General features: G+C 42.9%; 2 protein-coding genes across 2 annotated transcripts; one reads left to right on the forward strand and one right to left on the reverse strand.

Annotated features, from left to right (window-relative positions):
* Positions 1 to 1,403: 1,403 nt before the first annotated feature.
* On the reverse strand, positions 1,404 to 76,951 carry Sap130 (Sin3A associated protein 130). The gene is made up of 21 exons (XM_032885348.1): positions 76,791 to 76,951; positions 75,166 to 75,283; positions 66,604 to 66,839; positions 65,582 to 65,740; positions 64,074 to 64,185; positions 62,952 to 63,076; positions 60,121 to 60,245; positions 48,274 to 48,421; positions 48,089 to 48,179; positions 47,796 to 47,903; positions 39,174 to 39,315; positions 36,341 to 36,462; positions 33,136 to 33,438; positions 31,741 to 31,918; positions 27,595 to 27,699; positions 20,649 to 21,007; positions 9,303 to 9,551; positions 8,881 to 9,006; positions 4,893 to 4,996; positions 3,463 to 3,576; positions 1,404 to 2,286 (listed from the first exon to the last, which is right to left on the reverse strand). The coding sequence occupies exons 2-21, from the start codon at positions 75,275 to 75,277 to the stop codon at positions 2,128 to 2,130; spliced, it is 3,177 nt and encodes a 1,058-aa protein (XP_032741239.1). The 5' UTR covers positions 75,278 to 75,283; positions 76,791 to 76,951; the 3' UTR covers positions 1,404 to 2,127.
* Positions 76,952 to 101,447: 24,496 nt separating this feature from the next.
* Positions 101,448 to 128,471, forward strand: Slc25a46 (solute carrier family 25 member 46). The gene is made up of 8 exons (XM_032885470.1): positions 101,448 to 101,853; positions 104,003 to 104,045; positions 105,426 to 105,483; positions 108,797 to 108,874; positions 111,480 to 111,580; positions 113,360 to 113,416; positions 116,083 to 116,140; positions 126,271 to 128,471. Exons 1-8 carry the CDS (start codon positions 101,571 to 101,573, stop codon positions 126,847 to 126,849), a joined length of 1,257 nt encoding a protein of 418 aa, XP_032741361.1. The 5' UTR covers positions 101,448 to 101,570; the 3' UTR covers positions 126,850 to 128,471.
* The last annotated feature ends 15,708 nt before the right edge of the window (positions 128,472 to 144,179 follow it).

The following is a 144,179-nucleotide window of genomic DNA, read 5'->3' on the forward strand; positions in this document are numbered from 1 at the left end:
ACACCTAGTTTCCTTATATAAAGACCATGTTATTGTAAATATATATGTATTTTGAGACAGGGTTTCCTTGTATAGCCCTATATATAACTGTCCCAGAACTTGCTCTGCAGACCATGGTGGCCTTGAAGATCTGCCTGCTTGTGGCTCCCGAGGGCTGGGATTAAAGGCATGTACTATCATGTTTGCATAAGTATACATATTTTGTTGATTGATGGTTTGTTTTTTAAGAGTATACACCTTTGACCGTCCATACATGAGCTGAACATGGATAACATCAAAGAATATGCCAAACTGCATGGAGAAAAGCCCACGAAGCCTCAAACTTATACACATGAACTAGAGGTGGTCTTCCCCAGGGAAAAGCACACCAACTGGTCATTCAGTACCAGACAGTCATCCCTGAAAAGAAACATACAACAGTAACATCACATGAACTTAACAGCCTGAGGATATATATGTATAGACAAATACATATATGTGGTTGAACATGGGGGTCCACATTGGTAGGCAGGTCCCTGAGTTGAGGCCACTCTAGTCTACAAGAGCAAGGGCAACCAGAACTTCATAGAGAAACCCTATGTTGAAAAAGCAGAACAGAGTGGAGAATGAAACAAGAAGGTGTCTGATGTATCGCTGATCTCTGGTTTACACCTCACACACACAGGCAAGTGCATGTCCCCTTCCCTAAATAAATACATACACAATAGAGAAGTCGAGACTGACTGGTGATCAGAGCACACAGATTCCTTCAGAGATTGCTCCATAATCCTGTGGAGAAAATCTGCTCACCTGGGGGCTCCGTCGACAGCACTGCAGCCTCAGTAGTCCTTGTGTTGGTCAGGTTATATTAGGCCCATCATCATCACCATCATCTTTGTTGTCATTACTGCTTGATACAGACTTTCTCTGTGTACCCCAGCTGTCCCAGAACTCACTCTGTAGACCAGGCTAGCATCAAATAGAGATCTGCCTGCCCTTCCCTCCCCAGTGCTGGGATTAGTGGGACTATATCAGACTTACTTAAGACAAACAAGAGCCCACAGACTCTACCACTAAAAACACCATCGGGGGCTGGAGAGATGGCTCAGTGGTTAAGAGCACTGACTGCTCCTCCAGAGGTCCTGAGTTCAAATCCCAGCAACCACATGGTGGCTCACAACCATCTGTAAAGAGATCCGATGCCCTCTTCTGGTGTGTCTGAAGACAGCTACAGTGTACTCATATACAAAATAAATAAATAAATCTTTAAAAAAAACAAAACAAAACAAAAAAAAAAAACACCATCGGATTACTGGGCTAAGTGGAACTCAATGTGGAACAACACTTCCGCCACGTAGACGGAACACTGTTAGGTGCAGCAGAGCGAACCTCTCAGAGGTGCACATTAGAAACAGGCAAACTGCTCATCTACAAAAACCTCTTCTAGTCCTTTATTAACATTTGGAGATGCGTGGTACATATGATTGACAGCATCACACAGTGAGGAAGTACAGATAACTGAGAATGTTCTCTAGAACAGGATTCCAGAGCAGGTTAGTGTTGTCTGCTCGCAACCTTCACACGAATCCAGCTCTGACACAGGCAGGACAGACAGTGTAACAGCATCACTTGGAGATGGTTCTTTTGAAAATAAACGACAAGAACTGATCGCTGGAATCCTTTTGCGTGAGACGTGGTGGCTCTGGGTGCTGCGGCACCACTGTAGAAGGCCGATTTGGGCATCGGACGGTCAAACAGGAGAACTGACGGGGTGAGAAGAGGTTTTATGTTTAGTCTAGAGAGCAGATTGTCCAAGTGGATACTTTCAGTCCAGGCTCAGCTCAGGCCCCGCAGGAATCCACCAGATAAATAGTCTATGGACTGAGAGGCTGAAAACTCCGCTGGCCATCTGTGTCACCGAGTGTCTGAGTCCCTGAAAACTGAGGTGTATTAGGATGTGCCTGGGAGGAAGAGGACTCAGCACGGCAGTCCCGTCCCGATCCTTCTGTGTCACCAGATCTGCTTCCTCAAGTGAATGAAGGGAAGTGTCCTGCATTTCAACGCTCCATTGTCAAAGTAGCAAAGCCCTCCCCCCTCCCCCGCAGCATCAGTCATAAATTCTGTTTCCAAGTCCTGATTCTTCCAGGCCTACACCTTCTCCTTTCGCTTCAACTTTGACACTTTCTTTACAGTGCCGTTCTTGTTGAGGAGCTTCAGGACCCGGTCTTTGTGATCCAAGACCTTAAGCATAGAGTCTCTGGCTTCACTGATTTGGTCCATCACCAGTTTACACCTCTGCATGTTTCCCTGGGACAGAAAAGGACACAGCGTTACTTGGTGTCACGGAGATGAAATGACTTTTAGAGGACTATTTGTTCAGGACAGAAGCATTCCAGAGGGAACAAGGCTGACTAGACTATCGCTCTGAGTTCTTGGAGAACTCTAGGGAGGCCTGAGGGTCCAACTAGAACTAATTTGTAGACCCTGTTGCTAAAGATGCTGAATGACTTGGTAAAAGCACAAGGGAAGTCAGGCCGGAAGTGCACTTTGTTCTTACTGGCTAGGCCTACTGTGCTGGGAGAATTATCATCAACATTCGGCAATGATCCCAAGTGCCCATACAAAATGAGCTTGGTGATAACACAGTGGCAAGTCTGTTATAGGAAAAGAAGGAAAGAACTGCTCTGACTGGATCTGTGCTGGCCCCATAGGATGGAAGCCATGTCTGATACTGTCAACCTGACTAGAAGCCTGTGGCTGGGATGCACAGGTTTTTGCAAACATCCACCCATGCTCCTTATGAACAACTCTGATGAAACTCAAGGGGTTCCTGGGGAAAAAGGATATTAAAATAGAAAGAATACTAATTGGGCAGAAGGGAGTGAGACAAAAAAAGGTAACAAAAAAAAAAAAAACAAAAAAACAAAAAACAAGGGGTTGGGATTTAGCTCAGTGGTAGGCGCTTGCCTAGGGAAGCGCAAGGCCCTGGGTTGAGGTCCCCAGCTCTGAAAAAAAAAAAAAAAAAAAAAAAAAAAAGAAAAAAAGTGACTGGAGTGATTGCTTAGCAGCTGTGAGCGCTCACTGTTCCTTACGACGATCTAAATTTGGTTCCCACTCATGTCAGGTGGCTCGCAGTTCAAGGGATGCAACACACACACACACACACACACACACACACACACCCCTAAAAAACAAAGTAAGTAAAAACCGAGTAAGCGCCTCTAATGCACACTGAAGCAAGCACTGAAGTGAGTCTGTACAAAAGACGCTCTGGTAGTGGGGGATGGTGTGGTGAAGTTAGAGGAGAAGGAAGACAGACACGTAATTAAAACACAATCTCAAAAGTTAAAATTAAAGTCAGTAATAAACAAAATAAACAAGCAGACAGAATGCCTGTGGCTGGGGAGGCTGCTGCTAAGAAGACGTTAGAGAGAGAGGGCGATGCTCCCTGAAGAGCGACCGAGGGCTGAGGGCTCATCCGACCTGTATCAGCTCGTTTATCCGATGCAGGTCGTCGTCGGTTGCTGCCTTTTTCTTTGGGATGATCCCCTCCTGGAGGTTGGTGAGTCTTTCATAAACGTCGTGCTCTAGATTTGTCTGCAACACACAGGGAAACACTGTGACTATGGACAGTTTTCTGTGTCAATCTAAACCAAAACAAGCCACTCAACCCTTCAACCACTCCGAGAGCTGCTGTGGGCGCGTGTCTGGTGGTAAAGACCTTGCTCGTAAGGATTGAGGCACGAATATTCACAAACAATAAAGGAATGAACCAATAAATACTGTATATTATGCTATAATTTGCCACATATCATAGTCTATCTTCAAAGATAATTTTGAATACCAAACCAAATCCGTAATTCACAAATTAGCTATCATTTTTACAGAAATATAATTTTATATTAATTTAACCCTAGCCAAAATGTAACTGTTTTCCCAACAGTTTCATGCATCTCAGGCTGACCTCAAACCTACCATGTAGTCAAGCATGACTCTGAACTGATCCCACTGAATTACAGACTGTGTCTTTCCATCTAGCACTATAGGTGCTGAGGACCAAACTCAAGTCTCCCTGCATTCTAGGTAAGCACCTAACAAAGGGCTACTTGGCGCTTGTCACCCTTTTCCTTAGGGAGGACCTTGCTAGGTAGCTCAGGCTGCCCTCGAACATGAGACTTTCTACCTCAGCTTCACAAATAAATACTATGATTCTAGTGTGTGCCACCCATGTGTTTTGAGAGTCAGTAGGAAATGCTCTTGAGATCACTGTGACCCTAAAGATGAGAACATTGTGCGGCCACTGTGCTTGCTTTCCCTTCACTCAGATGATGAGCTCCTGTCCCAGGGCTGTGGCAATGGGGAAGGGGAAGTCATGTACTCTACCACTGGGTAGATGGCAGAGAGTGAAGTTAATAATCACACACATGTTCATCAGCCAGGAGAACAGGGCACAGCGTACCATAGGGGGCAATATGGGATGCTCTCAGGGACAGAAAGAGTGAACAGGGGCTGTGGGAGGCAGGCTTTGTAGAAAGGACTCCTGCCTGCTCTCTAAAGAAAGATGGCTCAGGTCTGAGTGTCCTCCTAGGAGATGGTAGGTCACTGAAGTCTGTTACTTGGTAAGAAGCAAACTGGGTGGTGGCTCATGGTGAGGGGCTGGTTGGCTATCGAAGCACATGACCTGAGTTTGATCCCCAGGACCCACGCGGTAGGAGAGAACCTTCTCCCGAGAGCGGTCTTCTGATTCACCTCTATTAAACAACAAGTAAACAGATAAGCAACTATAAACCACCATGCAATAGATAAGACCCGTGTGCCTTGGTGACAGCACTTCAGGCGGCGCTGAGGACCAAACCCAGGGCCTACAGTACTGCAGGCAGGCACGACACAACCACCACCAGAACTGCACCTACCAGCTGTAGTAACTGGGCAGCACAGAGGTGGACTTTCCAGCCTTGGGCACGGCAGGACACTCCTTTCTGATTAGCTATTTCCTGTAGCATAGCTTTCTTCTCCTCTGGAATCACATATAGGTCAAAGTAAGTGTATTTTATTTGTTATACAAGCAAAATCATTTGGGTTCAAGCAGCTTAGAATTTCTTTCCTCAGTATGTTGTTAGAATTTCTTTCCTCAAACATCTTCTGTACTTAAATCAGGTAGAACAGGAGTCGTTAAAAACATGAATAAAACTCTGTGTTCTCTTTCTGAGACAGGGTTTCACTGTGTGGCCTCCTGCGGCCTGCTGCTGTGGACTGGGCTGGCCTCACACTCACAGAGCCACACGCTTATCCCCCCTGAGTGCTGGGCGTATGGGGGAACCACTATACCAGCCTTTTTTCTGTATTTTTATCTGCTCCACAAGAAACCTTTGAAGACACACTCTGCTGATAGGGTAAACTAGGAGGACAGCTAGCTACAATGGGATCTCTTAGGGGAGAAATGGTCTTCAGGGAACAGCCTTGCTCTTGTGTGCAGCTGGAGGGCTGGACGGATGTTCTGGACCTTTTTTGGAGTTGGCTATAACTTAAGAAAAATACCAAGTGGGGATTGCATTTCTTTCTTTTTTTTTTAAAGAAGCATTTATTTATTTTATATATCTGAGTACACTGTCGCTATCTTCAGACACCAGAAGAGGGCATCAGATCCCATTACAGATGGTTGTGAGCCATCATGTGGTTACTGGGATTTGAACTCAGGACCTCTGGAAGAGCAGTCATTGCTCTTAACCACTGAGCTCTCTCCAGCCCCAAGGGATTGTAGTTCTAATTTGAGAGGAGACAAATGATTTAGATATAGTAACTGGGCAGCACAGAGGTAGTTTCTTGCCTTGGGCATAAGGGGACACTCCTTTCTGATTAACTATTTCCTGTAGTATGGTTTTCACTGAAATCGTATGTAAAATAAACATAACTGTAAATAGGTGTCATCACCGAGACTGACAGATTAGGTTTGAGCGCCATCTGTAAAATGGTGAGTTTAGTCTTAGTTACTCTGCAATAGGCCTTCTATCTAGTGTAGTTTCATAGGAGAAGATGTTGGAGAGGGGTGTCAATGAGGGTGTGGTAGAGCTCTGTTCTGAAATTTCAGTTTTGAGGTGAACTTACTCTGTTCTAAACACTGTATTAAAAACTTTAATTGGCAAATATCCAAACACCAATCACCCTCAGCAGGCTTTGAAATGCTGTACTTAAGGCTGACCCTGCATTCTTGACCCTCCTGCCACTACTTCCTGAGTCCTGGATTGCAGAGGGATCGGAACACAGGCATTTTTTGCAGGCTAGGCAAGTAGTCTACCAGCCGAGCTATAGCCTCAACCCAGGCTGGCCCAGAACTTATGAGAAGCCCAGGCTGGCTTCCAATTGATGATCCTTCTCAGCTTCTTGTGCACTGGAATTACAAGCATGAGCCATCATGTCTTTTCACAAGCACTGGTGCATACCTGAAATCCCAATATCTGAAAGGCTAAGGCAGAAGGTCACAGGTTCAAGGCTCGCTTGGGATACAAGCCAGGTGGTGCTTCATACAATAAAAAAAGCTTAGTTATTACCCAGGCAGGGCCTCACACACGCCCTGCTAGTAACTAACCATAGTCTGCACCACCACAGTTGGCACTGAGGCATTTCTCAGCAGGCGTCTTCAGTAAACCACTTCCTCCTCCCTTTCTAGATCCTATACTTTGAAGGGCTGTACTCTCAATGGCTACACGACTTTTACCATTTTATCCCTGCTTTGTTCTTTTCAGTTCTTGAGTGTTTCACTGCTTTTCTTAGCTTTAACTTATGATCAGATGACCCTGTAATCCACCTGGACTTGGAGTGAGTTGGTGGGATGACTGTAGTTTATGCCAATAGAGACAGCGAGCGCACGCCATCAATCAAGGTGCTTCCCACAGGATAGCGTTTTAAAAGTGAGGTGCAATCAGCTAGTCTTAGTATGGGTTAAACGTTCCCAGGCTCAACTCTGACCATTTACAGCTATAGAATTCTTGTGCTATGAATTCTTTGCACTGATGATCAAAACTCTCTGATCTCTGAGAATTCCACAGTACGACTGGCTCTGTGAATGTGGGCCAGTTGGTATTTGCATATCAATTCACAACTCTGAGTCTGTCCTGAGCTGTACAGACTTCTCCTTGTCACCAGTCCTTAGTAGTTTATCATTTACACATTTTTCTTGTGGTTTGAACGTGAAGTATTCCCTACAGACTCATGCTTGTTGGTTTTCTCAGACAGGGTTCTGCATTCCCAGCCTCCAACATACGACCCATGTGTCCCAGCCTCTTGAGCACTGGCAGTGCCGGTGTGAGCACCTCCCACACTGGGCTTTATCAGTGCTGGAGACTGAACACACAAGCGCTCTGCCAGTCCTTGCTAGCAGGCCTCACGTGTTTCAACACTCGGTCTCCAGCTAGTGGCACTGTTTTCAGAGGCTGTGGAACCTTGCACGTGTACCCAGACCATGGCATGAGCACTACATTAGCTATGAATGTGGCTTAACAAAAAATCCACAAACTTAAAATATTAGATTACTTTTTTTTTGAGGCACTCCGATCTTTGACATAGATGGTAAGCTGTTCAAATCAGAGTCACTGTGAGACCAAGAAAACTATCACAAATTTCCAAGTTGAATTTATGAAAACACAGTGTGGTCACTTTCTGGGAATGTGCAGCTCTTCATGTATTTAGTATATTGGAGATGAATGATACTCAAAAGACCACCAAGTACAAATATTTTCAACCATTTTCATTAAATGTGGGCTTATTTTTTTGGTTTTTTTTTTTTTTCGGAGCTGGGGACCGAACCCAGGGCCTTGCGCTTCCTAGGCAAGCGCTCTACCACTGAGCTAAATCCCCAACCCCAAATGTGGGCTTATTAAAATGTGATATTAGGGTTGGAGAGATGGCTCAGCAGTTGGGAGCCCTGGCTGATCTTCCGGAGGACCCAGGTCCAGTTCCCATGTGTCAGTTTACAACTGCCTGTAACTCACCTGACACCTTCACACAGACAGACACACGTGCAGGTGAAACACCAATGTACATTAAAAAATATACTAAAGTTCAACAAGACAAGGTAACAGCATTTACCCCGGAGCAGTCTCACTTTTACCCTATGTTCATGTACCCTCTTTGTTCCTGGGGTTCAGAGGCCGGAAGAGCGCACTGGATCATCCGGAATTAAGTTATTTTGTTATCCAGCTGTGAGCCATCATGTGGGTGCTGAGAACTGAGCTGGGTCTGCTTCAAAAGCAATCAGTGCTTTTCTTTCCCCCTCTTTTTTCTTTTTGTTTTTTGATACAAACAAAAATTCAAGCACTGTAGCATTCTCTGAGTAACAACCCTGGCTGTCCTGGAACTCACTGTGTAGACACAGAGATCCACCTGCCTCTGCCCCCCTAGTGCTGGGATTAAATGCGTGTGCCACCACAGCTGGACACAACCAGTGCTCTAAACCACTGCGTCATCTCTCCAGCCTTTCCCCCCCTAGGTCATTCTGAGCGTTACACCTGTGTGTTAATAAAAGGTCTTTTGGAAAACAATGTAAATGTATGTAATTGTTTTAGCTTTCTAGAAAGCACCCCTATGTTAAACTGCAATACAAATACAGGGATCTCTCTGGGGGGGGGACCAAAGAGGCTAATGTATCAGAACTTGGGGAGCTGTAAACACAGGAACTTATTAAAACTAAGGCTGCTCCTTATCCACTTCACTGGGGTTTCAATAAACACACAGCTTTCTGGGGGCAAAGAATAAAAAAGAAAAAATAAAAATAAAACAAAGATTCTATTGTTATACTGGGTTTTATATGTTTTTGTTGGAAATCAGAGAACTGTGATTACAACGTAGCTTACATGTTACACCATTACATCAACAGTAAGTACTAGATGTTTCTGAGGAACTAACCTTTGACCCGGACGTCACTGTACCTCTGAAAGTGGTGATAAGCAGCTTTCCAGGGGTTCCGATAGTGACGGAGCAAAGTAATGGGAGGTCTTGGCCGCACTGGGACGTACCTCACACCTTCCTCATCTGTTCAAAAGAGAAAGGGAGAAGACATTAGATGGCATAGTATGTGTCTTAGCTAATCCTCAAAGGTCAACTGTGGGAAGAGAGACGCAGGAGAGACTGAAGCTGAGACTGGCTTCTGACTAGGGGAAGGTAGCAGACAGCTAGCCCACCCTGTCTTAGTGCACTCACCAATGTACTCTTCTGACTAGGGGAAGGTAGCAGACAGCTAGCCCACCCCGTCTAGTGCACTCACCAATGTACTCTTCTGACTAGGGGAAGGTAGCAGACAGCTAGCCCACCCCGTCTAGTGCACTCACCAATGTACTCTTTGGGAGGAGACTTGCGTTTCTCAGCCTTCACCAAGAGACTTTTGGCAGTGGACTTCTCATCGTCGGTGCTGTTTGTCTCCATCATATCCCCCTCCTCGGTCGAGATCACGTGCTGCTGCTTTCGAGGCTTTTTCCTTGGGGAGGCACCAGGTGGGAGGTCACTTGGAGGCATGGACAGGTTGCTTGCCAGCAAAGCCAGAGATGGAGACACGGTGTTGGTAGCCAGAGGAGGGACTGCTGTTGGGGAGGGATCACACACCAATGAGCTCTCAAACACTGGAAGGCTTCACGTGACTTCCAGAAGGACGATTATGAAGACAGAGGGGCTAACAGGTAGTGAGGTTTCTTATGGGCCCGACAGTATGTCCCACACTCTAACCGAGGCAGGGGCTGTGAACTGCTTCCTATCATTCACTGGACACTGTATGCAGATAAAACACCTCTGGAGTGGGAAAGTCAACACCATCTTTACTAGGATGGGTCATACAGCTTGGGCTTACAAATCATAACCTCTGTTGCTTTTTAAAAAAAAAAGATTTATCTATCTATCTATCTATCTATCTATCTATCTATCTATCTATCTATCTATCTATCTATTTATATGAGTGCTCTGTCTTCATGCACTCCATCAGAGGAAATCAGATTCCATTACAGATGGTTGTGAGTCACCACATAGTTGCTGGGAATTGAACTCAGGACCTTTGAAAGAACAGGCAGTGCTCTTAAGCACTGAGCCATCTCTCCAACCCGTTACTCACTTCTAACAGCCACATCCTATACCACAGTCACTAATAACTACAAACTGCCTCACATCTCCTTTGTTCATGCTTCAGCAAAAGTGTAAGACAGCAGGTCTGGTTCCCCAATTCTTCTGTATATACACAGATGAACGCAGACAGACACAACTACCAACGTGACTTAGCCTTGCAAACCATGTATGCTAAAATCCATGCTCTCTGGTAAGATTCTTTTACATTTCCTGCCCCCTTACGCCTCTACCCCTCTTTGCTGTCAGAAGGAAAGGACTACACGATCCCGACTTTCTATCTCCTGTTTGCATGGTGATCAAACATTCTCCCCTCTTCAGTTCTTCCGACAATCTCTGAAAGGCTGCTGGGTGAGCAGCCTGCTCTGCCCGCACTGAGAGAACTTGAGTGATTTCCTAGAATAAAATCCTTTGATTGTACACAGCTTCAAGAATATCACCAGGACAAAGCCATTTATACCTGTGAACTATTAAAAGACTCCTTCCTTCCTTCCTTCCTTTCCATCCATCCATCCATCCATCCATCCATCCATCCATCCATCCATCCATCCATCCAACAGCAATTGTAATCTTACTTTGTATCTTGTCTTGTGTCATTGTTTTCCTTTTAGGCAGTGTTGTGATGGTGTACAGTCAATGAAATTCAACTTCATATTGTTTTCCTTTTCATTTAACTCAGAAGGGAATGACTACATTAGACTCTTCTTAAAACTGTTCTTTGGTGTTTTCCTATACTTATTCATCATCCTGTTCTGAACACACACACACACACACACACACACACACACACACACACACACAGAGTGTATAAAATTAAAAAACCAACACAAAACAGGTCTCACTGTTTAGCCTGGCTGGCTTATAAGTCACTATAGAGACCAACCAGGTTAGCTCAAATTTAAGAGATCTTCCTGCCCTTGCCTGTGCTGGGATTAAGGGTGTGTTCCTCCACTGTTATAAGCTTTAGGAGTCTCCTGTCTGAGAAGCTTTGCTGTATCTTAACCTGGGTTATAGTTAGTATCAGCCACAGTAATTGTGTCTACGTGGCTAGATGCTCAGACCAGCACTGAATGGCTCTCTACTCTTCAAATCGAAGCTTATCTTTCAAGTCAGACAGGTCAAGTTTTCCTCTGATAGGCAGGGACTGTTGTCCTCCATATTCAGCAGCAAAGACATTAATGAAAATGGATTTTTGAAGGGAGTTGGGAGTACGCCTTTAATCCCAGAGGCAGATGGATTTCAGTGCGTACTAGGACAGCAGAGCCACATAGTGAGATCCTGTCTCAACTGACTGACCAGCCAGCCAGCCAGCCAGCCAGCCAGCCAGCCAGCCAGCCAGCCAGCCAACCAAAAAACCAACAAACTAAAAAACCAAACCAAACCAAACCAAACCAAACCAAACCTAGTTTAAGTCCCCGGATCAAGGGTTTTACCTTAGCTGTTATCCTATCTAAGGCACATCAGCACACCAGAAGCCAAAACATCATTTAGGTACTCAGCCACCTCCTGACATAACTTCAGCTCCTAATACATTAAAGTTATGGTAAAGTCACCTAAGCCTGACATTCTCTTTGGAATCCCACCCCCACACTTGGGCAGAGTATACGACATTTTCTTAAACTACTTTCTCTATTAACCTGATATTTAAGACTATGTTGAAATCTTTTAATAAACTTCAGGCAAAAACACTGCATAAGGCTAACTAAACATGCTGTGCCACATCTCAGGACTTGCCCAACTCCAACCCTCTGCAGGTTCCCAAGTACGGCTCCTTGGGAAGGGTTCGTTTCTAGAATGAAGGCTCCTGGCACCTCCCTGCCACTAGGCAGCTTTGCTTCATCCTCAGGAATCCATGCTACAACCATGATCCGATCAGTCAGTGTGGAGGATATGCTACTAGAAGTGTATTTCGTCTCCCAACCCTGTCCTGTTCCTCTGCTTCATGGCCAACCAATTCAACCATTTCCTCCCCTAAACCTTTCTGTCATGACTTACTGCCCCACTGTAAGCACAAAGAAAAGAGGTCGAGCAGCCTCTACCACTTTCTTCATTAAAGACAAAACAACTTAGACAAAGGCGTGGCTCAGAGGTAGACTGCTTGCCTAGTGTAGACATGCTGGGCCCTGAAGTTAATTCTTGGACCCACAAACCCCAGCACCTTCCTCTTGATATCATTCCTTTACCTACTGAACTGCCCAAAGTCACTCCATTTTGTCCGACCTAGTTTTAGTTAACTTAAGCTCATGCTTCACTCAACAGCTCCAGCTCCTGCTAAGGACATCATGTTGGGCAACACATTCTGTCTCATTCAGGTGAACCTGCGGCTTCTGGAGGTCCACTGTTTTACAAAATAAAACAAATTGTTTTAATCAATTGAACTGACTCTTTTAAAACTTCTGTTTCTAAGTCTGGCCTGCTTCTGGTGGGATGTAAATGTTGTCTCTGGCTTTATAAACTCTACCCAGCCTTCCCTTGAGCTGAAAGCCCTTCCCAGAATGAGCCTGCACTCTCCTCCTAGCAAATAAGACTCCCAGTCTGACATTCATTGGGTGGGATTCTCTGTCTTGAGTAGGAATGAGATTTGAAGGCCCCAGAGAGATTTCTGTCCCACAGGGGGCTCAGGCTGGCTCTAGGACTTCCTTGCTCAGTGGATAGTGACATTCAAGATGCTCCCCGAGATATTCCAGGGTCCTATGATTCTTACACTGGGCCCAGAGTCCTGGAAAGACTGCTCTGTTTCCTAACACAAAACTGAGTCCTTCTAGTCCTCTGAGGACAGTGGCTCTCGATCTTCCTAATGCTGTACCCTTTGGTACAGTTCCCCATGTTGTAGTGACCCCCAAACCATAAGATACTTTGTTATTACTTTGCAACTTAATTTTGCTTTTATGAACTGTAATGCAAACATCTTACATGCAGGATATCTGAAATGTCACCCTGTAAGGGGCATGTCCCAGAGGTCGAGAACCACTGTCTTAGGAGGTAACTTTAATACTTTTGTCTGGCTGCATGTGTCTGCTGAGGAGCCACAATGTGTGCAGCTGAGAGGGGTCAGTATTTTCCCTTCTACCTGTGCTGGGACCCTGGGCATCCTGGGAGCCTTGCCAGCTGCTAAGTTCAGGTGCCTACCTCAGAGACCAACAGGGTGTTGGAATGTCCTTTACCTGCACTGCTTGGTGGGGACTAGAGACAGAAGCCATGCTAGTTCTTTTTACTGAATTCCAAGCCTGCCTCTTCTGAGATAAGACATTCTTTTTGTTCTTGGAATTACTGCCTTCTGTGCCTGTGATCTGTCTTTGTTTTTGTCCCACCAAACCTGGATACTCTTGCCTTTGTTTGCAAAGTAAAACAAAAACAAAACCAACGCCCCCCCAAAAAAAAAAAAAACCCACCTCAGACCCAAGCATGATGGTCTCAAAGTTTCCTCCAAAGCCTTGCTGGGTTAGGCAGGCTCCCTGACTCTGTGATAGGGAGAGGAACAAAACAACCCAGAAGGAAGGCACTGTGTACTTGAGAACAGTTAAGAGGCTACTATTATTTATCTGATGGTATACAGATGGTCATAATACAAACAGCTAATGGGCTGCTCACCCAGGGAAAGGATAAAAGGGACACGCGGCCTGAAATCTCTCAATAATAACTCCAATATGTTAGTCAGCTAAACTCTGGATGCTGTACCATCACTTTAATGCTAATTATAATAAAGAACGCTACATGCTATGTACCTCATCAACACTATCATGTTTTCTCTAAGTTTTATCCAGAAACTTACAAGGCCTGATGGTTTATTAGATGCCCACAGGTCCTATTAATTTGTTACGTAACCCTGAATGTGTAACTTGGACCCATCATTCTTTCATTAAGACATTGCTGCCCAATATCTTTGAGGCGGAACCAACTGCCATCCTTGTAACTCTAGCTGTGCCTGCTTAAAACAATCATAGCTGGGCCTTTTAAATCTACTTGTATGCAATTAGGCTTTAAGTATATGAGGTCTCAAGGTTTTCTGTAGAAACGAGGGTATCTGGGCTAAGCACGAGGGTGGAGGGTAAGGGGTGTGTGCACCTGTGCAGCTATGGGAACGCTCATACAGGGTAAAGGCAATGTAGCAATAAAATGACTGCTAACGGTTATCCTGCTACAATCATAGATCAGTGTCTATCCATCATCAGATCAACTATCACCAGAAAAGCTTCTTCCTGTCGCAGAAGGGAACAAATACAGAGACCCACAGGCAGACGTAGTGTGACAGATCTTAGAACACTCCATCCTAAATGGGATGTCTCCATTAAATCTCTCCTCCAGGGTTCAGAGAACTCTGGGGAGCAAACAATGCCTTTTCAACACAACAGGACAGAAGCCCACAGGGCCTCACAGAGACTGAGGCGGCATGCCCATGTCTAGCTTAAGCCCCCATCCTTAACCCAGAAGCCCCTGCCATTTGTAAAGAAAAAAATCAGTTCTCTCCAACATACTCTCACTGGACATATAAACCATTTTTAAGAATAAGGCCCAGCAGTGGATGGCCAACGCAAAGCCAACTCAATGGTAATTTTGCCCCCACCCCCCAGGGCTTTTGTTCACTGTGGTTTCTGATTTGGTCTTTATGAGACTTTTGTGTTTGTATCTATACCTGTTTGTTTTGCCCTAATCAGCTTTTGCTTTTTTTTAAAATCATTTTATTATTATTTTCTTCTATTTTAGCTGCCCATTTGTTTTTGAGACAAGAAAGGATGTAGATTTGGGTGAGAGGGAAGGCGGTGAGACCTGAGGGAGTAACCATAAACAGAATATATTGAACACATTGATTTTCTATTAAAAATATGGGTTAGGGGCTGGAGAGATGGCTCAGTGGTTAAGAGAACTGACTGCTCTTGTAGAGGTCCTGAGTTCAAATCCCAGCAACCACATGGTGACTCAACCATCTGTTAACAGGATCTGACACCCTTCTGGTGTGTCTAAACAAACAAAATAAATAAATCTTAAAAAAAAGGGTTAAATTATTTTAGGTAGGATGAATTATATAAGTGATAAGTAAGCCTGGAAGGGCTGAGCCCCCTGGAGGTGCTGAGTCCTGAGAAGGCTGTGCTAAGAATCAGTGCTCACCATTGCTCTATTTGTCCTCTTACAAATGGAGCTTATAGAATTTAGTTTTGTAAAAGTACATACACAAGGTTCAGGAAAGTGAGGTACCCAAGTTTTCAATAGATTGTTTTTATAATTTAAAGTTTAGTTTGGGGGCTGGAGAGATGGCTCAATGGTTACGAGATCTTCCAGAGGATCCAGGTTCAATTCCCAGCACCCACATGGCAGCACACAACTGTCTATTTATCTCTAGCTCCAGGGAGTTACCTTACCCAGGGGCTCAAACACCTACACACAGATATACAAGCAGGTAAAACACCAATGTACGTAAAATTAAAATAAATCATTAAAAAATTACTTTGGTGTTAAGAATTTTCTATTCAATAACTGTCATTTTTAAGGTTCAAAACATTTTTAAAAAATTATTTATTTTATGTGAATACACTGCAGCTGTCTTCAGACACCAGTAGAGGGCATAGGATCCCATTACAGAAGGTTGTGAGCCACCATGTGGTTACTGGAATTGAACTCAGGACAGCGCTCTTAACCGCTGAGCCATCTCTCCAGTTCCAAGGTTCAAAATCCTAGTAGAGATAATTATCCTAGCTTATAACACCCTAACCTTGTGAGATTTATTAATTTTTTGTAGACCATTGAGGACAAAGGTGACCAAGGCATCTTTTACATATATTGTTGAAGTTAGGCCTAAAGCAGGCAACTCAAAACAACTTCAAAGAGACCTGAAGGGTTTTTTTTTTTTTTTTTTTTGTGATATAAATCATGTCTATTAAAAATTGGTTATGGAGAATTCAACAGTTGAGTAAAGTGGGTTAAATTTACAATATACTTTCAGGGTTAGTCATCCCCAGGCTCAAGTAGTACTGTTCCCTTGGACAGGTCGTATATTGCATGCTAGCCCTTACAGGATAAGCGTCGGCTGCTCCTAACTCTGGCTATACCTCTCTATCTATAGGGAGGATGGATTACTCCCCACATGTAAGGAGTCCTTAAGACAGCTTTAAATAATCTAAGACTGGGCTCTGTCCCAGGGTCAGTCAGCAGTGTGGACACTCATTTAAACACTAAGCTGCAGGTGTCATCCTGGGGGCCCACCACACCCAAGGAAAGAAGGCAACACTGCCTGAGGAGTCAGAGACCTGGCCTGTAAAGGCCCACTCAGACCAGCCTGTCTGCGTCACTTTCCAGAGAAGATGGGTGACCAGCTCTTCAGCCTTGTTCCTGTTACAAACCTGGAAAGTAACAGGCCTGAAGAATTCAGTAGCGGACATTTGGAGACAGGGTTTAGGATGCCCCACTTCCCGCTGTTCTCATGGTAATATTAGCTATACTGTTTCTTATGGGGCCAGCCTAGCCACAGCATTTCCCCAGGACTGTACTCTGACACAAAGGATTTTATTAGCTGTTTATTAGCTCTGCTGTATCTAGGAATAATAGGATTGAAAAAAAAATTGATTTCTTTAATGATTGTATTCATCCATGCATCCAAATAATAGTTGGTCCTTGAAGATACTGTAAATATTTTCAAAAGAAAAAAAAAAAAAGAGCCTTACAACTTTGTAAAAGGCCTACATCTATTAACTGCTGAGAAAGAGGCCAACAATCCCTGGTTTACAGCTGACCACCTTACTCAGAGGCCCCATGGGTGCTCATGCCTTCTCCTAGGTCTAATGATTGGGCCTTGTTTAATTAACTGATTATTAAACTTATTTAAACAGCAAGCAACCTGTTAAATTTATGTACCGTAGGGCCCAATACAGCCCTGTATAATGAGTCAGTGCTTTGGCTCTTCCGGAAATCAGCCGCCAAGTTCCTCCATTTTGTCCTGGTTTTAGCTGGCTTCCCCTTGTGCTTCACCCATTATTCCCCAGGCCACACTAAGGAACCCTACTGAGTAGAACATTCTCATTCAGCTGCACCTGCAGCTTCTGAGCTCCAACATTTTACAACATAAAACAATTAGTTTTAATAAATCAAACTGACACTGTGGAACCCCCCACCTCACACATGTAATTTTGTTTGGGGGTCTATGAACTCCCTACTATAGGCATTAGTCTGCTGGAGAACAGAGAACTGTTATCTGACCTCCGTTGAGTGGCATTCTCCTGTGTCTCATGTGGGACAACAGTAACACCCTTCTTTATGACAAAGTTCTCGGAAGCACTGCTTGGACTGGGCAAATGCCTATGATGCCAGCACTCAGTAGGCCAAGGCAGGCGAGCAGACTTAAGACTAGCTGGAGTTACACCGTGGAACTTGCCTGCAAACAAAACAGTCTGAGGGCTAGAGACATTGCTCAGTCCATGGGGTTCTTGTCAACCATGAACTCTCCCAAACGGCACAAACAAAACAAAAAAAAAGAACAGTTGCGGTGCGATATGCTGGTCGTCCCAGCACTTGGGAGATGAGAGGTAAGACGATCAGGAATTTAAGATCACCCTTAAACAGTGGGTTTAAGGCCAGCTTGAGTCACAGTGAGACCATCTCAAGAATAAAATTACAAAAATCACATAATGCTAGATGACTTCAGACATGGGACTCTGAGGCTGGAGGATGGTTAATTTGAAGCTAGCCTGGGCTACACTGTAAGGAGAAGGGACCTTATCTTGGATATGGTGACGGGTGAGGGACATGGACGGCAGAGTCAGTCTCAGAGCCTGAGATTCATCAGTCACTACCCACTTGGCTCCCACTCCCCGTCTCCTCCCTAACTTTAAGCATAGGGTACATTCCTGTCACAGGCTTTTACTGCTCTCTTTGCCTGGAGTGCCCTTTTGCCAGGATGCATCAGGGCTAGCATGTTAGCTCCTTCACATGACTCAAGGGTCACCTCCGGAATGAGGCTTCCCCTCCCTTATTTATTTCTGTGTGCATGCATGTGCCAGGGCACAAGTGGAGATCAGAGGAAAACTTTTCAGAGTTAGTTTTCTCTTACTACCTATTGGTGGGCCTGGGAGATTGAATTTAGGCCATCGTACAGGCAGAAAGCACTCGACAGCTGAGCCATCTCATCAGCCCCACAGTGACCTTCTTTGCAAAGTTCCTGTGTTAGGTTTTCATTGCCGTGACAAAACCCCAAGGGTGGGTGTGGTTACTGCTGCTGCTACTGTTATTGGTTGTGTAGGTTCAGAATCCAGGGTCTTCTGCACAGTAGGCAAAGTGCTTTACCCCTAAGCCACACTCACACCCCATGAATTTTATTTTGACTCACATTTTTTTAGCTGGCTCCACTGTTTCTAGGCTATAGGTCACCTGTATGGTGATACAGACTTGCTCACCTCATAGAAGCCAGGAAGCAGAGAGCGTTGACTAAGAGGTAAGATTTGCCTGGATCTGGGCAGTACTATCCCATCAGCAGGTGGGACAGGGTGGGAAAGAGAAGCGGGGAAGGGAAAATCTCATTAAGGCAGGCAGGCACTTGTCTCCTGACAGCCAGGGCACGGGCTGTGTACTACGATCCCTCCTATTACAGATGAACCGTCTGAAACCACGTGCCGGACAGAAATTGTCTGTCTCAGGAATACAGTCCCAGTGATGACCCACACACCAACCTCTGCATGCCGCTTTGTGCTCCCAGAGCACTCCGGAGGCCTCTGAACAGTGTAGTGCTTATCCTGTCTTTTTACTCTGTCCTTTTCACTAGCTCGTAAGCCGGAAGACCATGGTGGGATGCTTGTTCTATTACCTTGTGCTATTTATTGGTTTGAGAATAATTCCCAGAGCCTTACAGGCTGATGCAGGATCACTACTAGCCTCTTGTCACTATTGTGCCAGGGACTATGCAAATGTGTCAGAATTGAGACCATTGTATTTTCTCTTAGGGTTAGCCATAACATCACTGGCTGGCGTACTGAGGCAAAAATACTCCAATAAAACAAAAACCACCACCACCAAAACAAAAGAAAGCAAAGCTTTCTTATTTATTTACTTATTTTTGAGGTGATGTTTTACTCAGTAAGCACCGTAGTCTGGGACTTACTGATACGACAGGCTAGCCTTAAACTCATGGGATCTTCCTGCTTTGCTTCTGAGTCCCGAGTGTTAAGTTGCTTGGCTAAGCAGCAAGTTTGAAAAACTATTATAGACACCATAGGTGTTACTGCATAGAATATGCCAAAAAGGCACCTCCCAACCCCCAGGCTACAGCAAAGGGTTGAGCCGCCACCAAAACAAAACAAACAAACAAAAAAAAACCACTCGACTTCACACCAGAGCTCCTTTTTTTTTTTTGTTTTTGAAACAGGGTTTCTCTGTGTAGCCCTTGACTCATTTTGTTCAAGCTGGCCTTGAACTCACTGTTCTACCTGCCTCTGTCATTCAGTGCTGGGATTAAAGGCATGTTGCACTGTGCCCAGCCACAACAAAGATTTTTCTGTTTCTTAATGCGACACACTTTCTAAAGTTACCCTAAGTAAGTCAGAAAACACAGGATCCCAGAGTAAATTATTTAAAACAAAAAACCATAAAAAACAAAAAACAAAACCCACAAACATATATACACACACCCCAAACAAGAAAAGCTTTAGCGTGTCTGAACTTTTAGGGCTGGAGAATGCTCAGTGGTTAAGAACACTGGCTTTCTTTCAGAGGACTTGGGATTCAATTTCTAGCACCAACATGGTAGCTTACAACAGTCCCAGAGGGTCCATGCCCTTTCCTGGCCTCTGAGGGCATCAAGCAGTCCACAGACATACATGCAGCCAAAACATCCATATACTTAAAATAAAAATGAAGGAAATAAAAAAGTGACCAGACTTTCAGAAACTGGAAACTTTGAGCTGACAGGAAGAAGAAAGAGATAGGGAAAAGTTTAAAACTTACTAATTATGTTCTGTATGAGAGAGCATTTTAAATACAGTAACTCTTATTTTATCACACAATAAAACAACCAAACCTGATAGGAAGTATATTATAAATTAATAATACTTAGCTAGAATTACTTTAAAAAATCCCTTTAAATATCGGTTTAATCAGCACAAAGAAGGTATAGGAATGATAAGCACAGGGAAACTTATGATTATAGCCAGGAATTAAAATTACAAAAGAGGCAGCAAAATGTCTTTGATTTTCAAGGGGTCTGTGAGATGGGTCAATGGCTGCAGCCACACCTGGTGGCCTGAGTTTGGTCCCTGGGTCCCCCCATGAGTTTTCTCTGACTCATGAATGCTGTGGTGTGTGGGACCCATGTACACAGATGCAGAACTCAGTAATAGAGTAGAGCTCATGTCTTAGAAAGGAAGGAGAGGAAAGTTCCCGAGCAGCCTTGGCTCCTGAGGTGGGTTCCGGGGGACGGTCACACAGAGAGCTAGGAAGGGGTGGACTTACTGGACACTGGCCTGGTGATGAGGTGGGTTCCGGGGACGTCACACAGAGAGCTAGGAAGGGGTGGACTTACTGGACACTGGCCTGGTGATGAGGTGGGTTCCGGGGACGTCACACAGAGAGCTAGGAAGGGGTGGACTTACTGGACACTGGCCTGGTGATGTCCACTGGCTCCACTTCTTCTTTCACTTTGATCTCAGGAACGGGAGGCCCCAGGACCGTGGAAGGAGTGCCGCCCACAGGGGCTGACGGTGTTGGTGCAGCAGCAATGGTCGTGACGGGTGGAGTGATGGGCACAGCTCCGGGAATGGTAGAAAGAGCAATGGCTGGCTGGGATGGAGGACTGGCTGCTGCGATCATGCTGGGAATGGTCGGTGGAGGCTGCTGGGCAGTTGGAGGGACGGCGACGGTAGGCTGTTCGGCATTTTGATTGGATATGGTCTCCAAGGACACTGTGACTGGAGTGGCTATGGACACGTGCACTTCGGATTTAGGTTTGGTGCTGAAACAGAGAGAGAGCATTATGTAGCGACTGAGACAAAAGTGTTGTACTGGAAATATCTCCAAGGAGGGCTGCTCAGTTCTTGTTAAAGAGCACACAACAGATACCCTATTCTTTAATCTTCCATGTTCATCTTCAAGTTAGCTCTGGAAGAGAGCCAGCTCTTCATTTCCTCTGCCAGGGACTGAGTGCAAGGCCTTCAGCCAAGCCTATGCTGGAGCTGGAGCTGGACTCCAGCCTGTGTTACGAGGCTGGGAATACAGGTGAGAGCTAAGCGCTTGTCTAGCATGGTAAAGGACCTAGCTTCAATCCCTAACACGACAAAAATAAACAAACAGTTTTTAAAAAATTCTCCACCCTGCCAAGCTTTTATATGCAGCAATTCATCTTAATTAGGAAATAGTAAACATCCAAAAAGAAATTCCTGACGTCCTATCACTGAACCTGCACTATGGGTTTTTAGGTTGTTGCTGTTGTTGTGGTTGCGGCTTGCTATATGCACTCCTGCCTCTGCCTCGCTTCCAAAACAGAGACGCTACTGCATCTGTCTCCCAGGTACTGGGATTCGAGGCATGTGCCATCAAAAAGGGAGTTTTCCCTTTAAGGTACAATTATATTCATGTTTCCTGGGTACTTGATATATATTTTTTTAAATATTTACTTTATATATTTGAGTACATGGTTGCTGTCTTCAGACACACCAGAAGAGGGCATTGGATTCCATTACAGATGGTTGTGAGCCACCATGTGGTTGCTGGGAATTGAACTCAGGATCTCTGGAAGAGCAGTCAGTGCTCTTAACCACTGGGCCATCTCTCCAGCCCCTACTTGATATTTTCAAATGATTTCCTTAGCTGTATGTGTGTGCCTGCAGAGGCTGGAAGAGGGCCCTGGATCCCTCAGAACTGGCATTACAGGCAGCTGTGAGCCACCTCACCTGGGTGTTGGGAACTGGGTTGTCTGAAAGCAGCAAGTGCTTTTGACCACTGGGTTCTCTCTCACGCACTCATAAGAAGTTTCTTATATGGCTAAGTTTTATAAAGAGGAGGCAAAGTTCCAAAAGATACAAAGAAAACAGAGTGTTCAAGGTCCTGGGATCAATTAGTAGCTGCAGATAAAGTCCAAAGTGTATGTCCTGCTGGGCACTGCTGCTCTGGCCTGTGATTGCAGTGCCAGAGAAACTGAGGCTGGGAAGACTGAGTACAGGGTCAGCCAGGACTGCATAGTCAAACCCTATTTTAAAAGCAAGAAAGGGAAAAAAAGGGCACAGGGGAGATGGCTCAGTGTATAAAGCACTGGATGTCCAAGTTTGAGGATCCAAATTCAATCCCTAAATCCATATTTAAAGATTTTGCTTTGTAAACAATGTGATGATAGGTCAAAAGAAATACTATTTAACCAGATGAAGCTTGGGGATGTTGCATGTGAGCAAAATAAGTCAGTTACCAACAAGCCAGACCTGGGGACCAGACGCTTCTGCAGAGGACCAGAGCTCAATTTCTGTTACTCATGTGGTGGCTCACAGCCCTAGTGGCTCCATTCTAGGGGGTTCTATGCCTGCTCTGGACTCCCAAACACCAAGGATGCATGTGGTACATACAGAAGTAGGAAAAACACTTTACACAGAAAATAATAAGTCCTTTAAATGAATAATAATTTAAAAAGCCACCTTCTCCAGCCACAGACTAACAAACCACCCCCAAAAAAGGCATGAGAAGCTCCCCGCTTCCAGCTGTTGGTCACGGTCGTTCAAGAGACACTAGAACATTATAGGTTATCTCTGTTGCTCTTAACTGCACCCCAGAGGGAAGGTTAAATCCTTGTCAGAGACACAAGACTTCGGACACAAGGTCCAGAGGACTGGAGCTGGGTCTAACCTGAAAGCCGTCTCTCTAGTTTCCATGGTACCAACAGGCCTAATGCAAACTTCCAAAGGAGGGAAGCAAACACTAGCCCTACTGCAGCCTCCAGGGTGCAACAGTGGTAGACACACCTTACAGCAGCCAACAGTTTCCTAACTGGACTTAAGGCCTGTTCAAGAAGAAGACATCCTGCGTGGTAATGGAAACCTAGCTAACTGGGACTAGTGAAGTCATACATCTTAGAAGAGAACCTGGAACTGATGCTCTGCGGCATAATCCCTAATGACATTTAAGTATTTATCCTTCTACCCAAAGATAAATGTAGTTCTCACCCTGCATCAAAATCAAGGAGAGTGGTGTTTTTTTTTTTTTTTTTTTTTTTTTGCAATAGATGGAGACCATTATAGGAAAGTGACCAAATGTAGAGTTGTGGTACTTAGTTCCAAATGATAGGCCCACATCAGAAATCTTGAATTCACCCTCAGGAATCATTACATGTGAGAGAAAGACTGTAGAGCCAGACACACAGAAAGTTTACTGTGAGATTATATCTCCCGAAAATGTTAGAGAAGCTCCACTCACCAGAAAGTCTCACCAACATGGCTGCCTAAATATGACCTGATTAGAGACAACACTAATAGACATATTATTGTGGAAGAGGATAGTTCATGAGGCCTCAAATCTAGAGAAAGAACTACAGTCAGCTAAGGAGTGCTCAAAGCAGGAGACATAGTCTTCCCCAGGGAAGAGCGCACCAACCAGTTACCCAGTACAAAACAGTAAGCCCTGAAAAATATACGAATAAAATTATATGGACCAATCAATCAGGTTGTATTTACATATTTAGGAACACACACACACACACACACACACACACACACACACACACCTCTCAATTAAAGAAAAAGAGGTCATGATTTTGAAAAGAGCAAGGGAGGTACATGGGAAAGATTAGATGGAAGAAAGAGAAAGGGGAATGTTAAAAATTCCCCTTAAATGAAAAATTTAAAAAGCCAAACACTATATGATTCTGATTGTATGATTTCCTAAGTAGTCAAGATTCATATTAATAATTCATAGAAATGGCTGTCAAGGATTACAGCCGGAGGAGAGAAGGAGTTAGCATGTAATGGATATAGAGTTTTAGTTTGGGAAGATGTTTGTCAAAACTCAAGTGTATTTAATACTAGGCATAACACCATAATACTGATAACTACTGACGCACAGGCTCAGTAACTGGCTCAGGAGGTTTTCCAAAAAATGAAAGGATATCTGACAAGTAAATCACTATCAGAATATATAAAGAATTCTGTACCTAGAAATCGCAAGTGTTCACGACCATACCCAATTCTGAATAGTAGTGGCGTGCTGTTTATTCATTCCTTGTTCCTGTTTTCTGTATTTACTTGAGTTTTTTTTTCCCTACTTGTTTGGAGACCAAGACTTGATATATATAAGCACATGCACATCTTTATGGGGCTGTTCTTGCTATGTACAGGCATGCACATGGACACCAGGGGTTCACTTCAGGAGTTTCTTTCTTTGCTTTCCAGACAAGTCTCTCAGCGAGCCCGTAGTGCACTGAGTTGGTTTAGAGTGGGTGGCAGCAATCAATGTATCCCCAGTGCCAGGATATAGATAAGGATCACCAGTCTTGGCTTTTATGTGGATGCTGGGGACTAAACTCAGGTATTCAGGCTTGTGTGGCAAGCGTTACAATTGACTGACCCATCTCCCTGACCCCAAACACTCGTCAATGGTTCAAAGTCACTTTGTACAGCCTCACCTGGCATGGTAGACATTTTAATAATCCTGCATAAAGGTCCACAGTGACAAGTGCTAGCACTCCCCTGCCCTGCCTTTTCTCCTTCCTGATACACTCAAACCCAGGAGCACATATGTACCATTATTTACTCGATAATTCTGTGTTCCAGAAACATTTCTGTAAATCACGACCTAGTCATTCTATCACCTTTGCTCCACTTTTACTCTGCTGCTTTCCTGGGGAGGGGTAGGTTCCTCATGTCTTTCATAGGCAACAGAAATAAGGCTGATGGAATGTAAGCACATCTGTTTAGCTAGTAGATGATGTTTCCAGATGCTGAAATGATACTTGACACAAGGCATCTCTAATTTCATTACTAAATGAGGTTTAAGAAGCATATCTAAATACAGAAACATGGCAAGTTATTAAGTAAATAAAAAGTACAGAACTACTCAACAGTCTAATTAGATAACTTTGGCTTTAAAAACCCATGAAGCTTCTGTATGAGGTAGTGGGTATGTATAGCCCCACTCCTTGGGGAGCTAAGGTAGGAAGATCACTTGAACCCATGCATTGGAGACCAGCCTGAGAAACATAGCAAGACCCCCACTTTAAAACCAACTTATTTCTATGCACGGCCAGAAGAAGGCATGGAAGGTCACGCATTAGAGCTGTTATTAATTAAATGAATAAAATATATTACTCCCAACTTTTCATTTTTAACTTTTAATTAATTTGCTTTTACTTTTAACTTTTTTTAAACAAAGATTTGTCTAGGGCTGGAGAGATGGCTCAGAGGTTAAGAGCACTGGCTGCTCTTCTAAAAGGTCCTAAGTTCAATTCCCAGCAACCACATGAGGGCTCCCATCTCTAATGGGATCCAATGCCTTCTTCCGGTGTGTCTGAAGACAGCTAATCTTTAAAAAATTGTCTATTTTTCATTTATGCATATGTGTGTGTGTGCGCATGCCAGAAAGCGTCAGATTCCTTGGACCTGGTGGCTGAGGAAGCAAACAGATTTCTGGTGGAGTTGCAAGTGTTCTTAACTGCTGAGTCATCTCTCCAGAACCTATTTTTTAAAAAACTTTATTTATTATTGGGGGAGGCACCTGAGTGTCATGGTGCACATGAGGGACCAGAGGACAACTTGCAAGAATCAGTTCTCTTTCTATGATGCGGTTTGATGACAAGCATTTTGACTCACTGAGCCTCCTCCCTGACCTTGTCTTTTTATTTTTTAGGGTTTTATTATCGTTTGAGAGATTTAGGGGTCAAATTCAGGGCTTCATTTATAACAGGCAAGCACTCAACAACAAAGCTGTCAGTGCAGAAGGAAAAAAGAATCCTGCCCCTCAGATAACAGTGTGACTTGGCTGCCCAAACTGGTCTCAGACTCATGGTCTCAATTAAGTCCATAACTGTACTTGATCTTCTTTAATATTTTAAATACTTTTCTTTTGTCTGATTATCTTTTCCTAAAATTTAATCATTACTTTTAGAATTATGGTAAGGTGGGGATTCTCCTGTCATACCTCAAGTGTGAGATTAAAGTTGTGTCTCACCACGTCTGGCTTATGATGCCATTTTGTGTGTGTGTGGTCTATGCACAGGGTGTACATACATGTACATGACAGTATGAGCACGTGTGTATGCTGAGGATAGAGGCTGACGTCAGGTGTCATCCTCTCTGACCATTTGCTATCGTTCTTCTTCTTACTATTTTTTTCTTTTATTTGGGGCTGGAGAGATGGCTCAGTGGTTAGAGCACTGACTGCTCTTCCAGAGGTCCTGAGTTCAAATCCCAGCAAACACATGGTGGCTCACAACCATCTGTAATGAGATCTGATGCCCTCTTCTGGCCTGCGGGCATACATCCAGATAGAGCACTCATATACATAACATTTAATAAATATTTGCCGACATGTATGTAAATGTACCATTATTGATCGGCTGGTAAAGAGGAGGGAGGAGGGCACTGGATCCCTGGAGCTGGAGTTACAGATGGACATGAAGTGCCATGTGGATGAATGCTGGGAACTGGACCCAGGTAAGTAGCAAGCAGCAGTGCTCTCAAGCGGTGAGACATCCCTCCAGCACCATCCTGACCCCGACTTTCAGGCTTTTGTTTTTGAGACAGGGTCTCACAATGCAGTATTGGCTGGCCTGGGACTTGTTATATGGACCAGTTGGCTTTTAACTCATAGACATCCACCTGTGTCTGCCTCCCATGTGCTGGGATTAAAGGTGTGCACCAGGAAACTCAGCCACACTTTGCTTTTAATTTTACTTCTGTGGATGTGCTGTGTTTCTGGGGGCAGTGTATGCATCTGAGTGGAGTGCTACTTGGAGCCCCCTGAAGTTACAGTGGTTGCAAACTACCTTATGTGGACACTGAGACTCACTCTCAGGTCCTTTTGCAAGATCAACACCAGCTTTTAGCCAGTGAGCAATTGTAATCACCATCAATCAATCAATCAATCTCTCTCTCTCTCTCTCTCTCTCTCTCTCTCTCTCTCTCTCTGATACAAGGCTTTTTCATTGAACCTGAAGTCCACATTGGCTGAAGCTTCAGGGATCCAGCTGTCTGTCACCCAGTGCCTGGTTTTACATGGTTGCTAAGGATCAGAACTCAGCAGTCACCTCTCCTGCTCCACGATGCCATTAAAAATAAAAAGGAACAACTGGGTAACTGCTATGAGGCAGGCTCTGTGTTACATGCTTACACATTTCATTTAAATACTGGAACACTCTAAGGCAGAAGTTAACTATTCAGTGTGTGTTCACTCTGTAAATACTATAATGGCAACTGGTGACGTTGAGGAAGTGTGCAGGCCATGAAACTGGAAAAGCCACTAGAAAGAGGTACCAAAATCCCAATCCCACGTGCAGTTGGTCATGTGAAACTTTTTGCTACACAATGATGTATAATTTAAAGTACGAGTGATAAGAGATGCGCTCACCCTGCAGGTCTAGGTGACCCGGAAGCACTCCGCATGGAGCTTTCTACTCGAGGACTAGCCACGTCAGGAGGCTGAGGAGGGAGGAGAGTTTTCCGAACTGCCATTCTGAAAGAAATGAGTCAAACCCAGTCAATAGCAGTCAGGATACATTTGCCAAATACACCTTCTAAAAGTGCAGTGAAAGGCTTGCCCAGCACGTCTACTAAACAGTACAACGACAGGGTCTCTGTATGTCACCCTGGCTGGCCTGCCAATCACTATGTAGACCAGGTTAGTCTCACATTGGCTTTGATCCTCTTGCTTTGTCTTCCTGAATAACAGGAACGTGCAGGTCGTTACACCTATCAACTATGTTTCAATCTGCTTTTTCCACTTTTTCCCTCTTGATACAGTCTTGTTATGTAGTTTAGGTTGGCCCTGAACTCTGGATCCTCCTGTTTTAACCTTCTGAGACAATGAGGTCACAGATGTGTGTCCTCACACTAAACTTTACAAAATATGTAGCAAGTTCCTTCCCTACCCCTACTCACTTCCTGCTATAAACTCCAAAGGCAACCACGTAGTGACCGTGAGCTACTCTAGCATGAGACGCCTCCTTTCTAGCACTTATTATTAAAACCCATTTTAAGGCATTCACAATCACTATTGTGCCTTATGTGCTGAGAGAGATGAGAGCAAATATTTGGAGGCGCCATAAAGAAACTGACCATGGAAGAATCAGAGAGCTCCTGTGTTGTGCAATAGAGGCCACGTGAGGGTCTGGCTGAGAAAATATCCTTGGCTTCAGGGGTATGGATGTCAGAAGTGACTTTAATACTGTTTTCACTGTTTGAAAACTGTGGTGGGAACAAGTGTCAGATGAGACTGGATTTGAGCATTCTATCATTTCCAGTGCCCACTCACTGAACCACCACCGTCTCACAGAGGGTACCCACCAGTCACCCTGGCTCCTGAGAAGAGACTAATTATCTGCTTAGGAAGTACTCATGCTGAAAAAAGCAAGAACTATATAAAAAATTGGACCTAAAAATATAATTGTGGTTTAAAAAGAACATATTGTGTATGTGCATACATGTATGTACCATGGTGACTGTGTCCTACCACATGCATTTGTTCTAAGGACGAAACTTAGTTCACTGGTTGTGCCTTTACCCGCTGAGCCATCTCTCTGGTCCTGGACAAACTTTTAGATAAACATAACAACTTCCATGCTACGCATAGGACAAAACACGACTACGTGTGTTCAGATGAACTAATAAAGATTAGGTATACATAATTCTTAATCCTTCTACATGTACATTTAATTTTACTTGAGAACAGGTTCTCAGTGTTATTATTTTGTGTGTGTGTTGTGCTTGCATGTATGTCTGAGTACCATATTTGTGTCTAGTGCCTTGGGGCCAGAAGAGGGCGTCAGATCTCCTGAAACTGGATTTACAGATGACAGTGAGTCAATAGGTCGGTGCTAGGAATTGAACCTGGGACCTCCGGAAGAGCAGTCAGTGTTCTTAACCATTGAGTCATCTCTTCAGCCCAGTGTGAATAGGTCTTTGAAAGTGCAATTAAATAAACACCTTGAGTAAGATCATTGTAAATTCAGGGTGTTTCCTAAATGTAACCACTAGTGTTTAGGACAGAACAGAGACAGTGAGACGGACACAAAAGGAGGCCATTCCATATGGAGAGAGACTAGCATGATATGGTCACCAGCCAGGGATGCAAACAAGTGCCACCAGGAGCCAGGACAGAGGGACAAACATACACTCTCACACCGACAACATCCTGACAGGGACTATGACTGTCAGATAAACAATTCTGTTGTTTTAGGCCACCAAATTTATGGCTATTATGTAACAGTGACCGTCTCTAAGAAAAATCCATTGCAAGGATCAGAAAAACAAATTTCTCTAAAAAGCCAACTTTAAGCAAGATGGGTGTGGCAGCACACTCCTGAAACTCCGGCACTTGGGAGACTAAAGCAGGAGGACAGTTCAAGGCCAGCCTGGAGCTAGAGGCTCTGTCTCTAAAACCAACAACAAACCCAAAACCACTGCATAAAATACACCCCAAATAACAAAATAAACAAAAGCTGACATGGATTTAAATAATACAAATGAAACAAAATTTCTGATACCTAAAACCAGTAGAAAATTTGAACTGGATAGTTAATGTTATTGAAAATTAGGGGAGGAAAAAAGGAAAAAGGAAAAAAGAAAAAAGAAAAAAAGGGGAGGGAGAAAGAAATAGGGGCAGGGGAAACAACTTAATTATATATATATCCTAAAAGACATGTGCAAAATACACACAAATAAAACAATGTGATGACTAAAATTTGCTTCAAAGTAATTGGTAGAAGACAGTTGGTTAAGGGTTGGTTAGGTTAGTGGCATAGCCCTTGCCTAGTGTACACAAGGTTCTAGATTTGATACACAGACCACAGTTTTCAGTCAATTTATCCAACCAGTTAACCAAAAAGCTCCAACAGCTCGGCATGGTGAAATGCCTGTCATCCTAGCACATGGGAGGTGAAGGCAGGCTTAGGGTTCAAGGCTGTCTCTGGCTACATAGGAACTTTGAGGTTAGCTACACAAACCTTTATTCTGAGAAAAGTGCCAAGGACACTGGGGAAATAGAACAGTTGGGGACATAGATAGCATGATCTCCAGCACCCATAAACTAAGTGGTGGTTTATGCCAATCTTCCCAGCACGGCACTCCTGACACAGAAGCAGGAGGATTAGAAGTGCAAGTTTGCTAGTTTGAAGCCAGCCTGGAGTGCAATGGGAAAAAACAGAACTGGCACCAGGTGGCAGGGCAGAGTTCCCAAGGAGAGCCCAGCAGAGGCTATTGGTCAAAGCATAGCCCAGCTACAGCAGAGCCCGTACTTTGGAGAAGCCAGGGCCCTGGCTGGGACAACCACTGAGAGCAGCTGCTGTGGAATGGAGGCCTCTTGAACCTTTGAGGTGAGCTATGTGTGCTGTGGACGGCTCTGAGTTTCCATGGCGTAAAGAGCTTAAAGCCCTGCACTGACCCTCACTTCTGCCTTTCAAGCCTGTCTGTACTTTGCTTTTCCAGTGCTGACGGCATCACCTTGGCTGAGGAGGACACTGTGCCCACGTCCCACTGTGTTCTACAGCACAGGGCTTCCTTCCCTACACTGGAAGGCCTCTAGAGCACACAATACTGCCCGTCACTCAAAACCAATCTTAATATGCTTCAACAACTGCTTGTCCTTAGCAACTATTTGTTTGATGAGGAAAAAATATACAAGGTTCACATTAAAGAAACCCCAAGATACATCCAGAGAGTTAATTATAGGCTATATTAAGAGTTCCAGGATTAGACTTTTGCTTTTTTGGGGGGAGAGGGTGTCTTTGTGAACTTGTCGAAAGTTGCAGTCACTTAAGAAGGGGAACCTCAGTTGAGAAAACCTTGTCATACATAATACTGACCTACAGGCAAGTCTGCATCTTTAGATTAATGACTGACACGGGAGGGCCCAGGGTTGTACAAAAGCAGGCTGGGCAGGCCAGGAAGCAGCACTTCTCCATGACCTCTGCCTCAGTTCCTGCTGAATTCAGCCTTGTGTTCCTGCCCTGACTCCCTCCAAGATGGGCTGGGATGTGTAAGCCAAGGGAACCCTTTCTCTCCAGGTTGCCTTGGTTATGGTCTTTACCATAGCAACAGAAGCAAACTGAAACCTCTAGAGCTCAAGAGAACCCCTGAGGCATACAGTGTACAGTACATGCTTGGGACGATCATCTATTGACTGGAAGAGTGTAAATGTCCTAGTCTGAATGGATGCAGCTTACTGAGCTTACGTGTTTTGGAGAGCTTTTTTATTTAAAATAAAATGTATGTCTGTGAGTGTTTTGCTTGCATGGATGTATGTGTGCCACATGCACGCCTAGGGTCTAGAAGAGAGCAGCAGATCCCTTAGAGCTGTGGTTATAACTGTGGCTGCTGTGACTGCCACATGGGTGCATTCTACAAGGTCCTCCATAAGAGCAGGACACGCTGTGACTGCCGAGCCCTCTCTCTAGACCTTGGAGAAAACTGAGAAGTGTAACAGAAGAAATTAAGTTGTCGCCTGCATTGGATGTAAGAATCTACTATTTATGCCAAGTACACTTCTGAGTCGACTCACCCGTCCGTGGCAGGCTTCTTCCGCAGGATGCTTGGCCGGGGAGAGGAGCCCTGGGCTGGCGTGTTGGTGCTAGCACTCTGACTGTGAGTCTGGACCACTGTGGTTGCTGCTGGAGCAGCGCTGAACGGATTGCTAATGGGGTTGGCTACAATTGTAGCTCCATCTGCCAGCACCACTGCTGAAGAGAGTGAGGACAGGGGAGAAGCAGAACGTTTATCTAAATGCACGTAAGACACCAACAACACGGAGACGCTGGGTATTAGGTATTCATCCTACAGATGCCCCAATTTAAGAAGTAAGGGTGCCTAGCGTATGAAATCTTGTGTTCGATCCTTAGAAAACCCCTATCCTCAAAAGTAAGAAACAGCACTAGCTTACTTGCTTACAAGGCACACTGGGAAAAGTCACCACGTCTATAATGCAGGTTTTAATAACATGTATCGTTTTTTTATTCATGTGTGTGGACCTTTGGCCACAGGTATGACTGCTTTCATCTCCCAACCACTGTTAGGATTGGTCTATCGTAATATACTCTTATTTTTTGAAAATACATTAAAAAAACCCAACTAACCAATACTTTAAGCACAAAGTATCATGTGATTTATATAATTTTATATGATTACTAGTATTTTGTCATGGACATTAATAATTTGTTCTTTTAACTTGAGCTTCTTACAGATCTCTTCTGACTGAGTGCAAGTGCGGATCAGGATGTTCACACATGCTATTCCTAAGATTTATTCTTTCACTGCATGTGTGCAGGTGTTTTGACTGCATGTATGTCTCTAAACTGTGTGTGCACTGTCCACAAAGGCTAAGAGGCAGGAGTGGATCCCCTGGAACTGAAGATACAGAGGGCTGTCAGTCTACCCAGGGGCTGGGTATCGAGCCTGGGCTGAAACTGCTAAGCCATCTCTCAGGCTCCCCCACCCCCTTCAAGACAGCATCTCACCATATAGCTCTGGCTGTCCTGGGATTCACTGTGTAAGCCAGGCTGGTGTTGATTTCACATAATCTACCTGCCTCTGCCTCCCAAGTGCTGGGTCTAAAGGTGAGCACCATCTTTCCGGGCTCACATATTATTTTAATGTGAATCTATAGGTCAGCTCTAAGCAATCATCTTACAAAGATGAGACTAAATACTGAAGAATTACCCGAGGTTACAAGGCCTGACAGTGGCAGGGCCAGGATTAAAACCCAGGCGTACTCCTTCCAAGCATTTGCTTTAAAACTCACTTCTTCTCTTTGTTGTGTTTACACAAATGACAGCGCTCATGTGGTTTTCTCACTCTGCTGAGGACGATCCCAGGTTGTGTGGCTGGCTTTTGATTAGCCCATTTCTGTAGAGCCTTTACCACCCCACACGCGCGCTTTCCGTCAAAGGGTTACATTTACCTGAGGTTTTGCCTTCAGGCTGTGGTTGCTGATTACCCATCGCTGCTGGCTGAAGCCCCTGAGTGTTGATTGGGGCTGCTGAGTGGATTCCTTGGGTGCCGATTGGTGCTGGCTGGATCCCTGAAGTCCCAATGGGTGCTGGCTGGATTCCCTGTGTGCTGATGGGCGCTGGCTGGATCCCCTGGATATGTCGGGCATGGGAAGCGTCCACAGTCATCAGCTGCATGGGGTTCAGGTGGACTGTAGATGCTACGCCAACGCCAGTCTGAGCTGTGATGGTGGAGTTTGGGGCCTGAGCTGAAACTGAAAACGACACAGAAGGTCAGCTCCAGAGAAGGGAGATAACAGAAGAGCGAACAGTTTCCTCCTAGGTAAGGGGTAGGGGGCGCATCCGAGTGGCAGAGCATTTTTACCTAGCACGTAATAAGGCTCAGGGCCCAACCCTCAGCTGCTGTTACATACTCCTCACAGAAAACTACGTACTAGTTGTTTTCTTTTCATTACCTACCAATTTCTCTTTGCAAAATTATCAGGAATACAATAAAATTAGAAAGTTGGGCTTATAATCTTAGTACTTAGGAGGATGAGGCAGGAGGATTGCTATAAGTTCTGGGTGAGCCTGAGTTACATATTGAATTCTAGGCCAGCTTGGGCTACATTTTAGGAGTCAGTCTTAAAAACAGTCTACCAGATTACAAATATTAGCTAGACAACAGTGCTGAAAGAATAATATAAAACTTCTGAACAACCCATGGGCTGACCAGGCCAAGAATCTTTGTGTTAACCGACAGAAACAGTGTCAAAGGCACTTCTAACTCCACGTGTCGCACGTGTGGGTGCTCTTGGAGGCCAGAAGCACTCGATTCCCTGGGGCTGGAGTTACAGGCAGATAGGAGCTGCCTGCCCGACGTGGCTGTGGGAATGAAATTTGGGTCCTCAGTTAAGAGCAGTAAACACTCAACCACTGAGCCACTGCTCCAGCCCCACAAGAGAAATCTTACTATTGGAATAACCATGAGAGGGTAGATCTACTTCCAAGGTTATGAAATATTTTAGAGTGCTTGAAATTTGAAACCAGTAGTACTGTTCAAATGGGAATATAAGGTCACACACAATTCTCAGTTTTCCAGTAGCCACAGAGACTGTGCAGTGGAGAACAGGACACTGCTCTTCAAGGGGACCCAAGTTTGCTTCCAGCACCCATGTGATTCCTCACAATCCCCTGCCACTGAAACGCCAGTGCACTCAGTGACCTGATTTGGACTTCTTGGGTACCAGCACTCAGACACGAACACAGCCACCCCCCCACCCCCCATCATTAAAAACAAAAGTAGGAAAGAGAGGGCTAGAGAGACAGTCAGCAGTTTGGTCCCAGTACCATGTTTGGTGACTCAAAACCATCTGCAACTGGCCTCCGTGAACACCTGAGCTCACATACATGTAATGTACACACACACACACACACACACACACACACACACACACACACACTCTTAAAATAGTGAAATAAACATTTAAAAATACCGTCTCTCAGTGACTAATAAACAAACAGGTCTGAAACCTGGTGTGGTTCATGTGTGCAATCCCAGCTCACTGAAGGGGGAGGATCACAAGTTCAAGGTCATCTCCCATCACATAGCACTTTGGCCTGAAGTACAGGGGATTTTGTTTCCAAGTAACAAAGACTTGGCGAGGCGGTGGCTCAGCAGGTAAGGGCCAGGCCTGATCATGTAAGTTCTACCCCCAAACCCACACAGTAGAAGGAAAGAACCAGCTCCCACAGTTATTCTCTGTGAGCCATCTCGCCTGCTCAGGCTTAGTTTTTAAAGACAGGATCTTACGTATCCCAGGCTGGACTCAAACTTGTTATGTAGCAGACAGCCTTGACGTTTTGACTCCCCACGCTCTTTGGTGTTCAGAATATTGGCATAAAGCACCAAGCTTGGTTTATGTGGCTTTGCATCAAACCAGAGATCTGTGGGTGCTGGGCAAATGCCCACCAACTGAGCCACATCCTCATCCTGAAATTTTTTATGGGGTGGGGTTGGGTGGTGGGGGACTGGGTCAGGCAGAGCAACACAGGTAGGCCTGGAAGTTGCTATGTGACCCAGGCTAATCTTGAATGTGTGATCCTCCTGCCTCAGCTTTGTATGTGCTGGGATTCTATCATCTATAAAATAGCCCCACACTTGGCTCACTCTGGACAAGGCTGTCTGTCTGAGATCTAGGGAAAAAGTTACACAAACTCAAAGCTAGGAATGTTTTCTAGGGACAGAGTTGGTTTAACAGTTAGGAGTTAGTGCTTCCTGCTCCATCGCTCATGCTTGTGCTGCTTACAAATGCTGGTAACGCCAGCTCAAAGGAATCTGACACACTTTGACTTCTCTAGACACTCAAACACATGTGTATATATTTACACATAAATAAACATTACAAAAAATGAAAAAAACTTTGCTAGGCATGGTGGGGCACACCTTTAATCCTAGTACTCCGAAGGCACAGGCAGACAGATCTCTGTGAGTTCAAGGGTAGCCTGGTCTACTAAAGATGACCTGGGAGTTCTAGACAGCCAGGACTGTTATAAAGAGAAACCCTAACTCAAAAAACCAAAAGCCAAAATACCAAAAAACAACCCCTCCTCTCCCAAAAAATCAAAACCCAAAACAAAAAAGTCCACAGTTATTTTTCCTGGATTATTTGATAAGTTAGCATTTACAAATCAGGTTGGTAAATTAAAACATACCAAGACTTAAAACTAACCTGTAGAATACAGCTTTTATGCATAGAAATTATATCATTTTAAGTCACATGATTATTCTCAGGGTAGGCTAAAACTATTCAAATATCACAAGTAAGAAACCACGCTTCATAGATCATAAACATGTTGATTAAAGGCGCTTACAGTCTTACATGATCTGAATCTGGCAGGAAGCTAGAATCTTACTGAGATACTCTGATCAGTTTCCTTTTTTTTCCCTTAAAGAATTATTTATTTATTTAATGTGAGTGATTGCGCTGCAGCTGTCTTCAGACACACCAGAAAAGGGCATCAGATCTCATTACAGATGGTTGTGAGCCACCATGTGGGTGCTGGGAATTGAACTCAGGACTCTGAAAGAGCAGTCAGTGCTCTAACCGCTGAGCCATCTCTCCAGCTCTCTGATCAGCTTCTTTCTCGTTGATGACAAAAAGTGAAAGCTCGTACCTGGGTACTGCCGGATAGTGGACACAGAGCTGGTGATAGGGGTGTAGGTGTGAGCAGCCAGCGGGTAGGCAGAGGGCGGGTAGGTTGGCAGGAAGTACTGGAACTGAACAGGAACCGAAGGTCTAGAGATACAGCACAGATTACACGAACACAGTTAGTCTCTTCATGCAAAGGATCCCATGCCCAGACTCCCTTGTCATACTGCACACCACCACAGTCTCCCAACTGTGTCCCAACGTTACATAAAGGACAAAACCAAGAACTGAAAACAGTACACGGTTGCTATTAGTACACACGTCAGTTAATGTTACGACAGGCTCCACAGATGACCTTTTTAAGATTTTAAGGATGTTTTCTAAGACAATAACCAAAAGAAGTGACAAAAGCCCAGGAGATGGGAAGTTCATTTGAGTCCCAGAGTTTGAGATGACTATGGGTACTTATACTATACTAAAGATCCCTTTGCTAGCCAATCAAACGGCCAATGAACTACTCCACTTGATACACAGTTATATTGTTATTGTTGGAAAATTTAATCTAACATGCATTAAAAAACCCTCTAATTTATAAAAACTAATTCAGAGACCAGAAAATAAGAAAATGAGATTTACTTTGTTTTTCTGATCTTAATACTTTCTTGATACCAAAAATGGTCAGAAAAGACAACAAATTTTACTTTATACTTAGACCAAAGAATTGTACACAAATTTGAATTATGCAGAGAAACAAGTCCATTACAATCACAGGAAGAAAATAATAACTCAGTCCCATTTGCTATTCATGCTTTACATATTTACAAAAACCCAAAGAAAGCAACTATTTGAAGCAGTTTAAAAATTTACAAAAACAAAAAATATCCGCAGCACACCCTTCAAGAACTAAAGGCTTGGGGTTGGGGATTTAGCTCAGTGGTAGAGCGCTTGTCTAGCAAGCGCAAGGCCCTGGGTTCGGTCCCCAGCTCCGAAAAATAGAATAGAATAGAAAAGAAAAGAAAAGAAAACAAAACAAAACAAAAACAAAAACAAAAAAAACCTAAAGGCTTAAAATAGAAAGAGAACTTCTACTCATCACATTGTAGACAGGATGGAATGGAATCTATCAAAGAGTCCACTTAAGGCAGGGATAAGACAAGGAGGCTTGCCATCTCCCCTACCACTGTACTTTAATTTTGTTATTTACTTTATGTGTATGGATGTTCGGTCTGCATGTATGTATGTGTGCCATGTGCACACAGTGGCCTTGAAGGCCAGAGTGGGTTAAGATTCCCTGGAAGTGCAGTTAGAGATGGTTGCAGGCTGCCATGTGGGTGCTAGGAACTGAACTCAGATCCTCTGAAGAGCAGCCAGCCCCTAACTGCTGAGCCATCCCACTAACATCATACTGAGAACTCTGGCTACTTCCTAAAATAAATGCAAATGAAAAGATGCTGTCTATATGCAACAAGAGAACAATGGTCCTGCCTAGTTGTAGATGAAATGTGAATGCTTGCATTGGGAATCTAAGAGAATATATAGTTTAGAGCTAATAAGAACATGTAGCTTGGTAGATGGACATATAAAGCAAAATATTAAGTAAAACCATAAATATTTCTAAAAGACTGACACTGTGGGGAAAGGAATACAGATATGGGATATGGTTGAACTGGAAGTGTCAGCATGTCTTCAAATGTCACTTGCTTCTGACCTTTGCCTGCAGCAAAGGCATGGAGGTCCAACAATCTATAGCCAGAGCCAAGCAAAGGTTGAAATGCAGGTCTCCAAGGGATCCAAGGCCCCTGGAAAACAACAGACTCCTGGGCTCAATGGATATGTGTGGTGGGGAATAAAGGAAGGGCTAGAGAGGAAGGGAGATGGTGAATCCCACAAGTGTGGTCTTGAGGTTATCCCAAAGGAGTCCATCTTAACTACAAATAAAAGGCAGCAACAACTGAAATTAAGTCCCTCGCCTGCTAGTTAACAAAACTAAATTCATAGGCTCTGACTGATTCAAAGTCAAACAAAACTCAAATACATAAATATATACAGGAAAGTCTCTTCACCTCAGAAAGCCAACCATGATATGGAAGAAGCAACAGAAAAGTCAGTCCTTTGCAAATACTGTAACTAATTCAGCCATGAATTACCAGAAAATACAATGATTGAATAAAAAGTCATAGCTTCAAAGTTGTTGTCATTGACACAGGGTTTCACTGTCTTCCTGGCTGTCCTGGAATTCTTTATGTAGACCAAGCTGGTCTCAGACTCACAGAGATTTGATCCCCCACACACCCCCCTCCAGACTAGAAAATGACCGATGAACACCTCCACCCTCATTTACTAACTATAATAACCTGGCAACCACAGGACTATAGCCAGCATGTGTTTTCTAATGGTGAGAATGGACCATTCCAAAAATGCACAGTCGCAATCTAATGGTGAGGACACAATATGACAAAACCAAACTGCTACTCTACAATGTAACTGGCCTGTCAATGCTACAATGAAGGTGTAGAAAAGAGAACTGATGGCTACACGATCATTTCAACTCTCCGTAATTGCTTACAATATACTGCGCCTAAGAGAAACAGATATAAGTACTTATGGAGAAAGGTTGTGATCCCGCAACCCATATTCTAAAAATGGTTAAAAAACAAAACACCAAACCCAGAAACAAAACAAAACTTAACATAACCAAGAAATGGATACTAGGAGAATACCCACCAGAAGAATAATGGCTTGATAACAATTGTGCACTTTATAACACTAAAATAGAAATCCAATAGTGTATTATTTTCAGAGGGGAAAGCAAAGACAATACCATGAAAGATGAGGGCGACTGAGACATTGCCTCCTACCTGTTGTCATTTCGGGTTTCCATGGCCACAGGATTTGGAGAGGCCCGATGGCCGGAAATGGGGATCAGGCCGCTCCTCTCGGAAGGGTAATCAGGCTGGATCCGAGGGGAAGTATGTGTGATCTGCTGGGGCACCACCTTAGCTAAGGACAAGAAAGCATCAATTCCATTACTACTCACGGGCAGGCTGGACATGCGAGTAGAATCCTTGTAAATGCCTACAGTTGGCCTTCGCCAACCAGGCCTTTTACTTGCAGCCTGGCTTTTTAGGGATCCCAAGATTGAACTAATTAGAGGCTTAAGAAATTCACTGATGTGCACGCAAGAGCATCTCTAGAATTAGTATGAAAAATGAGCATGGTGGCGTGAACCTGAGGGATGGAGACAGTCTTCCCTTGGAAGATAAAAACTGGGGGGATGCCTGGGGCTCACGGGCCAGCAAGCCTAGCCTAATTGGCAAGTTCCAGGTGAGTAAGAGACCCTGGTCAAAATATAAGGTGGACAGCTCTCATGAAACAACTGTTCTAGTCTCCACAACTACTTATGTACATGCGTGTGTGTACACACGTACGTACACACACGTATACACACACACACACACACACACACACACCTCTCTCAGCATAATATTTTGATATAAAATGGCAATGATTTTAGAAGAAACTAGAAGATAGTCATGAAGCACCTTGGGACAGCACTCACATGAATGAGGTGATCAACTGTTCGATCTTCCCTACTGCCTCATGTTGGACTTCACCTTACAGTCTATCAAATTTCTCCAAAGTTTAAGTTCTCCTCAGTTCAGACCTTGAGTTATGTTTCTAACTGCGTCAGCAAAGTTAACTTCAATTTCTTACTATACAGGGTACATTCAAGTACAGTTTGATTTAAAGTCAAATCTGGGTTGGTGAGATGGTCCAGTGGTGAGGGCACTTGTCTGGAAGTCTGGCAACCTGAGCTTGATCTTTGGGACCTACCCACATGGTGACAAAAGGGAACTTACTCCTCCCAGGTATCTCCTGTTGTCATATAGACATACAGAATAATTAGTCAAGTCCAAGAAAGTCTGTACTCGGGAGACTGTCATTTAGTTTTCCTCTACTTCTTAATGCCAAATATAAAGGGCAAGTTAGTATTAAAAGTCAAATTCGAGAGGTGGAGGCGGCTGGCTGAGCACTTAAAGAGCCCCCATGGTGGCTCACAACCATTGCTAATCCAACCGCATGAGGGTCAACATTCTTGTCTGGTCTTTGTGGGCACCATGCATGCAAGTGGTACATATACATACAACTCAGCAAACATATACACACAAAGCAAGTAATTCTTTAATCAACAGTAATGGAGCAATCCTTCCCAGGGTTGGCCTGATCCTCCCCTCCATGCATGCTCTCCAAGTCCCCAAAACAGAGCTGGGTCCCACATCTAGTGTCTTGCCACCCCTGCCTCTAGGCTTCTACAAGTTCTCCCAGCCCCACCTGGCTACAACCTACAGACCCTTCTCAAGACACATCCCACTGTTCTTTCTAGTCAGATCCTGCACATCCTTCAGGGCCCAGTGCCTGTCCTGTGCAAGCGCCCTCTCCAACTGCCTGATCTACCCCCAATCCAGGCTTACACCAGGACATGCACCATGTATGCCAGCTCAGGTTCCCATGTCTGCCTAACTTCATTCCACTTAAGCCATGTCCAACCTCAAGGCCTAACCTGGCCTGCACATCCTAGGTTCTGCCCCAACCTACTCTGCTCATATCGAATAGAAGTAATCAAAGAAGTCCACATACCTAGATCTCATCCTAAAAATATAAACAATATAAACGGTCAAGGCAGTATCTACCCCAGACTCATCAGTCCTATAATAATGGTCCCAAAGAGGACTGCCTGAAGATGAGGCCCAGAATTAAAAAAAACAAAAAAATAAAACAATAAAAAACATCATCAAAGAAATTAAAAAGTTTAAAGAATGTACAGCAGCTCAATGACTTTAAAGAGAATAAAATGCCTGAATGGTGCCAAGGAGACACAAACACAAGGCTGATGGAAATGACAGAAAATGCATCATTTGAAAACTGAATTCAATAAACAGAAACATGGCAACTCCAGGCGAGATGAAGCTAGAACTGAAAATCCCTACCAGTCTCACAGGCAACGCAAGCAAAGTCTTACACAGAGAATCAATCAAGCAGAATATCAGGACCTGCAGACAAAGTAGAGAGGAACTAGAGAAATAAGCAAAGAATATGAAAACAAAACAAACCAGGAAAGGAACACACAGGAAACGTGGGATATCATGAAAAGACCAAGGTCTGAGTTAGAGAAGAGACAAGGGCAAGAATCCCAGGTCAATGACACAGACCAATGGCCAACAAGACCACTGAAGAAAATGTCTCAAACTAAAGAAGGTCACACCCAAACAGATATAAGCGCATACGAGACAAACAAACAAGACCAGAAAAGAACATCCCAACAGCACATCCTAGTCAAGCCACCAAGGGAGAGAACAAAGAGAGAGAGTAATGAAAGGTGCAAGAGAAAACAAAACAAAACACAAGTCACATGTAAAAGAAATCCATCAGAATACCAGCTGATTTCTCAGTGGAAACTCTGAAGCCGGAAGAGCCTAAAGCCATGCATTCCACATCCTGAGAGACTGCTAACCTACACTAACTACCACGTCCTGAGAGACTGCTAACCTACACTAACTACCACGTCCTGAGAGACTGCTAACCTACACTAACTACCACATCCTAAGAGACTGCTAACCTACACTACCACGTCCTGAGAGACTGCTAACCTACACTAATTACCCAGCAAACTGTCTGCCACAGCTGCCTGTGATAAAGAACACCATCAAAAATAATAAAAACACACGTACAATCAACATACACCTTTCAATAATAACTTTATATATTAATGGACTAAATTCTCCAATCAAAAGACACTGCCTGAACTGATCAAGAAACAATTCATTGATCTAGTGTCTATAAGAAGTATGGCTTTGAAGGTAGGCATTGCTGTAGAGTGAAGGATGGACAACTGTACTCCTATCAACTAGAAGGGGACACAGCAGGAATCCTAGTATCTGACAAAATAGACATCAACACAACACTTATCAGAAGAGATAAAAAAGTGCACTTCATCCTAGTCCAGGGACCAGTTAACCAAGAGGGCATTACTATTCTAAACCTAATGCACCAAACTCTGGGGGATCCAGTTTCATAGAAAGTCTACTACTGGAATTAAAGACACAGACCAACATCATCCACTGATACAAGGTGATTGATTTCAATACCCATGTTCCTCAATAGATATGTCATCTGAACAGAAACTAAGAGGAAACCATCAGAGAGAACTGACAACATACATCCACTAGACCTAACAGATGACTACAGAGTACCGCACCCAAATAACATACACTTCATTCAGCTGCACCAGGAAAGTTCTCAAGACAAGACCACATCCTAGGACATAAAAAACAAAAAAACAAAAAAACAAAAAAAACAAAAAAAACCAAAAAACCAAAACAGTTCTAAGAGGGAAGAAGCTCTAATTCCTATATTAAAGAAATCAGAAAGAGCAAATGACTTACTGATAAACTAAAAAAATCTGAAAAACAAGAACCAGGCTAAAACTGACCGGCAAAAAGTAGTAAAAAACCAAAGTCAAAATTAACGAAATAGAAAAAGAAATAATACAAATACTCAATGAATCCCAGAATTTATCAGCTTGTCCATAAGATAAACAAGACTGACAGACCCTTGGTCCAACTACCCAGAAGAGAGGGAGAGGGGGCCCAAATTAAGAGTCATAAATAAACAAACAACATCACAGAAGACACCCCTAGCGTTAGAAATGTTATAAAGAAATACTTTCAAAGCATGTGGGAAAACCTAAATAAATGGATTTCTACATTCAGCCTAATCACCAAGAAGAGATCAACAACCTAAGCAGACCCATAATAACTGAGATGCAGATGATCATAAAAACACTTCTAACTAAAAGAAAGGCAGCCCAGACAGAGTCACTGCAGAAAGTCCACCAGACTTTCAAACAAGATCTATGGCTAGCCAGAAAGGAACAGAAACAGAAAAATTCACCTGCACTCAGATACACATCATCTTTAACAAAGCCACGCCTCCAAATCCTTCCCAAACAGTTCTACTAACTGGGGATATTGAGCTCTCTGCTACTGCTCCAGTGACATGTTGGCCTGCCTGGGGCCATGCTTCATGCCATGATGGTTATGGACTCTAACCTCAAATTATAGGCCTTCGATAAACTCTTCTATAGATTGTCTTGGTCACAGTGTCTTATCACAGGGGAAGAAAAGTAACTGAGAAAATTGTGACCAAGTTGGCTTTACCACAGAGATGCAGGGATGGTTTAACATATGCAAGTCAGTAAATTTAACAATCATATTAAGACTTAAAGACAAAATTACATAATCAACTCAACAGATACAGAAAAGCCTTTGATACAATGTAACATGCCTTCATGATAAAAGTCCTAAGAGGGTATTACTAGATGAAATACATCACAAAACAGTAAAATCGATGGAAGAGAAACCTACAGACATCATCCTAAATAAAAACTTGAAGCAATACCACTGAAATCAGGAATGAGACTTTCCTTTTCAATACTGTGCTTGGAGCACTAGCAAGACAAGAAGAGGAAATTAAAGAATCAATTTGTAAAAATCATTACCTTTTCTATACACCACTGTGACAGCCAATATTATGTTGATGGCTAACTTTATAGAAGTTTAAATTTTCTCGGCTGAAGAAAACTATAAAGCAAAAGTGGACTTCTAAATTGTAAGTGCTGTCAAGGGTTGGTTTTTATTACTGCCTGGCCTTATACTGTGTTTGATACAGGTAATGGGTCAGAAGGCCAACCGCCTATTTCCGCTTCTATAAACAAAAGCTTGCTTTGCACAAGATGAGAGTCTGCTTGCAGGAGAAGAGATCGTAACTTTGTGTTCTTTGCCTTTATAAACCCTTAACTGAAGTGGTTGGATGCTACATTTAAGAATTCTGAATTCTCTTCTTTCAATAAAAGCCTCTTCTTTGCTAAAATGTATTCATGGTCAGACTGGTGAATCTGTGAACCCCAGACCATAACCACCCCCAACAAGCATGGAGAGAAAGAGTTCACAAATACACTCTTAAGTCACAAGTTTAAAAGAAAATAAAGTAGGAATAAACCTAACCAAGGAGGTAAAAAGACCTAGACAATAAAAATGTTAAATATTAAGAAAGTAGAATATGTAAAGATGTCTTATGTTCATGGATTGGTATGATTAATATGGTGAAAAAGGTTATTCTACCAAAAGCCATTTACAGACCCAATACAATCCTAATTAAAACCCCATCTCATTCTTCACAGGAATAAGAAAAAACAAAACAACCCAACTGTCCTCTAAAATTCATTTAGAACCACAAAAGACCCCAGATGGCCAAAACAATCCTGAGTAAAACAGAATAACCCTGGACTGGGGAGATTACCACACTAAAGCTCAAGACATATTAGAGTGTTACAGCACTGAAAACAGGCCCAGCACAAAACAGACATGGACGGAGACCAACGGAGAAGGCTGAAGAACATGTTCCACAGCCATCCAATATAAAATTGATTCCCTACATTGGGAAAAGATAGCCTCTTTCACAAATGGAGCTGGGACAAATGGATGTTCCCACTAGAAGAATGAAATTAGATGCACATCTATCATCTTGCACAAAAAACTAATTCCAAATGGATCAAAAGACCCAGGGGTAAAACCTCACAGTTGGAAGATAGGCAGTACTCTCTACAGGATACAGGTGTTGGAAAGGACTGAACAGAATTACGTTTGTTCAGGAACTGAGGCCAACACATGGGAAAGCTTCTGAACATATAAAGAAATGACCAACCAGCTGAAGAGGATGTCCACAGAACGGGAGAGAACATTCGCTATATATTCATCTGACAGAAGATCACTATATATTCTGCATAATATATACATACTATATACAGCTTAAAAGGAAAGGGTGAAAACAAAAAGACAACTCCTTTAAGAAAATCCGCTTGTGGTCTAAACAGAGAATTCTCTAAAGAATTAAAAATGGCTAAGGAAAATCTCCAAAGTATGTTCAACTATCTCTAGCAACTTGGGAAATATAAAATCAAAACAACTTTTGAGATTTCATCTTACCCCAGGTAAAATGGCAAACATCAACATTGGAGAGGATTTGGGGGAAGTGAATCCTTAGACTGTTTGAGGGATTGCAAACTGGTCCAGCTATTTTAGAAAGGCATGTGGAGAACCCTCAGAAAGCTAAGTACAGCTACCATAGGACTCGGCCACACCACACCTTGTCACGTGCCTAGAGGACTCAGCATCCTACTCTTAAGCCCTGCTCTGCGTGCTGTTCACTGCCCTCAGGTCACAATGGCGAAGAAAAGTAAATGTCCTACAACTGATGAAGGAATCAGGAAAATGGTGTGTGACTACACATGGAATACTTTCCAGCCGCCTGCGAAGAAAAATGTAATCATGGAATTTTCAGGTAAATGAGTGGACCTACGAAACACCATGAGTGAGGAAACCCAACCCAGAAAGGCCAATATTGCATGCATTGCAATGTGGTTTGGAAGTCCAAGTCTTCAGGTGTGAACATACATGTATATGACCTGTAGTAACTATGGAAAGCAGCAAAGTAAAGAGAGACCATAGGGACGGGGAAGCAATTCAGAGAGAATAGCATGTTCCAAATGACTTGAGGGAAAAGTGGAAAATGGAAGGCCGATTTTATTAGGATGGGGGAAGGGGATAAATACCAAAGGAGGGGGTAAGTAGAATAATATTTGAATGTCAATTATTATTTATCTACCTAAAACTACATGAGGTCTGTAAGTCCTGTAAAGTAAGTACACACACACACACACACACACACACACACACACACACAAACACATGTGCGCGTGGCGTGCTCTCTCTGTCTCTCTCTGTCTCTCTCTGTCTCTCTCTGTCTCTCTCTGTCTCTCTCTCTCGGAAAACCAACAACCACCACTTTACTAAACCAGTGTTAGTCCCCAACTCCATACTTATCCTTACATCCAGATAAGTGCAGAGCTCAGTCCTCATCAAAGAAACTTCAACAGACCATCACAGAAAACACAACCCACAACCGATAATTAGGAGCTCATGTGGAACTCAGTCCCCACAGATAACCCACAGGGAAACACAATTCTTGTACCTGCGGCTCTGAGACTGTTGTGGAGAAGGTGGAAGGTTTGTAGGAACCAGTGGAACGGCTCTGTTCTGAGACCCATGAAGTCTTATCAACCAGGCCTAAACAACGACTGTACCAACGGACATGCTCACATGGAAGGGAGAAAACGGGGTCACAACCCTAGACAAACAACTACTGATAACTGGGGAAAGCTGAGCGTAGGGAAACGATCTTCCCAGAGGGAGCTGCCCCAAGTTATCCAGTAGCAAGTGGCCAGCCCTGAGATCATGCACACACTGGTAACGTATGAACAGAGCAGGTTGTATTTAGGAATATGTGTAACAATATTTATATATGTATACATAACAATGTTTCTATATGTATACATAACAATGTTTCTATATGTATACACGACAATATTTATATATGCATACATGACAATGTTTCTATATGTATACATAACAATGTTTCTATATGTATACATAACAATGTTTCTATATGTATACATGACAATATTTATATATGCATACATGACAATGTTTCTATATGTATACATAACAATGTTTCTATATGTATACATGACAATATTTATATATGCATGCATGACAATGTTTATATATGTATACATGAGAATATTTATATATGCATACATGACAATATTTATATATGCATCATGACAATGTTTATATATGTATACATAACAATGTTTATGTATACATAACAATGTTTATATATGTATACATGACAATATTTATATATGTATACATAACAATGTTTATATATGTATACATAACAATAATTTAAAAAAGAGGCATGAATTTCAAAGAGGAAGAGGAGGGGGCTGGAAGTAGGAAAGGGAAGGAAAAAATTATGCATTTTAATCTCAAAACATAAAAAATTATTAAAAACAGATGATGCAGAAGCAAGCTAGAATGACTGTGATGTTATAGAAAAGAAAGAGCTAAGCTATAATCAGTGATTTGAATAAACTCAGATAGAAAATAAACAATAAAATAAAAGTTTAATTCTGGAGGCTGGGAGATGGTAAAGGGTTTGCTAAAACTTTAGGTTTAGAAACCATGGAAAGTTTAGAAACCATGGAAAAAGGTGAGCACAGCACTGTGGCCTGTAATCCGACCGACAAGAGATGGGCAAATTCCTGGGCTCACTGGCCAATTAGCAGTCAGAATAGAAAGCTCCAGGTTTCAGTGACTGACGCTGTTTCAAAACCTGAGGTGGCTGCATGTATACTGAACACAGACTCACGGACACACACACTGAGTAAACAACGTCAAATTCAGAGTGGCTTTGACAATCAACAATAAGGAAACAATCCTACCACCTCTGACAGGAAGGCCTGGTCATATGGGCTGCAAATTCCTCAAAGGCTTTTGTGGGAAATGTCCAACACTTACCAACCGGGATATTTGAAGTGGTCACAGCAGTAGCGTGGGATGAATGGGAGGAGGGCATTGTCATGGTAACAATTGTACTTGTGGGAGCCTGTGTGTGCGACACAGATCCTGAAAAGAGGGTAAAAAACATCCTTAACAGCAGTTTTCCTGTACACACTGCAGACTCCTCAAACCCTTGGGAAAGCTCTTGGGGAAGAGAGAATTTTCCTCTGAAGGTGAAAAATGAGAACCGTGCCCAGCACACTTGCCTTATTTCTGCCTGGTCCACTGACAGAGCAGGATCACTGACTTACCAGCTGTGGTTGCTGAAGGAAGCGTGTTGGTTGCCAGAATAGGTGCTACTGTAGCTGCAGCCACTGGTGTGCCAGTGCTAAAGATGGTTTTCTGTGAGGGGACCCCGTAACACAGTTATACACAGGAATATTTTCTATTTGACTCTAGCCGGAGTCAACCCTGAGGCAGTTTAACCCGTTTTTACCTGAGCCATTGTATGGAGCTGCTGTTTTGGCGTTCCTAGTGCAGGATGAGAAGGCAGTGTGATTCTCGTTGTCACATCCCGAGACTGTGCAGGACGCTGGATACTAATGGCTGCAGATGGTGGGTGCTGGATAGATAACGTGGGCCGACTGTGGGGAAGAAGGTACCATGTGACTTCTAAGTTCACCCAGACACAGCAAAGTTAGTCAAGGAAGGCATCTTGTCCTTCTGATCATACAAACTTTAAGTTTCAGGTAAGACAATAATGAAATAAGTGGCCCTTGGGTTTCTTTCTTGTGGCTGACTGCCATCTTGTTTCCAAGGGTAGCAATATACACCAAAAAAATGTATAATTTAACCCATAGTCATGATGCAGTTAACACTTTTGAGAATTTCTTATACATTTATTTAATCTGTGTATGTAAGCACACATATGCCATAGAGTATGTGTGGAGATCAGAGGACAATTTGTAGTTATTTTTCTTCTTCTACTATGTGGGTTCTGAGATTAAGCTCAGGGTATCAGGTATAGAGGGAGCGTCACATTCTGAATCATCTTTCTGGTCCACCATTTTCCCCCCAATGCTACAGAAGGAAACCAAGAGAGTCTTGAGTATGCTAACAAGGACTTACCACGACCTATATCTGACCCGGGCCTTATAAGACAAGGTCTACTTTGTTACCCAGACTGGCCTTGAACTTGAGATCTTTGCCTTCTAAGTTCCAGGATTTTGGAAGATACTTGGTGACAGTTGAAAGAACATACTTATAACAATCACACTTTGCTGTGGAAAATACCAAAGACAGACAATGAAGTTCTCTTATGTATTTGGTTGTGAGCCTAGCCTTTTTAACGGATGAGCCATCTCTCCAGCCCAACAATGAAGTTCTCATGTTATGAATTTTTGACAAGCTTCCTAAGGAAAGATTACAAGTACCTATGATTCGTCTATGTAGACATTTGAAGCCCTGACCTTCCCCTAGTTCTATACCATCTGTACTCAGTGGAAGAACCTCGCTGCAATACAGGCTGTGGTTCTGACGGACTAGTAAGGGACGCAAGCACACACTGTCACTAGACTCCCTGGTAGCTGCAAAACTGGAATGACGGCAAGACTCAAGTTGGCTTCTCAGAGAAAGGGGATCTTATAGGACTGCACTGAGTAGTGGGGTGGGGCATGCCCGAATTCTATGCCTCAAGAACTGAGGCACAAGATTCACAAGGATCATCTGTGCCCAGAGTTCCAGACCAGCCTGAGAAACACTAGACCAAGACCCTGTTTCATAAACAAAGAACAAACAATGGAACAAGCAAGCATATTTAGGGACTATGTAGCTATTTGAGAAGAAAAATTTGGATCCATACCTCATGGTCTACCAGGATAAATACTGAAAGAATCAAAGACTTTTGGCGACTAAAAGTATACATGGTGGGAGAATTCTTTCCTGAGGCTGCGGTGAGGGACCCACACAGTAGAGCGAGAGAATCAACTCTGAAAAGCTGTCCTCTGATCTCTGCACACGTGCCACATAGACACACAGACAATACATTATAAAGGATGCCTCTTCTCCTCTCCTATTATCATTCTGGATGGTGTTTCACTATGTAGCCCAGGCTGACTCAAGTTCCTAGGCTCCTGCCGCAGTTTCCTAAGTGCTGCGATTACACAGGCAGACCACCACCCTCAACTCATTCCTAGAAAGGGAAGCAGGCTGTGACAGCACGTTCGTGCAGTCCTAGCACTTGGAAGGTAAGGCATGAGATCAGGAGCTCAAACCACTTTAAGAATTCGGTCATTGGGTAAAGAAACGTACAAAGAAAACAAGAAGGAAGGCATGATTATGGGTAATCGTGTTTACAACCCAGTAACTGAGGAGGCGAGGCCAGGAGGACCGCGTTTGAAGCCAGCCTCCAACTGTACAAAAACAAAATCTATCACATAAGTATTTACCATTCAGAGACACAAGTGTGGTTCACGGTTAGAATCCCAGCATTTGGGAGGCTAAGAGAGGAGGAGCCTAACTCTCCAGGTCAGCTTTGGCTACCGAAGGGGAGATGCCATCTCAAGCAACAGTTACAGTATGAGGTATGAACTGGTAAAAACTGAGGCAGGTAATCAGACATTAGCTATAGAAAATTCTAACTACCTAGTTCTCTGATTAATTTTTGCAATCTGTTAAATGTATTTGCACAAATGAAAAATGGCATAGTGTAAAATGTGCATATACATGTACTATGGCATTATCTATGATAGTATGGGACTAGACACACCCTGAATCCAGTCATGAGGGGTTGTTCTAGTGCTATTAACTGTGACAGAATATTAGGTGTTAAAATGGAAAGCTTTCAATGTGTTATATGAAAAAAAGAAAACAAAACCACAATGTGAAGCAGGAGAAAGAAGTAAACATTCTTTAGGGGTAAAAGGGATAAAATAAAAACCTATTCAAATGTGAATGCATCAGCAGGCACGGGCATTGGAAGAATATTTTAGAAGCTGTAAAAGGCTGCCTTGGAGAGACAGAGCGGCTGAGGATACAGCTTAGTCGGCAAAGTGAGCCTGGCATGCCTGAGGCTCTGGCTTCAGTAACCAGCGCTTCGTAAGCCAGGTGTGGTGGTGCACGTGGGTAGGTCCAGCACCTGGAAGGTAAACACTAGAGGATCAGAAGTTCGAGGTCATCCTTGGCTGTATTTATAAGTCAACTTTGTGTCTGAGTCCTTAAAACCCCTAAAGACGGGGCTAAAAAGGTGGCTCAGTGGTTAACTTGCAGAGGACCCTGGCTTGGTTTCCTCACCTACACGGCATCTCACGACCATCTCCCAACTGTAGTTCCAGGACATCCAAAAGCGTCTTCTAGCCTCCACCATGTGGAACACACACACACACACACGCACACACACACGCACGCACGCACGCACGCACGCACGCACACACACGCTTGCTTCTGCAGCACACGTAGTGAAATTGGAACAAGACAGAGAATAGGACACCTTGACAATTTGTGAGGAATTCTGTATTAAAAATACTCATGAAGTAAAAATAAGCGAAGCTGTGTCATCTGGAAGAGTAGAGTTCTTCACTGCTACACCATCCCTCCCACTCCCCAAATACAGGACACCCACACACACAGGATCTCTTTGAGACAGGGCGTTTCCACTGAACTAAGCAGACCAGACGCCAGCCTGGCCTCAGAGATCTGCCTTCGCCTTCTGAGTGCCGGGATTATCTCTCATGTCTAGCAAAATACGGAGGTGTGTGCATGCGTGCGTGCGTGCGTGTATAAAATTTGTATCCATCTATGTTTTAGGATTTTATTTTATGTGTACTGGCGCTGCATGTATATCTGTGTACCACATGCATGCAATGCCCAGCAAAGTCCAGAAAAAATAAACCAATCTTTAAGGGGGAAAAAGGGCCTTCCAAGACAAAAGAGAAAACACTGGAGTTTGGTGCCAGTACCATTTCCAGAGTGAGCATCTGCAATGTCAAGAGCTTTCCAAGCCGTTTGAACAGACAATGCTCTATGAATTGTGCTATTCACAACCATGTGGGTGGCAATCAATTTTATGAAGCTCAAAGTGTGAACAGTCACATCCCAATTTAGACCTGCTGGTGCTGCCCCATTTCTTAAGCACTGAAAAACTGCCCTCCAGTGGAAAAATAAAATAAAATAGAACTCGTACTAAAAATAAAGTTAAAAGGAGACTTATATTGAAAAAGAAATTAAAAAATGGGAGAAGCAAAGCAAGTTGGTAAATGAGAATTGAGGAAAGTAAATGCTTCTTAAGTATCTTCTTCTGCTCTTATATTTTGGAGTCACGTGAATATCGAGTATGGAGACAGTGAGGGTAGCCTGCCAAGAGCAGATGGCAATGTGGAGGAAACAGGGAATTTACAAGGCCATATTTATGAAGCTTTGTCTTTGAACAATTTCAGACAAGCAAATCTAGCTTTATGCTAAATTATAATAAACTGCAAGAACACACTACAAAATTAGGTAGCCTTGCATTGCAAAGGGAAAGAAACTCGAGGAACCTGCAAACGTGTATTAGACGCAGAAGAATGACACTGTTCCCTGCACAACACCCTGAACCTTTGTATTTTGGAAATGAGAGTATGAATCAGAACGAGAAGTGAGTGAAGGATGACTCAGGAGGTCAGGGCACGACAACAAGCCGGGGTGGGGTGGGGTGGGGGTGGTCTGAGCTAGATGCACAGATCACATGGTGGAATGAGAGAACTCCTTCCTGCAAGTTGTCCTCTGACTTGCATGTATGCCACGACACATACGTGACTGAGCACATATGTATGAACATCTAAATAAAATGTAGTAATAATTTTAAAAAGATACTGGTACTGCACCTCACAGAGAAAAGAATCACTGTTAAATGACTTCTGAATACTTCCTCCTCTGGTTAGTGGAATGCAGTCTGAGAACAGAGAAAGCTTTTCACTGAGCTAATTCAGTGATCGATTGGCAGTAATAATCTATAAGGGACTAAAGAACAAGAAGAGCCTCAGCTTTGATTTAGTGTATCACGGATTATCATACGATGATGGATAGCAAGTACTTATGTTAGTATTTTAAGGAAGCAACATTTTTAGTCTAAGGAAAAGATACGTATACATGAAATCTAAGAAAACAAGCCAGGAAATGGCTCAGTTGGTAAAGTGTTTGCCTTGCAAACATGAGGACATGAGTTCAAGTCCCAATGACCCAAGTGATGGTTGGAGGCAGACAGGTAGATTCTGCCGAAACGTAAAACGCCAGCTAACCCGGGCTGTTGGCTAACAAGAGACCCTGTCTCAAACGAAAGAGGGATGGCACCTGAAGACTGACTGACAGATAGGGCTGTCTTCTACTCTCTCTGTCTACACACACACACACACACACACACACACACACACACACACACACACACACACCTTTTCAATCGGAAGTCTTGGTTCACAGAAAAGGATTCAAAGGAATGCCACCCTAGAACGATGAACACCTTAGAACCGAGTCCTTAGGTGCGAATGTTACTGTTCACTAGAACACAGCATATCTGGAAAAAACTGCTATTTTCAAAACCAGAGAAGCAGAGAAAGGAGAGTGAGCTTGTGGTATTACATATCAAAAAGAAGTACTCAAAGATTAATAGTTACCAAAGGGACAGTGAAGGAGAAACAAGAGGACAGAAGAGAGGTGCAGCGCTCTCAATAGACGAGTTCTGGGACAAACTGGGGGATGGTCGGGGGGAGGGAAGGGAGAGGATGTGCTGGGGATTTTAAGACACAGCGAGTAAATGAACACCCATTGTTGGTGAAAACCTCCTCTGCCAAATGCATTCAGCTGTCAAGTAAGGCCATCCAGGTAGAAACTGCTCTATAACTTGCAAAGTTCTCTGATATTTTATTATTAAATAATAAAGTAGTCAACTGTTTTCCTCCTCCCAAGTTGCATAGGGAACCAAATTTCTTTTGTTCTGAGACAGGGTCTAACTGCAGCTCAGCTGACTCTCAAACGTGTTAAATCACCTAAGCTAGCTCTGGACTTACTCTCCTCCTGCCTCAGCCTCCTGACTTCTCTGTGCAGTGAAATCAGAGGTGGGATAGTTCCGAGGGCTAGAAGCCAAGGATATAGGGCTAAACAAGGAACTGAAATATGGGTCAGTGGGTCCCACATGTAATATGCTGTGACCCACGGAAGAGACACTTTTCTATTTTGAGCGGCCCATCTTCAACTACAGGATAGAAGTAGTGGTCAAGAAAACTAACATAGGAATAGGACACTGGGTGTTAACTCAGTGTGCTGCCTTGGCTATGAAAAGAACTAATTACAGATAGTTCATTTAGAATAAACAAAATTAAATCAAAGATGGAAACTCAAAGCCAGACATGGTGGCTCACACCTAAAACCCTTGCAGCTAAGAGGCGTAAACACAGGGGTTGCTGAGAGTTCCAGGCTAAGATAGCAGCATAATAATTCCAGGTCAGCCTGGTGCTACAGAATGAGAGGGAGGGATGGGTGGTGGTGGGAGTGGATCAGAGAGAGAGAGAGAGAGAGCGTGCGTGTGTGTGTGTGTGTGTGTGTGTGTGTGTGTGTGTGTGTGTGTTTAGGAAATCGCAATCTACTGAAACTCATAGAAGTAACTGCATCTGTGAAACGAAAACGAGACAAATCCACGCTCACAGGAAGGAGACCAAAACCAGTGCTTGGAGGTCCAGACAGAAGCTTCAGTTTTCTGCTTAGTTACTGCTCAGTTATTTCGGGCATGATGATATGATAGAGAGGCAAACATGGGAACTGATGCTGTAGTAAACACAGCAAGAAGCAGCAAGCGATTCTGCACACTTGTGGTCCAAGCTACTTTGGGCTGAAAGAGCTGAGGCTAAGATCTTGAGCCAAGAAGTTTGAGATCAGCCTGGGCAACACAGCAAGAACGTATCTCACACAAAACAGTTAAGAAATGACGAGGAGACCCAGTATGGTGCCAATACTTTTAATTCCAACACTGAGAGGCAGAGGCAGGCAGACCTCTGAGTTTCAGGCCAGCCAAAGCTACACAGTGAAACTCTGTCTTAAAAAACAAAACCAAACCGAACCGAACCGAATTGAACTGAACCAAACCAAAGAGGATCACGAGCACAACTTAAAGAGAAAAAGCTAAAAAAAAAAAAAAAAAAGGAGAGAGAGAGAGAGAGACACACACACACAATATAGAGATAATTGGGCACCACTTCCTAATAAAACAAAGTAGAAATAATATAGAAAGAATTTGAGAAAACTTTGTTTTTCTTCCCAAGAGAGGGGTTTCTCTGTGCAGCTCTGGCTGTCCTGGATCTTGATCTGTAGACCAGGCTGGCCTCAAATTTATAGAGATCTTTCTGCCTCCGAGAGTGCTGGGACTAAAGGTGTACACCACTATGCCTAACTAAGGAAACTTATAAATACCATTGTATGCTACAGATTGAAAAGGTATACATTAAAAAATGAACTGTATGTGACAGTCAGAGCAGATCAGATCTTAGCGATGGTGTTACCGCTCAGTGGAGAGTGCTTCCCTGTATGCCTGAGGCCCTAGGTTGAAAGCCCAATAGTGGGAAAGAAAAGTGCTGAACTCCATAAAGTAACAAGGGTGAGAAGTCACATGTGTAGTTAAGGTCTTCTAAGAGGTCAGAAGATAAACCAGGCTTAGCTTCAGACTTTTAGAGATCCGCCACCCAGCGTGAGAAGATAGGAGAAGTACGTACTATGGAGAACTCAGAGAAAGCATCGAGTAACAGTGAACACAGACACAGAAACAGCTAGAACAGAGAGGAGCACAGCAACAAACCATGGCGGAAGTTCTAGGAGACGAGCCTGAGCAGTGAAGTCACAACATTGCTCCTCCACGGTAAGAAATCTTTTAGATCTGGAGAACCGATCACCAGGAGAGTACGTGAGGCAAGTTTAAAGTTCTGGGCTCTGGTGTGAGTGCACACACAAACACACATAAGGTCGTTTTTTGAAGAAAAACACATTTTATCAATCAAGTGACAAATCAGAGGAAAGAAACTGGTCAAAGGATGGAGATAAAGTACTGAATGTACTTAACCAGAGGAGGCCTCGCCACCTCTCTTTCCTCTCCGGAGTTTTATGTTTTGTACTCGGAACCACGTTCACTACACTGGTTTATCTTTGAGAATTTAGGAGAACTCTATGGAACCACACAGGCCCGGTGCATTCAATTTTTTCTTCTACTTTTTTCATAGAAATTGGTCTGTTTATACTTGCTATCTCCAGATCACAAAGAAACTGGGTATTAGGAATTTATTATAATTATAGATGCAAGCAGAAAAAACCCTGATAATTAAGCTTTTTCCTGTGTAATTTACCAGTGTATATCTCATGCTAAGAGCAGTGCTAATATAGAGGAAGCACTCAAAAGCTTATGTGACTGAATAGTCAACATTCATTTGGCAAAACCACAGGACGTTTTACGGAAATGCTCAGGAATACACAGGAAAAGATACTTTAATAACCTGATTTTTAAAAAGGCCCTACACCTAGTTATCTTTGTATATCCAAGTCAAATTTCATCGCATCATTTGAATGTAATAAAAATTTATAGCTAATATCACATGCATCCTTTTGTAAGAGTCACCTTGGTTATAGATCTCTTCACAGCAAGGTATCACCGACCCAGACAGTAGGGAACAGAAGTTCTAGCATCCCAATTAAAAATTGCTGGGCGCTCTATTCCAGACCTCTTCATCTCACCCACCTTGGGTGTGCTCAAGACACCCACAGTCGATAACTGCAAGGTTCTGACTTCTAGCACAGGGGCCTCTTCAACCACCCACTGACAACAATTTCAGTTGCTTCACAGATAAAAGCCAAACTGAGGACTGAAGTCATGGCTCACTGGTTAAGAGTAGATGACGCTCTTCCGGGACTCAAGTTCTAGTCTTAGCACCGTATGTGGGTCACACCGGCTGTAACTCTACCTCCTGGGGTACTTGACACCACTGGCCTCTGCAGGTACCCACACTCATGTGCACATACTTATAAACAGACACACATATTGAGAAATATTAAAAATAAATATAAAATAATCCGAATTTACCAAAAAAAAAAAATGGTTCTACAGTTATCCCTCACCAACCAGACTTAACCTCTATGGCTTGGTAGTTTTTCTAAATATAGGTCCCTATATGACCCAGATTAGGCCAAACTCCTGGACTCAAGTGATCCCTGTCCTAACCTCCTGGCTGTCTGAGACAACAGAGGAGTTTGTTGTCTCAGCACCTAGCTTTTCTACACATTTCTTCATTCTATTAGCATCCCCTTTGAAACACCCAATCATCCCACTGAAGCTAATGAACTTGTGATTTGTCTGCAGCCAAAGATAGGCACTGTAGCTTCAACCTTTGATTGGAATTTATACTCGCTTCAGTCAGATGGATGCTCATCCCCCCCAGAGTACTCCTCTTCAGCCTCTCTGAACCACAGCACTTGCACTTGGCACTACTATGTGGTCTAGGCAATGACAAGGCCTGACACACTCATATTCGAGGCCGCACTGTTTTCCTGGACAAAGTTTTCTACCCTTACAGAAACATACTTTAATTATAAAAAATGAAGATTTTAGGTACTCTCTTAGCATCTTAGTATCAAATTAGGATGTCTCTTTAGTATAAAGTGAATGCCTGATTTGAAAATTGCAGTTTGATAACCACAAGACTTGCCCAAAGGCATTATATAGTATTAAAAAGTTTCTAGGGGTTGGGGATTTAGCTCAGTGGTAGAGCGCTTGCCTAGCAAGCGCAAGGCCCTGGGTTCAGTCCCCAGCTCCGAAAAATAGAAAAGTAAAAAAAAAAAAAGTTTCTATATAGCACAAGGAACGTTTGTCAGATTGGAGGTGGTAGAAATTTTTGCGGGTATATATTTATATTACATGTTTATATATTCTATGTATATATACTTATATATAATATATCTATATAATTTACACTTATTTTGTCAGTTATTATTAACATGGTGATAATATACAAGATATATAAGGAACTACAAATAGTAAACAGTAAACGGAATGAAAACTTCCAATATATAAATGGCCTAATGAACAAACAGATAGTTCTTAGAAGAAACAGAAATGACTATCAAGGAAATACAAATTAAAACTTTGCAGATCCCATTTCACCCCAGTCAAAATGATCACTGTCAAGAAAACAAATGGACCAGCAAGGTAACTCAGGGCTAAATGCGCCTGCTGCCAAGCCTCATGACCTGAGGGCCTTCTGGGGCCTTCATGGAGAAGGGGACAGGAAACCCCCAAGAGCTGACTTCTAACTTCATTAAGTCTATCTTGGCATGTACACGGCCACATAAATCCACAAAATAAGTAAATAATAAAGAAAGAAACAACTGTTAGTGAAGATGTGGGTAAAGGGGTACCTCCATTCACCCAAGACGGACATGTAAACTCAGTAATGGAGGGTAGAGGTTTCTCAAAAAATACAATGTACACCTACCATGAGACCCAGGTAAACCCCCAGGCACAGTCCCGAGACCTCTTCCTCCGCAGAGATGCTTACATACTCAAGTTTACCATGGGTCCACTCACAGGAGCAAGGAGCCAAGAGTCAGCCTAGATGCCCATCCACAGAAAAATGGGCAACAAAAACATGGTACACATACACGTGGAGTTTTATTTAGTAATAAAAATGAAATCTGCAAGACATTGCATGGATCTGGAAATCATTAAGTGAGGCAACCTAGACTCAACCAACAGGTAAATTCTCAATTACAAATCCTTGCTTTTCATTTTTATGTATGTGTGCGTGTATGTGCATGTGTGCGTGTGTGTGTGTGTGTGCGTGTGTGTGTGTGTGTGAGCATGCGAGTGTATGAGTATAGACCTTGAAACTAGAGTGAGGAGGGGCTATGGAATACATGTGACTTAATGTGGAAAGGGAACTAATCAGGCCAGAAGACAGGAGGCAGGAGGGAGGAGGCCTGGGGAAAGAGAAGAGGAAGGTCCCCACAACCAAGTTAATGCTAGGGAGATCTGTCAGGGTAAAAGCACTTGCTGTGCAAACACAAGACACCAAGTTTGAACCCTCAGAACCCACATAAAAGCAGAAGATGAAGCCCGACTGACTGGAATCCAGTGCTTCTACAGAAAGGGAAGGCAGAGGCAGGAGAATGCCTGGAAGACCATGGGCTAGTCTGGTATATGCTGAGGGGGGATAAAAAGCCCTTGTCCCGGACAAGGTTCAAGGTTAGGACAGACGCTGAGGTGATCCTCTGATCTCCACGTGCTGTGGTGTATGCTTACCCATTCATATACGCATCCACTGAGTGTGGAAAGAGCCATATGGAAACCTTGCATGCTAATTAAAAGCAGAGGGGCTGGGGAAAGGCTCAGCAGTTACGAACACTGCCCACTTTTGCAAAGATTCCATCCCCAGGACCCACATGGCAGCTCATAACCACCCACAACTCCAGTCCCAGGGAATCCAATGCCCCCTGGACCACCACAGCATTAGTTGCATGCGGCACACATACATACACGTGGGCAAAGCATGTCCCACAAAACAAACAGAAAAACTTATTTGAGTTCCCAATTTGAATTACATTAATTATAGTTAAAAATTATGGGATTAGAATAGAATTTCCAACAATTTTGCAAACAGTCCTAAATGTTTAAGCCTTCCGTAGTACTTATTACATGAATATACTGACAAGCATAAAATCAAAACATCAACCAACTCTGTGAAATGCTGAAGAGGCTGTGTCAACTGAAGGTCTACTGAGCCAAGAGATAGTTCCTTAGGTCAAAATAAATAGCACGGCCACCTCATTGCTGGGAGACTTGCATTTATCTTTAATAAATGGTAAATTACTATGTATATAGTGAAGAGCTATTTTAAAATACATTCCACTTCTTTTTAAAGATCTATTTTTATCGTGTGTGTGTGTGTGTGCACGTGAGGGTCAGAAGAAGGAATTAGGTCCCCGAGAGTTGGAGTGACAGGTGGCTGTGACCTGTCCAATGCGGGTGCTGGAAACTAGACTGAGGTCCTCTGAAAGAGTAACAAGTATTCATTCATTGATTTATCAATTCATTCACAACAATTATTCCTAACTGCTGAACTATCTTGCCAGTACCTTAAATTACATTTCTTTATGATTTATTATCAGTAAATGTTTGGTTTGTGCACTTATTTTATATACCTAGATATCCAGGGTCATGTGAAATTTCTCGGGAGACAAAGTTTAAGAAGCCCCGATCTAGAGTACAATTCAGAAGGAAGCATTTCAATTAAACACTCAATAAAGCGAAAGGAGAGGAGATGACTCGACGGAGGCCCTGTACCTGAGCGCCGAGTCAGCAGCGTGTGCTGCCGTGGTGGTGATGACGGGAGACTGCGCTCTGGTGGCTGACACTGTCGCTACTACAGCAGGAGGGATCGTACTGGAGGTGCTCACGGGTGGACGAGACTGCGGGGAGAGGAGAAATACTTCACTTAAAGCAGAGGACAAAACAAAATCCAGCAAGCCAAATCCTGAGACTCAGTTTTGAGATGGAAGCCTCCAGATGAGCTGCCTGTGCCTGGATGAACGGGAGTCCGCAGCGCTCCCACTTTTCTAGGTGTGTTATGCTAGACAAAGAGCTGCCAGAACTGTGCTGTGCCTATACTCCCAGCACCCGAGGGGCGGAGACCGGAACACTGACTACCTGGACTACTTAAACTACCTCAGAAACCAAAGAAGTGGCAGGGGTGAGAGTGGGGAGAGAACAGGAAATGCTAGAGCAGGACCCATGAGCTCAGTGGAAGAATGCGTGACTGGCACTCACAGGGTTCTGGGTTCAGCACTGCTGAACAGGCAGGGAAATTCTTATGTTATATTAGGTGTAGTGGCACAAGTCTTTGTCACAGCACTCAGAAGGCAGAGGCGGGTCAATCTTTGTGAACTGCAGGCTAGCCTGGTCTAGAGTTCTAGGCCAGCCAAGGCTACATAATCAGATTGTCTCAATACAAACACACACATTCCTATCTTGTTTAGATAGCCCATGAATTTTAAAAAAATTAATTAACTAACTTTATTTATATAAGTACACTGTAGTTGTGTTCAGACACTTCGGAAGAGGGCATCGGATCCACTATGGTTGTGAGCCACCCTGTGGGTGCTGGGAATTGAACTCAGGACCTCTGGAAGAGCAGTCAATGCTCTTAACCGATGAGCCATCTCTCCAGCCCACCCGTGACTTTTTAATAAAACTAGAATGAAAGGACTGCCCTAGTTTGGTAGCAACTGGGATTGAACTGTTAGGCCTGGCATTCCATAGTAGACTGTGGTGCTGAGTGGACATTTTAAACTCACTCTGCTGACAGGAGTCACAGGGCTCCAGATGGGGAGAACCCTCAGGTGTTCAGATAATCTCTACATTTTCACACAGATCGTTAGCCCTAACCCTTACTACTGAACCTGTGTAAAATCTGACCAAGGAGTTCCACGATGCCATCAATCACCCACTATTCCTATCACCGGAGTCCCGACTCACCCTCTTCCTGACCTTCACAGATGCAATGAATCACCAAGTCCTGCCTGCTCTTCCTCTTGTATGTGCGTGCGTGTAGACGCCGAGCATGTGCTACTGTGCACCCGAGTGTGGTATGAGAGGACCATGTAGGACCAAGATGAACGCAGGCTCTCCAGACTGGCACAAGTGCCCTGACTGACTCAAGCCCCAGTGCCCGCTCTTTCCCTTATGTGACCTCCGCCCTCATCTGCTGCTCCCCACCGCATTAGGACCGCCACCGCTGCTTTCTCCCCGAGTGAGCTCTTTGACCTGGTCCTAAGTCTCCTTAACTTTTGATGTATTCCATACATCTTTCTGAGGATTAATGTCATGTATTTTGTTGGCAGGAAGGTCGTTCGCTTTACTTTCAAAGTTTAAGTTCTGTATATTTTTCCCCTGGGGGTGGGGGGTGTTGTGGGCAGGGACTCATGGAACCCAGGCTGGCATCACTGTTGTGGTTAAGGATATTTAATTTCTGGCTCTCGTGCTTTACCTGAAATGTCTGGGATCAGACATGGGCTACCACATCCGCTTACTGTTTTGTTTTGTTGAGATATTGTCTTTCTACGTAGGTCTGTCTGGCCTAGACCTCACACAGCTCTGCCTGCCCTTGTCTCTCCCAAGTGCAGAAATGAAAGGCGTGTGTCACCACAGTAGGCCACGTTTGCTTTTAAAGAGAGCAGTTAATTTGCAAATATTACCTTTTAGACGCTTGAAAGTACTAGAATTTCTACCTTCTCTATGTAACTAAGTTAGATGCATTTTTCAAAGAGTACATGATCCATAAAATCAAGATCACACTCCATGTCTTCAGAGCCCTTAATTTAGAAGAAACACTAAGTCTTTCTTCCCCTTCCGAAGCTGAGGGCCGAACCCAGGGCCTTGCGCTTCCTAAGCAAGTGCTCTACCACTGAGCTAAATCCCCAACCCCGACAATTTTTATGTGTATGTGTATGTGCATGAGTAACTGTGCAGTGCACGCACACAGGACGCGTGGCGGTCAGGAGAGCACTGGGTCCCCTGGAACTGAAGTTACGGATGGTTGTTAGCCACCGTGTGGGTGCTGACAATGGGGACCTGGCTCCTCCGCAAGCACAGCCAGCGCTCTCACTACTGAGCCGTCTCGTCTGAAGTGCGTCTCCTGACACGGCATCATTCTCCAGTGCCGAGACTACAGAATTCCTGAGTAAAAATAAACAAGGGTCAAGTGTAGCTCAGCACTAGGGTGCTTGCCTGGCATGCAAGGGGCCCTGGGCTTGATTTTCAACATGGAAGAATGGGGTGTCTAAGTGTGTGTGGTGGGGGGATGCGAGGGGGACCACCAGAGATGCATTTAGTAGTTGAAAGCAACCTGAAAAGGGATACAATTATTTTTATGCATAAAATGTACATAAACCTTTTTGGTGCTCACAGAGCTCTATCCAAATTCAATTCTTCTCTACTTTAGCTAGCCTTTCCTCAGCACTGTAGCCAACACCGTCTTCCTCGCTCCTCTTCATGCTCTAGCACCTTACTTGTCACTTTCCCATCGGACTCTTACTGTCCCCGTTCTACACCTGCACTGCTCAAAGGGCATCCTCCAAACTGAAGTCATGCTGCTGAGCATCCCTGACCCGACATGCCTGGATTGGCTGGTGAATGAGGTGCTGCACCGCTGGCTGGGCCGTGGCAGCATTTGGCAGCTGGGAAGTTGGCCTCAGGACCGTGGTTACTTTAGAGCTGGACATCACAGCAGCAGCTGCTGCGCCTGGAGAGACAAAGATTATCAGTGTGGCCTACAGAAGCAGTACTTAACAAAGCCAATTGCAAGCCTCGGCACTGTGTGCATTTTCAGCCCCACTACACTACATACACTTATGAAGAAAATTAAGAAAATATGTACTCAAGGAATGTGTTTTGATTTTCGATTTGTTTATATGCATTTTAGGTTATAATCAGGAAGTATAGTGCCACTGCCTGACTGTGTCTAAGCCGCAAACACATTCGTCACTAGTAATACGTGAGACCTTGGTGAGACGGATACAGTGTGAAAAGGCAAACAGTGTCTCAGCATTTCTACTACGGTAGGCTTAACAGCACAGACTCCTGAGAGTCAATGAATGACTGTTGCAAACTGCCAGGTTATGACAGCTCTGAGGAAACCTGGTTCTATTTGTTAGTTTGATTTTTCTCAACAATTTCCAACTGTTTTACGTTCTAATGGAAGGTTAAAACTCCTTAAATTGATTACAATGTATTTAACTTATAAGTCAATCCTATTGCAGGATATTAAAACTTTAATCAACATTTTTCGTAAACGTATCACTGGAAGTCAGGTGTGGGTTCAACTCTGTAATCACAGTAACAGGAAGGGGAGTTAGGACAGGTCTCTGAGTTCTAGGTTCATCAGGCCTGCACTGCAAGGCTCTGTTACAAACACAACACAGCACAACCATCCAGGAGTAGTGCTGTGTACCTGCAATCTGCATTCAGGAGGAAGCTGCAGGAGGAGCCCAGCCCAAGTCTGAGACCAGCCTGGGTTACCTAGGAAGACTGCCTGAAAATGACAGCGAAACTCTCTTCCTTTAGATTACCAGAGACTTGTTCTAAGGTAACTGTAGGGAGCACACAACATGCCGGGCTGAAAGTCGGTCTTGCTGCAGGTTTATCTCCACTGCCCTGTCACTTTAAGCTGTCACCCTGTCCTCCAGCCAACGTCTCTTTGCTATAGTATTTCCCTAACGGAGCACAGTGTGCATTGTTACCTCGGGGTAAGTGGGAAGCGCCGATGTGAAGAGGGGGTCCGGGAGCACTGCTGCGGATAATGGACATCTGAACGTTTGTGGTCATAATGTGATGCAGGTTACTGGGATGCCCCTGGAAGAAACAGTGACAATGTTCACGAGGACAGTCTTAGCTATTGCCTACAGAAAGTCACTTTCCTTCAAACTGGGTCAGGTTATTCTTGAAAATTTTCCTTTTCCTTTATGCTGTTTTGGAGATTTCCAGGGCAAAAGCATGTATGATTCAAGATTGACGTACGGTCTTGAGTCAGGCCATTCCTTTTGGATACTGAGTATTGTGTACGGCTATACTACCCTGCATACACCCAATCTAACTGGGAGGCACCCAGGGAAAGGGCTCCGGGAGCTTTGTCTTCTACTGTGTTATAATAATGACCCTGTAAGTGAGCAGGTCAGGAGTGAGTGCACCTGAGCTAGTTACCAGACCCCGGACCGAGGAGACACCTGACGGTCTATTTGTAGTAACTCATGTCTGCACCAGTCTTTTAGACCTGTTCTCCCTTTCCTGGCCACAGGTTCATTTACCCACCACTCTATTTTTTTTAAATAGATCTTTGTATCCATTACTGTTTATGCTATTTAAGATTTCTACGTGCATGTCAGTTAATCCAACAGATACTGCCTTTAAGATCTTCAGCTCACTCCTTCAGTATTCCAGCACTGATGTAAGTGCATCTCAGATGACATTTCCAGACTTCTAGAAACTACTTAGCATATTAAATTGAGAACAAGACAGGGCATCTTTTTTAAATATTAATTTTTCTTAAAAACACCAAAGGGGGTTGGACAGATGGCTCAGTGGTTAGGAGCACTGACTGCTCTTCCTTAGGTCCTGAGTTCAATTCCCAGCAACCACATGGTGGCTCACAACCATCTGTAATGGAATCTGATGCCCTCTCCTGGTGTGTCTGAAGATAGCAATAGTGTACTTATACATAATAAATAAATATTTAAAAAAAACCAAAGGAAAAGAATCTTAAGATTTAGTTTCTTCACAAATAAGTGTGATAATTCAAAGTATTAAATAATCAACTACAAATAATGGAATACAATTAAAATTTCAAGTTCAAACAGGAGACTTTGGTGTAAATGTTCATAAACAGAGCGCAGACAGAGCCTGCTACACATCTACTATCCCCAAGAAAACCTAGGATGCCTCCAACAATCCTGCTGGGAGGCAGTCTCACCTCAGAACTGTCTCGTTCTAATTAAGCACGTGAAGGCTGTAACTCTGTAACTATCTGTGATTTTATCAGGGAGGGAGCATAGTAGCTGGCACAGGATATGCCCAGCAGATACAGCCTAACCACTAAGCTGAATCCTTTTGATTCAGTGCTGTTCTCTCTCTGCGGGCACCAGTAACCATTTAATTATTTAGGACACTGCTTATGCATCCCTGGAGTTAAATACACAATGATCAACAGCTAGTGCTGCCGTTAGAAAACTAACAGTCAGGAGGAGAAAATAACCTGTTGTCCACTGATCGTTGCCACAGGAATGGCTGAAGCCTGAGGGATGCTGCTCTCCATGGTAACAGTAACCTGTCCTGGAACTTTCGGGGGAAGTGACATGGTAGAAGGGGGAGCAGGAGCAATGGGACGGCTCGGCATGGTGGGCTTCGGGGATGGCTGCAAATAGAAAAGTGCAGGAAACGTGTCAATAGCTTTGCCTAGAGGTGCACTTCAGTTTAACAGCACACACGTCCAGTCGCAGAGGCGTACAAAATGAGACAGGCAGCACATGGCTCACCTGTCAGCACAGCTCTTCTGCAGAACTACTGGTGGTTTATAGAACAGAGGACGAAATGTCCAGACAAGCTAAACGTCTTACTCAGACACAGAAAGTACAAAGCAGAACTGGGGAGAAAGCCTGGATCTGTACTGCTCACACTACATGCCTTGTCTTCTACACAATTCTGCCTCTCACATCTGCACAGAAGTAAACAGAACTCTCAGTAACTAAAACATTAACCCAAGTAACACAGAGAGCAAGCTCAGATACCCCCGAGTGAGTCAGCTTCTAAAGCAAACCACGGGAAAGAGTTCCAAGATCAAACTCACTTAGCATATATGTAAGCTGAGCAATTATCAACATTATACCACAGAATCAAACATGGTGGCATCACCTACAATCCCAGTAAGTGGGGGGCAGACCCAAGAATACGGTCCCAAGTTTGAGGCTAGGTTGGTCTACATGGGGAGTTCCAGGACGGCCTGGATTATAGTATAAACTTCATTTTAAAACAAATAAGCGAATTGATAAAAAAAATACAACAACAAAAAAGGGTAACAGAAAACTCCTGTGACGACAAGTGCCCAGGACACCCTCATCACTGCAGACGAGTACACCTCTACATTACAGTGAAGACTGAACTGACAGCCAGAGGGGAAAAGCTGAGGAAGCACCCTAGGACCCAACCTAAGACTCGGATAGCTTTGCTCAAGGGCAAGCTGTCTCCAGCTGTGGTTCACCGTGAACTTTAAACTGTTACCTTCATAAGTCCTTCCGAAAAAGAGAGTGGGACTGCTGGTGTCAGGTGTGCTGGCGGGGCTGTCACTGCGACAGGAGTGGCTGAGGCGACAGCATGGTGTGCGGGCAGCATCTGTACCTGTGGATAGGGCCTTACCACAACTGGCTCCTGCTTCTCTTCCCGGGGCGGCAGGGAGCTGCTAGGGCCCACGTGCTCCCTGGTACCAACATCAGCATCTCGGCCAGCCTCCTCGTTAACTAGTGAAGATATTAGGATGAATAGTACAGTTCTTTCTAAGAGTAGTCAGTATAAAACAGAGTAGCCCTTGCTGTTAAGGTCAGGACTGAAATAGTGATCAATTCCTCGTGATGCTGTTTTCTTTATGGAGAAAGGGTCTCACCACTGAAGTCCAACCAAGCCTCTAATTTGTGATCCTCCGGTCTTGGTCTCTGGGTTACATGTGTACGTCACGACCAATTCTCATGTAGGGCTTTCCAGAGTCTTGTTATATAACCTGGCGACTTGGAACTCACTATGTAGACCCATCGAAACCCAAACTTGCAGCAATCCCCTGCCTCGCCTGATTTCTGACAAATGTTAACTCTCTCTCTCTCTTATAACTGCTTTTGCTTTCATGTACTACATGTATGTACACCTGATGCCCGTAGAAGCAAACGTGGGCTTCAGACATCCTGGAACTGGAGTTAAAGGTGGCTGTGAGCTGGGAACCAGACCCAGGCACTTGCAGAAGCAGAAGTGCTCTCAAGTGCTGAGCCATCTTTCCAGCCCCTTTTTAGGCCTGTCCTCGTGGAAAGTGGAGCCAAGAGACGGAATTGTGGGATAAGAACACAGGATCCTGACAGTCACTGACAGTAGCTCCAATAGGACCCGGGGGAGATGGTGCAATGGGAAAAGGCACCTCCTGCCAAGCCTGACTGCCTGACTGATCTCCAGAACTGCACAGTAGAAGGAGAGAGCGACACCTGCAAGTTTCCCTCTGACTCACACACATGCGCACTGATAGACAAAATTAAACGAAAACTCTCAAATAGCTGAAAGTACACTAAGGATATACTACAATTCCATTGTTTTCTGAGAGAATGTTTAACTCTGTAGCCAGGCTGGTCTCTAATTTGTGATCCTCCTGTCTCAGCCTTCTGAGTGTTGAAAGATACTTGCAAATCTTCTTCAAGATAGTCTTACTGGGCAAACCAAACACTCCTAAGTGTAGGTTCTATGCCCAACAGTAGATGGCCAACACAGACTCAATGGCCTATTCAGAGGTTGTCTCATAATAGTAAGTCAAGGCTCACCACCCCACCCCCACCCCCCTCGCTCCTGACACCTTATAGGTCCTTTGTGGATATGTATTATGCAGGTTTTATATTTTTATGATTCATATATATGTGAATTGGTTTCTCTGCATCTATATGCATTTTTTGTACTTTTTTTTTTTTTTTTTTTTTTTAAAGATTTATTTATTTACTATATATAAGTACACTGTAGCTGTCTTCAGACACACCAGAAGAGGTCATCGGATCTCTTTACAGATGGTTGTGAGCCACCATGTGGTTGCTGGGAATTGGACTCAGGATCTCTGGAAGAGCAGTCAGTGCTCTTAACCGCTGAGCCATCTCTCCAGCCCCTTTTGTACTTTTCTTTGGCTGTTTCCTGTTTGGTTGTTTTATATTTATTTTATTATTATTATTCCTCAGAATTCTGTTTTCTAAGAAGTGACAGAGAGGGTCATCTGGAAGGGAGGGGAGGGCAGGTGGGGAGAAACTGGGAGGAATGGTAGGACTGTAATCAGAATCCATTAACGAGGGCTGGAGAGATGGCTCAGTGGTTAAGAGCACTGACTGCTCTTCCAGAGGTCCTGAGTTCAATTCCCAGCAACCACATGGTGGCTCACAACCATCTGTAAAGAGATCTGATCCCCTCTTCTGGTGTGTCTGAAGACAGCTACAGTATACTTATATATAATAAATGAATAAACCAAAAAAGAATCCGTTAATGAAGAAAAAATGATTTTCAATAAAGGAAAAAGCAACCCTGTGAATGCTGAAGAACACTGTTTTTTGGAAGATATCCTACAAAAGACTGCTTTGTTTAGGAATGTATCTAAGGGTTCTACCTGCAGGCTGGAAGAGGCCATCAGATCACATTATAGATGGCTGTGAGCTGCTATGTGGTTGTTGGGAACTGAATTCAGAGCCATCTCTCCAGCCCCTACATCTGTTATTTTCAATGGAACATTGTTGATACTCCATTAAATGTGAATTTATTCTGCTGACAAGATTGATAAATTCAATATTATACATTAAAGATGAACTTCATTTAGTCAAAAATGTTTAAGTCACTGTTGTGTAGTAATTTCCTCTAGACAAACCTTTTCATCTTTAAGAGATGCTCTTAAGACACCAGATGTTCTATGGGGAGGTGAAACATTACATCCTGCATCTCAATAAGCTCAGGAAGTAAACAATTCAAAGGTTTCAGGAATTCCCTGAAATTGAGCAGACTCACAGGTCCCTCCTTAAGTACAAAGGAGCTCTAAGGCCTGCTGAGGCATTCTCAGGAGCGACATCACCACAAACAGGCGAGCAGCCAGGCTGCCTGCAAAGGACACAGGCCAACCTGCTGTTCTGCTGGTAGGATGTGCAGTGTGCTCTAGTTTCCAGCTTTTGTACGCTGTCTAGTCACATATGCTGGGGTGGGCTTTGGTGATGTAGCTGTCTGAGTCATTTCTGCTCCTGTAAGGAACTCTTCCCCATATAAGTCATCCCAATAAAGTCATGGGTTCAATGTGGACTATAGTGGTATTCTTACTTTGGCTTTCCATGGATTTCCTCTGTGTGTTTCCTAGATGTTTGTTCATGCCTTCCCAGGAACAGTGTCACACAACACTTGGGTGAATCAAGGGCAGCCTGGGCAACTTAGTGAAACTTGGACTCAAATGTAAAAAGTTACAGAATGTTGGGGGCCTGGCTCAATGGCAGGTAGGTACTTGCCTGGTATGCCTGGGGTCCTTGGTTCAGTCCCTAGACCCAAAAACACAGGGGTGGGAGGAAAAGGAAGAAAGAGACAAAGTAAAGAGGGAAAGGAGGCATTCCATCTATGCCCTGACTTGGAGAACATACATACAAAGATGAAATGTGCTTCTCACTGTATAGATACTCTCTCTTTTGCGTTTTGGACTACCAGGACACACAAGCTATTGAAAAGTTAAGACAACGCAAAAACAGCTAAGCACAATAATACAAGCCTATAACCCAGAGGCTGAGACAGGAGGATTGCTGCCAGTTTGAGGCTAGCCTTGCAAAACACTGCTTTAAGCACTATACTCTGAAGGCAGAGCTCCAGGAGTTTGAGGCCAGCCTAGCCCACATAGGTCTCTAGGCAAGAGGTGTATGGCGATACCTTGTCTCTCAGTACATAAAAAACGAGGGTCAAACACAGCACAGCGAAGGATGATCGCTTGTGAAAATACTAATTCACATTTGGCTGTTTTTCTGTGTTTAGGTTTTTTGAGACAGGGTCTCAGCAGCAGTCTGGCCTGGAACTTATATAGCTTAGGCTGACCTTGAACTTGCAATGTCTTGCTTGAACTTGCTTATTGTTTCCTAAGTGTCAACATCAGAGGTGTACACTCCCGTACCCAACTTCACAAAGTACCACCATGCTTAATTTTCATAACATAAAACATTTACTTAAGCAGAAAATTTAAGTTATTTGGAAAATTGTATAGAAAAAGATCCTTCCATGAAAATCTATACACCAAACATGCTATAAATTAATGTTTCAATACCATCTTTGGACACTTGTCACCTCTTTTTAATTTGGTGTGGACTTTTATTTAACTAATTTTCAATTAAGTGTAGCCTACATGAAGGGAAGTGAATATGGTTCAATGGACTTTCACAAAGCGAAATCACTCAACGTGCCAACACCCAGTTAAAAACCAACACAGCACTGGCTGCTACTTGGAGCTTTATGTAACCAAATTTATAAGAAATGTATCTTACTTCCTTTACTTACAGACAAGACTGATGTCCACTACTGACAGGAAATGTTCATCCTTAACGAAGTTACAAGTTATCTATCTTAATGCTAAGGGACATTTAGGATCGTTTTCAAGCTTTGCTATGGTAATGGTGGTGCTATAAACAGTCCACTGGATACACTGTTAAGTAACAGATGTCACTATAACATCTATGGCATCTTTGGGGGGTGTATAGTATATGCACATGTGTGCAGGTGCTATCACGTGTGTTGTCTCTCTGGAGGCCAGAGGTTGACAATGAGTGGCCTTTCTCCATTTCCCTCCATCTTAGGTTCTGAGACAAGTAGAGTTCACAGCTCACCACTTTGGCTAGAGACCCTGGGATCTGCTTGTCTCTGTCCCCCAAAACCGGAGTTATAGGCATGTGGCCACAAGCCCAGCTTTTAACATGGGTATGGTGAATCTAAACTCAGGCCATGCTTATGCACCAAACGCTTTACACACGAAGTCATCTCCTTAGCTCCAATGGACTACATCATTTGTAAAATGCTATGTAACTTTACTGTAGTCTTTAAAACCACTGCATTCCTGATGACGATTTTTCATTATCCCCAAAGTCTTGGCTAATAAATTTTTCAGGAAAATGCTTCTCAAAGAACAAGAACTAGATTTAATAATTCTTATTTTTTTGAAGCTTTTTAAAAAAGCATTATTTTAAAATTATGTATATATGAGTGTCTGTGCACAATGTGCACAGGATCCTTTGGAGTTCTGAAGAGGGTATCGGATTCCCAGGAGCTGGAATTAGTTACAGGCAATTGTGAGTCACCTGGTGTGGGTGCTGTGAACTTAGCTCAGGTCTTCTACAGAAGTAGCAACTCTTAACAGCTGACTCTTCTCTCCAGCCACAAGTCTATTTTCTATTTTACATAAGTAACTTGATTCTCCTGGAGCACTCAGAAATCCTGCAATTAGGATTTGTATAGTCACTTGACTGAGGAGTGGCATTATGAGAAGATGTGGCCCTGTTGGAGGAGGTGTGGCGTTTTAGAGGTTTGTGTCACTGTGGGTGTGGGCTATAATACTCTAGTCCTAGCTGCCTAGAAGCTAGTATTCTGCTAGCAGCCTTTAGATAAAGATGTAGAACCCTTAGCTTCTCCTACACCATGCCTGCCTGGATGCTGCCATGCTCCCGCCGTGATGATAATGGATTGAACCTCTGAACCTGTAAGCCAGCCCCAATTAAATGTTGTCCTTATGAGAGTTGCCTTGGTTATGGTGTCTGTTCACAGCATGAAAATCCTCACTAAGACAACTGTTAACTAGTTCATTCATGTTCCTCTGGTACCAATTCTCTCTCTCCTGTTCCCTACTCCCTAGACATTAAGAACTTGCTCTGCCATTAGAGCTGTCACGTCCAGGATTCTACACAGAGAAGCACCATGTGTGGTTCTTCTTTCCCTTAGTATACTGTCCCACTAGAGCTCTGCTGTACACAAGAGCAGTCCACCAAACAGACCGTGTGTGTTCGCTTATCTAGTCACCATCTGATGAACGTCTGCATGTCCCCAGGCCCTGGCTATCAGGAACAAACATTTTATAAACATCTGAGCACAAATCTTTACATAAGCATATACTTTCATTTCACTTTAAATACTGAAGGAACAAGACTTGTCAGTTTTGAGTTGTGTTTAATTTTTTAAGATTCTGCCAAACTGTTTTCCAAACTGACAGACTGCTAAGAGCTCTACTGTCTCCTAGTCACACCAATGCGTGGTCCTCACCATTCTAATTCTAGTTACCCTGGGGATAGACGTGGCTTCAATTTTTATTGTCCTGAGGATGAAAACTGCTAAGCACCTTTCATGTACTTCTTCTAACAGTTTTTCTTAGTTGGATATCTATTGAGTAGACACGTTTTTTCTAACAATTAAAAAATAGGCTGTTTATTATTATTTATCTTTTTATAATTTAGATAAAGGAGTTCTTTCTACATCTGGGATATGAGTTGCTACAGATACAGTTATTAAAAAATACCCTTATTTCCTTTGTTTGGGGCAACCCTTTTGATATTGGTAATGATGTCTTTTGAAATAAGATTATTTTTAATTTATATCAACTGTTATTTATTTTGGTTTTTCAAGACAGGGCTTCTCTGTGTAACCTTGGTTATCCTGGAATTTACTATGTAAACCAAACTAACCAGGAACTCAGAGATCCACCTGTCTGTGCCTCCCAAGTGCTGGGATTAAAGGCGTGTGCTACCACAGCCCGAGCTACATCCTGAACATGCTTCCATTCATTTTCAACAGAATCTCGAAGCATTAGCTATTTCTACTTCCTAACTTTGAACATATACTTTAATTCCTGGCATGCTTAGGACCCCCAAATTACCTCTTGTGAAACAAAAACATGTGTGACTACTTAGGTGAAACTCTCCTCTCTTCCTCCAGCCTCCTCTTTCACTGTGCTGAGGGTCTTATATATTCCAGGACAGCGGAAGATGCTGGGTACCCAGGGATGACCTGGGATTCCAGATCCTCTTGCCCCTGCTTTCTAAGAGTTGTGGTTATAGCATGTACCACCATATCCCATTTTTGTGGTGTAGGGACGGAACTCAGTGTCGGTCTGCTCAGCGAGCACTGAGAAGTGAGTTGCACTGACAGCTTCTGTGGAAAGGAGCTGCATTTCTGATGATCACGCAGCTCTCACGTCATGTTGGACTAGTTAGTCCTAGACTTCACACTGTTGGACTGGTTAGTCTTAGATTTCACACTTTGGAGAATAAATTTAATTTACTTAAGAAAATAAAAAGAACAATAAGACAAGTACTGATGTGAGAAATGAAGAGGTAGACTGCTCATGAAAAATTTCAAAAAGCTATAAGATCTGAGCTGGGTCTTGAACTCTGTACAGAGTAGGAGCATGGAGTAAACTAGGAAAACTGTCTAGGAGAGAAGGATTAGGCTTGACTAGCATCAAGACTGACACTGCAGAGATGATCTTCTTTTCTTTTTTCCATGAGAAACTCTCATTTTTTTTTCTCTTCAAAAAACAATATTCTTAGCTCCATCTTTTTAAATTACCATTGTGAACATTTGCCAAAGGCAAAATATTGTCACAAGTTTTTTGGGGGAAGGAGTGTCTCACTCACATAGCCCATGGCCTTGAACTTGCTTGGTGGCTACACTTCTTTAAACTGGTTAGCTTTCTTCAACTACACGAGTGCTAGGATTACAGGTGGGGTTCGCTATGTGTAACAAGAAATAAAGAACTCTAGGTGGCTGTACAAGAAGTTGATACACCGTGTGCTATCCCTGACGGCAGTGCATGCTGATGAAGTTCATGAGACACTGGATCTGTAACGCTGTAGAAAATAAAGGCAGCAAAGACACCAGAAAATGAAGGATGAATCCTCAAAAATCTGGACAGGAAGAAAGGCTGTGCTATAGGTAAAGTGGGAGAAACTCGAGACCATGGACACCAGAAACATTATACGCAGGAAAACCAGTGCACACTGTAGCTTAAAGTAACAAACAAGTCTGTAATTAAAAACTAAGCACGAAGTAGTCAAAGCAGCAGGAATGAGCTCAAATGGCATCTAAGGGCCACAGCTCACGTGGATAAAACCAGCCAGGCATGGTGGGACAAAGGCGATCCCAGAACTGCCTTGAGGTAGGAGTATCTTGAGGCTAGCCTGAGGTGAGAGACAGAGACACCTCAGCCTTTGGCTGGAGGGATGAGTGAACAGTAGCACTTGCCACTGGGAAATAAGATACAGCCCAGAAAAGGACTTCACTTCGGCTTGCAATATACACTTAGAAAACAAGACCTGAAGATTGCTCACTGGCTTTGATAATTCTTTGAGAGTGCAAGGGGTTTATCTGGTGCATTTTAGGATGTCTAGTACTTCAGTTGTGACGATCACAAATGTCTCTAGACATTGCCAATTCTTATAGAATATCACCCACCACTGGGAATCACGATCCACAGCACTCAAAGGATATGTTACAAATAAAAACCAAGTGTATGTATACTTTTCAACCCTCTTTCCAGGGCTGGGGCAGTAGCTCATTCAATAATGTGCCCATTAGCCTAACTTCCTCAGAGTTCCAGTCCCAGTGAGCCACCCTGTATCAAAAAGCAAGGAGGACAGTTCCTGGGGAAGCACATCTGAGGTTGACCTCTCACCACACATGCATGAACACATGAACACGAACACATATGAACACACACACACTCTTTGCCTCTCCTAATCTTAAGGTCCTAAGCAGAACTTCACACTCACTGCTGGGTTCTCTCAGGCACCATCACCACACCTATACCCCAAGAGAGAATTAAATGTAACATACAAATACATTTACAAATGGTTCTTATAAGCATGGTTTACTAAAGTTGCACACTTATCCTAGCATATATAAATGATTAAAAAAAGAGGGAAAATGCCTTATTTTAAAAGTGTATTCACAATCCTTTCCTCAAAGTCAATGAAATAGTAATATGAGAAGAAATTTGCTAATTTGAAAATAGTGACATTCTTCAAACAGGCAGCAATGAAGAAGAACTAGAACAGGTCTCACCGGTGGCAACTTGGTTTATCAATCCTGTGGAACCACTGCTTGCAATCTGTGAGGGTGCCTGGCTAAGCCCAGGAGAAGGGGTTCCTAATCGAGGAAACTGCTGAGAACTCATTTCCGCCTGCAAAACAAGCCAGACTATGATAACCAGATTCTGAAATTAGGACCAACATGGAGAGATCAAAGCATCTTTAGTACCCATGACATCTCTCAGAAAAATAAATATAGCTTCATTTATCTAAAATGTTAGTTATGATCAATGGACTTTATGTTCTAAGGCTAAATTAAGAATGACAGACTATATACAAATGTTGGAGGCTACTATAACCTTCCAAAATACTTTTAGATCGCTACATTTAAAAACAAAAAACACTGAATGTTACATAGCCGCCAAATGGTACTTTAACCATAACCACAGACTATCTATGTACAATATTTGTGGAAAATAGTATGGCTCCTTTAAATACTAAAGCCTCACACCAAGGTAAATAGAACCATAATTAGTATGTCATAATGCTCAGCCCCAAGAAAGGATTGGAAATCTTACATTAAGATGCTTGCAGAATCCTCAAACGCTTTTCCGTAAAGGCCTCCACCATTTAAGGATTTCCTTTCTTCCTCATCACGGATAACCAACCCCCCCCACCCCCACCCGAGACACTGGTAGGATTCGAGAACCACGGTCTCTAAAATTGTCTTCCACTTTTTTCTTCGGAGTCAGGCTTCGCCGATCTCCTCTCTACCCCAGTTATCCCCATTTCCCCTCCGAGATCCCAGGACACACACGTTTCCAGACACTCCGGGTGTCGAGGTTCTGTCTCCCGGGGAAAACGTCCTACGGAGCTCTCTCGGCTAGATAAGCAGTGTGCCCTTTTATATGTGGCCGCCACGAAGGGCTCGAGGGGCTCTGCAGGCACAGAGGGAACGCAATTCGGAACGCGTCCCCGGGCCGCCTCAGCTCAGCCCGCCCGCCAGCCACACTCACCCTACGGCCAGCCGCCGCTCTGCTCCTAGTCCTCTTACCACCCAACCTACCCCTGCCTCCTCCGCCCGCTCATTGGCCAGACGCTGGGTGCATCACTGTATACAGCACCAATCCGCAGCTGCCTGCGCGTTCTGGGTCCGCCCCGCCCTCTCACCGGCTGTCAGCCAATAAGACGCCAGTCTCGCTGGGGGCGGGGAGCAGCCTAAACTTCTTGGCTGGGCCAATAGAAGGGAGAGATAGGCGATCCCTGGCAAGAAGGGCGGGGATCCGGGAGGCCCCGCCTCGGCAAGGGTCTGAAAGCGGCGGGCGCAGGGCCCGGATGTGGAGAGTCACTTTAAACTGCTCCAGAAGCCAAACTCCCTAGGCCGTCCTCCTTCCCGCTGACTTCCCTGCGGAGGCCCGCGTCCGCCACGCCCCCACGCCCGGAGCTGCCCACCCCTCGGTGTTTCTCGTCCTTCTTCGTACCGATCACCCGGACCCTGCTGCAGACTCAACCGCTCTGCCTAGCTTGCTAAAGAGCTGGAATAAGGACCGCAAGAGCTGTGACGGTTCTGTCCTTTTCCAGGGACCAGCACCGGGACTGGCCATGCAGTCCCGCCCCCTCGACTCCCCCTCTCCCTCCCAGCTCTCGTTCCGCCATTACCTGGGCGCGGCCACGCCGTCTATAGCTTGCTCTTGTGTGCTCTCCGCCTTTGGGGCTAATGTCCCCCGGCTCCGGACCGGCAGCCGCAGCCGCAGCCGGGACGATAGCACTCTGTCCCCCACCCCTCACTCCAGCGGGGCTGCTTCCGCCGCCGTAACGAGACTTTCGCTTACTGGCTGCAACAAACCCCGCCCCTCACCCAGGCAGCCACTCCTCGCCTGAAGAGAACAGGACGGCACTTGGTCCCGCCTCTTGGAGCCGCAGAGGCTTCTAGGAAATGTAGTCACCAGCCCTAAGAAGGCGGGGCTTGGGCAACTCGACGCGGGCTTCACTGTCCTTAGCAGTCAAGTCTGAAGACTGTTCTGCCATTTCTTTTGGGGTTTGAGCCGATAAAGGATTCCACGCTTTCGCCTGAGCAGGAAAGCACTCGGTTGAATTTTACCACGGTGGTGGAGGCAGTGGGACGGGAAAAGAGTAAAGGAAGATGATTGTGGCTGCCCCGGGAGCCCGCCGTATCCTCATTGATCCCGTCTCCCTTTGCTGCACATAGGATTGGGTCTTAGTATCCTGGATCATTGGGGTGGCTGGACCCCGCTGGAGCCGAACACCCTCCTGGATCGTGCTCAGTGCACACAATTGGATAAGGCAGCTCTACTCTCGCTCTCAAGTCTTCCGGATTACAAAGAGAGGGGTGGGGTGTTGTTTTGCTTGTGGTGGAAGTTTATATAGTTTATGTCTTTGCCAGAGATGGTGCTATAAAATTTTTGTCTGCTAATAGATTACGGACCCCTCTTCCCAGAAGGTCATTTAGAACTAGAGTTTTGTGATTTGTTAGAAAATAAATGGAGATCATAATCGATTCTTTGTGACAGGCCATACTGCTTGAGAAGAAGAGAGTAACTCCTGGCTATCACAGTTTCAAGCGCCCCTCCTCCTTCATGCCTTTTTCATAACTGACATACTTCAGCTTGCTCTCTATTTAGATGGTCTCTGACCTCATACTTTTTGTTAATTTTTAATTGTTGTTCACTCAATTAGCCAGACTGCCTTGAACTCAATCTGTAGCCCTATCAGGCCTTGAATTTGTATTCCTCCTGCCCCAGTCTTGTACCATGGGCCCTGGCTAGTGTCTACATCTTGTTGATGTCTGCCACTGTCTCAAACTGCTCCTTAAAGTTACTAATACCTACTCAAGGAGCGAATGAGCTACTTCAGCAAGTAAAGGTGCTTGCACACAAAATAAATATGTAATGAAAGTTAAAAAAAAAAATCAGAAGCTGGAGAAGGTGTTTAGTTAGGGGTGTGTTGCTCTTGCAGAGGACCCAAGCCGGTTCCTAGCACCCAAACCGGGCTGTTAGAATCACACAAGTTGTATAGGTGTGCCCACATCACAAGGGATGGCGCTGGATACAGCATGCGTATAAACAGGCACTCCTGAGCCACCACCTGAGAATGCTGGAACATGGCACACATATGAATGGCATGTTCACACCAGGATGTGATGCTGTGGGACACAGAGTATGTGTGAACAGGGATGCCTGCATGACAGCACTTGGACTTGGCTTCTGTGTGTACACAGAACGGTGCTGAGTGAGCACATGCATGTGAACAGGAATGCCCATGTACATACAGGACGGTGCCGGGATACGGCATGTATGTGCACAGGCATGCTTCTGCTTCTGCAGCAGTGGCTGCAGCAGTGGTACTGGGACACAGCATGTATGTGAATAGGCATGCCAACACCATGATGTGATGGTGCCGGGGCACAGAACATGGGTGAACAGACATGTCTGTGTGGCTTTGTGTGATGTTACAGGGACATGGCACTTGTATGACAGAGACGTGGCACAGCCTGGTCACAGCTTGTGTGTCAACACACATGCCCATGCCGCTGTCACAGGATGGCACTGGGAAACCACATGCATGTGAACAGGCATGCACACATCATCGCAGAATGGTGCTAGGACTAAATGGCATTTGTGTAAGCAGTTGTTCCTACATGTCAAGGTATGGTGTATGAAATTGGTGTATGGGAACATCACCATGTGGCAGCACTGGTGTGGAAAAGGTGTGCCTACATTGCCACATGACAGGGCTGAGACATAGCATGATGGACGTGGGGGCACACCATACATGTGAGATGTGTCCCTGGAGCTGGTACACTGCTGTGTGTAAACAGGTGTGCCCACATCACCACGTGACAGTGCTAGGATGCAGCCTGCAGGTAGGTATTCCATCACTGCCACTTGACAGAAACGGAACACGGCATTCTTGTGAACAGGTTAGCTCATGATGAAATATGATGGTGCTGGGACTTGGCACATGCATGAACCAGCATATTCAGATTACTATGTCATGGCCCTGTGACAGGTTTGCCCATGCCAGTGCACAACGGAGTAGGGACATGGTACATGCCACCATGCAATGGTTTGGGGATATGGTATATGTGTGAGCATATGTGCCTGTGACACTATATGACTACACTGGAACATGGCTCCTATGTGAGCATGCGCGATCAAGCCATCACGTCATGGTGCTGGGACACAAGCACATATGAGAACACACATGCCCATGCTGCCCAATGGGAGGGCTAGGACACTGCTTGTGTGTAACAGGCATGCATGTACATTTGCTGTCACAGGATTACACTGGGACAAGGAATTTGTGAAAACAGATGAGTCCATGATGAAATGCAATATGGTGGCATGGCATGTGTGGGAACAGGTATGCCCAGTGCAACACTTGATGGCACAGGGACATGGGATACTGTGCAACTGATGGTGCTGGGTTATGGCATATGTGTGAGCAAGCATGCCAATACTACCATGCAGTGACGCTAGTATCTGCTTATTTGTGAACATGCATGTTCCACCCACCATGTCGCAGTGCTGGGACCCAGGTAGTATGGGCTCAGACATGCCCACAGGATCACATGGTGCTGCTGGGACACGGCATGTGTATGAACAGGTATGCCCCACAGCATTAGTGGAGGGCACTGGTGAATGGCATGTGCCAACAGGGATTACATACATACCACCATGGAACTATTCTGGACATGTCACGTGTATTAACCAACATGCTGACACCATGCGATGGTGCTGGGACACGGCATGTGTGTAAAATGCTGTGCATAAGCTAACACTGGCGGTGGGATATGATGCACATGTGAACAGGCTGGAACATAATGTGGCAGGGATATGGATTGTTGGGAATTGGTTCTAATGCTTTGTTTTATTTTGGTTCCCCAAAGCTGCGCTTCCAGACCTGAGGGTGCCCGCTCCCAGCTGCCTTCAATTGATAATAAAGAATTGCCATACAGCCGATGGCTGGGCAGGGAGATGGGGCGGGACTTTTAGATTGCACAGGCAAAGGACGGAGAGAGAACCATGACTCTGAGGGAGAAGGGTCAGATTTAAAGCTGCAGGAGAGAAAGCATCCAGAAATGTAGGTGGAAAGGGAATGTGGCCCTATGGGGGTGAGGGCTGTCCAGAAGGTAACAGGGCAGCAAAGATAAAATATAGATTTAGAAGGTGTTAAGCCAGGTGGGGAGGTTTGGAAGTGCCCAGCCATTGGCCTAGTCAGGGCATATCAAAAGTGTGTGTGTGTGTGTGTGTGTGTGTGTGTGCAGGCATGCCCACACTACCACCTGACAGCCCAGGGACATAGCACACATATTCACGCTGTCATGAGATAGCACTGGATAGGGCATGTATATGAACAGTCATGTACATGCCACTACATATGTTCTAGGATAAGTGTGTGTGCACATGTACATACTAGTGCAGCAGTACAGATGGATACCCATGAACAGCAGTGTGCATGGATGTACTCCTACAGGAGGACACATGGATGTACTATTATACGCCTTCCCAGATATACCATAACAGAAACACATACACACAAACGCACACACGCACACACGCACACACACACACACACACACACACACACACAATGCCACAGGAGGATGGATACAGGAATGTTCTAGTAACCCAGTGCTCAATCACTAGAGAAGAGCACAAATAAGGTTATACTACAACAGTAGTGCACATGGATGTACTGGCACAGTGGCAAAGATCTATGACTACTGCTGCAGTTCATACATGTACTGGGAGAGCAGTGCTCATGGTTGTACTCATCAAGCAGCACACATGAATATACTCACAGCATCACATATGGATGTCTCTACACAGGTAGAAACGTGAATGTACTAGGGCAGAAGCAGAGCCCTGTGTAGACTCGTACATGGTGTGTGTGAACAGCAGAGCACAGAGATGTCCTAGGGTACATAGAAACACTAACAGCAGTGCACAGGGGTGGGCTTGTGCCCTGTACTTGGAAACACAGCAGAGTATATGGGTGTAGTACTGAAGCAGAGCCCATGGAAGCCCTGGTACCAGAGCACACACCAATGTACAAGTGACGCAGTACAGACTTAAATACAATTACATGTCAACATGGAGGTATTTGTATAGCAGCACACATGACAGTATTAGGACAATGGTAGAGAACCAAGTAATTCAGAAGCAGCCGAGCATGAACAGTATGACCAATGTACTTGTATGCAATAGTATGTGCACATTTATTACTTACTACAACAGCACATGTCTGTCTTGGCAAAATCTGATATACTACTACTGCAGCATGCTCAGATGTGCATGTACTGATACAGCAGAGCGCACAGCTGTACCTGTACAGCAATGCACATGTGTGTGCTAGAACATCAGTGCACACTCTGTGGAGTAGATTGGTGCACCACAGTGTGCTTCCTAGTACAGCAGAAACTCAGATGTGCTGGTACTGTACCACACATGGACCTACTGGAGTAGCAGTGAACAAAGATTCTCTACTAAAAGGAGATACCATTGCCCTGCATGTCTTAGGGTTTTACTGCTGCGAACATACACCATGAACAAGGCAATTCTTACAAGGACATCATTTAATGGGGCCGGCTTACAGATTCAGAGGTTCAGTCCAATATCATCAAGGCAAGAGCATGGCAGCATCCAGGCAGGCATGGTGTAGGAGGATGAGAGTTCTTCGGATGAGAGTTTATCTGAAGGCTGCTAGGAGAAGACTGACTCTCACATGGTTAGAAGGAGGGGCTTAAAACCCATGCCTACAGTTACACACTTCCTCCACGAGGCCACACGTCCAAATAATGCCAGTCCCTAGGCCAAGCACATTCAAACCACCACAGTCACAGATGTACTCATGCAGAAACAGAGTAGCACACGCTGATGTTTTATTGTCCAGATACTTGTTAGAAAACACGAGTGTCCACAAACAGCAGCCCACATGGTTGTACTAGTGCAGCAGAATACATGGAAATACATGTAAAAGATTGCACATGGATTCATAACTCAGAAGTGATCACGTGTATTTTTAAAAGTATTTTCCATTAATTAATTAATTTATTTAGATCCCAACATGAATATTCTTATGCAGCAGCACACATGAGTATGGATGCATGAGCACAGCCACACACAGATGTGCTATTTCAGGAAGGCACAGGAGTGGAGTGGACTCATGCATTAATGACGGTCAGTACTCATGGATGTACTGGACAGGAGCACACACGGGTACATTAGTACATCATGGCACATGGCTGCACCAGTAGAGCAGCATGTATGCTACTGCTACTAAGGCACTACACAATGGCAACCTTGAAAATATGGGTACACTACCACTGCGGCATAAGCTGAGGGGCATTTACCATAAAGCAGATGGATGGGTGTGGACGCATGGCCGACAACAGCAGTGCAACCTTTTAGGATAGAGCAGTGCCATGGGGTAGACAAGTAAACAGGGAAATTGGAAGGAATGATACAAAGCAAGAGTGGTTGTACTGGGGGTTGGAGATTTAGCTCAGTGGTAGAGCGCTTGCCTAGCAAGTGCAAGGCCCTGGGTTCGGTCCCCAGCTCCGAAAAAAAGAAAAAAAAAAAAAGAGTGGTTGTACTGGTGTACTAGAGTGGAAGCGGCCACAGGTTTACTGGGAAAAAGCACAGATGGGATTACAGAGTATCAGTGCGCCAGGGTGTGGGAGCACCAGTGCAGAAGCAGAGCAGTACCCTGACGTCCTGTGTGGTGTCCATGCAGTCTACACAGGCTAACTAGTAAAGCACTCTCCATGGAAATACAAGTGAAGGAGCACACCCAGATTCAGTATTATAGCAGTGATCATGCATGCTGTGGTAATGCAGTGAACATGCATGTATAAGTACAGCTTTACACATATGTACAGAAATGTAACACTACATTACATACCCATGGGTATATGATATTAGCACACCTGAAAGTATTAGAAAGAAGCACACAAAGTATACTAGTCCGTGACCACATTTGAATGTACTATTAGGCAGCGTACAGGCGTCCATTACTGAAGCACTACACAGCAGTGCCTTTGGAAATTTGGATGTACTTTTACTGTAGCACAAAATGATGTGCACTGATACCAAAGCATGTGGATATACCTGTAGTGCTTTTCACATGCCTGAACCAGAATAGAAAAGCACATCTTATGAGGAATAAAGTTGTGTACTGAGGTGGACAAGTACACAGCGCATGTCCAGCAGAAAGAAAGCTTGCACTATTAGTAAACCACATAGAGATGTGATGAACAGCAGTGATCACAGATCACTAGAAATCAGCACATTACAATATTCTAGCAGCATACCTAGATATTGAAGTACTAGTGCAAAAGCAATGCAGTGTATGCTGATGTCTTAGTGTGTTCATGTGTTTACTGGTATGTCACGACACACAGATGACTGTGAACAGCAGTATCCATGTATGTACTAGTGCTGGAGCACACCTGGACTCAATACTATAGGAATGGGGGGCGGAGGGAGAGGGAGGGAGGGAGGGAGAGAGAGAGAGGCAAAGAGAGAAAGTGACAGAGGAGAGACAAAGAGGGTGGGCAACTATTTAGAAAAGAGAGAGAAGAGAAGGAAAGGAGAAAAAGTAAACAGAGATGAATAGAGTATAAGATACAGAGAAGAAAGCTAGAGGGGAGAGAAAGACAGAGAGGAAAGAGACAGGACAAAGAATGGGATGAGAGAGGGGGGAGATGAGGGGGAGAGACAAAGGGGAGATAGAATAGAGAATGAGAGAGAAGAGAAGGTAGAGAGCTAGGAAGAGAGAGGAGACAAACAGGATAGAGAGAGAAGACAGAGACAGCGATGAGAGAGATTGATGACAGACATAAGAGTGAGGTGCAAGGAAGACGAGAGAAGATACAGAAGGGGGAGAAAGTGCTGAGAGAGAGAAAAGACTGAGAGAAGAGAGACGAGTCATAGAGTACACAGGGAGACACAGAAAAGAAAGGGAAAAGAGAGAGCAAGGTGGGAGAGAGAGAGAGGAAATAGAGTGGAGAGAGAGGCGAGAGAGCCAGAGACAGGAGAGCAAGAGAGAGAACGAGGGGACAGTGTGGGGAGGCAGTGAATAGAGAGAGAGGTGGGGAGAAAAGAAAATATAGAGAGAGGAGGAGAAAGTGGGAAATGAGAAAGAGGAGAGAAGAGAGAATGGTGAGAGAGAAGAAAGAAAATGTGGGAAAGAGGAGAGAGAGAGAGGCGAGAGGGAAGGTGAGGGGAAGGGAGAGGAGACAAAGAGTAGAGATAGAAGACAGTAGAGAAGAGCAGAGACAATGGAGAGAGGGCACAGAGAAGTGAGAAAGGAGAGAATGAGACATAGTGGGGAGACACTGGAGAGAGTATGAGTCAGGCATGTCCGCCATTTTAAACACTACTGAAAAATAAATAACACAAACTAGGTCCCAATAGGAGAAGTAAGGAAGGCAGAAAACTCTCAGGTGAAATGCATTTTCAAATGATAACTGGGCAGAAGGATGAAAATCAAGAGAAAAGGAGAAGGAAGGGGAAGGCAGAGCAGGGGAGAGGAGAGCAGGGAGAGGAGAGCAGGGAGAGGAGAGCAGGGAGAGGAGAGCAGGGAGAGGAGAGCAGGGGAGAGGAGAGCAGGGAGAGGAGAGCAGGGGAGAGGAGACAGGAGAAAGAAATCAGGGTGGGAAGTGAAGTAGAAATTTCTGGTTTCTTTGGCGATTCAGCTGTGTCATGTGTTGTTTTTCTGGAAGCTGTCTTATGAGAGGAAGTTTTGCTGAAGTAGACGCTTGAGAGGAGGCATAGTGTGTGGAAAGTCTAAGTAGAACCCAACAGACGGTGAATGACACGCTTGCATTGGTTTGCCTAGCAACGCTTCTGTCTTCGCCGCAGATGTTCTTGCATTGGTACACCTTGTCACTTTGCAGGCCTCCACTGATCTTTGCTTGTCGTGAATTCACAGAGAAACACACTAAAGAGCTTGCGTTCTGGCTGCTTCTTGCTGCTTCCGCAGACTCATGCCAATTGACCCCTTGATCCCCTCTCTCAGTCTCTCTCTACCCTCTATCCTCTGTCTTCTCTCCCTCTGCTCTCTCTCTTCTCTCTGATGCCTTCTCTTTTCTATCTTTCACTGATCTCTCGTTCTCTTCTTTCTCTCACCTCTTCTTACTCTCCCCTCTCCTTGCTCCCATTCTCTGCTCCTTTCTTTTGCTCTCCTCTCTCCTCTCTCCCTCCTCAGCGTCACCTCTCAGTTCTGCTCACTCTTTCCCACTCCCTTCCTCCCTCTTCTGTTCAGTTAAGATTTGATAATGCATATCACCTAAGACACTATTGCCTTTAATGTTCCTCCAATGAGATTTAGTTTCTGTACTCTTACAGCAGTATACAAAACCTTTGCACTGTGATAGTGACTTGTTTTCAAGATACAGTAGGGCAATAGTACTTGGGAGTAACCAATGAAGAATTGATTTGGCTTAAGGCCCATTCCAAGAGGTAGAACTCATACCCAACACAGCTTGGTCATGGACTGGGGAAACCCAAATATTACCGCTCTGCTAAAGGAATTTGTAATGAAATGACTGCTAATGACATTCTGTTTTACTCACTAGTACTTTGCTCAGACATTATCAAATACGTTTCTTCTTGCAGCGTTTAGGAACAAATACAGAGACCACACACAGACACTGTGCAGAAAGTGAGAGTCTTTGCAATATAAATAGGATATCTCCATCAGATCCCTCCTCCTGCAGGAGAGTCTGCAGAAGGAGGGAGGAGGAGGAGGGAGGAGGAGGAGGAGGAGGAGGAGGGAAAGGGGGAGGAGGAGGAGGAGGGAGGAGGAGGAGGAGGAGGAGGAGGAGGAGATAGAAAAGAAGGAGAAGAAGAAAGAGTATAAGAGTCAGAGGGGATGGAGGACACCTGGAATCAAGGCTGCCTAGACACACAATAGGACTGTGGCAGCAGGCACTGGGGCTGCGGGGGTCTGGATCCAATGGGGCCCCTGTGTTGACAGGAGAAATGGAAGCCTCTTTCTCACACCCTGGTCTCTTGATTTTCTCTCTTCTGTCCTGTTTTTCCTTTTCTCTCTTACCCCTCCTCCCATTTCCTTTCCTTCCCCACCTCCCTCAATCTCCTTTAATCTCTCTCCTCTTCCACCCTGTTCTCTCCTCCACTTCTCACACTCACTTTTCCTCTCTCTTCTCCCTACACTCCTCTCTCCTAGCTTGTGCTCTCTCCATTTTCCCTTTTTCTCTCCTTGCCAACTTTCTCTCACTGTGCTGCACTGTGTGACCTTTTGTCCCAAGTCTCTCATCTCTCTCCGCCCACCCTCTCCTATATCCCTGCTCTCTCTCCTGTCTCCCTTCCCCCTCCTCCATATATACCCTCTTCTGTCTTCACTCTCTCTGCCTTAGCTCTCACTCTCTCCACCCTTCAGTTACTCTTGTCTTTCTTTAATCTCTCACTTTCTGCCCTCTCTCCTCTTTCCCCACTCTCCTCTCTCTCTCCTGTCTCCCTCTTCTTTCTTGTCTGTCCCCTCTCTTCTTCCTCCTTTTCATTCTTATTTCCCCCTTCATCCCCCTCTTCCTTCTTCCTCTCCTGTCACTCTTTGTTCCTCATTCTTTCCCACATTCCCCTGCTCTCTTTCTCTCTCCTCCACTTCCTTCCCTCTCTCATCTCTTTCCTTCGCTCCCCTTTCTCACACATCTCTCTTCTCTCTTACAACCCTCTCTTCTTTTTCCCATTTGCCCCATGTTTTCTCTTTTCCTTTTTTGCTCTGTCCTGTTTCTCCCTTAACTCTCTTTCTTTGCTACCTCTTCTCTGTCAGTCGCTCTCCTCTTTCTCCCCCTGTTCCTTTGTTTTCTCTCCCTTTTCTGTTTTCTCTCCCCTTTCCACAATGTCCTTCTGTTCATTCTCCTCTCTCGTGTCCCCACTAGACTCTAGTCTCCTCCCCCTCTCTTCTCTTTCTCTCTGCTCTCAAACCTCACTCTCCCTTTTCCTTCTTTGTGTCACATGCTCTCCATTTTACCTCCTCTCTCTCCTCCCTCTCCATTACCTCCCCTCTCTCCTCTCTCCCTGCTCCTTATACCTGCTCTCTCTCCCATCTCTTTTCAGCGATCTCCCTCACTCCCCTCTAGTCTTTCTTTTCTCTTTTCCTCTCTTCTATTTGTCTTCTCTCTCTATTCTCTCTCTCCTCTTTCCTCTTCTCTCTCACCTCTTACTCATCTCTCTTGATTCTCTCCCCTCTCCTTTCTCCTTTCTCTCCCAGCTCCCTCCCTCTCTCTGTATTCTCTCTCCCCCCTTCTGCTGACTCCTTACATCTCTCCTCCCCCACCCCACTCTCCTCTCATTCCTCTCCTTTTTCCACTCTCTGATCTACCTCTCTCCAACTCTCCCCTCTCCCCTCCTATTTCTACTCTCTCTTCCCTCTCCCGCTCTTGCTCTCTGCTCCTGCTCTGTTCTAGCTCCTGTCTTTTTCTCTCTCTCTCCTCTCTCTCCTGTTCTCTGTTCTTACTCTCACCCCTCTATCATCCCTTCCCTCACTCACTTCTACCTTGTTCTCTACAATCTGCTTCTTGGCTCTCTTTCTCTTTCCCTATCTACCATTTCTATCCTCACGCTCTCCCTCACTGCTCTCTTTCCCACCCAGAACTCTCTGCTTTCTCTCACACTCTTCCTCCCCTGCCCTCTTTACCTCTCACTCTTCCTCCCCTGCCCTCTTTACCTCTCACTCTTCCTCCCCTGCCCTCTTTACCTCTCTTCACTCTCGCATGCCTCTCTCCTCTGCCTTTCACTGTGCAAACCCTCACTCTGCTCGTTTCAATTCTCTTTCCTCGTTTATCTTCTCTCGCGCACTTTATCTCCTTTCTCCCGTCTCTCCCCACCATCACCACCCTTTCCCCTCCCCTTTCCTCTCTGTGGACTCTATCTCTGCACACTTCTCTCCTGACTCTGCCTTACCTTCCTCTCTCTTCTGTCTTGCTCACCTCTCTTTCACCATCTCTTCTCTCTCCTTCCTCATCTCTCACTTTCTCCTATTCCTCTCTCGTTTCACTTTCTGCATTCTCCCTGCCTTCTTACCTCTCCTGCTCCCCTCTCACCTTTCTCTCCTGTCTCTTTCCCAGGCCCCTCTCTCCCACACTCTCCCCTTTCTCCCTCTCTCTATTGCCTCTCATTCCTATAACTCTCCCTCCTACTCCTCCCTCTACCCAACCTCCCTCCCTCCTCCAACCTCTCATCTGTCCCAGTTTCCCCCTCTCTTTTATCTGTTCTCTTACTCTGCTCTCCTTTCTCTCCTCTCCCCACCCTCTCTGTGCTCTTTTCCTCTCTCCCTCTTTCCACTTTCCTTTCTCACTGCTCAGTCTCTCCCCAAACTCTCTGTCCCTCCTCTTCCTCATGTCTCCTCTCTCTCTTCTTTCTCCTCTCACTCTTCTTATGCTTTCTCCCCTCTTCTCTCCAGACTCTTTGGCATCAGACTCACTCCCTCTCTATGTTCTCCCCGTCTCTCTCTCTCTCTTCATCCCCCCATGTCTCCTCCCTCCCTCTCCTGTCATCCATTGCACCTCCTCTTTCTTCTCTCATACCACTCCTCTCTCCATGCTCTCCTCTAGGTGTTCCCTCTCCCTGCTCTTCTCTTTCTCTCCTCCCACATCACTCCTCTGTCTCTCTTCTCTCTACCTCCTGTTCGTATTCTCTTTCACCCTTTCACCCATGTCCTGCTCCCTTCTCTCTGCCCTCTCTCTCTTCTCACACAAACCCCTCACACTTTTCTATCTCTGTGCCCCCTCTCCTCTCTCCTCCCTTTCCACCCATTGCTCTCCCCTCTCTATCTCCCTCTCCCCTCTCTCCCCTTGTATTCTCTCTCTCTCTCTCTCTCTCTCTCTCTCTCTCTCCTCTCCTCTCCTCCTCCTCCCTTCCCTCCCCCTCCCTCCCTCCCATGCTCATTCTCTCCAGTCCACTGTCTCTACTCTCTGTTGTGTCTATCTCCTCTGTCTTCCTTTTCCCTTTCTCTGCTGTCTCCTCCTGGCATCACTTTCTCAGATCTTCTCTCCTTTAATTGTATTTTTACTTATTCCTGTACATCGCACTCACTGCTCCCCTGTCACCCCTCCCACAATTCACTCCCCTCCCCTCTCTCTTCTCCTCTGAGTGGGTGGGGGCTCCCCTGGTATCCCCTCATCCTGGCACTTCAAGTTTCTTCCAGGGTAGGCACTTCTTCTCCCACTGAGGCCAGACAAGGCAGCCCAGCTAGGAGAACATATCCCATATACGGGCAACAGCTTTGGGGATAGTCCCCCACCCTGTTCCAGTTGTTCAGGACCCACATGAAGGTCAAGCCGCACATCTGCTACATGTCCAGCCCCTGTATGTTCTTAGGTTGGTGGTTCGGACTCTGAGAGCCCCAAGGGTCCAGGCTAGGTGACTGTTAGGTCTTCCTGTGGAGTTCCTGTCCCCTTAGTGGCTGTAATCCTGCCTCTTCTTCCTGGAGCTCCATCCACTGTTCAGCTGTGGGTGTCTGCATGTGTCTGAGCCAGCTGACGGCTGGAGCCTCTCAGAGGACAGCATGCTCCTGTCTGCAGCATAGCAGGATCATTAATAGCGTTAAGTCTCAGGTGGGGCCAGTTGTTGGCTGGCTATTCCCTCAGTCTCTGCTCTGCCTCCATTTCTTGTAGACAGTTTACATTTTGGTTTGAAGGTTTTGTGGATGCCTTGGTGTCTCTATTGCTCCATTGGGGCTCCTGCCTGGCTTCAGTAGGTGACCTCTTCAGGTTCCATATTCCCAATGTAGTAGGTCACAGCTAAGGTCACCCCCATTGATTCTTGGGCACCTGCCTCATCCCAGGTCTCTGTTTCATCCTGGAGATGCCCCCCACCTCCTCACCCCTGTCAGTTGCAGACTTCCATTCGTTTTCATGGCCATCTAGCCATCTCTCCTGTCCTTCCCCATACCTGATCCTGAACACTCCCCATTCCCCTCCCCATTCTCCTATTCCCCAGTTCCCAGCCCCGCCCCATCTGTCTCTTAGAGTCATTTTATTCCCCCTTCTAAGTGAGATTCAAGCTTCCTCATTTGGGCATTCCCTCTTGTTTAGTTTCTTTGGGTCTGTGGAGTGTAATGTGGCACCTGTATTTTATGGCTGATATCCACCTATAAATGACTGCACACCATGCATGTCCTTTTGAAACTGGGTTACCTCGCTCAGGATGATATTCTCAAGTTCCATCCATTTGCCTTCATACTTCATGATGTTGTTTTTTTCCCCCCAATGGACAAAGGCTTGTTTTATTTTAATGCCTGATCCATGTGAGGCCACAGCCAGGCCACTATGCACAGACACAGGGAAGTTTTATGTCTTGGTCTCTTCCTCCTTGGACAGAGTCTGGATGATCTCTTCTTTCTTGGCTTGGAGGTGCTCCTCCCAGTGCTCTCCGTGCTTCCTTGGTCTTAGAACTGCGAGCCTCAGCCTGGTCAGCCAGTAGCTTCTGTGGACCTTGTCTGCCTTCAGTTTGTGGATCTGCTCCATGAGAATCCGCTTGATTTGAATACATTCCCTTTGACCTTCAGGTACAGGCTGTGATACATATGGCGATCAATCTTCTTCGATTCCCGGTATCTCCTGAGAAGCTGGTGCAGGATTCTCATCTTCTCATCCAGGTCACCTTCTCGGACATCCGAGCGTTGGCAGTACCCTTCCTCTTCTCCATGCCCATATGCCTGCCCTTCCATCAGACCAAGGTGTTTTTCTGGCAGTGAGCCTGGGAATGACCATCACAGGCTTACGGATGATCAGCCAATGTTTGACCAACTTCCTGATCTGCATTGGTGATTTTGTTGGTCTCATTGGAGTCCAACCAGATCTTCTTTTTACCACAGCAAAGGACACTAGAGGCAAACCTCTTCTGTAGCCTGAGCGTACTCAAGGCTGCGGATGCAGCAGCAACAGGAGATGTCTTGGCTTTTAATAGCTGAATAGTATTCCATTGTATAGATGTAACACATTTTCTTTATCCATTCTTCAGTTGAGGGACATCTAGGTTGTTTCCGGTTTCTGGCTATTATGAATAAAGCTGCTATGAACATATAGTCTTTGTGAGATGTTGGAGCATCTTTTGGATATATGCCCAGGGATGGTATAGCTGGGTCTTGAGGTAGAACTATTCCCAGTTTTCTGAGAAAATGCCAAAATGATTTCTAAAGTGATTGTACAACTTTGCATTCCCTCTCTCTCCTTCTTTACCCCAACTTGCTTTCTTCTTTCTTAGACCTAACACTCCATCTAAGGCTAATCCCCTAATTCTAACTCAATTTGTTTTGCTAAACCTCACCCTAACCTTAATCCCCTAACCTTTTACCTCTAACCCTAACCTTAGTCCCCTAACCAAGACCCTAACTCCTAACCCCTATTCCCAACCCTAACCTATTAAGACTAACCCTCTAACTTTAACCTTATAACTCTAACCTCAACACTCCAGCCATCTAACCCAAACTCTAACCATCTAACCTTAACCCTAACACTTTAACTAATCTCAGCAACTAACCATTTAACCCAAACTTTAATGCTTAGCCAAACCTAATCTGTCTAATTCTAACCCCATCTCTAAACTTCTAACCAATCCCTAATGCCATATCTAACACTACTACCTCTCAAAGTCTAACCCTAACATTCTACCTCCAGTCCTAAACCTAACCCTTGCGCTAACCCTACCACAAACCTCTAACACTAACCCTAAGTCTAACTCAGTCTAACTTCTAACCCTGACCCTCCAGGTCTAACCCTAACCCTAGAACAGTAGCCCTCTAACACTAACCTTCCAACCCTAACCTCTAACCCTAACCCCCTAACTCTGACCCTGTAACCCCAAGCCCTAATGTGACTCTTAACCCCAATATAAACCCAGTATTAACTCTTCTAACAGGGCCACTAGATGGGGACAAAGCCCAACACACAGGCTAGGGGCTGGCACTGGAGGAAAGCGCTCGCCTCAGAAACAAGATGGACTGAGTTCAGACCAACAGAAAACCCTATCACCAAAGTGCTAGACTTAGAAAATATGAGTCAGGGGGCAGAGAGGCAGGAGGCAGTACGAAGCCACCCAAGATACAGCACCCTTCCAGGATCAACAAGTCTCTGGAACAGAGAAAAGTGAAGAAAATTGGGACACAGAGCCAACAGCAAAGACAGGAAATACATATTTGTAATCCCAGCATCTCCATGGACCCACAGAGGTGAAGATAGATGAATCCCTTTCTGAGACGATAGTGGAAAAATCACCAGGATCCAGCCTCAAATAATGTCGGATTGAAGACTGATGTCTGCAGATGTCTAGCATGCAACTGTAATCACACAAAGAAGATGCACGCACACACATAATACAAAAAGGAATTTAAAAAGTTATGTCTTCATGTGACTCTTTAGGAGATATGGGAGTCATAGCCCACCAAGTGACCTCTGTATGTCCTCCTGCTAGGACTAGTTATGCTTCAGAAGGGCACTCAACATAAAGAGACATATAGCATCACAGTACTAGACAAAATATGTGAGGGAAGCATTACAAGGTAAGCTGAGGGTAACTCTGAGATACGACACCCTTCTAGGGTCAATGATTCTCTAAAATAGAGAAAATAAAGGAACTTGGAATACAGATCAGGGAAGCACAAGATGAGAGGAGCTACCCAGAAATAAAGGTGCTCTGAGACAGCAGAGATGAGAACATTTCTTTTAAGCACGACCAGTGAAAATACGACTTTCCCAACACAAAGCCAGTCCTTATCTCAGGATAAGGGGCTCTCAGAGGTTGTATCTAGCTTTTGAAATTTCAGGTTCCTTGGAGACATACTGGTTCAAAAATAAAAGGCTCAGATGGCTTTCAGATAATCTGCGATAGTCACCCAACAAGAAGGAGGCAGATATCACTGGGAATACAGGTCTAAAGGCTACACTCTAGGAAACAGGTCTGCTACAGAGGAGTGAGGAGGACTCTGGCTACTCAGATGATTTTCAAAGAGGACTGACATAGAGGAGGACTAAGTTCATTCAAATCCCTGTTAAAGGACACCGTTTTGTGACTGTTTCCCATCATACAGACAATGTATCATGGAAGCTATAAATTTCACAGCCATCTGCCTACCACATGAGCCATTTGACACTCATATCCCACAAGCACACAGAGCTTGAAGGAGCACCTCAGATAGTACTTAAGATACAGACATCTCTCAATCTATCACCATTAAGAAGAAGAGAACTGTTTGACCTTAAAGAGCACAGAATGACCAGGATCAATATCCTAATAACAATATTCCAATAACAAGTCACAGAGACCTCCAATACAATTCAAGTCATTACTGCCTGAATGTTGTTCACAAAACATGTTCTTCACAAAACATGCACACACACATGCCAGTAAATATTAAGATATCCCCAGGAAGAGAGGTGAGCCTCGACTTTTACATCATATAATGCCATCAGGACCAATGCCAACCTACCAACCAGACGCTGCTGAACACAGAACTGGGGAGAGAGATGAGCATCATCTGCTACCAAAACAGCCCCTGCACACCCACATCCTTCCACGTGACTGTGGGACACACTCTACCTGCTCCCCCGTGTAAAAGTTCAAACTCCAGACTCCACTCCAAACTCCAAAGTGTAGCACCTATCTTCAGCATATACACCTATTGTAGTTGGTGAACATACACATGTATGTGAGTGATACATGTTCCTGAAACACATTCATAACATCTGCTACTAGCTACAAACAAGCCCTACTTAGCCTGGGTATTCACTCACCTGTCATGGTTATAAGCGTGTACACACAAATCACATGCACCTGTTACAAACATTTATAACATGTTGTCTCTGTGCACACAATAGAAACATGATAAACACAGACTATGTAGTCACCAGGTACCTGAAAACTCTCCCAAGTACTAACCTGAGTGTAACTCAGTCAAAAGCTATCCCACGTCAGCAGCAACAGCAGCAGCTGCAGCCACTGCAGCAAAGCCAAGCCTGGTGCAGCCTCAGTGAGGCTTTCTGGGACATTAAGCATTATCTCCATTTTTATAGATGACAAAAAGCAGATGCAAAGAAATTAAATAACTTGCCAGTCAGACAATAAATGTTTGAGATGGCATTGCGTCAAGATGGCCACATGCCTCCAGCATATGTGTTACTCAATTATGGTCCTGAGCTTTGCTTACAGGATGTGATTCTCTACAAAGAGTAGCAGCACACACATACGGCAGGCAGCCTGCTCTCTCCACACCAGAACAAGCAGGGACAGCATCAAATGGTCACCAGCTTCTCACTAAAGCAGGGTGCAGATTTTGGCTTGTGCAGTTGCCCTGTTCCTACCCAAAGGAGTTTAGCTCTCTTCTGTGTGTATAGCACAGGGGCAGCCTCACCAAACTTCAAATGCTTTCTCTGCCTGACCTAGAAGCTCAGATGGGCAAGGTTCCTGCCTTTTTTCAGTGGGATTACCCTCTGGCTGACTTTAAGGCAGAAAGCTTCTCCCATTCTCCACACACAGGATCACCAAGTCAAACATCAAAGTCCACGGTAAACACCAGCTCTGCTAGCGTGGGAGCCAAAGAATGAGACTCTGACACTTCACTGAGCCACCACTCCGATATGCCTGCTGAGTAGGACGCTCCAACAACACCAGTTTTTATCTATAAGTTTTCTCTTCTATCACATTCTGGTTACCTGAAGATTTCCTTATTTTATTTTTGTCTACGTGTCCACGGCTCAGTGTATGTCGTGTACCACATGGATAGCGGTGCCCTCAGAGGCCAGGGGACTCATGGCCTCTTAGTTAGAGGTGTTAGTTGTGAGCAAGCAGGTGTGAGTGCTCAGAATCAAACCTGGGTCTTCTACAAAAGCAACACGTGGTTCTAACATGAACTCATCTCTCCCACCACTATAAAAGTGTCTTGTCTCTCAGCGACTTCAAGAAAGAACATGTCCTCTAGAGACATATCCAGATCCTGTTTGATTTTTACTGCTGCCTTGTGTCCCTCCGGACTCTCTATGATTAGTGAGCAGCTTTTGAGGTTTGGTTTATGCTGTGTATGTTAATGCTAAATTCTACACCCAAAGGTCTAGGTCTATAAGTGACTTCTCACGTTCACAAGCTCTTGTTTTGCAAACCTTGTTCCTTGATATAAAACTATCGATTAAATAAAATTGGCTACAGCCAATTACTGGAGGGATTAGAGGTAGGTGAGTTTGGAGTGACCTGGTTGGAGGAGGAGAGACCCCTGGAAGAAGGAGAAAAAAAGGAGAGAGAGGAAGCCGCCATGAGGGGAGATGGATAAAGAGTGCATGGCCAGTAGAAACAGCAAGTATCTGGGGTACACAGCTGGGGAGGCAGCCAGATCTGCAGTTAGAAGAGTAGATAGGGGTTCCTCCCCAGTAATTATCAAAGCCAAATGAAATAACCATAGTCTGAGTTTCATTTATTTGTAAGGTAGTCAGGGAAAAGCCTAAATTGCTTTTACTGCTGGCAGTTCTAGAGAGATGGCTCAGCATTTAAGATCAAACACTGTTCTTCCAGAGAAACTGAGTTTGACTCCCAGCACCTACATTAGGCAGACCATAACCCTGTAACTCCAATTCCAGGGGGATCCAACTCCAGCTCTGCCCTTTGCAGTCACCTGCGCTCACATGAATGTATCTACACACAGACACACAATGAAAGTATTTTTATAAAATATTGTCTTACAAAAATTTTTACAAAATATTTATTACAAAATAATAATAATAATAAATAATATGTACAGCAGAAATTAGGTGAGGAGGAGAGAAAGGGACTGAGAGGATATGTGAGGAAATTATATCTGAAAACTTTCAATTTTCAATAATATCTTTTATTATTAATATAGGTAAGCAAGAACCTCAAAGAATTCCAACATAAAACTTAGACCTACTCTGATATCCTTTAGATCAAAGCTTGAATTGGGACTTGCTCTTTAGCTCAGGCTAGACAAAATCTTACAGTGGTTTTTGCTTAAGCTTCCCAGTGCTTGGGACTCGAGCTTGTGTTATCACGCCCAGGTTAGGAGTGAATCTTGAGAGGAGACTGTTACACAGGCAGAACATCAGTAGGTGAGTGAGGGGATCTGCCACTACGGACTTCAGAGACCAGAAGACAGAATGGGCACTCATTAGACCACTCTTCAGACACTGCCTGTGACTTTCAGGCATTTTGTCTTGATTGGAAAGAAAGAAAGAAAGAAAGAAAGAAAGAAAGAAAGAAAGAAAGAAAGAAAGAAAGAAAGAAAGAAAGGGAGGGAGGAAGGAAGGAAGAAAAGAAAAGAAACAAAGAAAACCAAAGTATACTGATCTTGGTAAACTGAAATTTACACTCAATAGTAATCTAAAGACTTTCCAAAAACAAAATCACTGTCACTAGTCAGGGGAAATGGGACAAACGTTGCTAAACACTGAACACCAACCTTTAGAAGCTAGGTTTGACCTATGACCCTCCAGGCAGTCTGTGCAGCACTGTGCTTATTGATAGCCAACTCCAGTCTGTCAACGGCTTAACCCATTACAGAGAATTACAGAGACAGCTACTCAGCTTCATATCTGCATAAATAAAAGATAAAGTGAAGGATACAGAGCGTCGGTGCAGACGTTGACACCTTGGTGCACTTTAAATCCTGATGGAGGGCACAAGGCAAATTCTTTATTCTGAAATCATGTTCTCCACAAACTGTTCACTAACAGTTTCCGTTTCATCTAAAGATCCAAAAGGGTCCTCAGCCACAGTACAAAGCAATCAAGTGCCAGCAGAAGGTGAGCATTAACAGGCGCCCACGCACTATTCCTGCAGCCTGCATCTTATTCATCAAGCAGACTCACACACTCAAGAAGCTTAATGACTGTTCAAACAGCTCATAGCAGGAGCCAGCCGTCCTGTCCGTGTTTCAGGTGCAGCTTCAGTGGGCTGGGTTCCTCCAGCCAGGGCCTCTATTACGCCCCAAGCACCCGAATGCAGACACAAGTGGCTGCATTGCTGGGTGACTGACTATAAAGCAGATCCACCAAAAGGTAGGACATGAAGTTTGGGAGGGTGTGCGTTGTGGTCATTTGGAGGAAATTAGACAGAGTAAATGGGTAGAGACATGATAATGTCTACTTTGTTGTTCATATGTATGAAATGATGATGTAGCACAACCAGCTAGGCCATAGACAGCATGTGTTCTCTCTCTCTCTCTCTCTCTCTCTCTCTCTCTTGCGCGCGCACATGCACACACACCCCCCCTCTTCCTGTTATCTTTCACTCTGGAAGAAAGTAGAAGGCCATTCAAGGATGTCTATGAAGAGATCCATATGGTAAGAAACTGAGATCAGTTGATCATCAAGAAATAGGAGATTCTTTTCCCAGCTATCTGAGGAAAATGTCTTAGAATGGATTCTCCAGTCCCAGCCAAACCTAGACAAGTTTGGAATGGCCCCATTGGTCATCAGAAATCTGAGTCACTGGAAAACCCTTTATTTATGGAAAGTATGTGATAATGAGTGTAGTTTGAGCTGGCCAGTTATAGGAATGATCTCTCATGCTTCACTGGATAACTAATAAAAATAAATTTACTAGTAAGCTCATATAATGTACATTGGGCAATTTCTAAAATCCATGTTTCTGGCCTATGTTATGAGCTTCTCAAAGTATTGAATTTATAAAACATGGGTCATCTCAGCATCATTAAAATATTTTGATTAAATATAGAACAACATAACCTTGATAATACTGTAGAGTGTGTTGATTAAATAATGCAAACATTATTTTTTTTTTCGGAGCTGGGGACCGAACCCAGGGCCTTGCGCTTGCTAGGCAAGTGCTCTACCACTGAGCCAAATCCCCAACCCCTAATGCAAACATTATTATCCAGAAAGATTTTATTGCCATGACTGTCTATAATTGGATCTGCTGTATTAATTTCACTTTTCCTAAAATAATTGTTTTCTTAGGAAAAATGCCCAAGCTTTTTAAAACAACTAGAATATGCAAGTAAAAGATAAAAATCTTGCTTACCCACACCCAGATATAACCATAACATTTTGGTGTCTACCATTTTATTGTATTTTAAGTAATATATCATTAAAATGTGAGATTGTATGGTAGATACTTAACATAAAATTCTAACACCAGTTAGTATTCATTTTATTATGATCTTTTATGTACTAATATTGCCTTCACCACAGTAGATAAAGTTAGTGGTACATTTTCACAGCAGCTTGTGCTGGACAACTAAACACAGAAAGCATTCACTCCCACCCCATTCAAACACTAGGTTCGTCTTTCTAAAATACCACTAAGGCCACATCATTCTTCTACTCTCAAGAAAACCTCTGTGTAATCCATTTTACCCATCTTTCCTGTGAGACCTGGCTCTAGTTCCATCAGCCCCTGTTTCTTTCATTTCCCGACAAATCCTTCATCCTTACAGTACACATCAATGTTTTCCAGAAATAAGGAAATAAAATGCCAGCCTACAACACAATAACATGTCCTCTGATTATTTTACTGTCACTCCTCTTTTTTAAAAACCACTTTACCTTGCTCATTTTGCTACCTAGCTTGGTACCACATTCTTTGTTTGGCCTGGAAATTTTCTTCCAGATAATTAAACTTGGTTCACTCCTTTGCTTCATTCAACCCCCAGGTCAAAGGCCAGTTCTTCAGAGAGGATGATTTTCTAGAACAACTAATTTATAAAGGCTACATTACTGCTCTTTTTTAAAAAAAGTATCATTTGGCATTACCTTATATTTGCTCCATTATTTGACACTTTGTGTATGCATGTGTATAATGTCTGCTGTTTGTCTCTTTAAACATTTGTCTAGCTTATTTTACATTGTATCTTAGTGGCTTAACACAGTATCTGGAGCAGGGGGCATGGAAGTGACTCATGATATAAAAGCACTTGCTGTGCAAGAGGGAGGACAAGGGTTTGGATTACCAGGGCTCAAATAAAGTCCAGGTAGATGTGGAGGCTGCCTGCAATCCATAGGCAGAGGCTTGGTATTCCTCGGGCAAGATGGCTAGCTAGACTATCTGCAATTGGCAAGCTCCAGTTTTAGCAAGAGGCCATACTTCAATAGGTAAAATGATATCAACTGAGTAAGACAGCCAATGACAACTTTGGACTTCTATATGCATGTGCAAATATGTCTACATACAAGAACATGCCCACCATATCACATACATCTGTCCTAAGTGTCTGTCCTAAGACAGGTGATCAATATGTTTATTTTTTTATTTTTTTAAAAATTATTTATTCTATATAAGTACACTACAGCTGTCCTCAAACACACCGGAAGAGGGCATCAGATCCCATTACAGATGGTTGTGAGGCACCATGTGGTTGCTGGGATTTGAACTCAGGACCTCTGGAAGAGCAGTCAGTGCTCTTAACCACTGAGCCATCTCTCCAGCCCCAATATGTTTATTTTAATTGATGATCTGTATTGATTCACTTAATGATTGGTAAGTTAACAATGACTTGTTAACAATAGCTATGTAGCTTTTCTCATTGTTGGCAAGTATGTCCTAAGCACATGAATCGTATATAAGCTCTATATATCTATAGTGAACAAATGTTTTATTTAGTTCCTAAAATTTAAGAGCTTAAAAGACAAAAAATTACTACACTGCTTTCCCTAAAAAAATTCTATATTTTTATAACCACTCTTTATGTGGGAGATACTCCTTTTCTCATCTGGAACAACAACATGCATTTTTGTATAAGACTGACATTTAATGTTTTGTTTCCGTCTAAGACTGGGTTTTACCCTGTAATCTGGGGTGGCTGGGAATTCCTGGCAATCCTCCTGTCCAGCCTCCTAAGTGCTGAGCCACCATGCCAGGCCAAGGTTGCCACTTTAACTAATGAAAGGTGACTGTTCTTATAAGATATTTTCATTACTGGAAGACATCTTGAATGTGATTATTCACCCGTTTCCTTTTTAGATCGTCTCTTCATATCCTTTGATCATATTTATTGTGATTTAGTGTCATTCACTGGCCAAATCTCTTTATTGAGTATTGCTTCATTGTCTAAATTATTATAAAGTACCATTTTCCAGCTTGTCATTTATCTTTTCATGTTGGCTACAATTGTTTTTAATTTTTCAAGTGTAAAATTTACACTTAAATTAATTATATCTCTTCTAATTCCTAATGGCTTCTAAATCTGCCCTTGGGTTAGAAAGTCTTCTAATTCGCTGCATGAAAAGAACCAACTATTCCCTTCCAATTTTTTTAAACAAGGAAGAGTGTAGTGCATTACGACTATACTTTGAGAGTAATGATTTCTGTTTTTGTTTTCCCCTTGTCTAGCTCCTGAGGTATAATTCATTCTTACCCCACTTTCAAGGAAGGGAAGTTGAGAAGTTCAACATTTCTGTATTAAAACTCCTTCTCCCTTCGTCTCTTCATACTCCTTAAAACACACCATCAAACATACAGAAACTGCTGGGCTCGAGAGCCAAGTTCGGGAAAAGAAATTCTTTTATTGCCATGTCTAGTAGCGCTTTGATATTAGCACACAAGAAATACTAGATCAAGAGATCCCCCAATTTTGCCAAGGCACAACATAACCGAATTCAAGAAAATTCAAGAAATGTCAAGTTGCCCGAAATGTTGATTATCCCTTTAAACGAAGGTTCATGGCTTTTGAAGGGAACACGTCAGAGTTCTCTTCTGAACGTCCTTAGATTCTAGCATTCAGTTGGGGAGAAGGCTCAGGAAGAAGCCATGCAAAACTCAGACAGATCTGACGAGAGCCACCCAGCCTCAAGACATCAAGAAACTAATAAAAACAGGTAGTGGGGGGAATCAACAGAAGTTGTAACGGGGCGGTAGTGTTCAAGGACAACACTGTGATTTCCGTTATCCAAGTTGATACATCAGAAAAAAGAAAACTGTTTTTAGTTGCCTTAGAAAAGTTAGACATTTGATTCCTGTGTGGTTGAGGGCAGTGTGTAGTCCACATGAGGGTGTTTTTGATTTGAACTTTGCTAATGCCTGCTGTGGTGGCCCACACAGCTGGAGACAAAGCCAGGCTGAAGGCTACTCGCCCTCACACAGGGTTCCCTGGGGAAGGGAGAGCACCTGGGTGAGGGGACTCAGCGTGTTGCAACAGGCCGAGGTCATTGTGGCTGCTGCACCGCTCCGAGCATCCCTGCAAGCAGAGGACATACCTTGCATCTCATGGGACCAGGCCCAGCAAGCATCCTTCCCCTTCCATCTAAGCCGCGTCTCCCTAGCAACCAATTTGGGAAGAAGCGCCTATAGGTGGAGTCACGTGCGCCAAGGACTTCCGGGTTCTAGCAGTGACTTCCGGTTGTCAGTCTCCAGACGTGCAGCGGCTGCGGCGGGGACGCGGTGGAGGCCTGGGCTCCGTGGGCCGGCCTCTCTCGTCCTCGTCCGCCCGTTCGAGATGCATCCGCGGCGCCCTGAGGGCTTCGACGGCTTGGGCTACCGGGGAGGCGTGCGGGACGATCCGGCTTTCGGCGGCCCCTTCCATGCGCGCTCCTTCGGTTCAGGGACGGAACTGGGCCACTGGGTGACAACACCCCCGGACATCCCGGGCAGCCGCAACCTGCACTGGGGCGAGAAAAGCCCTTCGTACGGTGTGCCGTCCGCGTCGCCGACGCTCGAGGGCCCCGCGGAGGAGCCCTTTCCCGGCGGCGGCGACGGCCCGCGGCCGGGACGGAGCAGCGGTGAGGGTGCGGGGCCAGGCCGGGCGGGTGGGCCGGCGGACTCCGGAAGCGCGCGCAAGGCCCGCCTTGGTTCTTGCACACGCAACCACACCCTCTGCCCTCCTTTCGTCCTCTGCCCTGAAGGGAGCCTCCTCCGCACGCGATTTGTGCTCGGGGAATCACCGCACTAGGTGACATCTCCATAGCCTAGGATGCATGAGTAGGAGAGTTTAGGAGCCCAGGAACGTTACCACTGGTGGCCTGAAGCAGCAAAGAAAGATTATTTACTGTCGTCAGAATTACTTTGGCAGGTGGATTTTCTTGATTTAGTTAATTGACTCATAGTGCTTTGGAAAGACGCCTTTTAGTCTAGGCAGATTAGGGTTGAAGCTTGTCTCTGCCAATCATAAATTTATTTTTAACCCCGGTTCCTCGTTTTTTCATCTCTTTAAGACTTGCCTTGTGACTGATTATTTCTATGAGAGCTAAATAAAATGAATAACGGAATAATGTAAACATGCACAGTAGGATAATTAATCTCCTTCACGTACCCTTTTTAACCATGGGAGTTCTGATTCTAGTTCCAAATCCACGGCTCTGTGAAGTTTTTCCTTCTCCTGATCTAAAACTTCCACTTAATTGTTAGAAACACTCATATAACTTGACTTTGTAAGCAATTACTCTTTATGGAATGTCATAGAGCTTCAGTTGTAACTACATATTCGGTTTAAACTATGTATGTTTAAGATCTGTTTTCTTAAAATGCAAATACCTGACTCTTTTCTGGGAATAACAGATTGTATCATTAAGTATTAAACATTCTATAAATAATCGTGGTACTCATTCCTCAGTTTTTATGGAAGTTCAGAAATGTGTGGTTGAACTGGAAGATCCTAATTATCAGTGAGTACAGGAAGAGGTAAAGGAAGGTCAGCGTGTCATCTTGTGTCACTAATCCAGGATGATATTGGAGAACTCTTTATGAATGAAGCTATAAATGGCATGATTTAAAACACAGGTATAATTGCTATAAAGTTACCATCTTAGGCAGTAAAGTTTTTAATCTTTTCTTAAATTACATCTCGATAGTTCCAAAGAGGGGAAACTGGTTAACACAACCAGTTTATTTTGAAGCTGTAAGCTGTTAGCAAGCGAGTGACTGTAAGTTTGCCAACAAGGAGAGCCTCACATAATTAACAGCATTAAGCCTTCCTAAAAGGTCACAATTTCTCTAGTATTTGTATGTGTAAACACACAGAAGAAAGCACTTCAACATGAAGCTTTCTAGCTTGTATGTCTTTCACGGTGAGGCAGGTAGCTGTTCCCAGAGTATGCTTACATGGCCTATTCTTAGGGTATTCACATCATAAAGGACCATCGCTTCATTGGAAGGACAGGGGAGAGAGAATGGCTTCTCAAGAATATTGATATTTAGTGTCTACTCCACTGGCTAAATTACCATTAGGAGTTTGGATTCGTTATTCGGGAGAAAGACTTCTATTTTGACGTGTAAATAGGAGTTTTCAGCTGTTAGTTTTCAGTAATGTAGAAGGGAGCATGTATTATACCTGTCCCAGCACAGTCTGTTAAGCAGCTGTTCTTAACTATTTAAAACTTAAGATCAACCTATATATATTGATAACACAGCGTTTTTTGAGAGATTTTACATGGAACGGTAGTCCTTCGGTGATAATAGATGACAAATTGTACAGCATAGGCAGTGAATTCCTTAGTGAATCAGAATGACCACAGGAAATTTTAGAATGATTGTAATCAGAAGTTAAAATCGGCAATGCTTAGGTTCTATCTGAATGTTAATTTGATATGCTCCATACACAGTTTTAGCACTTTTTAAGATCGTTGTCTTCGATAATAAAACTTTCAAAAAAATTTTTTTTTTTTTTTATTGGTTAACAGTCACGACTTACAACCATCCCGGATAGCAAGCCCTTGTGACAACAGTCCATTGGAATGAAAGTACTATTGTTCCTTTAAGAGGTCCATATCTTGGGATTTGCCATAGGCTCAACCAGAGTCGTTCACTATTTAAACTGACTCCCTATTCCGTATCAAGATCTGAGGTTTAAATGAACAGCATGTTACTCTAAAATCTTGGTTATCACAGTTAATATAATGCTGGTTATGAGTAATCTTATTCCTTTTATTTTAGAACAGTTGAATAGATTTGCTGGATTTGGTATTGGACTTGCAAGGTAATCTTAAACTTTTTAAATTTATTTTGAGTTTTTCCTTTAATTATAATATTAAATGATTAACATTTCTTTAGGTTTTAGTAACAGATTATGTACTTACCTTGTAGGAATTCATTATTTAGAATTCATAACTTGATGTTTTAAATAGTGGTGGAAACCAGTCATTCCATTGCATAAACACAAAGTAATTTTGTAGTGAATATGATAATAACTTTCATTAGCCTATCAGAATAGAATAGAATGTAATCTTTCTTCTCAAGGTGATAACACGATGAACATTTCCCTAAACATTGCAGTGGTACCCAGGAGGTTTTGCAGTGTGGAGGCAGGAGTTTCATTTTTAGGCACCATTTGGTGTTCAACCTCCTCCTTCTGTTTTGATATGTTTATAGTGGTCATTATAGGTAAGATCATTCATCAGTCTTATTTATGGTATTATGAATAAAAATTTCATAAATATTGGACTTGTGCATTGTTTATCCTTCATACCAGAGTGACCTTCATCATTTTAAATATCTTAACCAATAAAATGACCTCATTTACATATTAAAACCTGAGTGATATTAGTGTCAGCATGGATACAAAGATTTATTTTCTATTCTGCTAATCTTTTTAGCCTAATTCTTTATAGTTAAAGCTTTATACCATTTTATATAATGTTAATATATACGAATGCATATGTCACTTTAGAGCTTAAACCTGTAGCAGTAATTATTTTACAGGGAACATATTCAAAAGAAATATTTGATGCATAAAGTAGTATTTAACATGGTCATTAAAATTCCTATGATTTTTTTTTTTCTTTTTTTCGGAGCTGGGGACCGAACACAGAGCCTTGCACTTGCTAGGCAAGCGCTCTACCACTGAACTAAATCCCCAACCCCAAAAATCCTATGTCTTAAGTACCAAGTACATCAAAATAAGAATTTCTAAAATGAGGATCTTGGAAAGCAAATGACTCTTCATATGAGAATTTTGTTCATAGGACATTTTTAAAAGGGGAAGTTAAGGGGTTGGGGATTTAGCTCAGTGGTAGAGCGCTTAGCAAGCGCAAGGCCCTGGGCTTGGTCCCCAGCTCCGAAAAAAAGAAAAGGGAAAAAAAAAAATAAAAAAAAAGGGAAGTTAAATGATGTAGCATTTCTCATGTCAGAAACACAGATAGTATTTTCATTTTACTATAGATACTTACGAATTTGTGGGTCTAGATATCATTTATATTAAATTTATTGTTGGTATTATTTGAAGATGTAAAGGAATTAAATCCTCTTAATTGTGAAAGTGTGGGAGTAACTTCAGGTATATGTATGTTATAGATACAATCTGTAAATGACATATATAGACACATATATATGCGCACACATATAAATTATTTCTGTACAGTCTCTTTACAGAAAATGTACTGGCCCATCCTTGTATTGTTTTACGCCGCCAATGCCAGGTAAATGTAATTTCTTGGATTTGTAAGACAAGCCGAATTCTAATTAGAAGTATAGAATTCTTGTAAAATAACCTGAAATTGTGTACCCATTATCCTATGTGAAATACTCCAAAAGGTATAAAATATCAGTTTTCAAACTTTGCAGTCTTAAAAACTCTTCAAAATCTTAAAAGATCTTTTAGCAGGACAGTGAAGATGCTTTCTTATCTGGGTCATGTCTGTCAGGAGTCATGATTTCAGAAATGAAAACTGATGTTGGTAATGATCTAGTTTGTTAAAATAATAATGCGTTCATCAGATATTACCAAGCAGTCTTTACCAGATGTATGGTTTTTGAAAATGTCTTTACTGTCTGGAGCAACAGGAACCAGCTTCTCATGTCTGTTCTTCCAGTCAGTTTGATAATAGAATGTTGTTTTTAAAAGAAACAAGAATATCCTGTACATGATGTCCTTGAAAATAGGAGTATTTTTATTCTTTTCAGATACTGTGCCTTTTGAAGTTAACACTGAAACTTACTTTAAGGATTACGTGTAGTGTGAAATCTGAAGCAACCTAATTTTTTAAAAACTCTTAAATTAAAAGGGTCAACATTAATTTATAATGCATCTAATGCATTATAATATATATCCACACCTGATTATCTATCACCCTGTATTGGTTATTTGAAAATTGTTGATTCACTGACTTACGTGCCCAGGTTGTAAAACACTGAATACCAAAATTCATCTCCATTGAAAGACCCACTTAGCTCACAAGAAGTCTGTAATCCTTGTACATTTTTAATGAGATATACATTCCCACAAAAACTTTATAAAAAATTTTATTAAAATGTGTTAATAATAGAAAACATAAAATACGACATTTCATACATGTCTATGATGTTCTTTGATTTTTCCTGTCCCATTTACCTTTCCTTGTCCTTCCTCCTGCCTTCTACTTGTCTTTTTCTTATTCCCTATTATTTCTTTAATTAACAAAACTCCTGTATTCTGTAGATGAGAAAATATATAGTATTTGTCTGAGTCTAGCTTTTTTTGCTGACTCAGATCTCTTAGTTCCTTCAGTGTTTTTTTTTTTTTTTTGTTTGCATAATGAGAGAGAGAGAGAGAGAGAGAGAGAGAGAGAGAGAGAGAGAGAGAGGAGAGAGAGAGAGAGAGAGAGAGGGGGAGGAGAGAGGGAGGGAAGAGAGAGCATGAGCATGAGCGCGAGCATGAGCGCGAGCACGAGCACGTGTGTGTACAGGAGTTCTGGTTTAAGTTTTCACGAGGACCTCTAGCACTTCCCCCTGCAGCAGCACTGAATGAGTTCTTTCTCCTCACAGTCACCAGCACTTGTTCTGCTTGTTTTCTTCGTTATAGCAGCTCTAGTAGGGGTGAGAGGGAGTCTCAGTAGGTTTTGATTTATATTTCTCTGGTATATAGTGAATCTTTTTTCTTGAAATTTTTTGACCATTAGTATTTTTTTCTCTAGAAAACTTTTTTTTTCTTGCCTACTGATTGATTGGATTATTGGGTGTTTGGTGTTTAATCTTTTCAGTTCTGTATGTGTTCTGGACAGTTGTTTTCTTATCAGATGTCTCACATTGTGTAAGCTTTGTTTACTTGGCTGATCAGAAGCTTTTTAATTTATGCTGTCCTATTTGTCAATTTGTGTTTTTATTCCTGCATTATTAAAGGCCTTTTCAGAAAGTTCTCACCTATGTCAAGATTTTAAAGTGTATCCTATGTGTTCCTCGGCCAGAATCAATGTTTTAACTCTTATTAAGGTGTTTCTCATTGGTACTTGGAGAAAAATTGATAACAAACAAACACCCTAAGAATGTTCTGTTCCTCCCTCCCTCCCTCACTCCCTTCCTTCCTTCCTCTCTCCCTCTTTCTTTCTCTGTCTGTCTGTCTCTCTCTCTTTTTATATGTATATGAGTGCTTTACACACTAGAAGGGGGCATCAGATCTCATTACAGATGGTTGTAACCATGTGGTTGCTGGGAATTGAACTCAGGACCTAGAAGAGCAGCCAGTGCTCATAACTGCTGAGCCATCTCTCCAGCCCTCCCCCCACATTTCCTTCCTTCCTTCCTTTCTTTCTTTCTCTCTCTCTTTCTCTCTCTCTTTCTTTCTTTCTTTCTTTCTTTCTTTCTTTCTTTCTTTCTTTCTTTCTTTTTAAATAACAAAACAAAAAAACAAGCTCGCCTTGTTAATTTATAAGTACCCATTTGGTCTGAGTATGTAGGTGAATGGCTGAGCATGTAATAGGCCCTATGTATCAGTATTACAAGGGGAAGATGTATAATCTCAGGTGTAACGTAATATAGTATGTATGAAAGTAATACTTTGACAGAGTATTTTTAAAAAGAAAAAAATGATGTTCTGTGATGAAAAGTGTCTAAGTAGGTTGATTGCAAATACATCATGTAAGAATTTTGTCTCATGACAACCATCTTCCCTATGTAACACAAAATATTAACTAGAAAGGTGATGTGTGGGTTGGGGATTTAGCTCAGGGGTAGAGCGCTTGCCTAGCAAGCACAAGGCCCTGGGTTCGGTCCCCAGCACCGAAAAAAAAAAAAAAAAAAAAAAAGAAAGGTGATGTGTACCTATAGACTAGGATTACTTAGTTACCCTTTGTATTTCTCCACCGAGGGTACTCTTAAAGGAAGATTTCTTGTCCTTCTTGTGAGAATCCATGGTGAAGAACATAATAGAAAACATACAACCGATGCTTCTGCCTTGATATTTACCATTGCTCTTATGCTCATAGCACGTTATCAGCAGTGGGAAAGGTAGATGGTGCTGAGAATAACTGAGAGGCTATGTTGAACCTTCCAGGCCTATGGTAAAGTAATGAAGCCCTCAACAGGAACTGGCCTGTGTGGTAGCAGGTGCTACCATGTGACTTAAATTCTTTGTAAAATAATTTTCTCACATAAGACAATCTAAATCAGTACAAATTGTGGCGATATTACATGTAATCCAGTATACGTCGTTTTGACATGTTTGGCTGGTTTATAATTCATCCATTGATCCTAAGCTATAGTTTAAAAAATGCTTGGCCAAATAAGTATGAGTATGAGATTTAGGTCCAGAGCTTAAAACCTTACCTCTCAAACAGCAAAGTCCTCTTTGTGGTTTTCATTACTGGGTATTTTATGTTCTAGTGTACACATTACATTTATATCGCTGTATGCACAGCACTTAATACTTATTTGAAGTGGTTATTATTTGATTCTAGAACTTAACTGTTATTTATGCTAAACTTGACATTTTTGTGGTCTTAGTATTTCTTGAGAGAACAAAAATATATATTTTTACAGGTCAATTACCATGCTCGGCATTACCATCTCACTCCATTTTCAGTTATCAACATTATGTATAGCTTCAACAAAACTCAGGTGAGACTCTATTAATGCTATATATTTAAAGTGGTAAGAATTAAAGTAAGAATTCTCCTTTGAGTCTTTCAGAACTTCACTTAATTCAATGAACTTGCAACGACCTGTGCTAAGTTCCAAGAGTTTAGCATCAGGTAAGGTAAATGCAATCAAGAGATTTCTGATTCAGTCCTAGAGACAAGAGTGTCAGCAGACGCTTGTGGTCCAGTATGAGACTATAAAGTACTGATTAACAGGTAGGAAAGAGGTACACAGCACACTTACATGCTTACTAGTTTTCTCATTGCTGTACCAAAATCCCTGACAGCATCTAAGGAGGGAAGGGGTTATTTCGATTTGAAACACTGTCATCGTGACAGTGAGGACATGGAGGCCTGAGCTCAAGGTAGCTGATCACACTGAGTCCGTAGTTGGGAAGCTCTTGATGCTGCCAATCTTTAGGGTGAGTCTTCCTCCTCAGTTAAGCATTTCTGTTTACACTGAAGATTCACCTTCACAGCTGAGCTTGAACCCAGGGTACGATGTGGGAAAGTGGTTGAAAGGAGATACTGACTTCCATACTTATACTGAGTTGTCAGAAAGTCTGCTTCTTAATGCTGAGGTAATGGTTTTATATGTTGATATTCAAAGGCAAAAGTAAAAGAGTGGTTATAATTTGGGGACTAGATATGCAGTATAATAGAACCTTGTAGCAGAGGTTGAGGGTAAGAGGAGGATGAAAAAGAACCAGAGAAGAGCAGCATCACAGAGGGCCCTCTGGGGTCTGCACTTTATTGTAAGGATTACAAGAGAACCACTGATGTGCTCCAGCAGTGACTCTCAGCTTGTAGGTCACGGGCCCGGGGAGGTGTCCAGCAGCCCTTTTGTAAGGGTCAAGTAGCAGATATCCTGCATATCAGATATGTAAAAAAAATGGCAAAATTATAGAAGTAGCAGTGAAAATAATGTTATGGTTGTGGTCAGCACAGCATGAGGAACTGTATTAGAGTATGTCACTGTGTCCGAGTAATAAGTACATGGTAAACAGATTGTGTGCATCAGAATTTATTTATTTTTGTTGAGGGTTTCTTTGTGTACCCTGGCAGTCTTGGAACTTGCTCTGTAGATCAGGCTGTCTCCTAACTCAGAGATCCACTTGCCTCCGTCTCCCTAGTACTGGGATGAAAGGCATAAACACTACCTAATTAAAATCTAAATTTTGTATGTTTGACTTCTAAGAACTTTTCCACATAAATATTTGTGATCATATGTAAACATGTATATGCAAGGATATTATTTTGTGGAATTTCATATAATAATGAGCCCAAATAGCTGGGCAGTAGTGGCACTCTCCTTTAATCCCAGTACTCTGGAGGGAAGGCAGAGGCAGGTAGATATCTGAGTTCAAGGCCAGCCTGGTCTATAGAGTGATTTCCTGGATAGCGAGAACTCCACAGAAAAATCCCATCTCTCAAAAGCCAACACACAGAGAGAGGGGTGGGTGGGTGGGGGTGACTTGGAAAAATAAATGAGTATAGAAATTACCCTATCTAGCAGTGGTGTCAGTACAGTAACATTTAGGTGGCAAAACACCAGGTGGCCTTTACAAATAAGAGACTATCTCTGTGTGTACCAATATGGAATGGTTGCTGATTTTTTTTTTTTTTTTTTTTTTTTATCGTTCAAGGCACATCTGCCAAGAATGAACAAATGAAAAAATGGTCTATCTTTCCGTGCAGACAGATATTCTGTTATGTGCGGAACTGACTCTGGAGGATGGAAGATAAAAGCTTTTGGGGGACTGGAATGAAAAAGAGATACATTTTCTCTTGATACTATATCGTTTCTTTTAACTTTACAATGTTGCTATTTTATTTTCTGGCTCACTAATAATATAGATAATAATGATAGTAACAACACTATGGAGTTATTGTAGCAGAAACAGTGAACTGTTGCAGTGTTAGACTTAAGTAATAACTTAAGGACGAGAAAAGTAGATTTAGGAGAGGCTGAGAACTTATAGAACTTTGGTTGATTACATAGGAAGAATAAGAAATGCATGATTTAGGCACATGAAGGAGTTGTTGAGGAAAATAGGAACTCCAACAGAGAAGGGAAAGAAATGGGGCTAGTGGCTATGATGGAGTGAGGCTGGGGAAATAGGAAATTTGGGATATCTGTAGGTCACAAACAGCTGGATTTGTGGGGAGTTGAATGTAGAGGTGTCTGAGGTTTTTAAATAAGCTAGCCAGTCATTTTAGAGCACTTAATTAAATGGAGAATCTTAGTTCATCTTAGTCTAAACTAGACTTCCACAAAACATTAACAATCGAGGGCGCTGTTCTGGTACAGCCTTGGGGTCTGGGACTTGGGAGGTTGAGGAAGGAGCATCAGGAGTTCAGGGTGAGTCTCAGCTACATAGGCCATCCTGGGTTATGTGCGAGTGCCTCAGGAGACCAAGAACAAAGTGGTAGAAACCCAGTTAGTTACAGTTCTGTAAGATTTATGTAAGAGTAATGCCTTACTAGGAAATACCAGCAAACCTCCTGTATTTTCATTAAGGACTTCTGTGTTTTATATTTAAGCATTAACAGAATTATTTTTATTGTTTTTGTTTTGATTTTAGGGACCAAGAGCCCTGTGGAAAGGAATGGGAAGCACATTTATTGTTCAGGGAGTCACACTTGGAGCAGAAGGCATCATTAGTGAGTTTACACCTTTACCAAGGTACATGTGTAGCCTTTTTTTCCATATTAGTTTTATATTAAATTTTTGTCAAATATGGAAGCTAATATCTTGAATTTGAAAGCTTGTCTGAAAAAGCCCAGAGAAGGGAGGACAGTAAAGCTGCTGCTGCTTCTTTTTTTTAAAACTTTTTTTAATTGAATATTTTATCTATTTACATTTTAAATGTTATCCCCTTTCCCCTCTGCCCCTCCCCCTCCCCCTGCTTCTATGAGGTGCTCCCCCTCTCACCCACCCACAAGCTTCTTTATATACCTTGCTGAGTAAGTGTGTGGTAGGGTGCTCTGTGTCCTGCTACTGTCTGCTGACCTGCCTTTCATTCCTCTGCTGTGCACCAGCAATGCCAGCCCCGTGGGAAGCAGGAGTGAGGAATTAACCTCCTCTTTATGTAGCTCATTTGGTTATAAAACATTGTCTGATTTGTGTACAGTTAACCCCCTTAAGATTCCCAGGCATATGTAGTTGGGAGAGAGAGAGCAGACCAATGTAGGGAAGCTGAGTGTCTCTTCTGCGGTCAGATTCAGCCGTTACTTGTTGCAGGAAAGACAGCACTGGACTCGAAAGCCCCAAGAAAACTGCGCTGTGAGTGTCCTACAGTTACGGCTGTTGGCAACAAGGCGCTCAGACCAGACATGAAAGGGATGCTGACAGGGTAGTGAGCAATTGTACTTTGTTGGCTACTCTTTGGCGTGATGTTTTCTGTAGTATATTTTTCTGAATGAACTCACGGATAGTGTTAAAGGTTTGGAAAGTTCTGGGTTAATTATCTAAAGGATATGTTATCTTGATTGCTAAGAAGGGAGTAAGTTGAAGGTCTAACTGGTGTTGCACATGTACTCAGTGTTGGGATTTAATCTTTGTAAGGAAAGAAACAAAGGCAAGAGCTAAGAGCAACACTTTTTCCCATGTGTTGCCCTCAAAGGACTGTGTAGTCTCAGCATTCCTTTAATACAGCTTTCCTAAAGGTTAGCAGCCAGCCAAGTCCTCTTGACTCGTATTCTAAAAACTGAACGTCTGTGCTTGGCTAACTTTAATCTGTAATGCTTTTTATGTCACAGGGTATGTTCAAAAGTGCAGATGTGTCCTCTCTCTCTCTCTCTCTCTCTCTCTCTCTCTCTCTCTCTCTCTCTCTCTCTTTGAGGCTTCCCACCTCATACACAGAGATCTATAAAAAAGTTGACAAAGTGCAGGGCATTCAGTTTAGTAGTGTGCAAAAGTTCAGTGACTGCAGTAATAATATTTGTGGTTCAGCTTCTGGCTACAATTAAGTTTCAGGACCATAGGCAACAACAGTGAAAGTGTAAAGTTAGCTATGTGGAGAGAGGTAAAGAAGGGAGATTGGAGTAGACAGACCGGTTCCAAAGTCCCAGAGCCATATGATCAGGGGGTACGTATGGGAAACACATCTTGTCCGGAGCATTTCTGATCAAAGAATTCTATCCCTGCACGGTTTTAGAAAGCAGAGGGTGCTGCTGCACAGCTAACTTTCTCTTCTTCATTCAGTCAGGAGCCTAGCCATGAATCCACCCAGTCTTGAAACCTCCTCACAGATAGGGCTGGAGCCTTGTCTCCTGGGCCTTCTTACCTGTCACTCTGACACAGGAGTAGCCATCATGTCACCATCACCGCAGCCTCTGTCAGCAGACTCACTCACTGACTCTTTGAACCACAGTGTCAGAAGGAAAACCCATTTTACAGACTAAAACAAAATGTTTTAAGTAATGTAGTTTTGTTTTATTTACATTTATTTTTACATTTTAGGGAGGTTTCACACAAATGGAACCCTAAACAAATAGGTGAACACCTTCTCCTGAAATGGTAAGCTTTTTTAATTAATATTTTTATTTATTTAAAAGGTCCCATCGCAGGTTGGGGATTTAGCTCAGTGGTAGAGCGCTTGCCTGGGGCAAGCGTTAAGGTCCTGGGTTCGGGTCCCAGCTCTAAAAAAAAAAAAAAAAAAAAGAAAAGAAAAAAAAAAAAAAAAGTCCCATTGCCTTTTCCCTTTCTGAGGAGAAGGGGAGTGAAATGGTAAGTTTTAAAAATGACATTGTTACCAGAAAGTTTTATTAGCTTTTTAGTGTTAGAACTGAAAAAAAAAAAAATTCTTATGCCTAATATAGTCAAGGTGGTTAGAGTGTTAAGATAGAGTTTTGAAGAGTAAGTAATAAAAGGCTTAGGGGTAAGTCTTTAAATACACATGGAATAATAATAATGACAACAACAACAATAATAATAATAGTGGTAGCAGCAGCAGCAGCAGCAGCAGCAGCAGCAGCAATAAGCAATCCTGAAATACACATGCTGCTTAAAGTAATTTTTAGGCATTTGAAAGATAAGAGTCTTGGCTCGGCTTAGATCCTTTCTCTTTTGTTCTTTCTCCAGGGGCGGGGTGGGTGTGTGTGTGTTTGCGTGTTTGGATGCACTTGTGTGCATGCGGAGGCCAGAGTGTCCTCAGGAGCCACCAACAGTATTTTTTTAATTTCTTTAAAAATTTATTTCCACCAAACGCTTCAGTTCCCTCTCATGGAGATCCTCCCCCATTCCCTTTGTGTTTCCTGTGTAGTTCTGGCTGTCCTGGAACTCGATCTGTATTCTAGGCTAGCCTTGAACTCCATTGCCTCTGCCTTCCAAGTGCTGGGATTAAAGGCGTGTACCTCCACTGCCCAGTTCATGGTCCTGTTTTTAAGATTATAATTACATATAATTACATCATTTCCCCCTTCCCTTTTCTCCAACACTTCCCATGCATCCCCTACCTTTCTTTCATTCAAACCCATCGCCCTTTTTCCTTATTTGTTAGTTGGTGTATGTTCGTGTTTCTGAATACATAAATACGACCTCGTCGGTCCATATAATGTTACTTATGTGTATATGTTTTAGAGACGATCACTTGGTATCCGGCCATGTGTGGTTCAGACTAGGATAGTTAGACTGGGCTAGGGGCACTGGATGTAGAACCTGGGTTTAGGGAAAGGTGTGGATGGAGAGTTCAGGATGACCCACCAGGCTGTATCCTGGGGGAAGATGTGGGGAATTGAGTATGGTTTCAGGCCATCAGTTGGAGTGCTGTCTGGGGTTACTGACTAGACAGAGCAGCCAGCACACCCTGCTCTACATACCCAGCACCGATGTTACAAATGCATGCTACTGTGCCTGGCTTTGTACTGCATGCTGTGGAGCATTCTCGGGTCTTCACGCTCCCACGGCAAGTGCTTCACCAGCTTTGAGTTCCCCAGCTCTTTAACCTAGGTTAAAACAAAAAGTTACGGTTGAATATGAAGAAGCCAAATATCTGAAATCCAAAATACACCAAATTCTGAAGAGTTTGAACACCAACATGACATGTCAAGTGTCTTGATTTCTTTAACTGGATCGATCCCATTTAATAAGGGATGGGGTATCAGAAAATAGCCACACAGAAAATACTGTGCAAAAACACCAAAGTCACTTTTGGTGTATAAAAGTATAACACAGAGATTTAATTTTGTATCTAGACTTAGGTCCTGTCCCCAAGATATCTCGTTACTTCTATGCAAATATCCCCAAATCTGAAACACACGTGGTCTTGAGCATTTTTGATAAAAGGGTATTAAACCTGTGTCTTATTAATCAGAGATAGGAATGTATGTATTTGTTGAAGAGAGAGCTCAAAATGACAGTCACATTGCAGTGTGCCGTAAAGGGACTAGTGATTTTACATCAGTAACTACCTTTACGGATTAAAAGGTTATTCCGTTTATCTGAAGAATTAGAAGTTCTCTAGCTTGCTGACTCCCTCTGGGTCAGTCCAGCACATAATTACTTACCGATGTTCCATTAACCTTGGAGGTGAGTACTTACTAGGATCTGGCCCCTAAGGGTGCTGGTTAGGTTGGTCTCACCCATGAAAGGATTTTAAGTAACTACACTTTGCAGGCTTGCAAAGTTGTGATGTGATCACACTGATAAAGAACCAGCTTTGGAAAGCCATACAACATTAGTTTTTCATGGTAGAAGGGAACTTTTCTTATAGCTGTAGGCTGGCTTAGTTCTGCTGATGGAAATGTAGAAGTGGAAAAGGATAATAGGTAAGTAACATAAAGCATTCCTTTCCGGCCATCACGAGACTCTAACTATGATACAGTTGTTCATCCAAAGGGCTCAGAAACATTTCAGGGAGTACTAGTTATATGCAAGTCGATGTCAGAACAGTTAACCACAAAGGGGCTACACTCGGCTAAAGGTACAAGCTAGGTTTTCTGTTTTTGGATTTTTTTGGCAGATCGTCTTTGTATTATTGTTACTTTTTTATATCCGTCTATTCAATAAAGTACCGTTTTTCAGTGTATTGAGTAAAATCACTAGTTCCAAAGGATAGTTGAACATTTAAAAAGATCACTTTAGGTTTGAATGTGCATTTAGGTGAGTACATTAAGACATCTTGGAAGTTTATTGTAATGATCTTACGTTGTTGCGCTTGATACAGTTTGGTTTAATTTCTGCAGCCTAACGTACATGGTGGCCATGCCTTTCTATTCAGCAAGTCTGATCGAAACAGTACAGGTGAGCTGTTCTTTATTGGAACCTTTTTGTGAGTATTTTTAGAATATTTAAGTGTGGGGTTGGGGATTTAGCTCAGTGGTAGAGCGCTTGCCTAGCAAGCGCAAGGCCTGGGTTCGGGTCCCCAGCTCCAAAAAAAAAAAAAAAAAAAAAAGAAAAAAAAAAAAGAATATTTAAGTGTACTATATGTCTGATTTTAAGTGTTCATTTCACAGATACACTTATTTATGACATACTAACACAGGTCTAATATTTATGCTGCAGATTTGGGTCACACTTACGGTTTAGTTGTTTCCTCCCTTCCATATACAGCTATACTCTTCACTTAGGTATCTCAGAACCTAAACTGTGACTTGTTGTATATGTTATATCAATTTAATACGCTTATGGCTTATCTTAATGGTTAATAATAATGTTTGAGCATAAGGAATAATCATCCTCATAGTAAGTTGTAGTACCTGTAGATAATTTACTACACAGCATATTTTAAAAATATCCCTCTGAAGGAACATTCAGTTGCTTGTTTTTACTGTTTCTAACCACACGGTGGCACTTCAGATACATTGAAGTACATTTTACAGCTTCACTGTCTTTCATAGGTAAAGCATAAGATGGGAGGGCTTATACAGTTTGTGTTCTGTTTCCAGCATCCGATCTTCAAGAATACTTCCCCACCCGTGTTAGTGCCTGCTCTGTAAACTGCTTGCTGCGACAGCCTTGCCTTTCTGGGTTTTGTTTTTTTGTTTTTTTTCTCTATTTTCTGTTCCCACTACATCATTAATCTCCAATGTTCTTGTTGTTAGAACTAACTTTGGTTAACTGAAATTAACATCTCATGACTAAAACGTATTTGTCCTTTCACATTGGATGGTATTGTGTAGTTCACAGAATTAGAAATCTGTCAGGCCAGGAGCCTGATATAGCTGTCTCCTGAGAGGCACAGCCAGAGCATGTCAAATACAGAGGCGAATGAATGCTAGAGGCAACCACTGAACTGAGAATGGGACCCTCATTAGAGGAATTAAAGAAAGGATTGAAAGAGCTGAAGGGGCTTGCAACCCCATAAGAACAACAGTGCTAACCAACCAGAGCTTCCAGGGACTAAACCACCACCCAAAGACTATACATGGATTAACCCTGGGCTCCAACTGCATATGTAGCAGAGAATAGCCTTGTTGGGACACCAGGGAAGGAGAAGCCCTTGGTTCTGCCCAGGGTGGACCCCCTAGTGTAGGGGATTGTTGGAGGTGTGTGTACGGGGAGGGGAACACCCTTATAGAAAGAAGAAGGGGAGGGGAGAGGGTAGGGGGCTTATGTCTGGGAAACTGGGAAAGGGAATAACATTTGAAATGTAAATAAAAAAATATCAAATAAAAGAAAAAAAGATTAAGATTAAAATGTGGATCAGAAAAAAAAGTCTGTCAGGCAATCTCAGTTTAAAGATAAGAAAAAGCTATCAGAAAGATGAAAATTTAAGGCAAAATTCCTAAGCACATGCTGTATCAGGAAAGAGGCTTTGGCTTGGGACAGATTTGCCACAGTCACATTTGTCTACTTAAATTGGAACTGTAACTTTAGACAGTTTCTTAGAGATCTTCTTAAACTTGTAATTTTATCTTCTATGGAATAGAAGTAGTGTTTAGTGACTAGTCTCTATTCATGTAAGTACCCAGGTTACAGAAATGGATTTCCTCTGTGTCTGTTTGGACACTGTTCCTGCTGTGTTCTCTGTGTCTCACTCTTAGTGCCCTGCTCACCTTCTTGTGTCCTTTGTCTGCAGACAGTTTGCTTTCTTTTCTCAGGCTTTTCGTTCCCTCAGGGCGATCACTGGAAGAGCCGCTGTTTGAAGTGCTTGAACAGGAACTACTTCCCTGTGGTTTGTCCTTTATCCAGTATCCTTGAATCCCATCTATGTGCACTTGAAAAGTTAGTGTTTCAAAGTTATACTGGTTCAGTCCCTTTCTTAAAATAAGGGTCCATATTGATTTTTCATGATCAATTTCAGTCTTCTCGGTATAGTATTGTAACAAAATTTTTATTGACTTTGCCTTTTCATTGTATTTTCTTTAAATTTATTTTCTTAAGAAACAACCTGTTTCAGATAGGGTCTTAGACTCATGTAACACAGTAGCAAAAAATACTGATCTTCTACTTCTGTAGCACTTAAAAGCTCGTAGGGAGAATAGACATTAATATGTATGACATAGCTGAAGTCTGTAAGGAAGTGATTGTTGAAGAGCAGAACCAGGATGATGTAGTGTGGGTAAAAAGGGCAGTTAATATTTTTGAAAGCTCAGGTGAAGCCTCATTGAGAAGGTGATATTAGAAGGTCTAAGCCTGAGAAAGACATGAAGAACATTCTGAGCAGAGGGAAAGTAAGCTAAGTAGGATTGTATCACCTGGTTTTGGTGAGTTGAAAGGATTGACTTTGATAAGTGAAGGGGAAATGGTTCGGTAGGTTAGAGGGGACGAGGGCCCCGTTATAATGCACACTGTAGTGCACTGTAAGCGTTCAGCCTTACTTTAGAGCAGAGCTTCTCACCTTCCTAGTGCTGTGATGCCTTAATGCAGTTCCTCATGCTGTGATGAAACCATAAAATGATTTTGTTGCTACTTCATAACTGTAACTTTGCTAGTATTGTGAATTCCAGGCTGGCCTCAGACTTGCCAGATAACCTTGAACTTCTGAACCTCCAGTTTGCAGCTCCCAAGTGCTGAGATTACAGGGATACGCTACCATACCTGGGTTTCTGTAGCACTGGACACCTAACCGAGGACCTTATGAGTTCTGGATAAGGATTTTACAACTGAGCTACGTGTATCTCCAGTCCCTTGACTGTTTTTTTCTTTTCTTTTTTTGATGATACGTAAATGTAATCTGGCAGTAATTCCCATTAACTATGATTTTGAAAGCAGAATTGAATTGATTGACTTCCATAGTTGCCTCCCAGGCCAGGCCAGCATTGTCTCTTCCCTGGAGATTTACAGTAGCTTTATAAGTATAGCTCTTACCTTCTCTTGTCACAGCTCTCGTCACTGTTGGTACAACAGACAGTATTATTTTAAAGCATAAATTGTATCAATTTGATCTTTTGCTTAAAACTAAGCATTTATTTCCCATGTGAACAGATACCATCAAAGACCAACTTGGTCAGTCAATGAATTTTATTAGGGTTTTATAGAAATATAGGTGAGGGGTTACTTACAGCAACAGAAATGACACAAAGACATTTGCATCACCAAAGCCTACCTTGGCGTGGGTGACAGCTCACAAAGTTGGGAACCTGGAGCTCAGTACACAGTTTGCAGGCAGCACGATCAGTTGGAAAGTGCCCTCTCCAAGTGACATGGTCTAAACCTTTTTCAGGTAACTCGTCTGGTTTCTGCTTCCTGGCAGTTGGTTTGGTCCCACAATCTTCTTTGCAACTTGTCTGGTTATAGAGTCTTCTTTGCATCACAACTTCACTCCTTGGAGAGTGATTCTCAGCTTTTGCTGTTTACTCTGGTAGGGAGGGGGCTAGTGAGTCTGGTCAGTTTCAGGGACTCCTGAAGGTATTTTGAATTGTTTACCTTCCTGTTTTAGGAGCAGATGCAGGATGGAATGTGTCTTAGCTAGGGTTTTACTGCTGTGAATAGACACCATGACTTAGGCAAGTCGTAAAAAGGACAACATTTAATTGGGACTGGATTACAGGTTCAGAGGTTTAGTCCATTATCATCAAGGCAGGAACATGGCAGCATCCAGGCAGGTTTGGTGCAGTAGGAGCTGAGAGTTCTACATCTTCATCTGAGGGAGAACTTCATTGTTAGGAGAAGACTAACTTCTAGGAAGCTAGGAGGATGTTCTTAACCCCCACCTTCACAATGACACACTCCTTCCAATAAGGCCACATCTCCTAATAGTGCCAAGCATATACAGACCATCCCAGAATGTTTCAGTCTAGGAAGCTGCTGCAGAACAACTGTATACATGATATTTTATACCAACTCCATTTTTATAAGAGGCTGACGTGATGCTTAGGGGGAGTTCACTGTAGTAACAGTTGCTGCACAGCCAGTAAATTGAGAAGACGGGATTAAAATGGACACCTCCGGGATCTTTAAGCACCTTCCATGCTTCCTCCCTCATTGTTGCTTCTTAGTGCTCTAAGGAGTTCCTTTAAAAGAGTTGAGGCAGGCTCTCTACTTTCTCCTCCACCATATCCCACTTCCGTACTAGAATCGCTGTCCACTTCATTCCTGTCTCCCCCTGCCCCTTTTCTGTTATTTTTGAGGCTGTAATATATCACACCATTTTTCCTTCCCTTTCCTCCCTCCAAACCTTCTCGTATATCCTCTTTGCCCCTTTTCAGAGTCATGACCTCCTTTATTTGCCGTTACCTTCATATATGTATATGTGTAGATATATATATTCCTAAATATAATGTCTCAGGCTGGGTAATGATACTCATATGGATGTTTCCAGGACTGACTGACCATTCGGCATTGGCTAATGCACTGGTGTGCTTCCCTGGAGAAGACGGTTTCTCCCTCTCTCAGCATCCTCAGTTGCCCGTAGTTCCTTGTGCAGTATTGATGCCTCATGGGCTTCCCCCATCCACTTTGGCATTTCTGCTGCTGTGTCCTGTTCAGCTCCTGTTTAGAGAGTCACGTTGGTGATACCTTATGGGTGTAGCTTCTATATTACCAGGAGACACAATTTCACAGCAAGGCCCCTGATCTGGCCTTTTAAATCCTTCTACCTCTTCTGCAGTGTCCATGAACGTTAGGTGTAGGAGTGATGTGTAATGTGTCCATCCACTGCAACTGGGCTCCACAATTCTGCCGTTTTTATATGTTATGATTTTCTGTAATGGTCTCCATCTAATGTAAAAGATTGTTTCTTTGTTAAGGATCAAGTACTACAGTTATCTGTGGGTAAGGACGACTGTTTGGATCGTTTCCCGAGTTTACGCTGCTTTAGTAAGGTGGTAGTTGCAGGTTCTGCCTCAAGGCCCATGAGTGATTCCTTGTGAGTCGTTGTTGCCTCGGTTTCAGCACCAAGCATGCTCTCCTCTGGTTACAGGTTAAGGCTTATTTCTGTGGCTCGTGGGCATCAGAGCTGGGTTGGTTGCTCCCTTCCTCTGGCAGCTTGTATGGCAGCTTCTGGTGCTATGAAAGCTACTCTTCTCCCTGTTTCTGGAGTGTCTGACTTTGAGCCGTTGGGACTTTCCTTCACCTTTGGGAGGGGACCAAGAGCAGTAGCACTAGGCTGTGTGTTGTGAGAGGGTCTTATACAGTCCTGGCTAGCAGCACAAAGAACTTCTCATGTCTGCTATTGGGATTTCTGCTAGGTGGTCTTTGTCTCTTGGAGGGAGCATTGTCACGCAAGATGAGAAAAGTTTATTTAAACTATACACGTATATTTATACACAGAATTCTGTGTATTATAATTTATAAAAGATAATAATATGATTCTTCTAACTTTTTCAGACATCCTTATTACCCTTTCCCTATTTTACCCTTCTCCCTTTTCTGTAGTACTTCCCCTCTCCCTTTCCTAAATGGCCTTACTTTCCTGTTTCCCTGGTCAGACCACTGTATGCTGCTATTCCTCTCTACCCTCCTTGTGCATTTACCTCCCTCCCCACTCCTGTAGAGAACCCCACTTCTGATTTCCCTGATTGGATCACTTAATACTGTGCTTTTTTCTCTGTTGCTCCCCAACCGCTTGCCCTCCCTCCCTTTTACTCTCCTGGTTTCTGCAGTTAGTATTGGATAGGTACTCTCATCTGAAGATTTGGAGCTGGGAGCCACTAATGAGATCTCTCTGCCCCCATCCCACGCCCCCCACCCCCCGCCTCGCTCCATCTGGATCCCTTCACACAATAAGATCTTTTTAAGTTTTGACTATTTACCTGCAAAGGTCACCATACCATTTTCTTCACAGCTGAGAACTATTCCACTGTGTATACGCACCACACTCCATTATCCATCAGTCGCAGGAGTTTTAGGTTGTTTTGGTTTCCTGGCCTGAATAGAGCAGCAGTGAACATGACCGGGCATCATCTGTGGACTAGGATGTCCGATCCTTCGGGCATGTGCCAAGGTGTGGTGTAGCTTGATCATATGGAGGGTTTATTTTTAAATATTTTGAGAAATCTCCACACTGATTTCTATACCGACTGTATGGGTTTGCAGTTCTACAGATAGTGAATAGGCTCATCTCCTCTGTTTGTTTTAGGTTGGTTTGTCATGTTAATTTTGGCCATTCTGATTGGGGTAAGAGGAAACTCAAAGTTGTTTTGATTTGCAGTTCTCTAATAGCTGGGACAGTGAGCAATGAGCATTCTTTTGAGATCCTTCTTAGCCACCCCTTCCCTCTTCTTTTTCATTTGAGAACTCTGTTCAGGTTCCAGGCGGAGTTCTTTGACAGCTATACCTTTTGTCAGATGTGTAGCTCGCAAAGATTTTCTCCTATTCTGTGCACTGCTTCTTCCCCCGGTTGTTTCTTTAGCTGTTCAGAACATTTTGTTTGATCAAGTCATCCTGTCAGTTCTGGGGCAAAAGAAGTCCTGTTCAGGAAGCCCTTTCCTATATCTATATCCTCTAGGATACTTACTGCCTGGAACAAGTGTCAGTCTTTCACGTTTAGGTTTCTGATCCATTTGGAATTAGTTTTTGTACAGGGGATAGATATGTGCCTAATTTAATCTGCATATGGACACTGAATCTCCCAGAACCGTTTGTTGAAGCTGCTTTCTTTTGTCCAGCTCATGTTTTTGGCATCTTTGTCAAATATCAAGTGCCTGAAGTTACAGGTGCTCAGGTTTGGATCTTGAGGTTGTCTCTCCCGTGGCCTAGAAGCCTGCTTTTGTGCCAGTCCTGTATTGTTTCTATTGCTGTGGCTCTGTAGTGCATCTTAAGATCTGGAGTGGTCATTCCCCTACCTTCATTTTCTGCTCAGGGCTGTTTTGGCTCTCTGGGCTCTTTGTGGTTCTATATGAATTTTTGGATAGTTTTGCTTTGTTTATTTTTGACTGTTTTTAGTGTGACTCAGAAGTTTTGTTATGTTGTGTTTTCATTTAGTTCTTGGAAATTTTTTTATTTCTTTCTTGATTTCATCTTTGACTCATTCATCATTCATTAATGAATTGTTTAATCTCTATGAATGTATAATTACTAGACTTTTATTTGATATCAATTTTTAAGTATTATGGGCATATTAGATACAAGGAGTGATCTCAGTCTTTTTGAATTTGTAAAGATTCGTTTTGTGTGTCAGGATGTGGTCTGTTTTAGAAAACCTTCCGTGTGCTGCTGAGTGGATTGTGTGTTGTTTGGTGTTTGGGCAGAATATTCTTCAGACATCACTTAAGTCCATTTGGTGCATTATGTCAAGTAATTCTGATGTTTGTCTTTTTATTCAGATGACCTGTCTATTGGAGAAAATTGAGATCACTTACTATTAATGGAGTGACGCTAATCTGTTTTTAAATGCAGTTGTATATATTTTTATCCAGTTGGGTTCTCCAGAGTTTGGTGCATGCATGTTTAGGATGGTAATGTATTCTTTATTAACTGTTTCCTTGATTAGAATGTAGCAGCCTTTTCTATCTCTTTGGATTAGTTTTAATTAAGTCTGTTTTGTTAGATATTAGAATGGTGACACTCACTTGTCTCCTGGCCCCATTAGGTTATTTTTGTCCACCCTTTATCTTTGTCTTTAAAGCTAAGATGTGTCTCCTGTACGCAGGAGACACATGGACTTTGTTTCTTGCTCTACTCAGTCAGCTCATGTCTTTTGCTTGGGGAATTCAGGCCATGGCATTTAAAGTTAATTAACATGGGCATGTTAATTGTGGTCACTGCATTGTTGATTTTTGGTGTTGTTTGTGTTCTCAGTGTTATCTATTTTAATAATTATGGCTTTGTATTTGTTTCTACACTCTCCCTGCTATGCTGATTGTTTTTTTATTCATCTTGGAATATAGTGTCTTAGTTACTGTTTTATTGCTGTGAGGAGACAATCTGACCAAGGCAACTTATAGGAGACAGCATTTAATTGGGGACTTTCATGAGTACAGCATGAGAGGATTAGTCCATGATTGATATGGCAGGAAGCAAACAGACCTGGCACTGGACCAGTAGCTGAGAACTTTACATCCTGATTTGTAGGCAGCAGGCAGAGAGAGAAAAAGAATGAACCTGGCATTTTTAAACCTTAAAGCCCACCCTTGGTGACACAGCTCTTCCAACAAGGCCACATATCCTAATCTTCCCCCAAAAGTTCCACCCACGGGGGGCAAAGCATTCTAACATATGTGCCTATAGGGGGTGGTCACTCAAATCACCACATATTGATTTTTTTTTTTTTTTTTTTTTTTTTTTTTTTTTTTTTTGGTTCTTTTTTTTTTTTTTGGAGCTGGGGGAACCCAGGGCCTTGTGCTTCCTAGGCAAGTGCTCTACCACTGAGCTAAATCCCCAGCCCTCACATATTGATTTCTATATTTTCTTTAGGTTTGGTTTGTTGGATATACATTTTTAGGATGTTTATATGATGGAAAGTTTGTGACAGATAGTTTTGCTGGGTATATTAGTATAGGCTGTCCATTATAATCTTTTAAGACTAGGAATATGGAATGGATTGCTCCTGAGTCTCCTGACTTTCAAAGTTTCTACTGAGTTGTTTTGATATATTTTTCTTTGTACATGACTTGCATTTTTTTCATGCAGCTTTCAATACACTTTCTTTGTCATGTATTCTCTCTTTTAACTAATTTTCTTTTCTCCTGTCTCTTTGGTGTTCTGTATGCTTCTTATATCTGTATGTCGGTATCTTTTCTTAGTTTAGGGAAAGTTTTCTTCTGTGATTTTGTTGAAGATTAGATCTATGTCTGTGACTTGGAATTTCTCTCTCATCTTTGCCTATAATTTGTAGGTTTAGTTTGTTTCATGATATTCCACATTTCTGATATGTTCCTTCTCTGTGTCTAATTTTTTTTAATATTCTGCTTATTTGATCTAGATCCTGTGCTTTTATCTTCAAGTCCTAATATTCTATGTTCTATTTGATTTGTTCTACTAATGAGACTTTCCTGTGAGTTTTTTTTTTTTTTTTTTTTTTTTTTTTTTTTTTTGGGGCTGGGGACCGAACCCAGGAGTTTAACCGCTCTACCACTGAGCCAAATCCCCAACCCCAACCTGTGAGTTTTCTAACTGCAGTCTTCTTCAGTCATTCTATCTTTTATTGAATTCTGTTCTCAAGTTCTGGATTGTCTTAATCAATTCTGTCAGCCTTATGTTTATATTTCTTGGGTATTAAATTCTGAATCCTTGGGTTTACCTAGGTAATTTGCCTTGGCAAATATTTATATGTGACCGGTAGGTTTTAGAGAGAAGATACTGGCTTGGTCTTTCATATTTTGGAATTTTTGCAATGAGATCTAGTCATGTGGTCTTCTTCTCTTTGCTTAGTTCTAAGACTGATATGGACTGAATAGGTTGAGGTAAAAGCAGGGATATCAGGGCAGGTTCATCCTAGAGGTTGGAAATGGCTTGGGTGGAAAGGAGACAGTGACTCCTGTCGAAGGGACTGGGATAGTAGACAAGATGTACTTCCTGGTCCAAGCCTGAAGTGTGGAGCTTGATTCTCCTGAGAGGAAAGGTTGGTTATAGCATGAAAAGGTTCTGTTGGAGGAGGAACAGGTAAAAAGAGTTGCATAGTGGGATGAGGAAGCAAAGGGTTGACTATGGAGGTAGACTATGTCCTGCTCATTGCTCATTGTGGTATTTGTTTTGAAAAAGAATGTAATGCTAATCCAATCTCACAGCTGAAGCTGGTAAATCATGGATGTTTCTCTTCTTTCGTGAATACAGTTATCTCAAAGGAAACTAATAACAGTATTTTCCATGGCAATTTAAAAATTTTTTTAAATTGATGGGTTTAGAGAGAGCACTCAGTGGTAAAGAGCACTAACCACTCTTCCAGAGGACTGGGACTCAGTTCTCAGCACTTCAGTTCCAGGGGATCTGATGATCTCTTTTGGATTCTGCAGGCAGGGCACAGACATGGTGCAAAGACATACATGGAGTAAAACAACCATATACATGAAACAAATAAAATTGTATCTTTTTCATCACTTTTGTTTCAGAGTGAGATAATCCGAGATAATACTGGCATCCTGGAATGTGTTAAAGAAGGAATTGGACGGGTGATAGGCTTGGGAGTGCCTCACAGCAAACGCCTTCTTCCACTGTTTTCATTGATCTTCCCAACAGTGCTGCATGGAGTTCTCCATTACATCATCAGCTCCATCATTCAGAAGATTGTCCTTCTAATTCTGAAGAGAAAGACCTGTAGTAGCCACCTAGCCGAGAGCACTAGCCCCATGCAGAATATGCTGGATGCTTATTTTCCAGAACTTATTGCTAACTTTGCCGCCAGCCTTTGCTCTGACGTGATACTTTACCCATTGGAAACAGTTCTGCATCGTCTTCATATTCAAGGAACACGCACAATAATTGACAATACAGACCTTGGTTATGAAGTACTTCCAATTAATACGCAGTATGAGGGAATGAGAGACTGTGTAAATACCATCAAGCAGGAAGAAGGAGTGTTTGGTTTTTATAAAGGGTTTGGTGCTGTTATCATACAGTATACATTGCATGCAACCATCTTACAGATTACCAAAATTATTTACTCCACACTTCTTCAGAATAGCATTTGAGATTTAGGTTCTGTGATTGGCTGATCCAAAAGATGTGGTCTGGATAATTTGCTATGACATTTCAAGTAATAAAAGTAAAATACTGCGTGGAAAGAAATGGGCTGGGAATTAAGACTGTGGAAAAGCTCATGCTGATTATTCTGACTTCTTATTTTTCTTAAGGCATAGATACATAGATACATATATATAATACTGGATCAAAACAAACCTTTCCAAAATTAAAAACTTAATAAAGGTAATACTTTAAATTTAAAATGTAAAGTTACATTTTAGTATAACACTCATGCTGAAGTAAAATTGATCCTGGGTAGAAACAAAAATGTATCAAGTATAAAATGAAATTGCAATGACTTGAATCTATTTTACTGACTTTAATGTTTGTTATATGTTTGTTTAACTTGGATTTAGGTCATTGTGTTAATTCTTGAAGCAGTGGATAGTGTTGGATTTTACCTTTAAGCAAATAGATTATATCATCATTGAAAACAAACCTTAAGATTAGATTTGGCACTGTGTAAGCAGTGATTGAAGGGTTCTAAATTGTATTTAACCATTTTATTTGCTGTATATATTTATTATATGGAGTCGTGTGTGTATTTGTGTCCAGGTAACTTGGGATTTCCTGCATCCCTGCAAGTTTTCATTGACCAGTTTATTGCATCAAGTGAAGAGAAACACTTTCTGCTTGAACATCAAGAATAAGACATCACAATGCCAGAAAATAGCTTTCTTGTCTGCATCATATCCGGTGTTGCAGTGTCAGAAACTTGAAATTTGTCACATGCTTGTGACATCGGGATCATCAGATGATTTCTAGAGTTACTTTTAAAGATACCTAACAATCATGGCAGCCATTACCGTTTCCACACGTATCTAAGGAGCCTAGCTTGTCCTTCATTTCTAAAAGAACTTATCCTAGAGGGAGCAAGGTGAAAGTTCTCCTGGGATCTGTGCCTCCTGCTCACCATAAACAATCACTGCACTCTTTCTTTTTTCGTGTGTGTGTGTGTGTGTGTGTGTGTGTGTGTGTGTGTGTGTGTGTGTGTGTGTGTAAAGTTTTATTCTCCAAATAAGCTACCATGAAGATAAAAGTGAACATTCTTGTTACTTTTTATTTAAACTTGCTTGGATAAGTACTGATTTAAAATACAAACTTCATAGGAAATTCGCCCTTATGTTTTATGGAGGAGGGGGAGGAGTCACTATATTTCAACAAATGAAACTTGTTAATCGGTTTAATAAAGTCGATGTGGGAACAGTGGATTAGACTTTGTAATGAAGTGATGTATAGTTCCTGACCACTCATGCAGCATTTAGCATTTCATTTCTTCATGGGTGTGCTCAAGTTTACAAACACTGAAGTACAGTGCCTGCAGGTATCACTCAATCTCGAATGCATGCAAACTAAAACTGATGTAATGTGTTAAGTGTCACAGAGTGTGTGTACCTCGACCGATCAGAGTGGGAGCTTAACGTGGATGTGAAAAGCATGAAGCAGTGTGTAAGTAGAAGCTGTCCTTCCAGTCTGCGTGTTAATTCTGAAGTCTCTGATGTGATGTCAACTCTTCAATTCCTCAAAAGGGAAATAAATGCTGTTGATCACATTTTGATTTTATGGTTAATCTCGTAACGTGTGTTTCTCTGTGTATCAATGGGGTTAACATTTTTTTATTGACTAAGCCGCTAAGGTTTTAGATGTTTATAGTCACCTTCCTCAGAATCTGCTAGGTTTCTCAGAAAAAAAAAAAATGGTTAGAACAGTCTAAATGGAATAAAATATTTACTAGGTAAATTTTGTAGAATTTTCCACATATCTAAAGATTAGATATTAAAGGATTACTTATTGACAGTCACCATGAATCTAATAATATAAATTTATTGCATCTGAAGTCAAAATACTGTAGCTGAACAAAATACATGATTGGTCTCATTTATTGTTTCCTTGCAGAAATTCCCACAAATTACCTTAAAAACTAAATTTGGAGAATGCTAAATAAGGTCTTTTTTTTTTTTTTTAAACTGGTTTTTCAAATTTGTTAAATGTAACCTTTGAAAGTCAAACACATTTTAGCTGGCTAATGTTTCCCAGTGAATTAATACCTTTTATACTCAGTATGACAGATAGCCCCATGGATGTGATTCTATTAAGAAGAATGTGACAGAGCAGTCACTCGCTGATTGTGCAAAAAAGCTTCAGTGGTTTTATCCAAGAGTCCCAGAATCTTTTTAGAAAGTCGAAGCTGCTGCCTTGACAGTTGACCTGTTGCTGGCTGAGGTCATGGAGGACTTGTGCTGTCTGTGTGGGTATGGATGCTGTGGAACAGAAAGACATTTTCCCAGCTCTTGCAAAGACTCTCTAGATTGAGTGACTTAGAAAACTTAAGTGAATAAAACCCTTTGGTAAGGGTTCACCTCACACTAGACATGGAGTACTACTTACTGCTGGCTTTTCTGCATTCTCTTCAAATATTTGGCATGATACATCTCACCGCACCCTCCATGAATAGGTACCGTCTTACTTTTGACCCATTTTCATTAACATAGTATTAGTTTGTATAGCAGAGTAAGAAAAATCTGTGGTTTGACCTTTACATCCTGCTATCTCAGGAGATTTATTTTCTTTATTTTTTAAATTTTGTCATCGTACCATTGTTTTAGGTAATAAGTTGTAATATAAGAGGTTTGATCAAATGTTGAAATCAAGACATATCTATCTATCTATCTATCTATCTATTATTGATACTAGAGGACTACTCACAATGAGAATAAAAGGTAATTTTTTTTCTAGATAGACATGAAGATTAAGAGAAATCTATATGTAAAATTGAACATTTGCCACCACCTATTTAATAAAATTCCTTGCATCATAAAACTAGGCTAATTGATGTAGCATATAAAACAGTATATTTTCTAAAGTAAATTCTGCATTGTATCTTGTTTAAAAAGTCTTAGCATTTTCATTGTTACTGCAGCCCTGTGGTATTTGTGGAGAAGCCCTGTTTTGGTGCTGTTGGAGGAGATAAAAGAAAGCCTGTACTTTGCCTCATATCAAGTAGCTGTGGGTCTGACAGCATCAAAATAGCCAGCTCTGTAGGAACTCAGGATGAAGATCAGAGTTAAGTGTTAGCAGAAGGCAGGAGAAGAGATTAGAGCACTCACAGTGACTAAGAAAACAAAACCAGAAGTTGAGGCAAACAACAATAAAATCAAGCCCACAGCCAAATTTAATAAAGAAGTCCCAAATTACTCAGAAATGAATCGAGGGGACATGGCTAACCGTCGCATGCTAAACGGCAGGAGTTGTACGACAATGCTATGAGAAGCCACGTGCCAGATTGAACAACCTACACGAAATGGTCAAATCCCCGTAAGCAAACTGCAAGAGCAGGCACAAGAAGAACTAGAAAATCTGAGCAGGCTAGGCCAAGTGTGAACCAGTTAGAAACTCAGAGTCTAGGACTAGCTTTATTGCTGAAGTCTACCAAACAACTCAGAATTTGCACCAATGCTCCATTCACCAAAAACTTGCAGAGGTGGAAACACTTTCCAACAAGCTATGAAACCAGAATTAAACCAATAAAGGATAGAGTCCTAGACAAGAGCTACAGAGTAACATCTCTTATGAGAATATATTACCCTAGCAAATCAGGGGCTGCAGAGATGAATCAGCAGGTAAGAACACTTTCAGAGGATCCATGTTTGTTCCCAGCACCCACATGGCAGCTTACAGCACTAACTAAAGTTACAAGGAATCCAACACCTCTAATATTACTTCCCTTTCTTTTCAGTCCTCATGTTCATTCTCTCCAGTCTTAGCCTTTATTTCTTTGATTATTAGTATATATATATATATATCTTCCTAGTATTCTGTTTCTTAAAATCTTTCTGCTTCCTCTTACATGATGTTTCCTGAGCCACAAATGCAGGACCTGTGTTTCTATCTAAGGGCGCTGGGATCCCTCAACCCTATTAATGATTTCATTGTCTCTAGTTGTAGATGTTGTAATGGTCCCCACTTGCTGTAAAGAGGCTTGTGTGAAGAAGGGTACGCTACATTTGTCAGTGGGTATAAGTATAAAATTAAGAATGTAGCTAAGGAATCATGTTAGTCTAGGGAAGTGATGATCGTAGGTTCTTTTCTGGGATCCATGATGTCGTCATCTCAGGGAGTTGGCTAGGGTTTCAGTACCAGGCATGACTTCCCTCCTGCTGAGTGGTCTTTAAGCTATTTAAACAGCTCTTGGTTACTACCAACGTGTGAATCTACTGCATCTTTACCAGCATCTTACCATGTTGGTCATTGTGGTTTATAGGTGTCACAGTCGGGTAGGAACATTGTTTCCCTTCTCTGGAAGCTTGCATATATATTTTTGAACAATGGAAGTGATATGGCAGGAAAAAGTGTTTAGGATAGATTCAGCTTACATCATTTGAGTCCTGTGTCCCAAGTATATGTTGTATATAGCAATTGGGACTTACCCTCAACCTCTGGGAGGGTTCTAAGTATAATATTATTATTAGCCTATATTATTTTGAGCATCATTTGGCTACCCTGACCAACCACTTGAAAGGAGGTACTGGGGCATTTGTTAGTTTATGGTTCTTGTGGGAGAGTGTTGTCACCTGAACTGGCATATAAGTTTGTTTAATATATAGATATAAGTACATACAATTATATGTAATATATGTTCAGTGAGATATGTAATCGTTGTCTTCAGCAATAGGACCTTTTCATCACTTTGTGAGGAACAACCAGTAGGGTTGTTAATAACCTGAGTTGTTTGGGGTTCCTAGAGGAAACTTTTGGCTAACAGCTCAATCAGATGTAATCCATACATACACAGCTCAATTAGATGGAATCCATGGCACCCGAAGTTTCATTTGGTTGCAAAAGATAACTAGTTGGGCCTTCTTTGTTCCCCCACCATTTGGAGAGACAAAAATATACACATTTATATTTCTTTTTTTTTTCTTTTTTTCGGAGCTGGGGAACCGAACCCAGGGCCTTGCGCTTGCTAGGCAAGCGCTCTACCGCTGAGCTAAATCCCCAACCCCATATATTTCTTTTATATGTGTGTATACTTATTTGCTAACTTCAGCCCTCCATTCTGGAGGAAATCTTCCTGGTGACTTTCTTTTCTTTTCTTTTCTTTTCTTTTTTTTTTTTGAGACAAGGTTTCTCTGTTAGCTCTCTGACTGTTCTGGAACTCACTCTGTAGACCAGGCTGACCTCAAACTCAAAGATTTGCTTGCCTCTCCCTCTGGACTGCTAGGTTTAAAGGCATGTACCACCATTACCTGAAAAAAAAAATGGAGCTTCAACAAGTAGTAGGTTTCCATATAAACTGTCAAGTGTCCCTTGGTGTTGTGTTCCCTCCTTTCCATTCTCCAGCTCCACTCTCCCTAACTATATATTTTATTTCCCCTCTCTTGAGATATCCATCCCCCAGCTTTTTATTTTTTCCACTCCAGTCCATTTATTACTAATTGTTATTACATAAATATATATATGTACTGTTATACAAGTATGACAACATGATAGAAGCTAGAGTCATCAGAGAGGAACGAATCTCAACTGAGAAAATGCCTCCATAAGGTTGAGTTGTAGAGCTGATATGAGACCCCAAACACACAAACAGCAGAGGACAGCTGGGTCTTGACTCAGTGAGAGAAGATGCACCTAACTCTCAAGAGACTTGAGGCCCCAGGGAGTAGGGAAGTCTCATGGGGTGGGGCTGGGGGGTGGTGGGCACATCCTCTTGGAGGAGGTATGGGATGTGGACCAGTCAGAGGGTGGACTGGGAGGGGGATAAAGACTAGATTGTAAAAAAGATTAAAGAATAATAAAAAAGATTGAGTTGTAGGCAAGCCTGTAGGCTCTACAGTGTAGGACATATTCTTAATTAGCGATTGATGTGGGAGGGTCCAGCTCATTGTGGGTGGTGCTGTCCTTGGGCTCATGGTCCTGGCTTCTGTAAGAAAGCAGGCTGAGCAAGTCAGTAAGCAGCACCCATCCCTTCATGGCCTTTCCATCAGCTCTTGCCTCCAGGTCCCCTGCCCTGCTCATGTTCCTATCCTGACTTTGACAATGAACTATGATGTGAAAGTATAAAGACCAATAAACCCTTTCCTCCCCAGTTTGCTTTTGCTCATGGTGTTTTATCACGGCAATAGATACCCTAATAAAGACAGAAGTTGGTACCAACATAGTGAGGGATTACTGTGACACACCTGACTATGTTTTGGGAGGATTGCGGAAGGCTTTGGAACTTTGGGCTAGAAGAGCCATGGAGTGTTAAGAGCTCAGTGGGCTGTTCTGAAGGAGTTTGGAAGATAATATTGAGAACTGTGAAAACGATGGAGGCCTGGCTTGGAGAGTTTTAGAGGGAAGATTAAAGAGTCTATCAGGACCATTTATTATTTTGAATAGAGATTCTGTCGTTCTGGTTAACTGGAGCTAAAGAGCCAGCTGGAAATAAGGAGAGACCAGCCCCGCCGAAGTGAAATCTTTGCATTAATGGGACAATTGATGCTGGTTAACTGGAGCTAATTAGAGTGATCCAGAAGAGATCAGCAGCATTGAGGTGAAATCTTCCGTGAGGTGTACAGAGAAGCTGTGTTCCAGAAGGGGTCAAGCATGAACCTTAAGCTGATAGCTGAACTTGGTAGTGTGAGAGTCACTTAGGTGGCTTTTGAAGGAGTGAAGGGGTCATGGAGAGCAGCTGAGGCTTGGCACGGTGAGAAGCCAGGAGACGCCACTGGTGAAGGGGCAGCCTCAGTAGTAGTTGAAGGCTCAAGATTGAAGGGATCATGCAGAGAAGTTGAGGCTTGGCACCCTGAAGAGAGTCCAGGACAGGCTATTGGTGCAGCCCAGTTGCAGCAGGAGACCCTGTCATTTTGGAGATGCCAGTATTGTGGGTTGACTACCAAGAACAGCAACATCCTAGGAGTGGATCCTGTCCAGGCTTAGAGGACAAGCTGTGTGTGCTGCAGAAGGTGCTGGAGAAGTGATCCTTTGCAGTAGCCCAGAAGACCATGAGTGGATCTCAGACAATGGACATCGAGTAATGTATACTATCGGGGTTTGGTTTTACCTTGTTCAGATTGTGACTGTGCCCTGGTTCTTTCCTCTTTAAATGAGAGGTATTTAATTTAATTTTGATTTTTAATGGAGCCCACAACTGAAAGGCTTTGTGCTTTTAAAAGAGCTTTTTGAGTATTAAAGTGATTGAATATTTTAGAGACTGAAGTTTCTTTCTTTCTTCCTTCCTTCCTTCCTTCCTTCCTTCCTTCCTTCCTTTCTTTCTTTCTTTCTTTCTTTTTTTAAAGATTTTATTTACTTATTATATGTATGTAGGTGAGTACACTGTAGCTGTCTTCAGACACACCAGAAGAGGGCATCAGATCCCATTACAGATGGCTGTGAGCCACCATGTGGTTGCTGGGATTTGAACTCAGGACCTAAGGAAGAGCAGTCAATGCTCTGAACCACTGAGCCATATCTCCAGCCCGACAAGACTGAAGTTTCTTGTTTTGGTTTTGTTTGTTTGTTTGTTTGTTTTGTTTTTGTTTTTGAGACAAGGTTTTTCTGTGTGTAGCTATGGTTCTTCTGGGCTCAATTTGTAGACTCGGGTGTTTTATATTGTGATATTAATATTAATGTGCTATCTTGGGGATTAATGAATTGGTTTTGTCTATCCTGTTTTTTTTTTTTTTTTGTTTTCCACATGAAGCTGAGAATTTCTCTTTCAAGGCCTATAAAAATTGTGTTGGAGTTTTGATAGGGATTACATTGAATCTGTGGATTGCTTTTGGTAAGATGGCCATTTTCACTATGTTAATCCTACTGATCTATGAGCATGGGAGAGCTCTCCATCTTTAATATCTTCTTCACTTTCTTTCTTCAGGGGCTTCAGGTCCTTGTCATACAGATCCTTCATTTGCTTGGTTAAAGCGACACCAAAATATTTTATATTATCTGTGTCTATTGTAAAGGGTGTAGTTTCCCAGATTTCCTTCTCTGCCCATTTATCATTTGTATAGAGGAGGGCTACTGATTTAATTTTGGATCCAGGCACTTTGCTGAAGGTGTTTATCAGTGTAGGAGTTCTCTGGTAGAATTTTTGGGGTTGCTTATGTACACTATCATATCACCCACAACAGCAATACTTTGACTTCTTCCTTTCCAATATAGAACTTTAAGTTTTATATTGAATAGATAGGAAGAGAGTGGGCAGCTTTGTCTTGTCCCTGATTTTGTGGAAATGCTTTAAGCTTCTCTCCATTTACTTTGATGTTGGCTCTTGGTTTGCTGTATATTGCTTTGATTACGTTTAGGTATGTGCCCTATACCCCTGATTGCTCTAACACCTTTAATATGAAAGGGCATTGGATTTTATCAAAGGTTTTTCAGTGTCTAATGAGATAATCGTGTGATTTTTTTTTCAGTTTTTGTACAGTGGATTGCATCGATGGATGTTCATATATTAAACCATCCCTGCATCCCAGGGATGCTGTGTTTCCAGTATATCCCCGTGTTCTAGTAAATCCAGTTGCGTTGCTATGGTAGTACTTCCATTCTCCCAGTGCTAATACACATGTGTGTGCTGCCGTATTAGTATATTCTTGCGTGAGGCTGCATCTCTATGTCCACGTTCAGTGTGGTGCTTTCTCCATGCCACTCTAGCATACTCACATGTGCTGCTGTTTCAGTATGGCTGTGCTTCAGGATGCACTGTTCTACACTGATGCTCACAGACAGGCTCATCATTCATGCACAGTGGTGAACTAATCCATCCATGTGCCTGCTCTCTATATCAGTACATCCATGGGTGCTGCTGTCTTAGTACAACCGTGTTCCCTGCTGTATTGGAATGTCCATTTGTGCTGCAGAAGTGCTACTTCCACGAATACTGCTGTTCTAGTAAATCCAGGAGCACGGCTCTAATGGTACATCCCTATGTACTCCTCTACCAGTATATTAATGTACAGCTCTCGGTGCTGCTTTTTTTTTTTTAATAAAATAATAGTTGGACATCCGTGTCCACTTCTGTACTCTTACATCCATATGTCATGTTTACTAGACTGTGTGCTCTGCTGTCCCAGTGCATCTGTTTATTCTGCTGTACAAGTACATCGGTGTGCAATGCCATAGTAGTTCATGTGTATGCGTGTGCTGCTGTGGTTGTGCAACTTCGTAAGATCTGGAAGAAGTAGTGGGAAGTCTTGTTTGGTGGAGCGGTTAGAAGAGTAACAGAAGGAACCCGTGTGTAATTGCATGGATTGATAGGGCATGTATGGTGGAAGCCTAGAGGTTCACAGAGGCTCAGACCAGGATAGTTAGACTAGGCTATGGGAACTGGATGTAGAACCTGGGTTTTGGGAGAGGTGTGGATGGAGAGTTCAAGGTGACCCACCAGGCTATAACCTGTGGAAAGAGGTGGGGAATTTGTTGTGGTATTTTAATATTATAGACATGAAATTCAGAATGAAACCAGGATAGTCTTTATGTGTGCTCTCTGGAAGGAAAGTAACCATAGACTCAGTGCCTAGGGAGGAAAGAACTCTAACCATGGGGGTTCTAGAGTATGAAACTGACTGCCATAGATCAGAGAAGGAGATCCTTTGGATGTGATATGTATGAAAAAATTGCTGGAAGATAGAAGAGACTGGATGATACGTAAAGTGAAAATGGCAGAAGAGGTGTGCCTTCCTTTTGATTTCTTGTGTTCTAGATTCAGACAATATGAAAAATCACAGTATTTCCTTTTCTAGTTCTTGTACAGTGATCCAACTTAAATTTTTTTCTGAAAGGCTATTCAGACAAAAGTTCTTTTTATATTTACTTTTGTAAATAAACAAATGCCTTTAATTGACTATGACTTCAAACTAACTTTGTAATAATATTCTCAGACTATTTCCAGAGACATACGATTTCTATCATGTATTTCTCACTATAAAAACCAATTAGAATGATAATTTGTATATAAATAGTTTTTAAAATTCTATTCATATGACAAAGTAATTTACTATTTCAATTAAATTTTCTGTATGGCATGATGTTGGTATGGTATATCTGTACGGTATGTATTACGTATAATACATACAACCTGCTCAGTCTGTCAAGATTTTAGAGCAGATCATATGATATTGGATAGCCAATTGGTGTGCTTCCCTGGGGAAGACGGTTTCATTGTTTTTCAGCATTTCTTAGTTGCCTGTAGTTCTTTGTGTAGTTGAGGCCTCACAGGGATCTCTCCCATCCATGTTAGAATGGCAGTCATTATGGTCAGACTTCATCAGCATGACATCTGATAGTACTAGAAGACAATCTCACAGCAAACTTCCTGGTCCTCTGGCTTTCACAATCTTCCCTCTTCCTCTTCCACAATGATCTCAGACCCTTAGGTGTAGATGCAGCCTTTGGGACCAGGACCCTCAAACCTGTAATGTGCTTGGTTGTGGTTTTCTGTGCTAATACTGTTGCAAGGAGAAATTTACTGAATGTGGGGTGAAGACTACACTTATATCTGAAGGGTAGAGCTAGGATCCTCCATGAGAACGTGAGACTTCTGTGTTTTTGGGTCTGGGTTACCTCTGTCAATATCATCTTTTCTAGATCAGTCCGTTTAATCTGTAAAGTCCATGCTTTAATTTTCCTTTATGGGCAAATAGTACAGTGCATGTGTGCCATATTTCACTCCTTAGGTGGACGACATTGAGGTCATTTCTATTCCCTAGCGATTGTGAGCAGCGGTAGCATGGCTGATATACTCTGCCTTGTGAGGGTAGGATATCAGACCCTGTATCAGTGAGTGACAGACCTGGGTAATATGCTACATGTATTTTTAGCTTTCAAGCGTTCTCCACAGTGGCTTGACCAGTTTGCAATACTACTAATAGTAAATGAGTGTTCCCTTTCCCCCATGTTACCTCCATCATCTTTTGCCTGTTGTTTTATTGATCCTTGCTATTCTGACAGGGGTAAGATGAAATATCAAAGTTTTGATGTGCATTTCCCTAATTTCTAGAGACAATGAAAATTTTGGGATGTTTCTAAGTCATTTCTTCCCCTCTTTTGAGAACTCCCTGTCTAGGATCCTTGCCCATCTTCAGAGCAGGTTGGTTGATTGTTCATTTTTGAATATTTGTTTTTTAGACCCTTATGTATCATGGATGTTAATCCTCTGTCAGATGTATGATTGGCAAAGATTATTTCTCACTCTAGGCTCTTTTTCTTCACCCAGTTGAATGCTTTATTTATTGTTATTTTTTGTTTTGCAGAAGCATTTTAGTTTTACGAAGTCCCACTTGTTATTGTTGCCCTTGCTTCTGGGGCAAAGGGAGTCCTATTCAGAGAGGCCTTTTCTGTACCTTCCTCATGTAGAGCACTGCCTGTGTTTTCTTCTAGAGTTCTTTTCAGACTTTGTGTTTACATCTTTGATCACATGAAATCGGTTTTCAGGCAAGGTGATAGATATGGACCTAATTGTATTCTTCTGCATGTGGACATCAAGTTGTTGTAGCACCATTTGTTGGACATACTTTCTTCTCTCCAGTGTCTTTTTGGCATCTTTTTCAAATATTAAGTGACTGAAGTTACATGTAATCTTGTTTGTGTCTCATAGTCTACTCTCTGTCCTTGTGCCAGTGCCATAATTTTTGTTATGTTGGCTCTGTTATATATCTTAAGATCTGCAATGGTAATTCCTCCAGTATCATTCTTCCTGATTATTTTAGTTGTCTTGGGTCTTTTGGGGTTTAGTGTGAATTATAGGATAGTTTTTTCTTTGTCTGTGAATAATCAGTGGGGATTTTTGATTGCTATTATGTTGAATCTGTAATAGCTTTTTGTAAAATGATCATTTTCACACATTAATTCTACCACTCCATCCATGAGCATGGGTTTTCTTTTCATTTTTTGGTTTCTTCCTTCCTTCTTTCTTTCTTTCTTTCTTTCTTTCTTTCTTTCTTTCTTTCTTTCTTTCTTTCTTTCTTTCTTTCTTCCTTTCTAGTTTGAAAGTTTTTCCAGTTGTGGTCTTTCCCTTCAGTAATTAGTATATTCTTAGATATTTTTGAGGGTATTCTGACTGGGAGCGTGTCCATAATATCCTTTGTTGTATGTTTGTTGTTGGCTTGTGCAAAGTCATTGATTTGTGCAAGTTGATTCTATATCTTGCCACACTATTGGATTTGTTTATTTTGTCTAAAGTTTTCTGGTAGAATATTGGGTCTCTAGTGTATAGAATCATGGCATCTTTAAATAGGGATCATTTGATTTCCTCTGTATTTGTATCTCTTTGATTTCCCTATCTTGCCTTATTGCTCTAGGTAAAGTTTTCAGCACAATATTGAAAAAAAGTGAGGTTAGTAGACTTTTCTGTCTCATTTCTGACTCAAGTGGTGTGGCTTCAATTTTTTTCTCCATTTAGGATGATATTGGTTGTGACTTTATCATATATAACTTTTATTGTATTAAGGTATGTTTCCTCTAGTGCTCCATTCTTTGGGTCTGTTGATTTTTTAAAAATCTATTTAAATGATTCTTTTTAATCAGTTAAGAATGAGCAAAATGGTCTAGAGAATAAACCATGGTAGTTTTGGAGAAAGAACTCACTGACAGTCCACCTGAGGAAATAACATTAGATGGTTTGGACTTGTCAATGGGTCACCATAATTTCTTCAGTGAAATGTGGACCTGGACCATCTCAGAGTCTCACATTGTTATGCCATACTTGTCAAGGCAAAAACCATGACTTTGATATTAAAGGGAATAAGATAGTTTATCTGGGAGCCATTTTGAGTGACCATGGACAGGAAACACAAATTTAGGTTACCCAGAATTCCCTGTTTCTGTTTGCAGGTCCACTTTTCTCTCTATCTTCACCAGGAGTATTGACCTGTAGTTTTCTTTTTTCTTTTCTTTTTTTTTTTTTTTTTTGTTGTGTGTTTATCTGGTTTTGGCATCTATAGAGTGACTCTGGTTTCACAGATAGTCAGGGTCCAGATGGTCTACAATTACTTTCTCAGTCACAAACCCTGGAGATGTGGCAACTTGACTGAAAAAAACTGTGGATGGGAGGTAATATGTAGGAAGAACATCCTTGGGGTAAAACAAGACACCAGGATAGGGAAATACAGAAGAACAATCTCAGATAAAGGGGTCAAAGGCCTTGTTACCTTGATTGTTCATAGTTGGTTTGCAGAACTGTCTTTAGTAGTTAGCAAAACAGCAGTGGGAAACCCAGAAGGTTGTTTATTCCTGAAGTGAATCCAGATTTCTGTGTCTCTAGGATTATGCTCCTTTTCAGGTCCTTGTGTTGCCCATGGATGCACTGACCGTGCAAGCCATACTCAACACGAAGCTGGAAGGACATGCATGGACTCACAGCGCAAAGCATTTTCAGTTTTAACGAAGGAGTATGAACGAACTTGTAGGAAAAGGAGTTGAGATGATAAGTACCTGAGAACATGGAATTCTGAAAGTGTTTCGAAGTCTTATGTCTCTTTACTTCCTCATACTTAAAGTTAACTGGAGTTGCGATTGGTAAGAATGATTTAGATCAATGGTGGACATATTCATGAACATAATCCATAGTTTTCAAAAAAGTTTATTGCTAAGTTTTTTTCTGTGCCGGTGAAATGAGCCAATTCATACCCGATTAGATTATAGTAAATGCAGGTTTATTGAGAAGCTGGTCTTGGGCAAGGTCACTGGTCCCAGGGACTGAGGCCAGGGAAATCACCATGGGGAGAGAGACAGGGAGTGGAAAGTTCAGGGTTGGGGCAGGGTATGCCAGGTAGGGACTGAGGGATGCTGGGAGAACCTGGAGGCCAGGTCTGCTCTGATATGTAAACGCCGCACCTCAGTAATGTTAGATCTTGAGTATTGGAAAAGAATAAGAAGAATTGTAAAACAAAAGGGGGCTGAGTTCCCGTGGAATTCTGTTGTATTTGGAGTATGTGATTGTTGCTTGGAGCCTATGCTAGACAAAGCTGAGCTCTGAAGGCCAGCGAACTGCTAGGGAAATTAAAATTCTTCATCTGCACTCAGCACCCACGTATGAAGCCTTTAGTTTAGATAATAATAACTAAGATTAAAAAAAAGAACATTGCTTTTAAAGCCCAGAAAATGACTAAAAACGAGGTCATTTTAAAGAGATAGTTCAAACAGACTTCCCAGGAGCGCCTAGAGACTCCAAACCAGCTCCCTTACAACAGCCTTGTAAGTTCTTATCACAGGGCGCAGTTAAACCCTGAGGGTCCTCCTTGTCCGATTCCACTGTCAGACAGTGTATCAGTTCTGCCACCTCTCCTGCAGCAGTGAGCAGACCTCCACTACCCAACTGTCCTGGGGTTACCTGGCCAGACCGGTAAATAAAAAAAACCTAATTTTCTTCTTACAAATATTATAGCTTTTCAATACCTTTGGACCATAAAAGGGTGGGGATGTTGCTTACAAATTTAAATTTTTTTAAAAGATTTATTTATTATATATGAGTACACTGTAGCTATCTTCAGACACACCAGAAGAGAGCACCAGATCTCATTACAGATGGTTGTGAGCCACCATGTGGTTGCTGGGATTTGAACTCAGGACCTCTGGAAGAGCAGTCAGTGCTCTTAACCGCTAAGCCATCATCTCTCCAGCCCACTGGTACAAATTTAAAAGCATTAAAAGTTTAATTACCTAAATCTCTTAAATTAAAACAAAACAACAAAAACCACCCCCAAAATAGAGGTTCACTTACTTGTCAGCCCCCAGTTGGTTAATAAAACAATCAAACAAACAAAGACTCAAACAATAAATAATGGAGCCTCCCAACAGGCTAACAGATTCTGTCACAAGGGCATAAAGCAAGTAAATAAAAATAAATAAGTTCCTGATTTTACAGCACACCGGGGAGCTCCTTCCACCAACAGACAAAAACTTATAGACCTTCAAGGACTTTCAAAATCTTCTACAACAAGCTATAAAAATAAGTGTTGTGTTTTTAAAAAGCCAAGTATATTTTTTCTAGATCGTGGTATGGTGAGGTGGAAGGTGCGCTTCAGCAGGCCATCCTGAGACATCCCTTCCCCTGGAGGTACCAGCCACAAAACATAGTTTATTTAGGGCATGGAAAAGGGAGCTGAGAAGGGAGTAGAGATAGAGAAAGAGGGCGGTTGGGGGTGGGAGGTGGGGGTCGGGAGTTGGAGACAGAGGAGAGGAGAGGGGAGGGGAGGGGATGAGAGGAGAGACGGCCAGGAACACGTGGAGAGAGAGAGAGGGGGAAGGGGAGAAAGGAGTCAGGGAGAGAGGAGAGGGAGAGCGTCAGAGAGGGGAGAGGGGTAGAGAGAGGAGAGTGAGGAGGGGGCCAAACAGCCCCTTTTCTAGCAAGCCAGGTCTACCTGGCTGTTGCTAGGTAACTGTTGGGTGGAGCCTAGAAGAAAGGCCAACAACTGGGATAATAAATAGATTGTGACCGTCTTGTTTATTCCCTTGACTTATGAAAACACAAATTCTGACTAGGCCTCTAAGTGCTTCAAATGTAAAAACTCAGGCCTTGCCTTTCGATATCAGGCTTCCTCTGCAAACTCAGATAGGTTTCAAAGGAAAGCAGTCTCGTAGTTTCCATACTGTTGTTACTGACTTTAAAACTGGCTTTTTACTAATCCGTATGCCCTAATGATTAAAAAAAAAAAAAAAAAAAAAAAAAAAAAAAAAAACCATAGACTCAGCTTTTTGTGACCAGTCATTAATCTAGCACCTAATGCTTCATGGTGTTAAGAAGGGAAAACAGCAAAGGAAGGTAAGTGGATAAAAAACATGGAAAATTTTCTAATAAAGGATTCATATTTGAAGGTTAAAATGGATGAATATGTCCAGATGGAAAGGAAAAATAAACTTGTGGCACTTGGAGGATCTATTTAAGGTACATAAAAGATGGGACTTAAAGATGATACTAAAACTTTTAAGTTTGATTCATTGAGGTTAAACCTCCAGTTAACTCAACTGAGCTTCTTGGGGACGAGCTAGAAACCTCGTGCAATGGAAACTCCCAGGAATCTGAGGGCGACCCCAGCTAAGATTCCTAGCGGCGGGGAATAACTCCGCATTCCTTTGTCTAGGCCAGATTTCCGGTGGAGGGATTGGAACACCAACCCAGCCACATAAACTTCCACCTAAAATTTGTCCTGCCTGTAAGGTGTGCTGGGTAAAGGTGGTGCAAACATTGTGGGAGCGGCCAGCCAATAGCTGGTCCAGCTTGAGATCCGTGCCATGAGAAGGAAGCCAGCCCTGACGCTGCCTGGAGGGCCAGGACCAGAGGTTGGAGAGCCTAGAGACCTAGGATAGAACCAAACAAGACCAACCACAAAAGTTGATGAAAAGATTCCTAATGGTGATTTGCTCTACTCATAGATTAGTGCCCAGCCCAATTGTCATCAGAGAAGTTTCACCCAGCAGCTGATGGAAACATGCAGAGCACCACAGCCAAACGCGAGGAGCTTGGGAAATCTTGCTTACGTCAGGGAGGAAGGACTGCAGAAGTCAGAGTGGTCAAGGACACCAGGAGAACAAAGCCCACCAAATCGACTAACCTGAGCTCACAGGGACTCACAGAGACTGAAGTGATAACCAGTGGACCTGCATGGGACTGACCTAGGCTCTGTGCGTATTCGTTACAGCTGCTTACTTTGGTCTTCCTGTGGGATTCCTAGCCCTGAGCGCTTGCTTGGGCTGTTTCTAACTCGAACGGCAGATTTTGCGGCTCTTTGCCTCATCCTGGGTTGGCTCTCATACTGGGCTGCCTTGTCTAGCCTTAATACAAGGTGCCTAGTCTTAACTGCAATTTGATATGCCACGTTTGGTTGACGTTGGGGAGGCTTGCTCTTTACTGAAGGGAGTGGAAGGGGGTGGGAGTAGAGGGGAGATGGGCGCGGCTGGGCAGAGACTTACACTGGGAGGAGTGTAGGGAGGAGAAACTGAACCGTGGTTGGGATGAAAAAAAATATTTCACGTTCTCATAAGTTATTAGTCTATTATTCTTGGTAATAATAATAATACTGGTTCCTAAAGCTTTAAAAAACAATTAAATACAGGCTAAAAATAAAAAAAAACTTCTTTAGTCATTTAATTTTTTCCATATTTGTGTTGATAACTCTCCGGCTTTATTTTTGCTATTGAACAAACATACGGGCTTGTCGAAGCTTTTTATGGACACTTTTAAAGGATTCTCTTCGTTATGAGGATCTCAACAAAAATCAAAACAATCGTTCTGCTTATGTATCTAAAGCATTTATCTCCTTTTTGCAAAGTTGTGGGAGTCCATGTCCCTCATGACACTCTC

This window comes from Rattus rattus, chromosome 15, assembly GCF_011064425.1.
Source record: "Rattus rattus isolate New Zealand chromosome 15, Rrattus_CSIRO_v1, whole genome shotgun sequence".
Lineage (NCBI taxonomy): Eukaryota > Metazoa > Chordata > Mammalia > Rodentia > Muridae > Rattus > Rattus rattus.

Coding starts and splice junctions, on each gene's coding strand:
- Sap130 (XM_032885348.1), bottom strand. CDS start 75,277: ATGAGTTCTCAGCAGTTTCCTCGATTAGGAACCCCTTCTCCTGGGCTT. Junction 63,077..64,073: donor CGCTTCCCACTTACCCCGAG/GTAACAATGCAC, acceptor TTGTCTCTCCAG/GCGCAGCAGCTGCTGCTGTG. Junction 48,180..48,273: donor AGCTCCATACAATGGCTCAG/GTAAAAACGGGT, acceptor GTCCCCTCACAG/AAAACCATCTTTAGCACTGG.
- Slc25a46 (XM_032885470.1), top strand. CDS start 101,571: ATGCATCCGCGGCGCCCTGAGGGCTTCGACGGCTTGGGCTACCGGGGA. Junction 101,854..104,002: donor GCGGCCGGGACGGAGCAGCG/GTGAGGGTGCGG, acceptor CTTTTATTTTAG/AACAGTTGAATAGATTTGCT. Junction 108,875..111,479: donor ATAGCTTCAACAAAACTCAG/GTGAGACTCTAT, acceptor TTTTGATTTTAG/GGACCAAGAGCCCTGTGGAA.